General features: G+C 36.5%; 7 protein-coding genes and 3 pseudogenes across 11 annotated transcripts; 2 read left to right on the forward strand and 8 right to left on the reverse strand.

Moving 5' to 3' along the window:
- Positions 1–25,800: 25,800 nt before the first annotated feature.
- On the reverse strand, positions 25,801–29,754 carry LOC121235865 (protein SIEVE ELEMENT OCCLUSION B-like). The gene is made up of 7 exons (XM_041132293.1): positions 29,445–29,754; positions 29,212–29,319; positions 28,428–28,876; positions 28,078–28,190; positions 27,616–27,749; positions 26,993–27,484; positions 25,801–26,743 (listed from the first exon to the last, which is right to left on the reverse strand). The coding sequence occupies exons 1-7, from the start codon at positions 29,667–29,669 to the stop codon at positions 26,108–26,110; spliced, it is 2,157 nt and encodes a 718-aa protein (XP_040988227.1). The 5' UTR covers positions 29,670–29,754; the 3' UTR covers positions 25,801–26,107.
- A 13,289-nt stretch (positions 29,755–43,043) lies between these two features.
- On the forward strand, positions 43,044–46,892 carry LOC121234277 (protein-L-isoaspartate O-methyltransferase 1-like). 2 transcript variants are annotated; one of them, XM_041130158.1, is made up of 4 exons: positions 43,044–43,302; positions 44,566–44,836; positions 46,092–46,256; positions 46,467–46,892. In XM_041130158.1, the coding sequence occupies exons 1-4, from the start codon at positions 43,108–43,110 to the stop codon at positions 46,715–46,717; spliced, it is 882 nt and encodes a 293-aa protein (XP_040986092.1). In that variant the 5' UTR covers positions 43,044–43,107; the 3' UTR covers positions 46,718–46,892. The 2 variants fall into 2 exon arrangements, with proteins under 2 accessions (XP_040986092.1, XP_040986091.1); XM_041130157.1 differs by having other exon boundaries at positions 43,053–43,302; positions 46,140–46,256.
- A 543-nt stretch (positions 46,893–47,435) lies between these two features.
- Positions 47,436–53,060, reverse strand: LOC121234276 (annotated as a pseudogene).
- A 1,020-nt stretch (positions 53,061–54,080) lies between these two features.
- Positions 54,081–66,985, reverse strand: LOC121234274 (annotated as a pseudogene).
- Positions 66,986–75,483: 8,498 nt separating this feature from the next.
- On the reverse strand, positions 75,484–77,196 carry LOC121234547 (aldehyde oxidase GLOX-like). Its single transcript, XM_041130510.1, has one exon. It carries the CDS (start codon positions 77,194–77,196, stop codon positions 75,484–75,486), a length of 1,713 nt encoding a protein of 570 aa, XP_040986444.1.
- A 2,463-nt stretch (positions 77,197–79,659) lies between these two features.
- Positions 79,660–85,517, reverse strand: LOC121234275 (E3 ubiquitin-protein ligase RGLG1-like). 2 transcript variants are annotated; one of them, XM_041130155.1, is made up of 12 exons: positions 85,324–85,517; positions 83,774–83,960; positions 82,416–82,501; positions 82,163–82,302; positions 81,940–82,053; positions 81,768–81,865; positions 80,978–81,027; positions 80,796–80,901; positions 80,551–80,678; positions 80,304–80,439; positions 80,027–80,083; positions 79,661–79,938 (listed from the first exon to the last, which is right to left on the reverse strand). In XM_041130155.1, coding segments are annotated over exons 1-12 (1,185 nt in total). In that variant the 5' UTR covers positions 85,326–85,517; the 3' UTR covers positions 79,661–79,857. The 2 variants fall into 2 exon arrangements, with proteins under 2 accessions (XP_040986090.1, XP_040986089.1); XM_041130156.1 differs by lacking the exons at positions 80,027–80,083; positions 85,324–85,517 and having other exon boundaries at positions 79,660–79,938; positions 83,774–84,105.
- A 24,610-nt stretch (positions 85,518–110,127) lies between these two features.
- LOC121235954 (cytochrome P450 71A9-like) lies at positions 110,128–111,876 on the reverse strand. The gene is made up of 2 exons (XM_041132409.1): positions 110,915–111,876; positions 110,128–110,788 (listed from the first exon to the last, which is right to left on the reverse strand). Exons 1-2 carry the CDS (start codon positions 111,806–111,808, stop codon positions 110,174–110,176), a joined length of 1,509 nt encoding a protein of 502 aa, XP_040988343.1. The 5' UTR covers positions 111,809–111,876; the 3' UTR covers positions 110,128–110,173.
- Positions 111,877–117,607: 5,731 nt separating this feature from the next.
- On the forward strand, positions 117,608–125,750 carry LOC121234148 (rhodanese-like domain-containing protein 11, chloroplastic). 3 transcript variants are annotated; one of them, XM_041129963.1, is made up of 10 exons: positions 117,612–118,050; positions 118,399–118,494; positions 119,932–120,039; positions 121,044–121,140; positions 121,426–121,465; positions 121,543–121,617; positions 123,920–124,007; positions 124,135–124,202; positions 124,921–124,993; positions 125,291–125,750. In XM_041129963.1, exons 1-10 carry the CDS (start codon positions 117,847–117,849, stop codon positions 125,372–125,374), a joined length of 933 nt encoding a protein of 310 aa, XP_040985897.1. In that variant the 5' UTR covers positions 117,612–117,846; the 3' UTR covers positions 125,375–125,750. The 3 variants fall into 3 exon arrangements, 2 of the variants coding, with proteins under 2 accessions (XP_040985898.1, XP_040985897.1); XR_005934317.1 differs by lacking the exons at positions 124,135–124,202; positions 124,921–124,993; positions 125,291–125,750 and adding an exon at positions 122,091–122,314 and having other exon boundaries at positions 117,608–118,050; XM_041129964.1 differs by lacking the exons at positions 123,920–124,007; positions 124,135–124,202; positions 124,921–124,993; positions 125,291–125,750 and adding an exon at positions 122,091–122,489 and having other exon boundaries at positions 117,608–118,050.
- Positions 125,751–126,053: 303 nt separating this feature from the next.
- LOC121234147 (cytochrome P450 71AP13-like) lies at positions 126,054–128,051 on the reverse strand. Its single transcript, XM_041129962.1, has 2 exons — positions 127,019–128,051; positions 126,054–126,902 (listed from the first exon to the last, which is right to left on the reverse strand). Exons 1-2 carry the CDS (start codon positions 127,946–127,948, stop codon positions 126,276–126,278), a joined length of 1,557 nt encoding a protein of 518 aa, XP_040985896.1. The 5' UTR covers positions 127,949–128,051; the 3' UTR covers positions 126,054–126,275.
- An 8,282-nt stretch (positions 128,052–136,333) lies between these two features.
- On the reverse strand, positions 136,334–144,127 carry LOC121234548 (annotated as a pseudogene).
- Between the last annotated feature and the right edge of the window lie 52 nt (positions 144,128–144,179).

Here is a 144,179-nt window from a genome sequence, read left to right on the forward strand (position 1 = left end):
TGCGAAAAGAGATTTAAATTCCCCTTTCATGGATGAATGCAATACTCTGTGGAGAGCAATGGAGATGTGTGTTGAGGACGTGATACTTGAGGATGATGCAAAGGAAGTCATTGGGGCTGTAAAACCTAAACAGAAAGATGATTCATGGAAGGGGGCAGGTCATAGAAGATATCAAGCAAAAGAGTAGTGGTCAATTGAGTTTATCCGTAGAGAAGGAAATATGGTGGCTCATCTACTTGCAAAGATGGCACTGCAGAGCGATGAAGAGCTATGCTGGATGGAGGAGGGTCCAGATGAGATAAATCATTTAATTGTAAAGGATAAAACATGTAATGTGATTGAAGAATGATGCTAATACAAGTTTGATTAAAAAAAAAAAAAATACAAGACCTCACATTCAGATGAAGTAAAGACAGTTATTTACCAAAAATATGAAACTTCTACCTCGCATGGGATCACATCCCTCTTTTAGAGTCGTCAATCGAGTTCTTCGTATTAAGATATAAAATAAATAATTAAAATCTATCTCTTTCTATTAGTTTAAACTTTTAAGACATGTGGTGATTTTATATAATATAAGAGTCGAGATTTTGAGTTCGAATCCTAACTCTACACTCTACCCCATTTAATTAAGGAAAATTATTCGTGTTAGCCCATAGCCGCAGCACACCTCAGCACTGTGCTGCGGTAAAAAAAAATAAAAAATAAAATTGTGTGGTGTGCTGCGGCTACAGGCTGATGCATAGAATTGTCATTTAATTAAACATTCCACGTGTTGAGCGACCCATTGAGGGAGAGTCTGGTCCACACGTGAGGGAGAATGTTAAGATATAAAATAAATAATAAAAATCTATCTCTTTCTATCAGTTTAAACTTTTAGAATAAGTAGTGATTTCAGATAATAAGTCTTCTAATCTCTCCTACAAATAATACCAAGTGTAATGCTTGCTTAAGTGCTAAAAGTAATAAAGCAATTATCTTTTTCTACGTAGTTGATCATTATCTCAAGACTTTACTCCCTTAGAGTTGATTTATGTGGATGTATGTGGGTCCTGTCCTTTTAATTTCAATTTCTGCTTTTAAATATTTTGTCTCTTTTCTATATAGTTTTAGCCAATACTCTTGGTTATAGCCAATATGTTGAATAAAGGATGTTTTTTGAAAGATGCAAAAGCTATGTCTGTCTTGTTTTTCAAAAAGTTCAAAAATATGTCGAACGATTCTTCAACTCTAAAATAAAGGTTGTACAATCAGATTGTGATAGTGAATATCGTCATTTTACATAAGTTATTTCAATCTATTAGCATTGTGTATCGTGTTTCATACCCTCCTATGCATCAACAAAATGATGCTATTAAAAGTAAACACCGTCACATTGTCGAGATCGGACTCCCTCTTCTATCTCAATTTACGTTCCACAATATTTTTGTGACGTTGCTTTCTCCGGTACATGCTATTTAATTAATTACACGTCTACTCCTCTTAAAAATTGCTCTCCATATAAGATTCTATTTAAATCTTTTTTTGATTATTCTTTTCTTCGAATTTTTGGGCGTGCACGTTGGACTAAATTATATCCCTATAATTCCATTAAGTTTCAACCCAAGTCTGTCCGTTGTCTTTCTTGGTTACAATCAAATTCATAAAGGTTATAATGTAAAACTTCTTAAAAGAATAAAGAGATCTATAAGATCTTTTACATCTAGTCATTTGGGCTTGAGAACTGAAAAACTTATGAAAAAGAGTAGAGGTTTTCTGTAGAGAAGGGACTTCTACTCTTTTACTTTAGAACTTTATAAGGTGAGTCTAATGGAAAACACAAGCTCCTTTTTATAGGCAAAATAATGCCCTCAATTCTATCAACTGGTTGCATCTATATTTCACAAGATGTTGTTTTTGATGAAGTTTTCCCTTTTCATGAAACGTGCTCTCCAAAAGTGTCACTCTCTCCATCTTCTTTTTCTTTTTTTTTTTTTTTTTTTTTTTTTTTTATAAAGGTTTGATATTATAGATATCCCCCACTTTTGGCGGAGGAAAACCGTGGTAACAAAACATTATGCCTGCAATTACATTTTTTTATGACTCCCAAACCAGAACAAGAGGCAAAAGGCTATATAAAATAAACACAAAACAGAAAAACACACCCATGCCAAACCAAAGCCAACATTATCAGTCCAGAGATTTTAAACTAGCCGAATATTGGGGAGACCTGTCTTTTCTAGCCTCAATATACCTTTAAGTTCCTGGGGGACATCTGTTGGAGACCCCCATTGACCACCACATCCCTCCGCACCCATCCTTGCCAAGAAATCTGCAGAAGCATTTCCTTCCCTGTATATATGTGATACTGTTATCTCTAAAAACTTCGCAACCTCCAAGATTTCCTCCCAATATTCCTCAAGGTACCAGTTCTCACATCTCTGCGCCTTAAACCATTTGACCACCACCAAGGAGTCTAGTTCCACATCTAGCTGTTCAAGACCCATATTTTTTGCTATACGAAGACCATGTAGTAAACCCAACAATTCAGCATAATTCTTGGTGCCAGTACCTAAGTCAACCGAGAAAGCCATAAGCAAATTTCCCCTCCAATCTCTAAAAACTCCACCTGCACCCGCCCTTCCAGGATTCCCTCTTGAAGCCCCATCGACATTGAGTTTTATTAATCCTGGTTTCGGGTGTTGCCAATAAACAAGCTGTGCATACTTTTGTTTTGCTACCTTGGTTGGAATATTTAATGCCTTAAAAATTATTTCATCCTGAGTGGAAGCTAATTTCTTAGTTTTTAGTTTGTCTCCAACCCGTGCCATCCATAGCTTAATCTGAAACAAGGCTGATTCTACCGATTGAAGAGAACCTTCCATTCTTGCCCGACACCTCCTTTTCCACAAGATCCATGTGATAATAGAAGGTAGCAAGCCTAATATCTACCCCATCTGTGAGTTCCTCGACGCCTTAGTAAGCCAGGCATTAAATAATTGGTACCATGAGGATCCTTCAACATCACCTAAACCCACCTGAGAAGCCGCAAGGTGCCAAATTTGTTTAGCAAACTCGCCTGCTGCAAGCACATGATTCATATCCTCATAACCACCCTGTCGACAACAATCGCATTTGGAAGCTATCGGGATCCCAGCAGATTTCAACTTATCATCCACACTTAGTACATTGTTCATTGCCTTCCACATGATGACTGAAATATTTTTTGGTATACAAGGGTGCCAAATCCATTCAGCCCAACGGAGTTTTGGAGCTCGAACTCTAATGCACTGCCATGCACTCTTAGTAGTAAATTTTCCATTTGTATTTTCCTTCCACACCAGGATGTCCACCCCTTTTCTTGCCTTGCTTAAAGTTTTCAGGATCCTTTCAGCATTCTCGGCCCCCAGCAGATTATGTAATCTATTAACATCCCATCCATCCTCTATCTTACATTCATTCACTTGTAAGTTTTGACTCCCCACAATCGGGTAAGCATCTCTAAGAGGGCCCTCATCAGCCCAGCTATCCAACCAAAAAGCTACGTTACCATCCCTTATCTTCCATTTTGAGAACTTTAGAACGTCCGGGATACATGAGTGAACCTTTCTCCAAAACCGAGTACCCTTACCTTCTTCCAAAAGCGAGATGTGTTGATTTCTCACGTATTTGGCTCGAAAAAATCTGGACCATAAAGAATTCTCTGTAACTATCTTCCAAGCAAATTTCATAAATAAGGCCTTTTGGATATCAAGAAGACTCCTGAATCCCACACCCCCCTCCTTGGTTGGCAAACAAAGTTTCTCCCAGGATTTCCAATGCTTTTTGGGTCTCCCATCTTTAATACCCCAGAAAAAATTACTAAAACATCTATTGATACTTTTCATAATCGATAAAGGGACATGCACAATAGATAGCAAGTGTATGGGCATGGTCATGAGGACATGTTTTAGCAAAAGCACCCGAGCACCATTAGAAAGTAACTTGTTTTTCCACCCCTCTAGCTTATTTTTTATTTTTCCCAATATTTCTTCAAGATATACTGCCTTCAACCGACCCGAAACAATTGGAACACCCAAATATTTAAACGGCAAAGTTCCTTCCACAAATCCCAGGATTTCTTTCAATACTCTACGTCTAGCCAACCCAATATGCTTAGAGAAGGTAATTGTGGATTTAGCCTTACTCATTTGTTGACCCGACCACTTCTCATATAAACTAAGAATATTAGCAATAGATCGAACCGAGTCTTTGCTACCATTTGCAAATATTACTATATCATCAGCATATAATAGATGAGAAATAATAAGAGTAGAGCGAGGATGAGAGAACACACCAATTTTCCTTTGACGAAACTGCCTTTGGATCAGCCTTGAGAGGATTTCTTCACCAATGATGAAGAGGTAAGGTGAGATGGGATCACCTTGCCTCAACCCGCGCCCACTTTTAAAGAAACCTTTAGTTACCCCATTCATCACCACAGAAAACCAAGTTGAAGAGATGCATTTTTTTATCAAATCACAAAATTGTAATGAGAACCCAAAGGATTCGAGGACATGCAAAATGAAGCTCCAATCCACACTATCATAGGCTTTCGCCATATCAATCTTGAGGATAATATTCCCTCCACGAACAGGTTTATTCAGGCTATGTGCTAATTCTTGGGTTAAACTGATATTCTCAAAGATGCTTCGTCCCGGAATAAAAGCACCTTGTTCCGGAGACACCAACCGAGGTAGGAGGGGCGCTAAGCGACTCACCAAAATTTTTGAGCAAATCTTGTAAAATACAGAGCATAAGCTAATGGGTCTGAATTTATCAAAGCTGGTAGGGGATTCCACTTTTGAAATCAGAACCAATGAGGAAGCCGAAAAATACCTAGGCAGTTCAGCACCCAAGAAAAAATCTTGGACTGCCAAAGCTACATCCTCACCAACTATATTCCAGCATGACTGATAAAAACCCGACCCAAATCCGTCCGGACCTGGGCTACTTTCCACCGGAATGGAAAACACAGCCTCTCTAACCTTTTGGATTGAAGGGAGCTGTATCAACTTGGTATTTTCCTCTTCCATAATAATTTTTGTCACCAAACTAGATAAATCTGTTTCTTCCACCTGCCTTTTTTCTAAAAACTGATTAAAAAAATTCACTGCCCCATTGTGGATCTCTTGTGGTGTTTTTAGCCAGCTCCCGTCTTGAAGTTTCATCGCTCTCACCTTTGTATTTTTCTTAGCACTAAAGGCCCGAAAAAATTGAGCCGAGGCTTCCCCCTTCTTAAGCCAAGTCTGTTTAGCTTGCTGTTGCAGCCTTATTTCTTCCCTATCCTGCCACAGATCCAATTCTGATTTGCCACTAAATAATCTTTTAAATCCTCATCATTATTTCCTTCTTGTAGTTTTATCTCCAGCCGAGACAATCTATCTTCTAAATGCCGGATATTTTGACCGGTATTACCAAAGACCCCTCGGTTCCATATTCGAAGAACTTGTTTAAGTTTCTTTAACTTTCTGGCCAATCTAGCCATCCCATGATCCGCAATCCCATCCTCCCAGGCGTTAGCAACATAATCCAGAAACGAGTCATGCGTAACCCACATTTGGTGAAATTTAAAAGCCGGGTACCCATACGACACAGATTCAGGTTCCAATTTGATTAGAATTGGCGCATGATCTGATGTAGTACGTGGTAAATACTGCATGTAGGCTTCAGGGAACATCGTAATGCACTCTGCACTAGTCAAGGTCCGATCTAATCGAGCCCATCTCCTCGCACTTCCCTGTTGATTATTACACCATGAAAATTGATTCCCCTCAAACCTTAATTCCGACAACCCAGCTGTATCTATAAATTTGTTAAAATCTTCCATTGCTGAAAAAGGTCTTGGCCGTCCTCCTCTTCTCTCATGATCATTTCTTGTGACATTAAAGTCCCCCCACAACTATCCATGGCCGAGAGTCAACAACTCCAGACGACAAAGAATTCCAAAGCTCCCTCCGATCCATTTGTAGGCATTTTGCATAAACAAAAGAAATGCAAACACATATATTATTAACCGTCATATTGATAGTAATAAACTGATTAGTGGACTGAACCACCGACACAAGGACTCCTTGAGACCACATAATCCATAATTTTCCTCCAACCTCTTCATTAGAAACTCCACCTGCCATATTCAAACTTCTTTGCAACCCACATAAATGCCTCTCAGACAAGAAAGGTTCTGTTATAGCTATAATCTCCGGCATAAATTTTTTAACAATTTTTCCTAATCTACGTTTGGAGGTTCCAACACCCCTAAGGTTCCAGAACAAAATAGGATTCATCATAGGTTTAGTTTTTCGGGCCTGCTCCTAGCCCGGGTAGAACTCCTTACACGATTCTCTCCTTTGGTACTAGCACTGTTTTCCGAGTCTGAGAAATGAGACTTACATTTTCCCAAGCTTTCCAAGACCTCCTCCACCTCCGACTCGGAATGATGATTTAAATTCTGATGGCCATCCTTATTTTCATCCATTTCAGGTGGTATAACAGCAAGGGTCAGACTAATTTGTCCATGATCTTCACCTTCCTCAACCACTTCTGTTAGAATACAATTTTCAACTTCTACCATAGGACTACAATCCAAAACAACTAGATCCGAATTTCTATTGACTCCCAGCCTCTCATTATTTTCAACACACAACCCCTCATGAATTTCAGCCACAGACAAAACACCCATATGATGAGACAAATCAGACATATGCTGGTTTGATGAATGAGTGCTTCGCGAATCGAAGGAAGTTTGCGTTCCAGAAATTGCTCTGCTAGGGTTGGGATTTTGCACTCATGATGGCTGCCGCTGGGGCTCCCAAAGGCCCCCTGGCACCGTCAGGGAGACAACGAACTTACTCAGACTTGGTGGCGCGGACACCTCAGCCTTTGCCCGAAGTGGATATCCCGCTGCGACCATTGAAGTATCTTGAAGGGGTCCCGTATATCGCGTTCACGAAGGAGGAGGTGGACCGCTCTGCCGCCCCTTTCCGCTTTTCTCTGGTATTGAAGTTCTTGAAACAAAGGCCATCGCTGGATAACATTCGGGTCTTCGTTCGAAGTAGATGGGGACTGGAAACTCAACCGGTGATTTCGACAATGCTCAATCCGAGATCAATCTTTGTCAGGTTTGCCAATGAACTTGATTTTATTAAAGCTTTTTCTAGGGAATCTTGTGAGGTAGAAGGGGTTTATTACCGTGTGTTTCAATGGAGTCCTGAATTTGATGAAAACTGTGAATCACCTATGGTACTGGTATGGATAGTCTTGCCAGGCCTTCCTCCAAATTTCTACCATGAATCCTTTCTGAGAAACATCACCCTGCCTATTGGGCAGTTCATCCGACGGGATAACAGCACAAGATGTGCAACTCGCACCGACGGTGCTCGGGTTTGTATTAGCATGAATATTTCGAAACCGCCTCTGGAATCACTTTGGATTGGTATTCCTAACCATCCATTGAGTAGACTTCAGGAAGTGATTTACGAGACTCTGCCTGCCTTCTGTAATCGTTGCTGCACCCAGGGACATAATATATCTACCTGCAAATGGGAAGGAAGAAAAGAAGGGAAACCGCAAGGGGAGGGAGTAAAAGCTCGGAAAACTTGGATGCGTAAAGAGGAAAAAGAAAATCTTGTTATTAAGGAGGGATTGGACTCTCCATCTTCTCCTAACACTACTATGCTTCCTCTATTTCATGTCACTCCATTTCATCATTTGACAGCATTTTCCTCAAGTGCTCGGGACATTAATACTTCACAACAAGTTGGCACATCATCAACCTCTCAACCCGTGTCTCCCAGCTTTCAGGTAAGCCCATTTCCTCACACTCAATCAAATATCACTCCCGAAAGTCGAAACACCCAATTATCGTCAATAGAGTAGATGATCTAAGAGTCATTAGTTCTACATATGTATTAGTGTCATCTCCCAAATGAGCAAAAATCATTTCACCTGATTCAGATCTGAGTATCCCTCCACATCTTGTCCTACCATGACCTTCAAAGGCATAACCATCTATATTAAATTTTAGCATTCCAGGAAAGGACACTGCCAAGAGATTAAGGTCCTGTTTAGATTCAGAAAGTGTTTCATCTCATAATTACAACTTTTTCAAATTTTTATATAAAATATAATAAATAACTCAATTTTTTCAAATCTCAAAATAATAATAATATTAAAAAATAATATTTTAATAATATTTTTTTCAACTTTCATCTTTAATCTAAAACCATCTCATCTCATCTCTAAATTCATGCTAGAGTTTAAGCCCAATGCTTTTAAACAAATGACTATCAACATATTCAGTTCTGCTAGCCAATGATAAATTTTGTTAATTATTGTAGAGCACACCGGTTCTTTGCCATTATGGTACTAATGGTCATTTCTTGTTAAAATATAAAATGAGCATGGGAGTGATGGATTCAAGAATTGCTTTTTGATATTTTTTTCCTTGATGCCAGCCACTATCTTGATAGCTTGTGCTTCCATGGAACTTGCAACATAGAAGAAAATGCAAAACAGTAGCAAAATAACCCCATACATTTGAGGCAAGTTCTCCCTCTGCAAATAAGTGGTCATGAACAGATTCAATCTTATGAGAATGTTTACAACAATAGCACTTCGAGACTATAGGACTACCATACCCTTTAACAACTGAATCCACTGGCACAACTCCAAAATGTAGTTTCCAACCAAAATTTGAGATTTTTAAAGGAATTTTCTTATTATAGCCTGCCAAGCAGACTTTAATGAAAGAGATCCATCAAGAGAATGCTGCCAAACCCTTTGTTCCAAACCAGATTTTAATGGAATTGGATGAATTAATAATCGATTTCCAGATATAGGAGTGAAAACATTTGATCCTTAATTGTAAAAGATCACATTTTGATTTTATATACTTGTTCTGTACAAATAAAGCCCATAAAGATCAGTCTGAATGAAGAATCTGTCATGCCAATTTGCAGTAGTGCTTGAAGAAGATCATTTAAGTTTCTCAATCCCAATCCTCCCTCTTCTATTGGCCGACAGATCTAATCCCAAGAAATCCACTTCCTTTAACCACGCCCTTCATAGTCACCCACAAAAAAAGGATGAAAAAATATGTTGTATATGCTGTATAACTCTCTTGGGAGTATTAATTCATGAGAGGATGTGAATAGGTATGGTGAATAAAATATGTTTTAGCAACACAAGTCTATTTCCAACTGATATTATTTTTCCTTTCCACCTAGCTACCATATTTTTCACCTTTGTTAATAAAGTTTCAAACATATATAGCCATAGGAAGCTTCTTATAATGCAGAGGAGAGGAGCAGTACCCAACTATGTCATTGGAAGAAATCCTCCCTGAATCAAGTAATGGCAGAGATAATAGCTCTCCTTGATCTGGATAGCTTGGGATGAACCAAAAACTTATTTTTATGAGGGTTTATTAATTGGCCAGATGCTCTCTGGTACGTAAGCTGTTAAGAAATCAAAAGAGATTATTCAAACTTCTCTTAGTCCCATTTGTGAAAATTAGAATGTCGTCCGCAAATAGCAGACGAGCGACAGGTAAGCATCCCTTGAAATCTTTATAGGGCAAAGTTTTTCCATTATTCAACAAATTAGAAATTAATCTCCTTAATGTTTCCTTACTTAAAATAAAAAGCAGAGGTGATAGTTAATGAAACTGAAAATTTTGGCTCTAAGAAACGTTGTTGTACAAGAGTTATCTAGTTATCTAAGAGGCCAAAAGCTTGAAGCACCAGGGATGAGAAATTCATGGCCTAACTTATCTCATAAAACCAGTTCAACAAGAGATGATTGCTCATTTCTTATAAACATGTCCAAGACCTTATCAACAGACAATGTGATATTATTCCTCAAGAGATAGTATTTCTAATTCACCCTATTAAACACTATATCCATATCAATCTTGAGAATCAGATTTCCACCCACAGATTTCTTTGAAATACTTGATATGTCAAATCAATATTTTCAGTAATCTGTATCCCACTGACAGATGCGCCTTGGTTGATGGAGATGAGTTTAGGCAATAAAGCTGAAAGTCTCTTTGCAATAATCTTCGAAAAGATTTTATAAGAGACTTGGTAAGTGTATAGGCCTAAATGAGGAAAAGTCCTTAGGTTCATCAATCTTTGGAATAAGAGTGATAACAAATTATTTATAGTAATCTGATCAATTTCCCCCATTAAATAATTCAATAACAGCTTTTAGAAGATCTTGACAAATGATAGACCAGTAGGATGTGTAGAAAGCAGCTGAAAGAATTAGGTCCTCAAGCCAAATCTATGGGGATGGAAAATATTGTTTCCTTTAGTTCTTCTAGAGACGGATTGGCCATCAACATTTTGTTAACTTCCGAAGTAACTAGAGGGATTTGGCAAAGAAATCTTCAGAAAAATCAACCCTTGACCAATTTTTTGAAAAAAAATCAACAACTGCCAAGTGGATTGAAGTTTATTTGTTATGGTATTTCCATCAGGCAAGGTTAAGAAAGATACAGTATTCCTCTTATTTCTTTTAAAATGCAAACTTTGTATTTCTATCACCCTCTTGCAATGAAGAAACTCTCGATTTTGCTTCCAATTCACTTCTTCTACAGCAAAGCTTCCTTGTAATTGTGTTGAAACTCTTTCAAATTTGACTCAGCTGAGTGGGAATGGTTATTTTCAAGAATGTATTCCCATTCTTGAATTTGATCCCTTAGAACATCTAACTTCTTAAAAATATTCCCAAAAATTTGGGCATTCCAGCTTCTCAATGCAAACTTTAGCCTTTTAATCTTAAAGGTAAGCTTATGTAATCCTTTACATTTACAACCAACCTCCCATGAACTCTTTACAGATGAGATTTGAGTGAGATAACCACATCCATTGGAATTTAAATTAAGAATGACCAGCTCTTCCACCAAGATGTTCTGAATTAATATAGGGGAATGATTTGAACAAGTTCTTTCTAAATGTTTTAAAGAGAATGAGGGGAATTCTGATAACCAATTACTACTGACTAAGGCCTAATCTGATCTCTCCCAAATTCTCCTCTCCTCTTTATTGATATACCATGTGAATTTTGAACCCACAAATGGCATATCCATTAAAGCACAGTTGTCAATAAAATGAGTGAAGTACAATTTAGAAGCAAATGAAACATAAACACCACCCAAGCTTGGTTCATGTTTGCAAGCTTAAGATAACCATCGGGTTTTCAACACCCTCAATGTCCCAATAATATTTGCAAGCTTAAGATAACTTTGTATGGCCTCAAGCATGCACCCCGAGCTTGGTTCTCTCGTATAAGAAACAAGTTTATTGATCTTGGCTTCTCTGGCACCAGGTCTGATTCCTCTTTATTCATCTACAAATCGGATTCAGTCATCACTTGAATTCTTATTTACGTTGATGATATATTCATCCCAAGTTCAAGTTCTGCTGCTATTTCTCACTTGCTGAATGCTTTTAAGCATGACTTTGCTGTCAAAGACTTAGGTCCTCTGCATTTCTTCTTTGGTATAGAAGCAATTTCATCCAATAAAGGTATACTTCTCTCTCGGCACTGTTATACACGATATTCTAAAAATGGACAAGTATGCTTGTAGCCAAACCTGTGTGTACACCTATGGCTACTACCACCAGCCTATCTGCCTTTGAAGGATAAATTCTCGACGACCCAACTCTCTATAGAAGCCCGATTGGTACTCTCCAATTTCTAATGATATTTCTCACTTGTTGAATGCTTTGAAGCATGACTTTTCTGTCAAAGACTTAGGTCCTATGCATTTCGTCTTTGGTATAGAAGCAATTTCATCCAATAAAGGTATACTTCTCTCTTAACACTGTTATACACGATATTCTAAAATAGGACAAGTATGCTTGTAGCCAAATCTCTGTGCATTCTCATGGCTATTATCACTAGTGTAATGCCTTGGTCTCGGATGGGGTCGGAGATTTACCAACCGTCACCTAAGATCATATCTCACAGTATAGATATAATCTCCAATATTTTAATTACACATAGATCTCACTGTTTTAACTCAACTACTCCAACTAATTAACTAGGAACACCACAAATTCTTAATATAAATGTCAACCTCTCAACATACCACGTCATCATAACACAACAAATTTACTGAATAAAACTCTTCAATAACCATGGCATCCTTTTGTGCTTAATCCACTATGCTCATATAGTCTTACCCATGCTTTCTATTATTGATCCTTAGACGAAACATCCAAAATATCTGAAAATATTGTAGAGATAATGTGTGAGTTATCAACAAAAGGGAACATATACTAGTATGTAAACATGAGTCTTTTCACAGGGTTTAGAATGCAGAAATAAAACATTTTAGTTTCAATATACAGATCTCAAAAACGTGTTATCAGGATATCAGAGCGACATTTCAAACTGTTCATATTAACCTTTGGCATAACATGACTGAATATCATCATCTTATCCTATCGTATCGTATCATATCACCATATCATATCAGAGACCATGTTTAACCCTTGTGGTAGGGTTGTGCTATCCCTGGTGGCCAAACCAGATAGTATCAGAATGTGAATCTTCCCCTTATTCATTCTCAAAGTCCCGAGTGTGCACACAAGAAAGACCACATAGAAAAATTATTTTATTTCTAAAGTGGGTGCACTCATATAAGAGATATTGATACCAACTATAGAATCAAAATCATCGTATCAGAATTCGAAACAGAATCAAAATGTCATGACAAAAGTTTTTTAGATGCCATATCATATCAAACAAAGTGCTGAACATATTCATATCATTTTCATATATCAAAACAGATTTAGAGCATCTTCATATAACAAGTACAAATTTTTAATTTTCATATTTGCTCTTTTTGCACAGTTCAGAAACAAAATGCTAAACTTTTTGCTTATGTCTACACCAGTCATGTTAGAAAATATTTTATCTTTTATACATATTTCATAAGTAATGCAGAATACATAACTGAGGTTGTTTTCACATTTCTTTTCAACACATATTATGCATATTTTTCACAAATTAACCTCATATCATTTTCTTTTTATACAAACTCTAGTATAGAAACCCCGCTTACCTGGACCTTTTAACTTCTCTGAATTTCTCACAATAATGCTAAGGGAATATCAATCATTACGTTTCACATTTCTTTTCAAAACATATCATGCATTTTTTTCACAAATCAACCTTAGATCATTTTCTTTTTATGCAAAGTCTAACATAAAAACTCCGCTTACCTGGACCTTTTAATTTCTCTGAATTTTCTCACAATAGTGCTGTAAGACCTAGCCCACTGCCAAGCCCAGGCCCGTGGAAGCGTTTCTAGAACACATTGCATGGTTTCGCACCCATTGGCCATTTTCATACATGCCCTTTCATCCTCTTCCTCTAGGTTTTAATCTCTTTACTATTTATATATTATATGTATATGTGTTAAACATCCTCAACCCTAGTTTATGTGACGCTCGTCCTCCTCTTCACAAAAGGTCAACCGAGAGCTCCACTTCACTACGCTAGCAAGGAACCTTGCCGTCAACCACAACTTCCATCACCGAAACAAAGCCACACCTGCAGCCACCCCAACCCCTCAGTGCCACCTACTGGGGCTCACCTGCGTCCAACGGTGTGCACCATAACACCCTTAGCCATTGCTCATCCACACGAAATCAAGAGCCACCCTCACCTCACGGAAAGCTTTGTTCCCACACCAAGAAACAGAGGAGTGTTTCTCCTCCACCGTGAGCCATCAACCTGCCAACCCATGGCGCCTGCCGTCATCCATCACCTCCCAGTCCGCTGCGCGCCACCTCAGCCTCTCGATAAGCCACCAACCTCCCTCGCCGTATCTCCCTCATTTGGTTGCTCTTCCTCTGTCTTTTCTCTCACTTTAGCTCCCTCTCCCTCATTTCCAGCACCCACTCTCTCTTTCTCTCTCTCTTTCTCTCTCTCTCTCTATGCAACACCGTCGGAAAGTCATCACCACCTCAGTCCAATGTCCATCGCGCTCCCACAGTGCCTCTGCCTCGATTTTTTTTTTTTTTTTTTCCGTGGGTATGTCCCTACCGTCACTCACGTTTTGCCTCTACTGGTTTTTAGTTTTGTTGTTGATAATAGTTACTTAAAAGGGGAACTGTGTGTGTCTCGGGTAACTGGTAGATGAAGGGTGTTATTACCATTTTGCCCTTTTTGTTTAGAACATCAACTAAGTTTGTATTTTCATAATTGAAACGTTAGCTGCATGTGATTTTTATTTTTTAGACTTAGGCACATGTGGGTTTATTTTGTTAAGTTGGTATTTTTATGAGACTGATATTTTTTTATCGGAATGGTTATTAAGTAAATACTGATAAATTTTTGGAATGATCAGTAGGTGCAAAATCTTATTTTTAAATCCTTTTAAAAGAATATTTATTATTATTATTATTTAAACAAAAGTATAATTTTCTACTTATAATGATTTTGATATAGTTGTGTTATTTAGTATTATAAATTATAGTAAGATCTCAATCGTAAATAGGTTAGAATTTAATGTACGGGCATGTTAGAGGGGTGAGATGAGAATTTTGTGTTTTGTTTGAGAGTTTAAAATATTATGTTTTAATATTATTATTGTTTTGGGATTTGAAAAATGTGAATTGAGATTTAAAAAAGTTGAATTGTTTATTATATTTTATATGGAGATTTGAAAAATATGTAATAACGAGATGAGATGAGATGATAATTTTTTGTCTCATCCCACCCCAATGGTATTTTAAGAATAATGAAAATTTTGGGTTTTGAGGAATTAAAAATATGTTATTTTAGAAGTTTAGGCTTGGATATCGAAATACGAGATTGATTGGAAATTTATGAAAATTTACATGATTATCTTATAGGTGACGACTAATTTTGTTCGGCATTGTTGAGGAAGTTTTCGAAAAGTTAAGAACTCTAGGTAAATGGGGCTTCTATGCTAGATTTGCATAAAAAGAAAAGAACTGAGATTGGTTTGTAAAAATGTGTATTTTGTTTTAAAAAGAAAAGGTGGAAAACAAGCTCAATATATGTTTGCATTCACTCATGAGATGTGTATGAAAGAGAAAATAAATTCTTTTGACATTAATAGTGTAGACATGAGCAATATTTGACATATTTCTAAAATGTGCAAAAGAGCAAATATTATATCTGTGAATTTTTTTTCTACATGTGATATGAAAATGATTTGGATCTGTTTTTGACCAAATGGAAATGAAATGAATATGTTTAGCACGTGGTTTGATATGACATGGATATGAAAAACTTTTGGAATATTTACTTGTTTTGATTCTGATTCTGAATATATTCCGATATGATGATACTGGTTCACATGATATGGTTGGTACCAACCTGATATAATATGATATGAGTGCACTCATTTTGGAAACAAAATGGTCTTTTATTTATTTTTTTCTGTGTGCACACTCGAAGCTCCGAAATTGAAAAAGATGAAGTTTCACAATATGATATTGCCTGATTTGGCTACAGGGGATAGCACAACCCTACTACGGGGGTTAAATATAGTATATGATATGTTATAATAAGATGAAGATGTGCAGTTATGTTACGCCAAAGCAACTTTGAATATGAAAATGGTATTTGGATATGAAAATAGTTTATGAATATGAAAATATTGAAAAGTCACTCAGATTTCTTTCTAATAATACGTTTTGAGATGTGTACATGAAAATGGAATGTTTTGCTCCTGCATACTAAAATTTCTAAAAAGGGCTCATGTTTACATACTGGTATATGTTCTCTACTTACTGAGTTGTGGATGACTCACCCCTTATCTTCATTATTTTTCAGATGACATTGATTACTTAGCTGGGCGTTAAGATTATAAATTGGAGCTTGGCTAGATATGGATAAAAGGTCGAGTACCTAAGAGTACCATTGTTAGTAGGAGGATTTAACTTGAGTATTTGAAATACTTTGTGTTGTTTGGACCTATTGAGATCTAAATATGTATCGTTTTATTTCGTTGAGATTATTGGGAGATTGTGGACTCTCTTTTAGTTTATGTTATTTTATAATGATAAATTATGGAGTTTGTATTATGGTTATTTAGAAAATATGAGATTGTGTACTATTTATGAAATCCTTAGAGTTTTAGATGCTTGGAGAGACAAGTTTGTAAGTGACAGGTAGTAATTCTCGGACTCTTCCGGGTACTGGGCGTTACAAGTGCCAAGGGAATATCAATCATTACCTTTCAAATAGTCACGTAACTTGTGTAAATTTTCAATTGAACACATACTTCGTAATTAAAACATCAGATATAAAAATCTATATAATTTTCTTAATGTTCAAAAATTCTCGGAACCCTAACATATCGTCACTCTCCATAATACCATGATATCCATTTATTTTCTCCCACTAATCGATTAAAATCTAAAATATTCTCCACCCCAACATCTATTTCTCTTGATTTTTATCATAGGCAATAATCATAAATACTAAATTCTGTGGTTAACACTGACTTGGAAATGGGTATTTTTGTAAGAGATATACTTTAGCCACAAAATGATTACACAAAAGTAAACCCACAAACTGATGTGGCTTTATGAAGTATGTTAGATTCTAAAGTTACTTTTATTGTAAAGTAAATCTAACGAATCACATGAAACCATATCAGTTTGGTTTATTTTTGTGTACTCTCTTTGTATATAAAACACTTCTCTTTTTGTAAATCTTGCCTTAAACACATCATTGGTATTTCACATACAAGTTTTACATTTTGTAAGGGAGGTTAGCCTTACCGAGGATAATGGAGCTTTGGTGCGTTTCCGGCGATGGTGAGTAGTGGTTGCATGAATTCACTAAATTTGAATATTTAATCTCACTCAAGTAGTTGCATGATCTTAAACCCACTCGAGAAACAAACGATTTATTTTAAACCAATTGATCATTATCTAACTTATTATAACTACATACGTATAGAACTTTTGTGGATATAGTTGTTCTTTTTCTTGCCCTTATATCAAGTATATTTTACATTTTACACGTGTCAGTTGTATAGTACTAAATACATTAGTTTTATTTATTTATTTATCTGTCCAGAGTATAAATACTTTGTGAACTACATTATTATCTTTTGACACATCATAAATAATATTCCTGAGGTCTTTTACCCAAGCCATCAAGAACCTTCTGCCTGCTAGGATTTTACTCTTGTTATGGTATCAGTCGCTTTTCTTCCATGGCGCGGACTCATTCTTCTCTTTCAGATGATGCTACGAGCCATTTTTTCCTCCACCCAAGTGACAATCCTGGTGTTGTCTTGGTTACTCAACCCTTAATCGGAGACAACTACCACACATGGTCTCGATCTATGAACATGGCTCTCTCAGCCAAGAACAAGTTAGGTTTGTTGATGACTTCGTCGTTGAACCTTCAGATCAAAACGATCATTTGCTTTCTCCATGGCTATCCTGCAAAAATATGGTGATATCTTAGTTTCTTAATTCTATTTCGTCCAATATATCTGCTAGTATTTTATATATTTTTACTGCGAATGAGATCTAGTTAGATCTAAAGGAACGTTTCTCTCAACAAAACAATCTAAGAATTTTCCAATTACCAAAATCCATTTACTATTTCTCAAAGAAAACTTTTAGTGAGCACTTATTTTACTGGCCTGAAAGCCCTTTGGAATGAGTTTGTAAATTACAAACCTATTCCGACTTGTTCTTGTGGAGCTGTGCACATGTTGAATACTTATGTTCAACAAGATCATATTCTACAATTTTTAATGGGTTTGAATGAATCGTTTTCCTCTACAAAAGCTCAAGTCTTGCTAATGAAGCCTATGCCTTCTCTAAATAAAGTGTTTTCTTTTGTCTTACAAGAAGAGCAACAATGAGAAATTTCAATTGTCTCTTTTCCCTCTGATGGCTCACATGCTTTTGTTACCAAGAGTGATGATTCTAAATCTGCGAAGGCCTTCTTGAAGAAGGAATGACCAATGTGTAAGCATTGTGGAATTATTGGTCATATTATTGACAAATGCTATAAGTTACATGGGTTTCCACCAGGATACAAGCCAAAACAGAGGTAACAGTCTATTGCCAATCAAGTTGTCCATAGCGACAATAATTCCTCGGCTACATCTCCCTTTTCCTTAATTGAGGCTCAATATCAACAACTCTTGTCTATGTTTCACCCTCAAAACACCTTTGTTGACCCTACTCATGTTGTTAATGTTGTAGCTTCAACTTCTACATTTTCTGGTATTTTTTGCCTCACCACTTATACAATAATATCCACTCAGTATTTTTGTCTCTTAAATCCAATATGTTTAGCCCTAATTGTTGGATTCTTGACACGAGAGCTACATATCATGTAGTTCATTCCATCAATTATTTTTCTTCCATTACATCTACTTTAATACTTGTGTTAAGCTTCCTAATGGTCAATCTATGTCTGTTACATACATTGGTACTGTTTGTATTTCAAAACATGTTGTTCTTCATGTTGTTCTTTTTGTTCTTTCTTTTACTTTCAGATTAATTTCCATCAGCAAGCTTACTAAGTCACACACTTGTTGTTGTTGTTGTTTTTTTTTTTTTTTTTCCTGATATGTGTTTTATTTAGGACCTGATTCATTGGAGGCTAATTGGAGTGGGTAAACAGCAAGGAGGACTTTACATACTGCAATCACTAGGCTTTTCTTCTTCTACTAAGCTTTTTTCATATGTTTGTTCTGTATCTACTAAATACTCTTTGTTTGAGACTTGGCATAACATACTTGGTCATCCCTCTATTTCAATGATGAAGTTTCTTAATAAGTTTGTTCCTCAACTAGTTGTACCTAATACTCCATGTATGATTTGTCCTTTGGCCAAAAAGAAGAAATTACCTTTTCCTAATAATAACCATTTTTCTACTTCCCCTTTTGACCTTATTCACTGTGATGTGTGGGGACATTTCTCTATTTCTATTTTTGAAGGTTACAGATTTTTTTTTATTTATTTTTATGATTTTCGTACTACTTGGATCTTGGATTTATCTTTTTAAAAGTAAATTTGAAGTGCCATTACTTAAAAGTTTTTTCAAGATAGTTAAAACACAATTTCATACCAAAAGAAAATACAAAGGTGTCATTCATCAACACAGTTGTGTTGAGACTCCTCAACAGAATTTTGTGTAAAGAAAACATCAATATATTCTTAACATAGCACGAGCATTGTTGTTTCAGTCTCATTTTCCTATTAAAATTTGGGGTGATGCTGTTTTAACAGCCACTTAAATTCTTAATAGGTTACCTACTCATCTTTTAAATCATAAATCTCCTTTTGAGACTTTATTCCATATTACTCATTCCTATGATCATCTAATAACTTTTGGATGCTTGTGTTTTGTATCTACCTTACAAAGATCTTGCACCAAATTTGATCCCAAAGTTTGTGCTTGTATTTTCTTGGCTATCATTTTGGTATTAATAGTTATAAATTTCTTGACCTTAATACCAATCAGTGTTTTGTATCTAAACATGTCATCTTTCATTAACATGTTTTTCCTTTCAAATACTAGAAGTTTCTTCCTCTTAATCATATTCCTTCTTCAACTACATGCATTCCTTTACCTCATCAATCTTCAACATTAGATTCTTTTACTGTGCCTTTAACAGACCATGATACTTCTTCTGTTGACATACCTTAGTTTTCTACCAATTTTGATAATAATTTTGATAATTCTTCCTCCCCAATACTCCCTCGGAGATCAACCAGAATGAGAAGAGCTCTTAGTTATTTTGCTGAATTTCTATTGCAATTCTTCTTCTTCTGCACACTCTGCATCAATTTCTACAACAGGTTATTCCTTTCCTTTTTCATCTTATATCAAGTATGACATATCTCATTCCCTTTCCTATGATCGGTTATCTCTCAATCATAAATCATTTGCTTTATCCATTACTGCTGATATTAAACCTGAGTTTTACCATCAAACGCTCAAACACTCTCACTGTAGAGATGCTATGACTGCTGAGATTAAAGCCTTGAAAAAAAATAATATATAAACTGTTATTTCTTTACCTCCTGGAAAACAACCCATTAGTTATAAATGGGTTTACAAGATTAAGTATCGTGCTGATGGTTCTATAGAACGATACAAAGTAATGTTGGTTGCTAAGGGTTACATTCAAAAGGAAGGTTTGGATTATTCTGAAACTTTTTTACTAGTAGCTAAAATGACTACTATTAGAATTTTATTGGCTATTGTTGTTGTACAAAATTGACATCTTATTCAGATTGATGTCAACAATGCCTTTTTGCATGAGGATTTATTTGAAGAAGTATATATATGAAACTGCATCCTAGTTTCCACATTAAAGTTGGCTCCAAAGTTTGTAAGTTGAATAAATCCCCCTATGGTCTGAAACAGGCTTCATGCTAGTGGTTTTCCAAATTTTCCACTTCTCTCCTTGATTTGGATTTTAATTAATCCAAAACTGATTATTCTCTTTTTATCAAGACTTGTGGTTCTTCCTTCATTGCCTTTCTTGTTTATGTAGATGATATTTTGATTGCTAGCAATGATGTGTAGTCTATTGAGCATTTGAAATCCTTACTTGATGATAAATTCAAACTTAAGGATCTTGGTAAGCTTAAATATTTTCTTGGGTAGGAGGTGACTTGATCTTCTCATGGCATTTCATTATGTCAAAGGAAGTATGCACTTGAGATTCTCCAAGATGTTGGTTTCCTTGCATCTAAACCTATTTTCTTTTCCAATAGAGCAAAATGTGAAGTTGAGCGAAGATGATGGTTAATTGCTTCCAGATCCTACTGTTTTTCCCAGGCTTATTGGTAGGCTTCTCTACCTTACACTTACAAGGCCTGACCTGTCTTACTCAGTGCATAGACTTAGTCAGTATATGGCTCAACCCAGGTAGGCTCATTTAACAGCAGCCTATCGCATTTTACAATATGTGAAAGTACTTCTGGTCAGGGTCTTTTATTTCTAGCTTCTAGTTCCCTATAGTTAAAGCTTTTTCAGATTCAGATTGGGCTTTTTGTCCTGATAGTCGTCGGTCTACAAGTAGATATTGTATTTTTCTTGGAGATTCTTTGGTGTATTGGAAATCAAAGAAATAGGTTACTGGTCTTCAGCTGAAGCTAAATATCGTTTAATGGCTTCTACCATTTGTGAAATTGTTTGGCTTCTTACTCTCTTATATGACTTTGGTGTAACTCATTCTCACAGTGCTAAATTATTTTGTGATAGTCAGGATGCTTTACATATTGCTGCCAACCCAGTTTTTCATGAAAAAACAAAACACATTGAGCTGGACTTCCACTTCATCCGTGAAAAAATTCAAGCTGGAATCATCAAGACTTTTCATCTTGCTTCTCAACGCCAACTTGCTAATGTTCTTACTAAACCTTTGGGTTATCAACAGTTCATCACTTGATTCCCAAGATGGGAGTTCATTCAATTTACTCTCCATCTTGAAGGGGGTATCAAGTATATTTTACATTTTACACGCGTTCGTTGTATTTTTTTAAGAAAACGACGGTACCCCAATTTTAGTGATAGCCCTCACTTGTGGTGAAGGAATACCGTAATTACATATTGACAATTGGGGGTTACACATATTAAAAAATAAAAAATAAATAAAGCCAGGCATCCAGACTAACTAGAAGAAAACTAAACACCATGCAACACATCACAAAACAACAAAAATAAAAAAAACGACAATGATAAAGATAAACCAAAATAATAAAAAAAAGGCAAGAAACACAAACATGTAACCAAACCTGTTATTTCTTACGAAGAACGTGTAAACTAGCTTTATCCATATAAACAGCTCCCATAATATCTTTCGGTAAACTGTGAGTGGACTCAAAAAAGCCTCCTTACCACTAGAACCCAATTTGACAAGTATGTCGGTTATGCAATTCGTTTCTTGAAAAGAGTGGGAGATCCATATCACCATTGAGCTCGCCATCATTTTAGCTTGTTTTCAGTAAACCTGACTCCTCATGGAACAAGCCCACCTTTATCCTACTATTGAGCCACAAGTTTAGAATCAGTTTTCACTTTAACATGAGTTATATTCATCCGTGCACAAATGATTAGACCATCCAATAACGCTCAAATCTCAGCAATATTATTTGAACTAATGTCGTAATGTTTATTAAAAGCACAAATCCCACCCTTCTTATCTCTAAGAATTCCCCCAACTCTGCTTCTTCTTGGGTTCCTGATGCTACTACCATCCATTTTTAGCTTCATAAAGTTCTGTGTAAGCCGCATCTATTGCAGAAATTGAACTTCATTTTTCCTTAGATGCATAGTCTGTAAGCCGAGTTTCTATAAGATAGCACCATTTGAAGTCTCGATGAACTTTTTATTCAATTTAGTATATAAGACTTGAGCTAGGAAGTGCTTGATTTTATTGTAAACTTGCTCCCTGAATCCATAATCTCTTCCATGCGAGCTTTGCATTGGAAAGTCCAGAGGAACCAATTGATAATAGACGGTAGAATACTGACCACCACATTGATATGAGAACCGCTTGAGCCTTAGATAACCACTGATGTATTCTCCCCTCCCCCCCCCCCCCCTCAATTCCCAATTTAAAATCCATCCAGACAAACATGGTAATCTCACCCATCAGAAGTGCATGATCCAAGGACTCATAAGAAGCCACTTTATAACATTCACATTTCGATGCCATAGAAATATTTAATTTCATAATATTCTTGTCAAAAGGCAAGCCGTTATTCATACATTTTCACATAAAAGTAAAATTTTTTTGAGGCAGTAAAGAATTCCATATCCATTTAGTCTACTCCAATTTCTCTTCCTTAGGCCTGCAAACTTTATCTCAAGCAACCCATTTCTTTTTTTCTCTTGCCATCTTTACCATCCAATAAGAAATCTGTAAAAATTTGATTAAGCTTGTGAAGCACACTATGAGTCAATTTAGGCACTGCTAGAAGATGTATAGGAATGCTGCCCAGAACGTGCTTTAATAACACTAATCTACCCCCCTTAGAGAGTAAAGCTCCTTTTGAATAGGCTAATTTCTTATGCACTTTTTGAATTAGAGGCTCAAGGTAAGTAGCACGAACACTACCCGTATATATAGGTGCACCCAAATATAAGCAACGAAATGACCTTTCATGAAACTCGGTAGTAAGAATCCCCATCATCTTACGAGCAGTAGGGGTCTCATTAGCAAAATATATAGCAGATTTAGAATGGTTCACTTTCTAGCCATAAATGATATCATACAGCGTTAAAGTATCCATGCAAGCCTTCAACAAACTCTTAGATCCCTTCAGAAAGATCAAAAGATCATCTGCATATGGAAGATGAGAAATAGTAGGGCATCCTCTATGCGTTTGGAATCCAATGACCTTTCCATTTGCAACACTTCTATTAATTAACTGGCTCAGGACTTCTTCAGCAATAATGAATAAATAAGGTGATAACAAATCCCCTTGTCTCAACCCCTGTGAAGATCTGGAAATAGCCTTTACTAGTGACATTCATTAAAAGAGAGAAAAAAGGAGTTGTGATGCAATTTGATATCAGGTGTCTCCACTTAGCAGAAAAGCCCAAAACATGGAGCACCTCCATAATAAACTCTATTCGAGTTTATCATATGCTTTAGCCATATTTACTTTGATCATCACATTACATCCCCGTACCTTGGCATTCATATTTTGAATCACCTCCTGAGCAAGAGTTATATTTTCATGAGTATTATGGCTTTTGATAGAAGTCTCTTGTTCTTTCGAGACAATTTTTTGAAGTAAAGGATTGAGTCTATTAACTAGAATTTTGGAGAATATTTTATGCACCACTGTGCACAAACTAATGAGCTTGAATTTAGCAAAACTCAAGGGGTTGTTTTCTTTTGGAATAATAACAATAAAAGTGGAGTAAAATTTAGGAAGAGGAGAACCATGAAAGAATTCAGAGGCAGCTTCTAGAAGGTCTTGATAATATCCCAACAATGCATAAAGAAACAAGAATCAAATCCATCAGGTCTCAGACTGCTATCTTCTGGAATGTCAAACAAAGCAGTTTTGACTTCCTCCAATGAAAGGCTTTGGCAAAGAGCAGCATTTTCCTCATCTATGATAATCGATTGAAATAGATCATTCCAATTATCCATATGATGCACCCCTTCTGTGTTAAGAACAGATTAAAAGTAATTAACATCTTCCTCATGAATCTCCTGGGAATAATTGAATTTCGTTCCCTTTTCCAGCATCATATGTTGTAACATCCCTCTATTTCTTCTAGTATGTAGATTTGCATGAAAAAATTAGGAGTTCAAATCCCCTTCTTTTAGCCATTTCATGCGTGATTTCTGCTTGAGAAGAATTTCTTCTTGAAGCAAAAATTGTTCCAACTCCAGTTGCTTAGCCTACAATTATAATTCAAGATTATGCCTTTACTGAGCAATTAATTGAGCCTCAATATTCATGATTTCATCTTCAACATTTTGCACATATAATTCCACCTTGCCAAAAGTCTCTTTATTCCAAGTTCGGAGGATAGGTTTCAACCTTTTTACTTTAGCAGCAAATTTCATGAGGCCTCCCTCATAAATGGGTTGGTTCTAGTTATCTGAGATGACTTTGTAAAAGACTTATGTGTGTAGTACCACATCCTCATGAATCTAAAAATAGGAGGGCCATATCTCATAACTTCCTCTTTGACTTGAATAAGAAGATGACTATGATCAGAACATATCCTAGCTAAGACTTCAATATATAATTCCACCTTGCCAAAAGTCTCTTTATTCCAGGTTCGGAGGATAGGTTTCAACCTTTTTACTTTAGCAGCAAATTTCATGAGGCCTCCCCCATAAATGGGTTGGTTCTAGTTATCTGAGATGACTTTGTAAAAGACTTATGTGTGTAGTACCACATCCTCATGAATCTAAAAATAGGAGGGCCATATCTCATAACTTCCTCTTTGACTTGAATAAGAAGATGACTATGATCAGAACATATCCTAGCTAAGACTGCAATATATAACTGAGGAAAATCCACAAGCAAGCCGTATGAAACTAGAGTACGGTCCAGCTTGGCCCATATACGTGCTTGTTCCTCATGCCCATTACACCAAGTATACTTAGAACCATCAATACTAGGTTCCAACATATTGCATTGAGAAATAAAATTATTAAAATCATCCATAACCACTTGCGGTTTAGCTCTGCCTCCAATCTTCTCAGAATTGCTCCTTAGTGTATTAAAATCACTACATATCAACCATTGATTATTAAGGATGGCGATTTGTTGTAATTCATCCGAGAGAATCCTTCTATCTAAATACCCACAGCTCGCATAAATAAAAGAAACCATGTATGACACATTACCACAATTAATGAAACCTATAATGGCCTGTTGATAAATGGTAACAAGAGAAAATGAAATATCATCCATCTAGAATACCCAAATTTTACCGTGTTTCTCATCGTTGGATATAAAATTTAACCATGCTAGTAGTATTGTAAATACATAATTAGTTTTTTTATTTATCTGTCTATAGTATAAATACTTTGTAAACTTCATTATTATTTTTTGACACATTAATAGAAATAATTTTCCTGAGGTCTTTTACCCAAGCCATCGAGGACCTTTTGTTTGCTAGGGTTTTACTCTTGTTATCTTACAATATTGATTCCCTTAATTTGTAGGAACTGGATGTGTGAAAGCTTGTTAAATTTGCATTGATGGTTGGACCACAAGCAGGCCAGGAGAGAGAGAGAGAGAGAGAGAGAGAGATTTCTACTCAGTTTGGCAATCAAGCATCACATTTAACAGACTTCTTACAGCACACAGTTTATTTATTACTGATAAATGGCAGACCCAAACTGCATTAACACAGTACATACGCAGCCCAAGAGGAAGCTTCACACAACTTATAAAATACATGATCTCACAATGGCAATTCTTCAAACCATTAACTGAAATTCACACTATGGATCTCCACCACACACATGCACGCATATATCTATATATATAATAGAGAACATGATGATGATGGTACTCAAAGTAATTAGTACCATATATGTATGTAAATATTTTGTCATGATCACTTAATCGGTGCAGCAGCGGTACATGAAATACTTCTCCATAGGACGGCGACACTCTGCGCACACTATCCTCTCTGGGATTTCCCCAGTGATCCCAGGAAGGATAAGGCGGTTGCAGTGTTGCGGGGTGTGAAGCTTTCGTAGACGCTCTTTGAATGCTGGCACAAAGCCATTATGTTCAGCAATATCATCTTTCCAGTTTTCGAAGTCTTCCATGGCTTTTAAGGCAATCTCTCCGTTACCTCTGGCTATTATTTCTTCAGGAGTACCAGGTAATCCTCCGCACACTACTGCCCATCCTTTCTCGCTGCCATCAAAGCTAAGCATAGTCATGACCTCCGCCATTATAGGATCGTTTTCGACAGTCTTGCCATTCTGCATTTTGGAGTATAACATACTCTCCAGTCGTGTCCAAAAGAACCATATGAATGTGAGGTCAGGCCAGATCTGACTAAGCTCCTCTTTATTGATAATTAAATTAGTTTTCTGCACCCTCTCCTTCGCATTGCTCTTTCCAACATAAAGAAGATCTAAAGTGATGTTAGCTGCCTTGGCAACTTTTTTTGCTGAGCTTGTGAACTTCCGAATCCACTCGATGTCCTCACCTCCATACAAGCATATGATATTCCCTTTTGCCATCTGATTACCATAATTAGAGAAAGAATATTAATATATGCAATCATATGATACTGTAACTAGTCTTGAGTTACTCAAAACAAGCTACTCTTCCACGCACACATTTTAATCAATAAGGTCATCATAATTTGTGGTTTTTTATCGAGTAAAATTTGCATGATACACACACACACACACGTACAAATACATAATATAGGTGCATGCATGTGTGTGTTGGTGTCCATATGCATATATATGTGACGATGGAGATACCAATTCTATCACTTTTGGATCGATGCCATCGATAAGTAGTGTAAGTCCCCAAATTTCTGTCTTCCATAAAGCTTCCTCTTTCTCAATACTAAAAGGGACAGCCAAACTCCCCCAGATCCACATCATGTGGAGTGCATTGATGGAGACTACCCTTCCTTGTGGATCCAGGGACACTAGAATCGACCTCTTGTTAAAACGCCACACTTCCTTGATATACTTAATAACTGCTGGTTCAATTGTCCAAGGATCAGTCACAGTATACCATGGCATCTTTGTCTGCAACTCCTGGAACTTTTTGACCTTCTCTTGATTTGCATGGGGACTTAACCTATCCACGACTGGGAGCCAGACCACTTCGTATTGCATCTGATGATCTGTCTTCCTCAGTGGGTCTTGGTACAAATGACCAAGAATTGTAATTTCATCATGGGGGATATCAAGATCTGATATGAGCAGTAGCACTTGCTTTCTCTGTAGTACTTCAATATTTACCTGTTTGTGCCAGCAGCCAGCCAACAGGAGAACTCTTAAAACTTTTATTTATATAATTGCAAGTTAAAATAATAAAATTAATGGAGCTTACAATTAGTTAATTAATGAGAAATGGAGTTTCAAAAGCAAACCATTTTCATGGAGGAACCAATCACCAGCTCTTCCTTGGGGTGTAGCAATGCCCTGAGAATCTTCAAATTGTCCAGGTGTAATGTCTCGAAAAGACGGACGAGATTGTGGAAATATTCCAGATGTCTCTTCTCCTCTGCTTCCCACAGTGGACTTTATTTAATTAGGCCATTAATTAATAATCAGGCACTTAAAAAGAATATCACAACTTCAAGAATGAAGAATAATACGTTTCCTTGCAATTGACTCAACTCAACCTCTTTAACAGTTTGATTATCTCAATCCAAATCTTGTAATTAAGCAAAAGAAAGGTCTAGTCTTGGTTCCACATTACATGACGCTGGCCGGTCTCTCTAAAATATGGTACTAATTAAGATATTTTTCCAAAATCTTTGAACTGATTAGCTTGCCTATATTAATATATATTTCATAAGATACAGAGAAATAGATAATCAATGGCCCACCTATATGTTGATAACAGAGAGCGAGTTGGCTCTTAAGATGCTCGTGTATATTGCTGACCTTGTGCGCCAAGCTTGATAGTTCCCATGCCTCTGTGGTTAATGCTGTACTGTTCCTAAAATCAGCATAAAGATGATCAGCATGTTTATATGACATACATGCATAGAAAACTGAATGATCAGCTTGATGCATTAAAAACTTGTAACCACCAAGAAATTAATCAAAAGATGTAATCCACGTATTTGAACATCAAAAGTGAGGGTTCATGAATAAAATTATGTATGGGTACCGTCTTTGTTAAAAAAATAAAATAAATAATCGAGCTTTTTGTATCCTAGCCTGCACAACTTACTCCAGCCTCAAACCTATAAGGCTTGAAATCTGTGTAGCGCAAGCCACAATGCTTCGAATGGTCCAATAGGTAGCAGCTGGTAAATGAGCCGTGACAGCCATCACTGCTGGGGTGTCATCCGAAATGAACCGAGATGGAAGTTCCGTGAACTCAACAACGCACGTAGTTACATGCATTATGGCTTTGATTAGTTTATCAAGTGCCTCAAACTGGGGTTTTAGAGAGTTTGAATACTCTATGATGTTGGGCAGCTGCTTGAGGAAAGCCACAGCTTTGGCAAGTGGATTTCTGGTGCAAAGCTGAGCAACGAGCCAGAATTCACCATAATTCACCGCAAAGGCTGCTAGGGATAGAACCACTTTCGAATCCCATGAAAAGCTCGTGAGAGTGTTCAATAATGCCATTGTTGTTGCATGTGCATCTCCACCACCTGAGCACTTGCATGATATCTGGCGTCATGAGTGAATATATAGAAGATGTTAGTTCCTATATATATATATATATATATATATATATATATATATACACTTCGCCAAGAACAGAACCTTTTGTCTAAAAACAACAGTAGAACTAAAGAAAGTAATTAATTTTCTTTTTTTTTTTAATCTTACGTACGAAGTTGTTGGAAAAGCTCGCATTTGGTTGATCATGCATGGCATGCATATATGCATGTCGATCGAAAACTAAAGGAATCATGTGGAGATTTTGTATATATAATATATAAAGGTAAAATATATTTAATGATCAAGAGATCTTGACTGGGGCCTAGAATAAAAATGATCACCTCGCAAGAGATTTTGTATATAAGGTAAGCCAATGATTCAAGAATGTCATCATCAAAACCAGGCGCAGGGACAGTCTTGTTCTCCGTATCCACATGTTCTAGCGTGCCCTATATACACAAAGACAATAAGAAACATAATTAATTATCTTAAACATAATTTGGTTGCAAGTAAAGTATAGCATTAATCATGCAGAAATTATTAAATGCAGAGATTAATAATTAATTATATGTACGTTGAGAACGCCATCAAGGCTGGGAGTGGCACGGCGAAAGATGTCCCCAATGATGTGGAGAATGGGCTTGACATCAACTTCACGACCATCAGGAGCATGGGTTGCCTGGATTTGCTTCATCAATGCATTATCATCGGATAATGCGAACATCCTACGGTCATGATCCTTTAGCACAGTTGGCCTCGTTTTACGAGGAGCTGCTAGGCGCTGTGTGATGCTGGCCATATGTAAAATAAGGAAGGAAGGCAGGGGGAGAGCAGGGATATAGTACTTAATATTTGGTTTGTGTGTGTGGATTTTGACGTGCCCAATCTTGGCTATATATATATAGAAGAAGAAGAAGGGGCAGGCCGTAGGGAATAAAGCAACAACACTATTATTAGTGCTGATGAACATATGTACCTTGCTTGTGAGGGGAGTCTAAACAAAGCTAAAGCCACGCTAGGTCGATAAGGCTATCCACTTATGGTGGACCCTAATGAACTTTGTTTTAATTGCATGCAGCATAAAGTGAGCTTAATTTCTAGAATTTCCTTCATATATTATTGGGTGGGGCAAGCTAGCTAAGAGAGTTTTACTTTCTGACATCATCAAGGCCATGTCACCATCCTTACCTCACTCTTTAATTTGGGGCTAAATATTTATATTATATATATGTTCAGTACTGCTCAAGTCATTATATATATATATATATAAAAGAAATGATGTTTACAATCATGAAGTGTGTAAGTACGTGTAATCTCTTTTTAAAAAAATAGCAAATGCGAAATAAATATGAAAAAAATAATTAATTTTTAATAATAAACCATACTCTTTTTCAAAATGATTACGTGACGTTTATACACTTCACGATCATATGTAGAATTACTCTATATATATATATAACCTTAATAATAATAATTTGTTCCTGAAATTTTCATTCAAAAGCAATATGGACCTTATAATAGTATATAGCCTGCTAGAAAATAAACTAATCAATCTTAAGCGCTGCACTTTGGTGGCAATCATCACTACAACATAAGTGGTTTTTTGGGATGAAAATTTTCAACTAAAAAAATTGTGATTTCATTCCAAAATATTTCTTGAGACGGAAAAAAATCGTCTCCAAGTCGTTCCAATAACAGTGTCCCAAAAGATATTTTAGGGTGAAAATATCAATTTCGTTCCAAAAAATATCTTTTGGGACGAACTTGAACAAAACCGTTCGATCAAAAGTTCAAGATGAATTAGCTATTGTATTATGCATTTCTAAATTTTAAGATGACTTATTAAATCAAATTTTTTTAATAAGAATAGATTGCAAATCAGCTAATGAAGTTTTGATCAAAGATGTAAAAAACTTGGCTGGTAAACAAATATTTGATACATGACAAGCTATATTAAATATTTTTTATTTTGATATTGAACATATTAAGAGAGAATCTAATTATCTTCCTGACTTATTATCTCGAGAATTCTTATAAGGAAAATCATGTTATTTTTAAAGTCAAGAGTAAAGTCTAAATCTACTTACATTAGGCCACCATCTCCTTCCTATCCTTCACCTTATCCTTCTGTAACTCCAAAACCATATATGGTATTGGGAACATTACGACAACCGATTAGGTCATCCTACAGCTAATTCTCACCATTAGCCTCTCCAAAATTATTAACATATTCAAAAGTTGTTTCTCCTTCTTCTACTTCTTCTTAGGTTATTAATCCTCCACTCTTATCTCAACATTCTGCATCCTCTATTATTATTAAGACTCACTAGCATCCAGTATTTTCTATTGAGTGTGAAATCTAGCACTTGTCTGATCCCTAGAAATTACTTGATGTCTTTCTCTTGCCAGAGGCTCTAATTGACATTACGTTTCAAAAAATATTAAGAAAATCCAGCATTTTTATGAGTTTATATTAGTAGACACAGATTCAATTATTCTTTGTGAAATCTCTTATTCTCTTCAACCCTAACATTCTCCACATGCATCTCCAATTATTGTTTTTCATAAAGTTACCATTAAACAAGTCCTCACCTTGGAACAATGTGGAAAAAAATCCTTATTTGACGATAAAATTTTCTCATCCTTATGACCTGTTATATTATGATTATTATGATTACTAGCAAGCATGAACAAAAATATTTTTAACACAAAACAAAATTTTGCGTCATTTCCGGTTTCTCTACTTTGACAAATTAAAAGAAATCAGGACACTCATGCGATCATTTTTACAATGGTGAAATTATTATGGACTTGGACCTCTTCTTCTTCTTCTTATCTATCTCCAAGAAAATTTTAAAATTTTCTCATCACAAAATAATTGTCCACCCGCATTAAAACATTGTCTATCTCTTCTTCTTTTCTTCCTCAAGACAAAATTAAATTGGATTATGAAGTGAGAATATGTCTCCACTTGTATCTCCAATTATTTTCTTTCATAAAGTTATCATTAAACAAGTCCTTACATTAGAACAATGGAAAAAAAATCCTTATTTGACAAGGATATTTTCTTATCCTTATGACCCACCATTTTATGAGTATTACGATTACCAGCAAATATGGACAAAAATATTTTTAAAACAAAACAAAAATTTGTGTCATTCTTGGTTCATCCGCTTTGACAAATTACAAGAAATCATGACACTCCGGCGATGGGTTTTACTATGGTGGGATTATTATGGACCTAAACCTTTTCTTCTTCCTATCCCTTTCCAAGAAAGTTTTAAAATTTTTTCATCATAAAATGATTATCCACCCGCATTAAAACATTGTTCGTCTCTTCTTCTTTTCTTCCTCAAGACAAGATTAAACTGGATTATGAGGTGGTAATTTGTCTCCACTTGCATCTCCAATTATTGTCTTTCATAAAATTACCATTAAACAAGTCCTCACTTTGAAACATTGAGAAAAAAATTTCTTATTTGACAATGAAGTTTTCTCATCCTTATGACCCGTCATATTATAATTATTACGATTATAAGCAAGTATGGACAAAAATATTTTTAAAACAAAACCAAAATTTGAGCAACTTCTGGTTCGTCCACTTTGACAAATTACAAGAAATTAGGACACTTTCGCAATGGTATTTACTATGATGAGATTATTATACACCTGAATCTCCTCTTCTTCCTATCCCTCTCCAAGAAAGTTTTAATATTTTTTCATCACAAAATGATTATCCACTCGCATTAATACATTGTCTGTCTCTTCTTCTTTTCTTCCATTAGACAAAATTAAACTGGATTATGAAGTAGGAATATATTTTCAAACCTCATCTCTCTTTCAATACCATTATGTTCTTAGCCCGCCAAGTCTCCGTCAAATGGTAGAAAAAATATAATTATGATCATGTCGTAAAAATGTTTTCAAGATTACCAAAGCCCCTAAAGTTCTAATCAGCGAAGTAGATTTCAGGCTCAATTAGCATCCATTACTAGCAAGAAAGGCTTGAAAAAAATTAGCTGAGGTAATGTCACAAGTCTCAGACAGCGATGATGAAGAAGACTCACCACTACATCAAGTCATGATCAGGTTATCTCCATCACAACAAGTCACATCATCACCAATGCAACAAACCTCTCATTCTCAAACTCAACAGGCCTCTCCTTCTCATGCCAACTCATCTTTCCATCCAGCACATCTTATGAACTCTCAAGATCCATTTGATCTGGAACTTGCAGATTATGACCTTCAGATTATGATGTGATTCCAGAAAATTATTGATTTCTTAATTATTCAACATGAAAGTCACTTTAAGACAAAACTAGAAGCATTATTGATTAATGTCAGAAGCATTATCTCTCCAGCTCCACCAACGGATAAAGACAAGCAACTTTAGGTGCCCATTATCAAATTACTGTTCACTTCCACTCTGAAGCATTATTAATTGGTGCCACTCATCCATTATCAGCCGACACATGAAGACAAAGTTTTAGGCTTCCATTATTCAATTACTGTGTATAAAGTTACTGTTTTAGTGTCTATAAAAGAAAGTTTGTAAACAAAGGAAGGGAGGCAGAAAAATCTCATCTGAAGACATTCCATTATCTCAATCCTTACTTCCAAAATAATCTCTTTGTGTAAAACTTCCTTCATGTCTTTTGCTTTCAATCCTTCTGAGAATTAATCTCTTTGTAAGTATTATGTTTTTAATAAAGTCAAAGTTATCAGCTATGATTTCTATCTTTTATGTTTATATAATTAATAATTCATGCATATGGTTGGTTATACCGCCTACATATATTGTTTTATGCATATGTCTAGTTATATTGCCTATTATTATATTATAAATTAATTATAATTATAACCTGTGAAACGTTATTTGGTATCAGAGCCATTGACTATTGATATTGTTATATTTTATATTATTGTTATGGAATATTATTTTCCTCATAGCATTGGTTATCAAATCTTTATGATTTAAAATGTTTAGATTATAATACAAGGATTGAATAAAAAATAATGATGGATAAAATAAAAGATCTTAGCAAAAAACAACAATTAATGAAACAAGATAAGAAATCAATGATTAAAAAATATTTAGTCTTTCAAAGTAGACATGCAGCAATAGATGAATGGAATGATCATTGCAATTTCTTACAAGATGAGGTTAAAAGAGTACAGAATCATTTGAGTATCATTGCTTAAAAAAAAGAGTAAAAATTCATTGATATAGGTTTCTAACAACGATAGAATATAGAAAAGAAAATGGAGTATATTGAGAGTCTTGTGTTGATAAGCCATTAAAAATCTGTTGGTTAGCCTGTTTAGGCTAGAAAGCTTTAAGGGAAGTCTCGGTGGTGTTCCCTCAAGATCTTAATCTACTTATTCTCTTTGAATATAGGAAATCCTTGTTTAAAAATCTTGTCTCAATGAATTCTTTATTCATATCTGATTCATCCAGATCCTCTGCTAGTATACATATAGAACCTGATAACATCAATTAAAAAGATTACAATATATTAAACATAGAAAGAAATTTATAAGATTGGAAAATTCCTAATGTCATCAAATCTATAGTATATATAGTATAATAATAGTATATAGTATATATGGTATAGTATAGTTTAGTAATATATAATATAGTAATAGTATATAGTATATATATAGTAATAGTATAGCATCCAGTCAGATTATCTCCATTACAGTAACATGCATTATCACCGGTCCATCAGGCCTCTCCTTTTCAACAGGCCTCTCATTCTTAGGGTAATTCGGCCGCCTCTCCTTCTCAAGGTTACTCACTCTACCATACAGTACATTTGATGGATTCTCAAGATCCATTTTATCTGAAATTTATAGACAATGACCCTCAGATTATGTGATTCTAGAATATTACTACTTTCTCAATTAGTCAGCATGACAAATGGAAGTTGCCAGAGAGATCATCTCCTCAGAAGAATAAAAATAAAGAAATTCGTCTATACTATTCACCCCTCAGATTATTGTTTACACTGTTCATGTCAGATTATTGTCACTGCCCAAGATAATTGTCCAGAAAAAAGGACAAATGACTTTGTACATACTATTTACCTTCACGTGTTGATACTGTTCATGTATTATTAGAATTACTTTTATGTATTGTTCTAGTGTCTATATAAAGGAGTCTATAAAGAAAGAAGGGCATTCAGAAACTCTCATCTGAAGCCTCCTCTTCTTTTGCCCAAACTTTTCTCTAGGCTTCCTCACTTTCTAAAATCTATCTTTTGTAAACCAACCTTCCTTTATTCATGTCTTCTGCTTCCAACTCTTCTGAAAATTAATTTCCTTGTAAGTATTATGTCTTTAATGAAGTTAATTTTGTATATATTTTCTATCTTATTTATTTTCTCATGCATATTGTCGGTTATACCTCCTGTTTTACATGATATCATGCATATGACTAGTTATACCGCCTATTATCATTATTATTAAACTATTATTAGTAGCTATTTATTACTTGGGCTTTACGTCTTTGGTATCAGAGCCATTGATGATTATATTGTTATATTTTATTGCTATATTGTTATTTTATTTTTCTGTTTTATTTTGAATGATATATTTTATGATGGATTACTATTATGCTCATAATGTTGGTTCTCGTGATCTTTATAATTTAAAATGTCTAGAATATAATTTAAGACTTGAATTAGAAAATCTAATGAATAATATAAAAGATCTTAAGAGAAAATAATAATTAATGAGACAAGATTATACATTAATGATGTCTAAATATCATATATATCAAAGTAGACAAGCGGTTATAGAAGAATGGGAAGATCATTGTAACTTCTTAAGAAAAGAAATTAAAAATGTAAGAAACCATTTGAGTATCCTTGTTTTATTAAAAAAAAAAAGGAAGAATAAAAATCATTGATACAAATCTTTACAAAGATAACCCATAGAAAAAGAAGATGAAGTATATTAGGAGGCTTGTGTTGGTAAGCTATGAAAAATCCGTTGGTCAGCCCATTCATGTTGGAAGGCTTTAAGGGTGGTCCCAGTGGTGTTCCCTTAAGTCCTTAATCTATTTATTTCTCTTTGGATATAGGAAATCTTTGTTTTAAATCCCGTCTCAATGAATTCTTTATTTAAACCTAATGGATCCACTACTAGTATCTCCATAGAACCTGATAACATTAACCAAGAAGATTACAGTATAATAGATATAGAAATAAATTTACAAGATTGGACAATTCCTAATGTTCCAAAAAATCAAATATACAAGCATTCTACTTTTTCTTCTAAATTATCATTTCTTACTAATTATACTATTAAAACAATAGAAATAATTATTATTTTAAATAATAATTATGAATCGTTACAACTATTAACAAAGAAAGTTATTAAACACCACAAAGAACAAAAATATTCTTTCATACATATTGGACTAGTACAAGTAGTTATAAAACCACTCACTAGAAATGGATTAAACACCTCAGTATTACTTTGTTTAAGAGATGGAAGACACTATAATTTTCATAATTTATTACTTGGAATGGTAGAATCAAACTTGTTCCAAGGTTCAGATTTTAGAAAGTGAGGAAGACTAGAGAAAATTTTGGACGTGAGAAGAGGAGGTTTTAGATGAGAGTTTTTGAATGGTCTTCTTTCTTTACAGACTCCTTTATATAGACACTAAAACAGTACAGAGCAGTAATTCTAATAATATATGAACAGTATCAACACGTGAAGGTGAACAGTATGTACAAAGTCATTTATCGTTTTTCTGGACAATAATCTTAGGCAGCGACAATAATATGACATGAACAGTGTAGACAATAATATGAGGGTGAATAGTATAGACGAAGTTCTTCGTTTTTATTCTTCGAAGGAGATGATATCTCTGACAAATTCCATCTGTCATGCTGATTAATTGAGAAAGTTGTAATCTTCTAGAATCACATAATCTGAGGGTCATAGTTTGTGAATTCCAGATCAAATAGATCTTGAAAATCCGTCAAATGTACTGGATGGTAGGGTGAGTAACCTTGAGAAGGAGAGGCGGCCGAATTGCCCTAAGAATGAGAGGCCTGTTGAGAAGGAGTAACAATATATACTGGTGTATCAATAATATTTCTGGGAATAATTCTCTGAATCTGTGTGCCTAGACTCTGGGATTAGTTGTCAAAATTTTGAGACCTATTCTGAGAATTTGATGTAAGAATAGATCTGGATGTATAATAACTAGAAGGTGTTAAAGAAGAATAATATGATAAAGATCTTCTAAAGGTTGAAAAGCTATTTGGACAGTTCTGTCCCTTTTTTTATCTATATATTCAAGATTATATTTAGAATTATTTTCTATCTTAGGTAATGGAGTAATGTTTTCTAATTAACATTCATTAGGGAGAGTAATTTGATTCCAATTAATTTGTTTAGGAATTGGTACATTAGAGTTTTGTGTACTAGATTATAATAATAATGTATATCATTTTGGATTGGTAATAAGAGCTCGTGATTCTAATGCTGTTTTCATCAGTTTATAATAGATCATATATACTACTGTTAAAGGATGTGATCATTTCATCATATTATAACCGTTTGTTTTAATATGTAATATATTAGTATCGAATAATGAAAGAGAATAATTGGGATAACAATTAAAATAAATTGGACCTTGGAACAAGTTTGATTCTACCATTCCAAGTAATGAATCATGAAAATTATTCTTATATATATGCTATCAATATATTATAATATATACACTATCATATATCGTGATACATATATATACTATATATGATATATATCAATGATATAAAAATATATACTATATATACTATAGTGATGATATAGTATAGATACTATAGATATGTTATAAATATATTACAGTATATGTTTAATATTATATATTTAATATATTTTATATAGTATATTATATGCTATATATTGTATTCTATGCTATATATAAATAGTACATATCCTTCATTTGAACGTTAATTATTGGTGTGCGAACAATAAATCGTATAGAATAACGTTTGAACATTTAATTTTAATGTTCAAATAACATCTTTCGAACGTAAAACGAATGTTTGAACGATATAACGCTATAAACGACGTCTGGCTTCCTCGATCGATCGATCGCATTCTCTCTCTCTCTCTCAACCCTCCGCATATGCCGTCGAATGCTCATCTTGCCTTTGAATTGCCGTTGTCACCGCCACCGTTAAATACCACTTCTAGTCAAGAGATACACAACTTAGAAACGTTTAATGGGTTGATTTTGTGTTATTGTCAATGTTTTTTTTTTTTTTTTTTATAGAAAATAGAAAAATCAATAGTTTTCATCGATGGACATCGTAGGTGGCCGGAAAACACAAGGTCGGGATGTCTCTATGCACACCCCAGGCTTGTATGTGTATTATTTGTGGAAGAAATGAAAGGAATCGATGGATTCCTTTCGTTTCAATGGCCACCAAGTTGACTCGACTATTGCTGAGCTCGATCTATAAACCGTTCGAACGATAGTTAATTTGTTCAAACGTTATGGACTCAAGTCTCAGACTCTCAAACGGTTGAGAAATCGTTTGAACATCTATTAATATGGTGTTCGAACGATGGTTAATTTGTTCGAACGTTATGGACTCAAGTCTCATACTCTCAAACGGTTGAAAAACCGTTCGAACATCTGTTAATATGGTGTTTGAACACAAATCTTTAACGTTCGAATGATTTAGTTCTCTCAATAGTGTTTGAATGGCTATGTAACCATTCAAATTACTGTTGTAACATTCAAATGCCTAGTGATTCAATCGAATGGTATAACACAAAGCAATTTTAAATTATATTAATCAGCATATAATTTTGTGAAGGTTTATGTATCATATTTTATAACTAATTTTCTTAATTTTATTTTTTAAATTTCAAGTTGAAAATTTCTTCTAGGGGAAGGAAGTATGGCAGACTAGGGCAACCTTCCAGTGAATCATATCAAGAGAGGACTATTTTATTAGAGCGTCAGGTGAAGATTTCTGACTTTCAGAATCTTCTTTGGGAGAGTCGTTCCTCGACATCCGTCTTCATCGAGCTTGGTTGGACACCAATCATTCACCAGAAGGACGAAGCATGAGACCTCATTTCCTATATCGACATCGTCTTTGAGTTTATAGGGAGTTCTGTGTTTCCAGTCGAGATGATGATGAGGCATACATGATCTCTGTATGGGGAGCTTCATTTACTTTTTCAGCGGACATACTTGATGATTTCATTGGTATCTTACGTTTGCGCACTGCATATCCGAACGTGGTGTCTAGGGAGTCTACAGCTGATGGGAAGACGACTGAGGACAAGGGCTCTAATAGAGATAGACTCGATGGCCTCGCTGATAGTGAGGTGAGGCAGCCGATTGTTGGTCCAGATGCTCCTCCCTATGATGGGATGAAGAGCATCAAACAGACTAATTTATTTAACTTCTTCAAGATCATGAACTTAATCATTAACAACATTGATCCTCAGTAGTACAACACAGAAGTTGGCATAAATCAGGTGAATTTTATGTTATGCGTCGCTCGTGGGGTGCCTATCGACCTAATGAGTTATATATTCACTAGAATTTGATCAGAGGTTTCCTACATTACGACAGATATATTAACCTTTAGGATCCTGATCATACGATTTATGCTACATGCTAGGGTCTTGCCAGACATAGGTAAGCATGTTCGGGAGTCGATTGGACCGATCAACTCCTCCATCCTATCACGAAGCGCGAGATACTCGAGACTTTGACTTCATGCTCCTATTCCAAAACCGATCAATACTCAAGGAGATGCACACCCGACAGGTCATGAAGTATTGACCGGTGAGACATCCATGCAGGCCAAGACATCACGCACTATTACTCGTGACAAGATTGCACATATAGTACATGCAGAGATCCGCACACAGAAATCAAAGGTGATTGATGCAGTGCGTTTGGTGATCCATAGTGCCATCTCTGACTTACGTACAAAGATTAGTGCTAATATTTTTTACTTACGTAATGAGATTGATGTCATATCTGTGACTCAGGTCACGATCAGGACTCGACTAACACTACTAGAGACACGCTTAACTGCAGTCGAGGATATTGTTAGAGAGTTGGGTCAGTAGAGACACGCCCATCTCTATATTTTTTATTTGTAGTTTTTTATAGACAATATTTTGTATTTTGTAAAATTAATTTAATTATGAATGATCTTTTTTTTTCTCTAAATTAATTGTTGATTTCTATTATATATATTCTTTAATTAAGATTTTTTATAACATAATATATACCATTCGAGTGTTTCTCTATTCCGACCAGATATATTTCTGCAATAAATTACCGTTCGAACTCTGTATTTTACGTTTGAACATTGATTAATCTATTAGTTCAAACGGTACAGTATAGGTTCGAACGGTAACTCAATTTCCATCTAAATTTAGTGACTTAATTAACTCATCAATTTCTTGTTCAATCATATATTATATTTGTTCGAATATTGATTAACGTTGACATTCGAACGTTGTTGTATATTGTTCAAAAGCTAAGTCAATGTTTTGCTAAATTTTTTCACTTAACGAGCCAAATTGTCATTCGACCATATATAATATCCGTTCGAATGTTTATTTATTTATTTTTATGTTCGAACGGTTATTTTATTAGGGATGAAATTTTTCATCCCAACATATACCGTTCAAACATGTTCGAATGATAAACACTTTCTGCCATTTTTTTGAAATGAAATTTAAATTTTGCCCTTACATCTCATTTTTTGAGACGATTTTCATTTCGTCCCAAATAAAAATTGTCCTAAAACTGAATTTTTGTTATAGTGCACGTACTATCTATATATATAAGCTATGTCATTTGGGCTAAATTAATTAATATTGAATCCTTTTATTTTATAAATTGTTGGCACGACACTACAAAGTTTATAAACACATTAGTGGCCGTTTAAAATGGTGTCATTCTATTTAGAAATTGATCAGGAGATCTGCATTATATATTATTGACATGACATGATTTGATGATCACAAGGTTTGATTTGATTGCATGATTTAAATTACCTTGCAAATTAAATAGCTGTGTAATCAGAGCAATGTACATGCAGAAAAGGGTTTGATCATGGGTCCATTTTCTCAAAAATAAAAAAAAGAAAATTATATTTAGAAGGGAATCAATAAAGAATGCTGATGTGATGGATCATCTTCTTAACTACCTTCCGATCTATTGATCTTAATTTGTCCATTACATTTCTTCCCTTTTTTTTTTTTTTTTTTTCTTTTACCTTCTTTCTTTTCTGGATTCCTAGCTATATATCAAATTAAATTAATGTTGGCAACATTAACTTTGCCACGTGAATACATATAAACTTGGCGGATACGAAAAATATTGGTAGAATATCAGATCGATCTAGAGTGAGCATCTTCATTAATGTTTAATCCATCCTCATCCTCAAAGCAATATCAATCTTCAAACTTTCAACTTCTAAGGATTCTAACAAACGATTGTGACGCCTTGATTCTCAAGAAATAATCTTATCACTCCTTACTTTCTTTGCAAGTGAGTACTTCTTTATATTTATAATATATATATATATATATATATATATATATATATATATATATATATATATAGTCTAAAATATAAAGTGATCCTTGAGCTATCGCTAAGGTACTGTACTTGTGGATATCATTAATATGCACTTAGATCTCTTTATTCAAAGTGAGAGAGCCATGTCACAAATTAGTTGCCAATACCCCCATACACGTCATTTTCATCATCATGATCTTTATCCATTTGAATTTCCTCTTAACATGAAGTATTTTCATTAAACCTAAATTTAAATTATTAAATTTTTATGAGTAAAGTACAGTCCTAGCATTACTCAATTTTTATCTGTTGTTTAATTGAAGATGTGAGAAAAACCTTGCTCTCAGAGTCTCTACCAATAAAAAAATGTCCCAAACATGAAGAAAAATATTGTATTAGAGCAATCATGTATATCACAAGAAATAAGTAGAAAACTAAAAGTGATCGAGTGAATACTTTTGAAAATAAAGACAAGATAAATGCTAGATCTACGAGGAGAACTTTAATATATATATATATATATATATATATATAAACTAACATTCGGTGATATGATGTATCAAATTTTCTTCACGGTAAAAAATTTTCTAATGTGATATATTAAATATTCAAACACGTGAACATATCGTTGATGTGAATAATCGTACAACAGATTAGAATAGAAGAAATAGTTATTTCCTGGGTACGGCGATGGTTCAGGCGTCGACGAAGGGGTCTGAAGTCCATGATAACGATTTAGGTCGTTGATACGGTACCCGTACGTACTTCCATAATCGTAAATAGAAAACGAATACTAGGAATGTAAATAAAGCTGAAGACATATATATTTATGTGGTTCGGTAGGGAGCTTACATCCACTAATTGTTTAGTGGGTAAATCCGTTGTAATATGAATATTTTCTCATTTCTCTTATTACAATGAAGGTCGGTCATGACCCCTTTTTATATAGAAGATAATCTCTCTAGATCTCTCGTCGTGAGGTTGAAGATGATCCCTTGCTTAATTCGATCAAATCTCCTTTTATTGAGATCTCTTGAGTAGCTGATTAGAATTTAGCTTTATATCACTTCCTTCTTTGTGTGTTTGATTTATTTTTCTCTCATTCCTCTATTTTTTTTTTGTTAGTTATCTCTTTTTATTTGATACTCTTGCTTTTCTTTTTTGTCTTGTCTCTTTTTTCCGTTTTCTCACTTGCCTTCTGATTATAACTCTGTGATAGGTTGAGTCTGATATTTTTACCCCAACACTTGTATTTAAATTGCGATTCTCTTTTGAGATTAAGAATTACTTCGTATAAACAAAAATCGTATAAAAGTGAACTTCCAAGTTGATGTACAATCAGGTTTTTTAGTTAAATTTTTAGTAAAGTATTAAACAACGACTTGTTAAGTTAGAAACGATAGACTAATAGACAGTAATTTTCTTATGCATTTTTTATTCTTACAAATCAGCAGGAAACGAGAGTCGTGAGCAACGTTATAAGCCCATGAGGCCCAATCGCAGTTAGTCTGGCCCAAAGACTGAATTGGTCAGGCCCAGCTTCATTAGAAGAAAGAACAATAAAAGCTCAACAGAGCACTAGTTTACACGTGTGAAGTATATGAGAGTCGGTGGGGGCAAAAGCAAGGAGTAGAAAGTGCGAGAGATGCGTCTCTCTCCAGCCTTAGCCTATGGTTGCCACTATAGTGCGCCTCCTCTTAAACACCTCTTAACCTTCACCCTCCCCCGTCATCATCGTCCCACACACTCGACTCCATTATTACCCACTACTCTCTTGCTCTCTTCCCAGTTCCCAAACCCCAATTTCCTCACGGGAAACTGTCCCTTCTTCCGCATGGAGGTACCGCTTTTATTTTTCTGCAATTCAATACGTGTAGTATGTGTTGATGACTTTGGTGAAGTGATTAGGAAACAGATTGATTTTTCGATGAATCTTCGTTTTATCCCTTGGTTGTAAGTACTGCTTCGTTGTGCTGTTACTTCCTGCTTGGTATCTGATAAATCTTGGGAAAGAAAGTCCAATGATTTCTGTTTTAGTTCTCGTGTTTTTTTTTTTTAATATTATTATAATAAAAACCTTTTGAGTTCAGAATTCTAATTTCTTTATTCTTTGTGGTTTTATACAACTTATTTGTTAGGTGTAATAGTTAATTACATGTTTTTTCATTCTTGAATCAATTTTTTGTATCAGTAAGCAAGTTTTGTTGATAGAAATAGGCATAGCCCAAGTACATGACACATATACAAGTGTAACACACCTTTAATCAATTTTCATTGCTCAAAGCTACATTTAGGTTGTGGACTTTTGTATATTGTTCTTTTTGGACTGTTTGTTTCATGTATTTTCAGGGAGTTTTCTACCAAGTAATGTGGACATATAGTATCATACTGAGCATATTTATTGGGGCTCGTTGCACCCTCTATAATGATATTGCCCCCTGTAAATATATCCAACTGTGTACATGTTAGAAAGCCTTGACTCTCTGTGATACCCCATTCTGATAAGTGATATGGGTAGCTGATGTATGAGATCCCACATTGCTTGGGAAGGATAAGTTTTTGCTCTTTATAATGTTCCAATGGGTCGCTAATTGTATCATGAATTCCGAGATTTCTAATAATGGCTTTATTCATAACCCTAGAGGTATAGGGTGTTACAGTTGGTATCAGAACCCAAGTCGAATGATTTTGTGGACTTTTTAAAATAAAAGAGAAGAAAATTTTTAAGTCAAGGTTAGTAGCACACCAGTTTCCCGAGATTTCTAAAACTGACTTTATTCATAACCCTAGGGGAACGGGGTGTTACACACTCTAACTCAGCCCATAGCTGCCACTAGTGTAACCTATTGGTAAAGTTGATTATGATCATCTGTGGTTTAAAAACTGTGGTCTTTGTAACTGATAAAAAAAAAAACTGTGGTGTTTGTAGCCTCTCTCCTCATGTATATTACGTATCTCTAAGAATTTGTTGCTTCATGTTGTATACTCAATTTTGTTGCCTGGTTTTCTGTTCACCTTCTCGGGGATGGGCTTTTATTTTCTCATTCAACGGAAAAGTAATATTAAACTAAAGATTATTCCCTTATTTTGGTGTCATTTGCAGCGGTTCTGGGCAGGAAGTGGCATCAATAAGAACAAAGCAATGGTGGAACATTTGAAGACTTATGGAGTGATCACATCAGAGAAGGTAGCTGAAGTAATGGAGGGTATTGATAGGGCTTTTTTCGTACCCGATGGGAATGCACCTTACTATGACAGTCCCATGCCGATAGGTTACAATGCCACTATTTCTGCCCCTCATATGCATGCCACGTGCCTTCAATTGTTGGAGGAAAATTTGCAGCCTGGCATGCATGCTTTGGATGTTGGCTCAGGTATTGTTCTTAAACCATCTATCGGATTGTTGTATTGTTATATATTTATGCTCTAAAATGTTTCTTTCCTATCTATACATCTCAAGAGGAGTATTCTCATAGAAATATCACATAGAACCACATTAGTATTTTCGGATTCTTAGAAGTAAAACTGATCGGTACCCACCTGTGGGTAGCCCAAGTGGTAAGGTTGAACTTGTGTGCATGAGCCCCATGTCACAGGTTCAATTACCCTAGAGGATCAAATTGCGATTTAAGTGGGAGGCCATGGCGGTGGGTTGTTGTGCTAGTCTCCCATGGTTTAGGTTTCATGAGTGAATTCTAAGGGCTCTACTGTGGAGTGGTTCCCCCGTCATAAAAATAAAAAAATAAATAAATAAGAGTAAAATTGACCGGTGAAGAGAAGCTCAGATAACATGATGTGCTAGGTGGAAGTTTATTATTATGCCAGTTGTATTTTTTTTATTTTTATTATTATTGGTAATCAAGGTATTTTATTCATGAGAAATATACCCAACTAGAGTTTACAATTGATGGTAAAAAGTCACGGACATTTAGGTTGCATTTGGTTGCAAGAGTCAGCTGAGCTTAGTCAAATTTTAAGCTGAGTCTAAAATCCAAACACCTAACTTTCAAATTATTAAACTCATCTCAACTCAAAACCTTCTTACACGTGGGACCCACAACCTTTTTTAACTTAACACATCTTTATATCTGGGCTCACAACCTTTCAACTTCCTATAAAAGTACTAAACTTATCTTAACATCCAAATATACTTTAAACTCAGTTTAGATAGACCCCATATAACTCTTTCCACTACTCAACTCACTACTATTTATAAAGAATTGAGCTCAACTCAACATCCAAACACAGGCTTAGTCCTTTACAACTGTATTCTTATTTACTAGTTTTTTAAACTTTAAACTCCTTATAGGGCAAGAAGCATTTAATTGCATTGTCCCTTCTTTCTCTCTCTCCCTCCATTTTTCTCCTTGTTTTCTTCTCTTTGATCGTGAAGATAAGACCACTGGATTTCTTAATAAGTTCATTTGTTTTTAATGCAATAAATTTCATGGAGTATTTTCTTGTCCCATTATTTGAGGGATCTGTTTAATCAAAAGTAGTTGCATCTTAAACCACTTGGAGAAAAAATGGCTTCATTTCAAACCAATTGCTCATTATCCACCTTAACTGCAGTTTGATGATTTTGCATAATTTTTCTTTTTCTTGCCCTTACCATGGTTCCCTTTGTAGGAACTGGGTATTTGACAGCTTGTTTTGCTTTGATGGTTGGACCACAAGGTCGTGTTGTGGGCGTGGAACATATTCCTGAGTTGGTTTCTTCCTCAATCTCTAATATTCAAAAAAGTGCAGCAGCTCCACTGTTGAAGGAAGGTTCCCTCTCAGTGCATGCCGGTGGTATGTTTCTCAAAGTCCACATAATTAAAATTTTAAATAATGTACCTTACATGAAGAGTAGTTTGCCAATTTTGTGGGCAGAAGAATGTCAAAAATAACAGACCAATGAGAGTGTCGTTTGAGATGTTTTACTTGTGAAGTGTTTTATCAGGTTGTGATATATTTATAATGTGTTGTTGCATTGTGTGCCCGTTTGATATGAAATGACAGATGGAAGGCTTGGTTGGCCAGAGCATGCACCTTACGATGCTATTCATGTTGGGGCAGCAGCTCCGGAAATCCCACAGGCACTTATTGACCAGTTGAAGCCTGGAGGAAGAATGGTGATTCCCGTTGGAAGTGTATTCCAAGATTTAAAGGTGATCGACAAGAACCTTGATGGTTCTTTGAGCGTCCGAAATGAGACCTCTGTTCGTTATGTACCTCTCACTAGTCGAGATGTTCAGTTGCGAGGTGGATAAGTCTCTTATCTGGAGTTGTTCGGAGGTTTATAGTTGTGGTTGAAGTTGGGGTGCCTGTTCTTTTTTTTCCCCTTTGTATATATGATGATGCCATGGATCTTTTGTGCATGCTAAAATGCGACTTGATACAGTCTCTTTCCTTGTTCAAATCCATGTTTCTGCAATTCTAAAGTGATCGAATTAGAAAACTATTTTGTATTCTCCTTCTTAATTATCTAATTTATTATATTTGGTAATCAAAATGTCTTAGAAAACTCTACAATCAAGTCAAAACAGAATAAAAAATTACAACTATTCTGTATTAGCGGCTGCGTTTATTGTGTTTTGCATTAGTTCTGGTAGTTCATTTTCCATGTTTTTCCTCGCAAGTCTTTTCACGATCAAATGCTCATTAACTATGTCTTCTTTTTAGCTCTTGCATTCATTGTCTACTCATAATATCAAAATCCCGTTGACATTAAAACTGTTAACTTGAAGCCAATCCTGGATTGGCTTTAGACTTCTGTGGTGATCTCGCAGGAGGTATAGAATGAGATAAAATACATCAAGCGAATCTTCCAATATTTATTGTCGTAAACTCAGGCAAATTAAATACTTAAAAAATCTCATATACTCATTTTACGTGCTTCTCCCTCCTAGGTACTATAGGGAGTCCATCTTGCATATTAATTCTTGTTCATACTAGACTATGATTCTAATAAAATACAAAACTGAGGACTGGACCGATAGCTCTTTTTCTACAATAAATAATAACAACAATAATGAGCCAAAAATCTCTCAAGTCAATTGTAATGTGCATCATTTTAACAGGAACAGGGAAGAATAAAATAGGAACATCAAATTCTCAACTAAAACTAGCTCACAAGGAACTTTTCACTACAGAAAAAAGACAAAAGCACCAGCTATCTCCGGATTCATATTAGCTCAAGTCAGAAGGTACGCCTTGGTCTTTCTTCAGCAACATTCACTCTTATTGCCCTCCCATCCAAACTCTGCACCACCAAGACACCCGAACTAGATTAGGTTTATATAACTAGTCCTTGCAACAAGAACTACATCCTTCTGTCCTTCTATCAGCCAATGGGGCTTTATAGGACATGATAACATGATGAAATAAAATTTTGAATCCAGCAACCGTATGGTTTGGAACAACAGTCTTTAAGATGAGAGAGGAAGAAGGCAATATACCTGTCCATCAAGAGCAGCAATAGCATCATCCCTTCCAGTCTCACTTGACATTGTGACAAAGCCAAAACCACGTGAACGTCCAGTCTCTCTGTCATAAACTACCCGAGCATCAACCACCTCACCATGTTCGCTGAAAAGCTCCTCCAGGCGAGCATTATCCACATCCCATGGCAGGTTACCCACATAAATTCTGAAGGAGGATCCAAATGAGCTAGGGGAGCGTTCTGACCGAGCTCCTCTTGGAGCAGCCTTGTTAACGGTTAACAGCCTTCCATCTAAATCCTATTCGAAGAAAAGAGAAAAATGCAAACACAGACCATTAAGATATGTTGACAAGAAAAAGCAACCGTTTTTGTGTGTATATGTGATGGGAGCATGATGAAAATTGAGGAAATGCAAGGTCCTTAGATAGATGCACATCATTCAAAGAAGCTCATGTGCAAAAAGAGACTTAAAAAAACTTGGTGGGTCAAAAGATTCATTATAAAGTGGCTTCTACCACCTCCTCTTTACGACCTCCCAGCAAATACAGTGGCTGTTGGCTTCGAGGATTTTTGTGTTTCAATGGTCTTCATTATTTTCCAGTTAGATGAAAATATCCTCTTCCCTTCTAAAGAGGTGGCAAAAGATTTCGCTCATCAGAGAAAGTAGACTGCAAATACAGGGTATCAATCATTATATAGATTCATAAAACCCTTTTGCATAAACTCATCTCCCCGGTTGGTTTAGCTTGGGTTATGCCAAGAAAGAGTAGTGGACCTTTTGACTCTTAGGAGAGGATTAGGTAGTAGTAGTCACAAATTGCAACAAGAGAAATGTTCTTATTCATCATAGATTTTGTCATCTCCAGTCACACCTGCTGATGTGACACAACTTAAGTGACTGTTCATTTAAGTGGTTGATGGTTGACATGAAGTTAATTAAAATGTGCCATATTAGCAAGTGTAACTAACTAGGATGAATAGTAGTATTGCTCTTGTAGCAATATGGAAAGTGGTTCCTACTACCTACTTTCCTACTATGGTGTGCTTGGAGGGAAATGAATGATAGAAATTTTGAGGGGACAATAGAATAACTTAGGACTTTCTTCAATACTCTTCTCCTTTCGACAGCTTCTATAGACTTCAATGGACTCAATTTACATGATTTTCTTATATCGTTTTCACTTTCTAGATAGTTGTCTTCCTTGCGTAAATCCTATGCTTTTCGATTTAAGCTTTTGTGATTTTTAATGAAATTCTTATAACTTATGAAACAAAATCCAGTACAGGACCACAAGAGAATAATTGAAAGCCCCTCAAACATGCTATTCATTTTTTGATCAGTCGGTCATCTTCATTGAATGCAACTCAAGTACATAAATTGTACACGAAAAGTACTGATTAGGTTGGCAATGGACAACAAAACCATAAATTTAGATAACTAAAATTGAGGACTATGTTGAGCCAGGATCCATACAGACATGAGGAGTCTTCAGAAACCATAGATATAAGATCTTGATTACTTATAAAAAACACTATAGATCTAAGCTCAAACACACCCCCCCCCCCCCCCCCCCCCCCCCGCCCAAAACAAAATCTTCTCACAATCTCCAAAGTTCTACGCATTCTGTTCCTTTCTCACACATCACAATACATATGACGGAATCCTTTGCGGAACGTCAACAATGCATTGGCATACCTTTGAACTTCTCCAACAAGCCAATAACTTTACTACACTTTCGGACATCACCCACCACACGCCAAACAGTCAGAAGACTGAGACCAAAACTGTAGTAGCCACGATGCAGTGTAGCAAAAGATTATCTATTATTTCATCATTCTTCTTGCAAATGCAGCATTAGTCCACAACTTAGAATCTTTACTAATGTCGTTGCCCACACAAAGAGTGTCAGTTGCATGCAGCTTTGTTCCACCAAATGCATAGAGAAGTAACTGTGGCCCGTGGATCGCTAAAGACAACATAAGTCACGATAATGATCCAGGTCACAAAAAATCAAAGCAACAAATGCAAAAAGGAGGTGTGTTGGAACTACAGACCAAAAAACCTCAATGGTAGCCCTCTATCCATAGAGCAGCCACAATTCTAATCAAGACTTCTATGACATCTATGAATATTAAGGGAGACAAGGGGTCCCTTTGTCTCAAGCCTCGAGAACTGCTAAAAGAGCCAGAAGCGGATCCATTAAGCAGAATAGATGCAATGAGCTATCCACCTGACTCATTTCTTTCCAAAGCCACCTCTCCGTAAGAAATAATTGGCACCCTTAAATGACTATTTTCCTCTAGGGTTGACAACCTTGTAAATTTATTATAAAATCTATTGCTTTCTTAGTTTCTTCAAAATTTTCTCATTGTGCACTTTTTCATTGCATTCTTAATTTCATCAGTTCCGATTCAGTTTTATTATTTCGTTTATACAAATGCTTTAAATATTTAGATAATAGTAAACTACCATCTTCGGAGGTCGCTTTTTGTAGGGTTTTGGGGTGGGCTGTAAATCTCAAAATAGTGTAAAAGTCTCTCATCTCCTTTTTGCCGACGACACATTAATGTTTAGTGAAGCTAATCAAGAACATCTTCGGTCTTTAAGAGCTCTTTTATTATGTTTTGAAGCTGTTTCGGGCCTTGAATGAATTTAACCAAGTCTGAAATTGTTCCGTTGGGCTCAATTTCGAATATTTCAGATTTGGCTAATATCTTGGGGTGTAAGATATTGTCGCTGCCACTGAGGTATTTTGATCTTCACCTGCGCGCTCTGCACAAATCTGTTTTGATTTGGGATGTGGGTAATTGAGAAAGATTGAGAGGAGGTTAGCTGGCTGGAAAAGGTTATATTTGTCTAAAGGGGGTAGAATCACTTTGATAAAGAGTACATTGTCTAATCTTCCAACTTATTTTCTTTCTCCCTTTCCTTTGCTGGCTGGGGTTTCTATTAAAAAAGATTTATAGGAATTTCTTTTTGTGGGTTTGTTGTGGGGGGGGGGGGGGGGGGGGGGGGGGGGGGGGGGGGGGGGGGGGGCGAGGAAATGAGTTGGGATAAGGTATGTCAATCAATTTCAAGTGGAGGTGGAGTGCAAAATTTGAGGCTTTTTAATAAAGCTCTTTTTGGGAAATGGGTATGGAGAATATCATTTAGAGAGGGATGCATTATGGAAAAATGTGATAGATTTTAAATACGGGGGTATGTGGGGGTGTTGGTGTTCAAATGAAGTAAGAGGAGCTTATGGGGTGGGATTGTGGAAGTCAATTCGAATGGATTCGGGGGAGTTTGTTAAACATGTCAAATTCATGGTGGGGGATGGATCTAGAATATATTTTTGGCATGACAATTTGTGTGACAAGTCAGCTCTCAAGAATGTCTTCCTTCACCTTTTCAGATTGCAAGGCATCAAGATGCAGCTGCGACTGATTCTATCTCTTCTTCGAATAATAGTATTCAATGGAAGGTTGATTTTGTGAGAAATGGGAAGTTAATGTTATCTCTGATTGTTTTAGTAGATTATATAAGTTGAAGATTGTTCAAGGAAGGGAGGATAGATTGATGTGGATTCAGGAAGGAAATTCCAGATTTTCTATTCATTCCTATTACAATGCATTAATCTGTCAAGGTGTGTACGACTACCCTGGAAAAGCATTTGGAAAGCTTAGGTGCTGAGTAAGATGGCTTTTTATGTTGGCTGGTGTCTCATGATAAAATTCAGACTACGGAAAGTCTAACGGAAGCGTGGACTTTGTGTCGTAGATTGGTGTTCCATGTGCAAGAAAGATGGTAAATCAGTAAATCACTTGTTTCTCCATTGTGAGGTGCCTAAAAGTTTGTGGCATGAGATTTTTGGAAGGATGGGTATTGCTTGGGTGATGCCTAAGCAAGTGGTGGATTTACTAGCTTGTTGGAGAGGTGTATAGAGGAGTCAACGTATTGCTGCCATATGGATAATAATTCTTTTGTGCTTGTTGTGGTGTTTATGGCTAGAGAGGAATGGGAGATGTTTTGAAGATAAGAACGGTAGCTGGAAGAAATAAGGGAATTTTTTTTCAAAACTTGATGTTTTTGGGCTAAGGCTATTGTAATGAACGGTGAAGATATTATGGATTTATTTTATTCTGTTCTGTCTTTTTAGCTACTGTATGTAGGTATTTCCTCTTGTCTCTTGTTTAACTCCTGTGTACTTGGCTATGCCTATTCTTGGTTATATAACTCTTGTTAATTAAAAAAAAAAAAAAAAAAAAAAAAAAAAAAAAAAAGGTAAACTACCATGAGATCACTGAGAAACCACTAAAGGAACCTACTCTCGAAAAAGAGAGTGCGTAGTAGAGGCAACTTACATAGCGGTTGAACATCTCTACAGCCTTTTCAGCTTCTTCAACAGTGCTCAACGTCACAAACCCGAATCCACGACTCTGATCAGTCTCCCTATTGTAAATAACCTACACCAATAAGAAATACCAAAATTCCCAAATATTATAACTCCAAAAATTTACCATTAAACCCAAAACACAAACTTTGCAAAAACCAAAGCCATATAAAGCTCACTTCGGCAATCTCCACCGTCCGGCCTGCTCGAAAAGCATAGCAATTTCTGACTATCACGTCATAAGGCAAATTTCCAACAAAAAGTTTTGCTTCTTCTGGAGGTTCTACAAACTGTCTTCCTGCTCTTCTGTCTCCTTAAAAACCCATCTTCACTACTCTCTGCCTCCGCTTCAACGCCTCAATGACGAATCTCTCCCTCAGCTTCCAATCCGAAACACGGTCCTCGGTGTCAATGGTGATGGTGTTATTTTCTTCTTCTTGTTGAGCCAGTCTGAGGTCTGGGCTACAAAAGTAGCTATGGAGGAAGATTGGGTCTTGTTTTTGAGGAGAGACGTGGGGAAAAGAGTGAAGAGTGAGAGCACGAGAGGTTGAGCTTGTTAGGTTTGAGGGTACAGAGGAATCCGATATGGGTTTTTTGTGGTGGTGGTGGTGGTGGTAAAGAGTGAGGGAAAGGTGGTTACGCAAGATGAGTCGGCCATTGACAAGGCCTTGAAGACTGACGTAACTGCAGCAGCCATATCGATTGAGACGGAGAGGAGGGGGGGGGTAGAGGTTAGAGGAGTGAGGATAGGAGTGGAGAAGACGACGGGGGTTTATAGGGAAAAAGAGAGGACCAGGGGGCAGGGAAACAGGTCTAGTTAACCAAACAACGACAACATTAAAAGATGTCGTTTTAAGAGAGTCGACCTTTATTTTGAAATAAAGGTTATAAGTAATATTAATTTATTTTATTACTATAAATGCCTTTATGAATATTCTTCTGTGTCTATTTACGAAGCGTAAAAAATGTATGAATAATCATCGGAAGAAATTGAAGGATTTAGTAAGAATCCTACGAGATCCATTACTACTTTTTTCTATAACATATGGGCAAAATTCGTCTGAGTTTAAATCTGGTATAGATCCAAATTGGTTTGGGTATCAGTTATTTTCTCTCAAATCATTCAAAATAATATCAGTTATTTTTTCTCAAATCATTTATTTATGTTCATTCTTACTTTATTAGTAAATATTTGATTTCAAGTTTGAAAGTGATTTTGATTTTAGCAAATTATTTTATAGAATTCTTGTTTATTTATATGATTTAGAAGAAAATAATTGATATTGTTCTAAATGATTTGGGAAATAATAACTTATACTCTAAATCAATTTGGATTTGCACCAGAATCTTATTGAGAGATCTATTAGAGATCAGAAATGTCGAAGAAAGAACAAGTTGTTTATTTGTTCCTTCACACATCGATCGGAAAATAAAGAAATAGTTAATGCAAGGAAACGATGTGCATATTTGAGATAATAAGATCATGTTTGTTTTGCTAATTTTATGAACTTTTGTAAATTTTTTTAAATGTATTATTTATTAGATTTTGTAAAAACAAAGAGAAAATTTTGAATAACGTTTTTAAAATATATTTGTATTGGAGATTATGAAAGTGGATGATGATAGACTTGAAAAGTAGTTTAAATGTATTTTTTTTTATATATATATTTTTGTAAAAAATATTTTAATTTTTGAGTTTGAGTAATAATGAGTAATGATTGAATGAAAAGTTAAAATTGTATATTTTTAAGATTTGAAGATGTTTGGTTTGATTTTAAACAAATTTCGAAGAAGAAAAACAATGAACAGAGTCAACACACCAAGAAAGACCTTAATATACATAATACACTCATGCATGGTTGATGCTGCAACCATGTATGTAGTATGTTTGCAATTCAGTCTCAAAGACATGAGCGCAGCCATTTCATGCAGCTTGCTTCATTACCTAATTAGTAAGCAACAAAGCTTAAACCTACGTCTAATAGACGATTTCGATCTCTCTCAAACTGCATTCGCCATGCAGTGTAATTATCAGTGACCCGTTGTTAGCCATAGCGTTGTAGTTGAAATATTGCTCTTTTGCGTCCACAGAACAAAACCTTGGTTTTTTGTTGGAATAGGCTCCAAAACGTCCACATCCTCGTACTTGGACCTTCACCATGCATGCAGAATCACCAGCATTATTGAATTCTAAAGCTTCAAGGGCTCCTCCAGAGTTGTACAAATCAAGCAATCCAATTGGAGCAAATTAAATCTCTTGACCAAAGACCTGTTGCATGCGTAGCACTCTTTTAGTACACTTTTGTAAACGCACGGCTGAAAAATAATTTCAATTTTAAACGAGAGAAAAGGAAAATGTAGCTGAGATGGTGTTGACTGACCGAGAGATGGTGAAGACTTCACTCTTCAGAATTCCCAGGGAAACTTCAAAACTTTCATTTTTTGGCATTATAGAGAGTGATCCTGCAGCACATGATGATAATTTTCAAGTTTTGAGTTGAGCAGAATTTGGTGTGTGCAGACATTGACATTCAGAAAAGGATGGCTTTGAAAGGCTATACAGTACTTAACCCGAATTGAATGCATATAATGCACAATCTCCACTCCAACTTTCACCTCCAACCACTTCCAGAAACTCAACATCCAAGGGGCTGACACTGCCTGCAAGAATAAGTGCAGATCCTTGGGGTGGTAGATCTTGAGAACCAGCTACAGGTGGCCACTTTCCTGATCTTTGGCAATTGAAAACACCAATAACCCCTGATAACTTATTCAAGTTTCAAATCTTGAGAAGACTGCAAACGAGTCATTGTGTGAACAGTAATAACATTGAGAATATTAATTCTCTCTTTAAAGTGTTCAAATAAAAATTGTCTTGTATTAGAGTGACTATCTCACCTCTTCCCATCAATGACTGGGTCGTTGAATAAACAGTCACGAGTAGGTCGCCCCGCATATCTAGCTCTAAGGATAGAGCCACCAGGCAGAACAAGCTTTTTGATGACATTGAAATTATGACTGCCTGGCTTGTCACTGCAAGTCTTAGATAGAAAGAAACTCAGAAACCAATAGATATTTCTTCAATGTATGGTGATTACTTCTAATGAGACACTGTAATTAGTATCTTCGTTTGGCTGACCTTACATATACAGCACATCCACCCAATGCTCTTGCTGAGCCGTGGAACTCAGCTGTGTAATGGTCGCTCTGAAATGTAAAAAGGACACTTAAAACATGTCCCAATCTGGTACGACAACCTCCCCAAAAGAAGACTGTTGAATGCTACAGCAGCAATATGTAGGGTCTGAAATGCAGGCTCATTTGGTATGAAATCCTCAGACACTCTAGCAGAAGCACTTCTCTTTGAGCTGAAATTGAAAAGCTTTCTCATTCAAAAATCATTGCTAATTCTGATTTATTTTTCAAGCCAAGACTAGGCAAACCTGAATAGATAGTCGTTACTCATACTCATGGAGCAGATCAGGTTATTGCTTTTGAAGTTCCTTGCAACAGATTCCTCAAGAGCTTCTTGATAAAGTCTCATCAATGCAACCCGGCCCCCATAACCAACAACAATGGTTTCCACTACATTCTGAACATCCACCTTGACTCCATCAATACCACAGCTCGAAAGGTAGCTATGTAGATCGTTGTAAAAATGGTGAATCTTTGAGGGAATAATAAATTGAATCCCACTTCTCTCCATCCGGTCTATGGTAACACAAATAAGATGGCTTAGATTACCAGGGGACTGAACAGGATATGCTATCTTGGGGTTGTAGTTTTGCATTACTTTGGATGTTGGAAATATTCCACCCCAACAACCAATTAAAGCTTGCCATATGTATACCAACCTGCATATTTACTAATTCTCTTCAGAAAAATCGTGCACTTATTGAGAAGAAATACTGATCACATTCCAAATTTTCTTCGAAATCTACTAATCTGAACATGAACCTAGATATTTGGATAAATTGGGATGACAACTGATTAGCAAAGTGCTGCAAAATCTCACAAGATTATCAAAGAGGAATTGTTTTATGTAAAAAAAGTCTCACTTTGTGTCTTCACCATATTGTAAACCGTTTTCATATGATGTGTTCTGCCATCCATCATCGATGAACACACACTTTGGCGAGCAGCCTCCTTCTGAAAAACTGCATACAAATGGGAAAAGATGTGGAGTTTTAAATTTGCCAAGATGGTTCAAGTTCGACCAAGGCACCTCATTTATTGTCATTCTACCTTTTTAAGATCCTGTTCAATTCCTTGTGCACTGACATTACCGTAAACTGCATCCCAGGTGTTCCATCCAAACCAATCCAAATGTGCCGGGAGCTAACAATTGAAACGACAGTGTGTTTAGTGTTTAGAATACAGTCACCATGAAAATGGCGATATCTGGTTTCCTTACCTTCTTGTTCTCTATGTGACTGAATGTACCTTTGTGCTTCTCCAATATCCTGTTCATCCACAAGCAGTATATGAAAGTAATAACGAGTCACCACATGCCAGAAACTATTAGAAATGAAAAGTAATCGAACCATACTTTATAGAGTCTTTAATTAGTGCAAATGGGTTGTCCCCTGAATTTAGAAAAATTGCTTCTGTTACTTGGGAGGTTTGAACATCAGGATCACCTGTGGCAGTGAACAGTCAAGAACAAGGAAAATGAAACAGAATCACAAGTAGAAAATGAAAGTTACCAAAAGTGCAAACCCACCACTTTCAACGCAAAACTCGAGCTCTTTTATATGCCTTGTAAACTAGTCCGGAATAGTCCATCCAACACTGGTAAAATCAAAATGTAGAAGGTGTTCACAGTAGTTGGCTAAGAATCTTCATCACGGGTGCTGGATTCATCTCTTTCTTCCAATAGAAGAAATTGAGTTTCTATTGGAACATCGCAACCTAACGTTCCAAAACAAGGGATCATCCTCCAGATTTTGTATCTGAAGAGACATGTTAACCTGAATCCCCTGCAGTTGTCGCAGCATCAGGTCAAAAGTTTGAGACACAGAAACATAATCTAATTAAAACCCAAAAGGAAAAAAAAAGATTTTTTTTTTTTTTTTTTGGGTTAGGAAAAATACTATTCTTTGATCCTAAATTTTGTCATTTAAGGTTAGTTTCAATTCGAATATGAGATGAAATAATTTTAAATGAAAGATGAAAGTTAAAAAAAATATTGTTAGAATATTATTTTTTAATACTATTATTATTTTGAGATTTGAAAAAATTGAATTGTTTATTATATTTTATGTAAAATTTTGAAAAAGTTGTAATAATGTGATGAGATGAAATGAAATGAAATACTTTTTAAATCCAAACAGGTCTTAAGTGGTTGTTATTTAGGTGGCCGTTTCCACATAAAATAATTTAAGATGTGCTGCATTAACTAATGTAATTAAAAATGATAAAATTTAAGACAAAAAATAACATTGCTAAATTATTTATGTTTTTCTTTTTAATGTAGTTAGAGAGAAGCATGCCGAACGACATTAAACAATTAATAGCGATATGTCAGCACTAAAAGATATCATTAATTACCGCAGACGATATAGTATTTTCAATGTTTTTTTCTACAATTTCCTACTTCCTCGACAAAATTTGCTAAGCCATCTTTTCTTAAGTAAAATCCCACGTAGTAGGACTAGTAATTGAAGAGTTAAATAACTTCCCATTCTTTAAGGATTATTGATGTAACGCCATTGAACTCAAAAATTTCAAGCTGTTTAAGCAGTAAAATGGTGTCCCATTAATCTCTCCCTTGAATCGGAGATCACTAATTCTAGTATTATTTATCTTTTCTAATCACAACACCTAGCTAGAACATGCATGCTCGTCACTACGTACTGTCTGTTGATCTGTCCATTATTTCACGCAGAACAAAAGTAGTAATGTAACAGCGAAGACTAAAATGGAAGATGATGATACCCACTCGAGAACTCCAAGAGAGAAAACATGAATAGAGCTGGACTTGGCTGAAACTGCTCCAATGAAAGCTGCAGTTTCAGTTTGTGCGGATTTAATGGTGACAATGGGCGGAACATCAGTGAGTACAGCCTTTTCACGCACCATGAGGCAGCCATCTCTGATGCTAGGCGCCATGTTTATGGTCATCTTTAAGTTGTCTTGGTACTGATCAACAACACAATTCTTGGACGATCAAGTGCAGCCAATGTAAGAGGTTCCAGGTACAAGTGTATATAGAGATTTCAGCTGAATTTAGATGAACACCGCACCGAATGAGCATGCTTCCTGTCTGATTATGAGGAATTGTCGTTTAGTCAACCGAGATTATTTCAGATTTGTCACTGCAAGAGATCATGTATAAAGATGTTTGATAAACACGATAGATGGTTGAAATCCTCCTTGCCATATGAGGAGATAACTCTTCATTATATATACACGATAATTACAGTTGTAAACTCCTATATAATAGGAAAGAATCAAATACAAATAATGAGTATATTCCTACAGCTATACGAGTGGATATTATGCTAACAGAAAAGGAAGGTAGCACGTAGCGGATATTATGCTAACAGAAAAGTAAGGCAGCACGTATCATGGAGAATTTGATTATCCTTTATTACCCCCTGCAAGGTGAGCGTGGCAGAAGGGATAACGTTGAGCTTGCTTCGAAAGAGAAAAAACTGCAGCTTGGTAACTCCTTTGGTCAACGAATCAGCGAGCAACATATGTGAAGGAACAAAATCAATTTTCAAAGTGCCATTATCAACAAGTTCATAAACAAAATGGTAGTCGTTCGCAATATGTTTGGACAGAGGACGAGTAACCGGATTGACTGCCATAAAAATTGCACTTTGATTGTCGCAAAGAATTTTAGGTGGCATTGAGAGTGTAACACGAAGGTCCCGAAGCAATTGAATAATCCATGCAATATCAGCAATAGCAATATCTAAGGAGCAATATTCTGCTTCTACACTTGAACGAGAGACAGTGCTTTGTTTCTTAGAAGACCAAGAGATTAAATTAGCACCAAAAAAGATAGCATAGCTGGTAGTAGAACGATGTGTATCAAGACATCCAGCACAATCCGCATCAGAATAGCCAAGAAGATCACGAGTGGACTGTTTATGAAGTTGAAGACCATGATAAGCAGTGCCTTTAGCATAGCGCAAAATATGCTTGAGAGCACGAAAATGATCCTCGGTGGGAGCATGCATGAACTGGCAAATGGAATTGACACTGAAGGACAGATTAGGCCTGGTGATAGTTAGGTATTGAAGAGCACCGGCAAGAGAACGAAACAGAGTAGGTCGGAGAATAGCGCCCTTTCGACTGATAGATGCTGACCAATAACAAAAGGTGTAGAAATAGGCTTGGCATCAATCATTGAAGCACGTTGCAAGAGATCAAGAGCATACTTCGTTTGACTGAGAAATAGACCCTTCTCATTAGCTTGGACTTCAACTCTGAGAAAATAATAAAGAGCACCCAAATCCTTCATGGAGAATTCGTTGGAAAGTCGAGTAATAAAGGTGTGAACTAGAGAAGGAGTACTTCCAGTGATGACCATGTCATCAACATAAAAAAGGAAGTAAATAGTGCCAAGTGAGGAGTGATAGACAAACAACGAAGAATCAGCTTGACTAGAATGAAAGCCAAGTTTGAGCAAAAAAATGAGCTAAATCGATGAAACCAAGCTCGATGAGTTTGTTTTAAGCCATAAAGAGCACGTTTTAGGTGACAAACATGCCGAGGCAACTGTGGATCAGTGTAGCCAGGCGGTTGTTCCATGTACACCTCTTCGTTGAGAAAGCCATGAAGAAATGCATTTTTAACATCTAGCTGATGTAAATGCCATCCAAAAGTAACAGCCAAGGATAAAATGATTCTGACTGTAGCAGGACACACCACAGGGCTAAAGGTGTCACCAAAGTCAAGACTATGAACTTGAGAAAATCCTTGAGCCACAAGATGTGCCTTATGACGCTCAATAGACCCATTAGAGTGAAGCTTTGTTTTGAAAATCCAACGACAGCCAACCATATTATGATGCTGAGGACAAGTACAAGAACCAACGTATCATTTTTCTTCAGTGCGTGAATTTCATCATCCATAGCAGAGAGCCATTTAGGGTGCTTTGCAGTAGACTTGAAGCCCCGTCGCTCTTTAAGATCAAGAAGAGCTTGAAACAACTGAGAAGAAAATGAGATATTCATAACATGATACAACCGTGGTATTAATATACCAGCTTTCCCTCTAGTAATCATCGGATGGCTGGAAATGGTCACACGAGGAGAGGACGAAATGGGGGAAGGAGTGGTAGAATCTGGAGTGACAAAATCCAAGAGAGATTCCTCACACTACAAGAAAAAGCCGTTAATGCGGCCAAATAAAATTGCAGAGAGCTAAAATTGGACGGCAAAGTAGAATTTTCACTATAGCCGTGTTTTTCTTGTGGAGAGCGAGAGAATCACCGCTACAAAGACTATTTGTGGTGAAAATTGGTCGCCGCAAATACAATAGGCTGACATGGCACGTTATCGATCTTTGACAGAGACGTTTTGGCTATATTTGCGGCGATTACAAATCGCCGCAAAATGTCATGATAAAATCCTTTCGCGGATCCCCTTTCTTTCTTTTTTCCCCCTCTTTTCTTTTCTGTCTCCCCCTCTTTTCTTTTCTTTTCCCCCGGCTCGATACTCACTCTCTATTCTATAAGTTTACTGCTGCCCTTCCCAAGCCGTGCCTGCTGCCGTGCCATCGCCACCTCACCCAGGAGGTGAGTCTCTCAATCCTTCGTTTGTTTCTTTCTCTATCTTTTTCTCTGTGTGTGCACATTTCTCTCTCTCTCTCTCTCTCTCTCGATTCCATCGTCTTATGTGGGGGATCTCGACCGGAGCGTGGATGAGGGGCTGCTACTCAATGAATGGGTCTGTGTTTTTCAGATTTTTCCCTTCCCGTTTTAGGTATATGTATTGCAAGCATTTCATCTGAGCATAGTGCTATTGTCTTCATTTCTGTTTGTTTTGATTTCGTAGATTTGGAGTTCCTGTGTACTGTTTGGGTAAATGGGCGCTCTTTGGGAACTCGATTGTGACAATTCAGGTCTGAATGAAAACTTCTTTGTTCCCTCTCTGTAAGCGTCTCCGGGTTCTTATTGATCACAAGCATCGATTTTGTTGGTAAGGTTTTGCTTCTTCATCTAGCGGGCTTCTTCTTTTCTTTTTCCTCTTTTTCTCATGCAACTGTACTTGATTTTTCTCTCTGGGTTTGGTCTTGGATGTGAATGAAAGAGTGGGTTGATCTTATTTTTCTACAAAATTCGAGTCTTCATCTGGTTTGTGAATTTTGAATGGTCATGTTGTGGGAGGTTTTAGTATATTCAGGTCCATGCCCTTTCTTTTTCCAAATTTTTTATACTTATTTTTTTTCCTATATGTTTTTGAATTCCTCATGGTTATTTGTAGTTGTATCATGATTGATCCTTTTTTGGAGGTTTTTTTTTTATTCAAATAAAATATGGGTCTGAAATATTTTTCTACATCTCTCAAGTTTCTATTTTTTTTTCTTTAAACATTTTGATCTTTGCATGGTCTTTAACAGATTGCTTGGATTTGAACAGAATCTGGCTCCAATAGAGAGTTTTAGAGTCATATTTTGTTTTAGAGTTTTAGAGTCTTTAACAGATTGTTTGTTTTCTCTTGTAATTCGTGTATAATTTTGATGATCTCGAGTCTCTCAATCTCTTGTTTTCACTTTTGTTTGGTATAATTTTGTTTTCTCTCAGACTTGTTCATCCAAGAATCATAAATAAGAGGGACAACTAAGAAAGCATGCAGAACAGATACTTGAGGCATCAACTAATGCAAAGCCAAATTCTACATGATGTTTGCATCTTCAACTTGGATTTTGATTTTTTTTTTCCTTGAAATATAAAATTAGTGCATGGCTTGGATTTTGATGAATACGGTTTTATGCATTTATATTTTTTGGGGGATAATTGTTCTTTGTGGCGAATCCTAATTCGCTACAGATTTTTTTTAATGTTCATCGTTATTTGCGGCGAAGAATACTCGCTGAAAATATTTGTTCTCGGAGAGCTACGCTAGCAGCAAAAATTAAAGCCCTCGCTTGAAAAGTATTATTTCCGATGAATGGTTTTCGCGGAAAAAGATATTCTATATGACGAAATCCAAAGCTCACCGTAATTGATCAACTCAGACGATTTATTCTTGGCCAATTTGCCGCGAATGAATTTCGGACGGGTGAAGTGTTTTGCAGCGAAAAATATGCTTTTTGCGGCGAATACTACTCGTCGCAAAAGGCCAGATTTTTTGTTGTGTCATCAAGAGGAACCTACGGACCAGGAGAAGAAGTCAATGACATGTGTGGAATATCACTACAAGGCAGACACGGTGAATTCTAAAAAGATGGTGAAGGCAAAGAATCTGAAGAACTAATGTTAGAAGAACTAGAAACACATTCCTGACACTCAGAAAAATGAATATAGTCAATGTTAGATGGTAGATTTTGCACAGAATCACCATTATAGGGAAAGATATGTTCATGAAGTTGCAAATGTCGAGAAACATAGACACGATGTGTCTTATGGTCTAAGCACTGAAATCCTTTATGAAGGATAATGTAACCTAAAAAGACATAAGGAGCAGATTTTGGAGACAATTTATTAGGTGAGTAATCTCTCAAATAAGGGAAGCAAAGACACCCAAAAGTACGAAGCATAGAGTAATCGGGTTGCTTACCAAACAGAAGCTCATAAGGTGTTTTGCCAGCAAGAGATGGTGACGGGAGTCGGTTAATGAGAAAGACGGCAGTAAAGAAGGCCTTAACCCATAAGGAAAGTGGCACGCGAGCATGAAACATAAGAGTAAGACCTGTTTATGTGACATGACGATGCTTACGCTCGGCAAGTCCATTCTGACTAGGAGTGTAAGGACATGCCAGGTGAAGATCAATGCCACAAAAATGCATATGAGAGCAAAACTTATTATTAGTAAACTTAGTTCCACCATCACACTGAAATGATTTGATTTTTGTGAAAAATTGCGTCTCAATAAAATGTTGTAAATGGATGAAAGTATCAAAGAAATCGGATTTCTATTTTAAATGGAATATCCAACTAAATCTAGTACAATCATCCATGAAAACCGCATAGTATCTATATCCAGTAAAAGAAGAAACTGGTCACGGACCCCATAGGTCATAGCGTAAACGATTAAAAGGCATGGCACAACGTTCATCATTTAGAGAAAAAGGTAAATGGTCGCTTTTGCCGAGTCTACAACCAACACAAATTTCAGAATCATTGTTCACCAATTTATTACTACAAAAAATAGATCCTAATTTAAAAAGAGAAGCAACAGTACGATAATGTGGATGACCAAGGCGAGCATGCCATAAACGAACAGATACTCACGGTGAAGAAGTAGTGGACACGAAGGCATGATGATGACGATCCAACACGTAGAGACCATTTTCACATCTTCCGACTCCCAATACCACTTTTGTGACCCGATCCTGTATGGTAAAACCAGAGGAAGAGAAGGTAACACAACAATTGTTGTCTTTAGTATGTTGACTAATAGAAATAAGATTTTTTTTAATTCTAGGAACAACTAAGACATTAGATAAAAGAAGACTAGACGGAACAAGAGATGAAATGGAACCAGTGTGAGAGATTGGTAAAGACTGACCATTGCCAACCATGACACGTTCATTACCAGAATAGACAGCCGGTTGATCCACACCCTCGATGTCACTATTCACGTGGGACGTTGCACTAGAGTTAGGGAACCATTCAGAGTCATTCAAATCCTGAATCGAGCACGCAGAAAATGCCTTAGCAAGGTTAGTCGATTGCTTCTTCTTGAGTTTCAGGAAATTCCAGCAACGTTTGGCCAAGTGGCCCTCTTTGTCGCACAACTAACAGTGAATGGAAGAGTTGGATGATGACTTCGAATTCGCAAACGGTGTAGGAGAGGCTGAAGACTGATTCTTCACTTTCTTATGACCAGCCACTTTGGAAGTCTACTGCACAAAATAAGCAAGTTGGAAGATGAATGGAAAACTGACCATTCAAAGATTTCATGGCTTAAAGCTTTCGAAACAATCTCTACAAAGGATGGTGGAGGAAGTTATGACATCATGGTGGTAGAAAAGATCTTGTAGTCGGGTCCCAATGCGCGTAGGTACTAGTGGACTTTATCTGTGTCGTCAGTGGGACGACCAATAGCAGCCAGTTGATCACAAAGACCTTTGAAGGTGCGAGAAAACTCAGTAATGGACTGAGAGCCATAGTGCATCAGCTGGAGTTCATCCTTGAGTTGCAGTTCTCGAGTCTTTGATCGGTGCGAAAATGAGACTTCAAGCACATGCCAGGCCTCATAGGAGTGATGGAAACCCAGTACCTCACTCATAGATTCCTCTGTAAGAAAAGAATAAAGTAAACTGAGCAGTGTCTGATTGGTATGCAGCCAAGAGGTATATGCAGGATTGGACTTTGGGGTGCCATCAGACACAATAATCATGAGAGGAGCCGTGATGCTACCGTCCAAATAACCAAAAAGCAATTGACTAGCTAATAGAGGAACGAACTGAGTTCTTCAAAATAGATAATTGGAGGAGGTTAGTTTAATGGTGAGCATATGCACCATTGTGTTGAGTGGAAGAGTAGGAGGTGAAGAAGACGAATCAGCCATGGTCAGAATTGGAAAAAAGAAAAACCTCCTCATTATATATGAGGAGATAACTCTTCATTATATATACATGATAATTACAGTTATAAACTCCTATATAATAGGAAAGAATCAAATACAAATAATAAGCATATCCCTACAACCATACAAGCGGATATTATGCTAACAAAAAAGGAAGGTTGCACGTAGTGGATATTATGGTAACAGAAAAGTAAGGCAGGACGTATCATGGAGAATTTGATTCTCCTTTATCAATGTACGTTTGTGTGAGTACATGTCCCCCTCTTGAAACTTCAACTCAGGTCCATGAAGCTACATCTCGTGGCAATGCCTCTATATATATAGTGTAGGCTGTGTTTGAATGTTAAACTGAGTTGAGCTATCTATGAATAGTAGTGAGTTGAGATGGTGAAGTGAATTATGTGGGGCCCACCTAAGATGAGTTTAAATGTGTTTGGATGTTAAGATGAATTTAGATGTATTTATAGAAAGTTGAAAAAGATTGTGGGTCCCACGTGTAAAGAGGTATTGAGTTGAAAAATATTGTAAGTCCCACATGTAAAGAGGTTTTGAGTTGAGATGAATTTAGTGATTTCAGAGTTGAGTTTTTGAATGTTAAAAGAGATCTAAATCTGAACCAAACTTAGCTAAGTTGAGTGCAGTCTAACAACCAAACAAGCTAAGATAGGGGCAAGCACCCCTTCCCTGGCCTTCTCTTGACATTAATTAAGTTGTATTTAGATATTGCTTCCGGTGTACACTTTGATTTAGTACTTCTAACATATAGTGTTCTATGCACTTAAGAGTTAGGACCCATGTGGCAACTTTTCCTAAGAATTTTGAGAGGTCTAGGGCTCTAAGGAATGTTCGAAGGCAAGATTTTATTTTATTTTTTGAAAATTTTCTAAAACTATTCTAATATGTTTGGAAAAAAAATTCCCAATACAAACATATATTTTTAATGGATTCTATATTTTGTTAAAACCCTATTGGATAAATTAAAGTTTTTGACACAGTGATGATGGTTTATTAGCTGCCAGTACTGTCACTAATATATATTGGTGATCATATTGTTCCTCCGTTGATCAAAAGTACTGAATACGCATGACAAATATTATTATTTTTCCATAAGATCAAACAAGTAATCATCATATATATTTTATATACGAAGACACATCATGAAGATGGACATCTTAGCTGCATATATATAACACAAAATGTAAATTAGTTTTGCTAATACATTGGTCCTGGATTTTTTGCTATATCTCTTGCAATCACAGGATATTTGAATCCGTAATGATGGTATTCCTCCAGTCTCCCACCACATCTGAAAGGAGTAGTGGGATTGACCTGCATGAACAGATAGTTTCCAGCAAATAAATCACCCATGTGAGCCTGCCCATTCTTTAACCTCTTCAAAATCTTGCTCCATGAAACCTTAAACCTAGTGAAGAACCTCTTTCTTTTTCTCAAGAACTTCCTCAAGCCGGGAATTCGAACCTTTGTTCTCCTTCTCCTCCCAACAAACCTTCTGATCTTGGACCAGCTGCTTATCTTCCTGATCAAATCTCTCTGATCTTCTGGTTCTTCATCACACACACCACCATCTTCATTTCTCAGTCTGTAGTAGGAATATTGCTTGTTTGAAGCCATCTCAAAGCTGGTTAAAATAAATAAATAAATAATACAAGGAATCGAAAGTCTTCAGACCCCCTTGATCAGGCTTGAAGATATTCTTTAAGATCAAAAGAAAAGCTACCACGCTTATCGTTCACAAACTCCTCTTGCGAGCTGGCTTTCGCTAATTTAGTGGGGAAAAGTGGAGAAACTAGTTGAGTGCAATTAATGAAACGGTGGAAGCTTGAAATTTTTTGTAATGCCTGTTGCTGATAATCGAGGCCACCCTTTTTTTGGCCATCACCATCAAGGCATGCATCACCTAATTACGAGCAAAGAGCTAGCTAGTCTGCAATTAAATCGGAGATATATCTTGATCTGTATATGAGGATGCGTGGCAAAGGTTTCCTTCATAGAATTTACTAGTCTTTTCTCTTTTGGGTACCTCATTTAATATTAGAGACTTTATAGCCCTTTTATCACATGGTTGTGTCTAGCTAGTACATGACATTGATATGGATTGTGGTCATTGAAACTTGTATGGGACCAATTTTAGAGTTCGAAAATCTGTGGTTTACAACTACAATATATATTAAATATATAAAGGAATTTGCATGTTGTGAAAACCTCTTGATGATTTCGAGGGCACTCTGGATCGCATTAATTCCTATCAAGTACTAGATAAAATTGGTGGAAAAAAAAAAAAATATATATATATATATATATATAGCTGCGCTGATATCCGAGAAATGAAATTCGCAGTCCTAGGAAATTCACCGCGTACTCCCCGTATACTTAATTTTACAAAAGTTAATAAATATAAAATTTACATGAAAAAAATTATTTTTTAATAATGAATCTTTTTTTTTTTTTTTTTAAAGAGGACGCGCAAAATTTACACACCCTCAAATTATATCTAAGGTGACTGTTATAATCTTATGTGATTTATGGTATTGTGGTGAAAGTATTTTAGAGGATTTTAATTAGATTCCGCCTTTAGCACATTAATTGTTTGCATGTGTTTTTCCTGCATCAGTCGAATTAAATTGATCAAATGAAATAAATTTGTCAGGTACTAATTAAAGAACCGGGCATGCATATATATATATAGGGGGTGGTTCCCTGTCGTTTATGCTAATTATTGTACGCAGATTAATGTACCATAAAGTTAGAGTAGTTTTGAGTTTGGATTTATATTTAATGTATGATTGAAGTAATTAATTTGGCGTACGATTTTGCAAAGGTTCTCTTCAATGAGTCTCTCTCCAGCTCCTCCCTCAGTGAGCTTCTCCTCTCTTAGTAGTCTTCTCTTCCTATCATCAAATACCCACCTTCTCAATACCTTCAAAATCTCACTCCTCTTAGTTTCACCCTACTCCCCCTAATCATGTCTTCCATCCCAATCGAGATTGACAAACTCATCCAGCAAGCCAAAGCCCTTTCATGGAGTGATCTTAACCTGGAACTAGAAGCTAGTGCAGTAATGCATTTCTCAAACCTAACTCTAGTAGGAAAGCTCATCTCCTCGAAGCCCTTGAATAAACATACCTTCCACTCAACCATAAAAAGTTGTTTGGAGCTTTGTATTAGGGCTTATCATAGAAGACATTGATGTCGACACTTTTCTTTTCACGTTCCCAACACAGCAAGAAAGAGAGAGTTTTAGACAGCCGGCCATGGAACTTCAAGGGCTTCCACTTGGTGTTAAGACAATGGCCACTAGGACTAAGTATCCATGAAGTTGCTCTTAACCACTTTGTATTTTGGTTACAAGTCCACGGCCTACCACTAGAGATGCTATCAAACCAAAATGCAGAAAAGATTGGAAGCGTACTAGGTAATGTCATATCGATAAAGCTTCAATCTTTGGAATGGCGCTCAGGCAATACCTTAGAATCAGAGTTGAGCTCAATATTAATCTCCTTTTCCCTGATGATTTTGACCTAGCCAGGCCAAACAGAGAGCTGAATTTTTTTTTTCTTGAAATATGAGAGGCTTTCTGAATTCCGTTACTCATGTGGGAGATTAGGTCATATATTTCAAGCTTGTCCAAACTACAACTTGCTGCCAGAAAACCTGACCTATGGTCCATGGCTGAGAGCTTATAATCCAACGAGCAGACGTGAAAATCCCTTTGGTCTACAACAACCCCCACACTACCATTAAAGTCAAATGAGGAGTAATGCCTTCACCCTTGGCTCTCTGCCCCTGGTGCGTATTAGAGACCCAACTTATGGGAAGTCCTTTGGAAACTAGACTCAAGCCAGCCACCCAAACAACAAAGGGAAAGAAAAGATGCATGTGGAGGAAAGCACCTTGCTACACAAACCAAAAAATGGGGGTAAATCACTATGCATCTTCTCAAATACTCCATGTGAGGCTCAATGGAACTCAAGTTTTGTCAACCAAGCTCTAATGGCAGTGGAAATTTCAAGGGATTAGATCACACGATGAGGGTGTGATGAGGCAATGATCAATGGAATAGAGGAGGAAAGTCAACACCATTTATTAACAGCACACCTAGTCCCTTCCCATATGTTGAGCCCCCAGCCTTGACCCATCCAACTGTTCGACCCCATGCTCTTTCCTATCCCTTAGAACTGAACCCATCACACCAAGGCCTCCATCTTCTAAACCCCACATTAAAGCAATCACATCATGCTTCCTTCAAAGTAAACCATGGTTCAACTAACCTACTCCATCAGAAACTGGCCCACCCTTTTACAAGCAAATAATAGCCCAGTTTGAGAACATCTCAGGCTCAATATACTATCAACACCTCAGTCCTTATGGCCAATTCTAGAAAGCCTATCTGAAAATACCTTCTAACCTAATAAGCCTAAGAGCCCCGACAAGCCCAATCTGTAGAGGAAGCCTAGTTTAAGTGATATACCTCCCACTCCTCAGGAGCAATAGACCTATAGAACGCTCTCTAGCAACTCCTCCCTCCCCCGACAAAGAGCTGAATTCTCCATGCCCTAAACATAAACGCCTCAATCCCTATGAAACCCCTCCCACTACAAAGAAGAGAGACTTAGCTCACTTAGAGGAAGAGATTCCACAGAAAAGGAGATTATCCTCTCACTTGATAACTAAAGCAATAACCCAAGAAATTATTTTTGAAAACTCTCTCAGTGAGGCAAAATCAATGGAAACAACGAAAATAGATGAAGAACATACATTGGCAAAACTCCTATAGACTGGTGGGAAAAGGAAAAGAGGAGTTGATGGACAACAAAGGAAGGCTAGAAGGTATACGCCATACAACTCCAAGGCAGCAATTGAGAAATGAGGCTACTGAACTGGAATTGTAGAGGAATTGCCCATCCCTCTGCAATGCATAGCTTAAAGGCTCAAATTAGGACTCACCAATCTGATATGGTCTTTGTAGCAGAGACCCTTTTTCCTAATGTAAAAACCTTAGGTGTTGTGAATAGTTTAAGATTTTCATTGTTTTTGTATGTTCCCTCCCAAAATAAATGGGGAGGTCTGTTATGTATGTGGCATCCTGGTATGGATGCAGAACCTATTTATATCTCCACTAATATTATGACTTTTTTTATGTACTCGAACCCAGCACATACTTCATGCCTCCTTAATCTTGTGTATTGTCCTGCTCAGCCTTGCCTTTAAACAAATTTCTGGAAACAGCTTAGCACCATTACAGAGGCTTTCCTTGGCCCCATGTTAAGCATATGAGATTTTAACTCTATTCTCCAACAGTCTAAAAATTTTGGAGGGAGACCCTATGCATCTCCATCAAACCCAAATGGCCTTAAGTTATAAATGGAACAAAATGGATTGGCTGACCTAGGCTACTAAGGTCCTAAATTCACTTGGTCTAACAAACGTCATGGCCTTGGTAATATGAGAGAAAGAATTGACAGAGGAATAACAAACTCACAATGGACCCTTTTATTCCTTGATGCCGAGATCAATCGATTTCCAATCCACTCTTCAAATCATTCCCCTCTCATTCTAAATACGTTTGGTACTGGTAGATTCCAAAGTCCTTTTAAATTTGAAGAATTTTGGGTAATGGACCATTCTAGTCTAGCTGTTATCAAAGAAACCTGGAACATTAGCATATCTGGTAATCCTCCTTATGTGCTAACCCAAAAGCTTAAGCTAGTCAAAAAAAGCATTGAAACTTAGGAATGTGAATAACTTTGGTCATATTCAATCACTCATAAAAAATCTAAGTTCTCAACTCACCCATCTTCAATCACAAAATCCTACTGATAATTTCTCTCATTTAAAGGAACAAGTAAGTCTTTGCCTAAATGAACAACTTAAGAAGGAGGAAATGCTTTGGCGCCAAAAATCTAGACTACAATGGCTAACCACAACTGACCTGAACATGAAATTTTTTCACATGTCCTCTACCATGAGAAGGAGGAGGAATGACATTGAATGTCTCTAGAACCATTCCAATCATTGGGTCAATAATCCTCAAGAAATCCAAAGCATGCTCTTAGAGCATTTCCAGAGCATCTATCAATCTTCAAATCCCTCATTCCCTTTTGATCTGGAACATCTCTTCCCTTTTAAGATTTCTGAACTGGATAATGAGTTATTGTGTAGCATACCATTAGAAGAGGAAATCCTCTCAACCATCAAATAAATTTCCTCTTCAAAATCCCCAAGACCATATGGTTTCATTAGATTCTTTTATAAACACTATTGGGAAGTCATAAAATCTTATACGATTGCTGCCATAATAAACTTCTTCACTCATGGGCAGTTGTTAAAGGAACTGAACCATACCCATATAGTTCTAGTCCCTAAAACTCCCAACAAATTCCATCAATACAGATCAATCAGTCTCTCTAATGTTTACTACAGAATCATAGCAAAAATTTTGGCTAACAAGCTAAAAGTGGTCCTTCACAAGTTCATACTCCCCACCAGTTTGCCTTTGTACTTGTGAAAGACATTTAGGAAAATACTATAATAGCTCATGAATATTTCATCTCCTAAAAAAGAAAAGAGGAAGGAAAGGCCTTTTGGCTATAAAAATTGACATGGAAAAGACCTTTGACTTTATGGAATGTAAATTTCTTCTTGTCTTAGTTTCCATTCTACCTGGATAAACTGGATTAGTGAGTGCATCTCCTCAGCTTCATTTTCCATAGTCATCAACGAGAAACCCTATGGTCTTTTCCACCCATTTAGTAGAATAAGACAAGGTGATCTTCTCTCTCTATTCCTTTTCATTATAGGCAATGAAGTCCTGTCTCGTTTAATCTCAAGAGAAGAACTTCAAGGGCACATAAAAGGGATAAAAATTAGCAAAGAGGATCCTCCACTCACCCATCTATTTTTTGTTGATTCTAATCCTCTTTGGGTCTGCTTATACTCGAAATGCTCAATCCTTTAAGGACTGCTTGGAAACATACTCCTCTTGGTTTGGACAAGTTATTAATTCAAGAAAATCATCAATTCAATTTAGCAAAAATTCTACCAATTCCTCAATCCAAGAAGTGAGAAACATTCTTAGCTTCAAAATCTCATCTTCCAAAATCAAATATCTTAGCCTCCCCTTCAGTTTTGATGCTTCCAGAAATTTCACCTTTAAAGAAATATTGGAGAGAATACACAGTCTAAACTCATGTCTTAAGCAGGAAGCACCACTCTTATAAGATCTATAGCTGGTTTTATCCCATTCTATACAATGTCTAGTCTTTGCATACCAAAAAATATCTCGAAGGATATTATTGATAGAGCGTTCATGAGATTCTGGTGGAGCTTTGATCCAAAAAATTTCCATAACTTAACCCCAAAATCTTGGAACTCTATCTGCAAATCCAAATCAATGGGAGGTCTTGGGTTAAGATTGACTTCCCAGTTTAATAAAGCCTTGCTTAGTAAACTGGGTTGGCACCTTATTAGTGATGCTTCCAGTAAATGGAAGACAATCCTCTATTCAAAATGTCTCAAGAATTCCTCATGGCTAGCAGTCTCTCCCAAGCAAATTGATTTCAAATTTTGGAAAGGTCTCCTGAAACAAAGAGAGATTATTGCATACAGTCTCTGCATTCAAATCAATAATAGTTATAATACTAAAGTCTGGATAGATCCCTAGATTCCCTCACTGTATCTTCCTATCCCCAGCCTACTCTCACCACTCATTCCTCAAAATTCTCGGCTAAGAGTCTCTGAGCTTACTCTTGAGAAACCTAGAAGGTAGAACTCACTTTTCTTGCAGGCCTTATTCTCTCATGAAACTACTAATGAAATTGAGAAAATTTATTTCGCCCAATATCAATTTCATAATACAAGGGACACTTTCAAATGGACACACCACTCTAAAAAAAAATATCATTCAAAATTGCCTATGCAGCAATCTCAATTCAATCCAATATGGCTAACTCTCATCATCCAACCTCTATGTGGAAAAAGCTTTGGTCCCTTAAAATTCAGGATCGCCTCAAACTCTTCCTTTGGAAGGTGCTTAACTACATTTTTCCTACAAGAGGCCTCCTTAAATCCTATATCTCACTCAATGATGACCAAGTTTGTTGTCCTATGTGTAAATTGGAAAAAGAAACAATCTCCCACATTTTCCTAAATTGTCCTTGCTCTAGGATTATTTGGAGGCAATCTCTCTGGCCCTTAATGTCACCACAATTGTAGGGCACAATATTATTGACTGGATAAAAACCATCCTAAACCCTGCAACCTCTTTAAACCTTAAGGCCCTTGAAGCTCACAAATCTCAAGTTTTTGCAGTGTTAGCTATGGACAACCTTTAATTTTGTAGGAACCAAATAACTCATGAGATATCAACCATTACCATTGATAAGTTCATCCACAAAGTACTCATTTCTTACAAAGATCACTGTAATGCTTGGGATTGGAAAATCTCAACCAATAATCTCAGCTGGACACCCCCTCCCCCAGACCACTTTTCAATTGCCTTTGATGTTGCAGTTAAAGCACAAGGCAGCACCTCTGTTGCCATTTGCAGAACCCAACATGGATCTCCTAAATTTTTTATTTCTAGATTTACAAGTAGTAGCAACCTGAACCTAGAAGAAGCATGGGCAGCACTCATTGGCATCCAAGAAGTACATGCATAACATTTTAAAGAGATAATTCTTGAGGTAGACTCTCAAATAGTCATCTCTGCTTTGAATGGTCCCCAACAAATTTCAGACTGGTCAATAGAAGGTATAACTCGAGATGCATAATTCTTGCTCCAAAATTTTGAAAGCTGGTGAGCCAACAACTTACATCAATCTCAGAACTGATGTGCGCATTCTATTGTGCAATGGGTAGCTTCAAAGAATTTGTATGGAAACAACCCTTTGATAGAAATACCATAGTGTTTGCTAGAGTTTCATAGTGGGAAGGATCCCCCAATATAATTTTTGTATATATCAGACTCAGTTTGTAAGTATTGTCTTATGTTTTAATGAAGATCACTATTTGCCAAGAAAAAAAAAATCAATTTGGGCATACCGAGGGTTCTAACTTGCATGCCCCACTTAATTCAGCTGATGTACTTTGGCAGCTTCAAATCTTCTTAAAGTCAATGATTATAATTTTTTAGTCAAAACATTTTCACACCCCAGCCAGCACAACTCATTAATTAGTTGTCTAGTCGGAAGCCCAACCCTATGTCACATATTTGAATTTGATTTGTATGATTTAAAATTTAAAATTTTTCTTATTAATCAAATCATTATTTATTCTCTATATTGACTTGCATATAAAATATTTCGTAATATAAGAATTGCTTCAAAAAGCCCCGTGAATAAGAATTTAGTAACTATTTTGAAGATATGTTTTCCATGGCAAAGGTATTAATGGTTATTTGTGACTGAAAGGACCATCCGTGGCCTCAGCCAGGCCTAGAGTTTTGATTTTCAAATTCGACATGCAAATGGTCAAAGAGAAATATATATAAAAGTCCCAAATGCACAAATTTCTTTTATAAAAAAATAGATTTTACTATAGAAAAGTGTGAAAAACTTATTTTTTCTTGAAGAGACTATACTTTTACATAATACTTGTACATTACGTGAGCCTTTTCAAAATAAAATGTTTGGAGATTAATGAGATGGAATGAAAATTTTGTAAATAATAATAAAATTATTTGTGAATAGTAGTGAAAAGGAAATTGTTTGTGAATAATAGTAAAATTATTTGAGTTAAGATATTTTGGTTTTGGAAAATGAAAGAAAAAAAAAGTTGAATAAAAATATTAATATAAAGTTAAAATATTGTTATAATATTATTTTTGTTTTGAAATTTGAAAAATGTTTAATTTTTCTATGTTTTGTTTGGATGTTTGGAAAAATTGTAATGAGTAGGTAATGATTAGATAAAAAAGTTAAAAATTTAAATTTGAAAAATGTTTGGATTTGAATGATCATGTTTAGGAAGAATATTATGAGAAATCTTGAAATGAGATGGTTTGTATTCTCAAACAAGTTCTAAATCTTGTTCATTATTACAAACTAGTATTATTAATACAAGTCGATGCGAAACTATATCACTTATCGTAAGACTTGATAAAATTTTAAAAGGTAGAGATAGGATTTTTAGGTTAGCTAGTATGGAAGGCTTAACATGATTAGCGGTTTGTTGAGTCAAATAAAAAGCGTTACAAATAGATATTTAGTTTGATTACAAGTGGAAATAAATACTTTTGGAAGGAAAACTTGAGTCAAATAAAAGCACAAAACGATCCGCATATGCATGGTAGCATGCATTAATGCTAATTAATTTGGGTAAAAAATCATACTAGCTAGCTAGTAGCATTTTTTGGTTGGGGTAATTTATGCTATGCCCAATTAATGTGATCTTTTGTCATAACATCAATTAATGTAAGTTTGATTATCACGAATCATCCTCCATTCCTAATCTTCTAGCTGGGGAGGGATAGGGATCTCAAATTGATCTTAATTTTAAGTGTCTGTGAACCTCACCCATTGAGATATGCTAGGAATTCCTCCATTCACTACAGTGAGCATGAAATAACCAGGGGGTGCAACATTCGGAGATGGAGGTGCCTCCACAATCGCATCCATCCTTCCATCTTTAGCCCTCACCATGCTCCTACACTTCAGCTTTAGCATCCTCTGGTTCATTGAGATGGAATGTGTTGTGACGGGTGGTGCATAAACATTGAACTCCACTCCATTGCTTGGCTTCGTTCCCAACGAAAACCCAACTCTAAACTCTCTTCCATATTTAACACCATCCTCACCGTGATCTCCATAGTGTATTGTCACGTTGATCGGCCTGTAATTATGATATTCCCGACCCATGTACTGGGGAACAAATGCTTGTAACCTAAGCTCAGTTGGGTAGGCCACGTTTCTGGAAGCGTACCTGTTGTTAGGGTTACTTCCACCAACTAAGATTCTTCCATCAGGTAAAACAATGGCGGTTGAGTGATACATTCTGGCTATTTTGGTGGACTTTAGGACTGAGAATCTTCTGCCTAGTCTTGAGTTTGGTTTGTAGAGGTAAGGTTGGAGAGAAGCATTCCTTGCATTGTTGGATCCACCGCAACCACTCTGTGCTCCATTGATGATCAAGATATCTCCAGTGGGGAGGATCAGCATGTCGTTTAGGAGACGGGGTCCAGGCATATTTTCCATGTTCCACTTGTGTTTGTTCCCTGTGATCACCATTCTTCCACAAGAGCTCAGCCCTTCCAAGTATCTTCCTTCACCAGCTGCTTTGTAAGCTCCTGAAGCTGCACCTCCACACACCATTACTTCCACCTTCTGGAAATCGTCTCTGTGGTCTAATGGAAGAATCACCGAGGATCCAGAGCTCGGGTAGTTCCTCGACCCGGCCCCGGGAATCTGAGGGAAGGTCTTGACCACCCTATTTCTTCTAAGATTGAAAAGGATAGAATCCCGGTTTGCAAAAATGAACAGATTGCCATCAGAAGAAAGATGAAGGAAGGGGTAGAGGTTGTTCCCACCTGTACTATCAGGATCATAAGTCTGGTGCAAGAAAGGAAGATCAAAAGCTCCTTCTCCATCTGACCTTTTTGGTACAAATTCATATGTAAAAACTCTTGTTCCACCCAAGACAATGACCCTGTCATGCCCAGGGAGTCTCTGATTCGAAGCATACCAGCGCTCATTGGATAATCTTCTCCTCGATTCTTTCCAATCACATTTCCTATCCTGGCATGGCCTAAAGTATCGGATACTTCGAGAACCATGACCAAATCCACCTGTTTGTAGGAGTGTTCCATTGCTCAAGAAAGAACCAGAAGAGCCCCAGGGATCAGTGTAAAGCGTTAGAGGACTAATTTTGTTCTGGAAAATATCGTACTCGACAGTGTGAGCATAGCATGAGGAATCTTGAAAATCATTCTTGGATCGAGTGCACCTTCTCCCGTTGTAACGATGCCGGAGACGGTACCCAGTCGGGCCTGATCCTGTTTGATCAAACATCAAGACAGTGTTCTGGTGTGTCAATGCCATGTGCATTGCCACCACTCCGGTGTTGTTTAGGAGGAGCTGCCATTGGCCCTGGCCCCTAACTGGCGACCCTACAGCCGCAGCACTAAATCCAACATCAGGGATCCATAACAAAAACGCTGCAAGAAGCAAAGATTTGAAAGAAAGAGAGTACTGGTGTTTTTGGTCAGCCATGTGATGGTGATCGAGGGGAATGTGAGAGAGATCACTTTGTTGAACGACGAATGTTGGGGAACAATGCTCTTTTATATACATATATATGAGCTGCGTGTTTTGGGTGAGGCCATTTAAATAAGAAATAGGTGAGAGCCCAAATCCACCAAGGCAGTCATGCACTTAGAGACATGAGTCTTCTATACTCCAGACAGCCTCTTCGTGCTAAAACATTGCGCATTTTTTAAGAAGATCAATCTTGCTGTGATACCGCGGAGAATCTTGCTGTGATAGAAATAGTGGAGGTTTGTTTTAGTAGTGATGGGTTTTTGTGGAATTCAGCCTATTCGGCAATCATGCCATGAATACGAAAAACCAATATTGTAATATTAATAATTCTTGAGTTTTAGCAACTGAATATTTGGATTATGGAATGGATTCACCAAACTTCTCCCTCCCCATGGGTGCAGATCATGGTTTTTGCCTAAGAAGGGGAAAAATACTCCAGTTTCATTAAGAAAAAGCTTTGTTTATGGATACATGAAGAAAAAAGCTCAAAACCAAGGTGCCATAAAAGACCAATGCTTAAAACTGGACAAGACAAAACACATTAGACTCTCAACCGCAAAATTGAAATGACTGACTCAATATTATAAGATGCGATTGGCAAAATTGAAAACCTATAATGCAGGCAGTGAAGTGATTAACACCACCTAATTGGGCTACTCAGGTCTCAACAAACTTCAAGATGCAAGCCAGAAACTGAACTCCTGCCGAGTCAAAATTACAAATACTTTTTGTTTGTATATAACTGTTAAGATATAAAATAATAAAATCTATCTCTTCTATCAGTTTAAGTTTTTGAGACAAATAGTGATTTCACATGATATTAGAGCGGAAGTCCTGAGTTCAAATCCTGACTCTACACTCTATCATATTTAATTAAATATTCCATTTGTTAGGCTTACTCATTGAAGGAAAGTCTGACCCACTAGTAAGTGGGAGTGTTAAAATATAAAATAATAAAATCTATCTTTTTTTATCAGGTTAAACTTTTGAGACAAATGATAATTTTACAAAGAATTAAAAAAAGCTATATGCAGTCGCCTGTTATAAGCGTCGTGCAAACGAAGTCTGATGTGGCAAAAATTCAAAACGCACCGTTTAATTTGACTCCATAAATTCCAGTACTCTATTTTTGTTGGAATCATCTCTTTTGTATTTGAACAAATATTGAGAGCTGGAAATGCAGTCAGGGATGACGACTGCATTGGAGACATTTTTGCGACTCCAATTCTGAAACCCTTAGGACAGTCCAACGAAGTTGCAGACTTGTCAGAGTTGGTGGCTCTCTGGCTCTTACCGTTGCTTTTCGACTTTGGGTTTCTATTCCCAGTGCAACGGTTTTTGCAATCCCAGCTCAAGACCTTCGTGATTGCTTGGGCATCTTTGGCAGGTTTAATAGTTAATCTATTAAGTACATGGCTCGTCGTTTATGTGTGGGATTTTGGGCTTGTCGGTATTATTGTTGCTTTGGACATCTCTTGGTGGGTTTCTCCTCGCATTGTATGGATACTCTATGTTTGGTGGATGTCCTCAAACTTAGACTGGATTCTCTTTTCAAGATTGATTTCTAATTTTTCTGGTAATAATATTAAATTACTTTCATGGTGTGCTTTGTTCTTATTTTCTCCCTTATTTCACACCGATCTGCAAAATTTGGAAGCTGTTTCGGTCAATCCGTAATCTATTTTATAGTTGTTTTTTCTTGTATTTTCTGGGTATGCTTCTTGAGATAACTTGAGATTTATTAAGGAAAAAAAAAGATTTTGAGTAATTTGGGTTTTTCTTAGATCTCCACTGCTAGAGGCTGGTCATTTCTTTTAAAAAATATTCTTTTCTCTGGTTCGTTTGATTCATTTCTCTCTAGAAAATTTAAACTTTTTTCAACAATTGCTTGAAAAGTTACTGGGATTCTTTTTCTTGATAACCCAGTTTGTCGGGGTAGCACTTTACTACAGTCATATGCTAAAACCCGAAAACTCTGTTTCTTATTTCGCACATTTTATCTTTTTGTTTCTTTTTTTTTCCGGTTGACGTGGTGTCAGCGACTCCCGTCCACTTGCACCAAGCGACTGTACGTAGAAGAATTGTTTTACAAGACCATCAACCACAACTCACACCGTTTAGTAAAGTTGGGGCAAAGTAGAATATTAACACCAACTTCAATGAAGTTAGAGGAACCCAGGCATCGAATGGAGATACCATACATAGAAAACAGGGCAGTGATTATCACCCATCTCCTATCGAAGTGCACTTCTAGTTTTTTTATTTTTTTTATATTTTTTTTAAGTATTTTTTTAACATCCTTAATTGTTAAGAAAAGATTAAAAAAATATATAACTTTACTAATATTCGCTTCTTTAATCATTAAGTAAAATAAAAAATATAAAAAAAAATCAAATACAAAAAGAGTAATAGATAAGTAGTAGTTACCAGCATTATCCCTGTCATTATTATAGAAAACACACCAGAAATTAACAAAACAGAAGTGTACTAAGAAAAAGATCTGATGCAGTGTTCAGAGCTAAATCCAGCATCCAACTCGTAACCAAAAGTACAGGCAAATTTAATAGAGTTGAATTTTTAAGGTGACCAGAAAGTTCTCCTGAACAAAAGATGTTAAGAGAGCACGAATCTGGTCTCGATAGCACGCCGGCAAAAGGGGCATAACTTAAGACCGACTCCACAGTAACGGCATGTCTGCAAATTAAAAGGATATAGGTCAGTTATGGAATATTAACTAATTAAGCTCCAAAAAAGATCCAAGCAAAATGCCCAACTGCATTACCTGATGTCCACAACCAAAGACCATGTCCACTGGATTGTCATGGCAAATGTAACAAACGGCCTGTCAGGTAACGAAAAATGAGAAGTTTAAAATCCTAATACTGACTTGAGATCAAGGATTTAAAATAGTACTCTTAGTGACATTGCCATCACTATTTCAAGACCCCAGGAGCACTTGCATCGTGACATGATTATCAGAGGCGGATGGCCAATTCCAGAAGTAGGGTGTGCATTACACAATTAACAAAAGTATAACATGGGAGGGCCAAGCCACCAACCGTATGATCTACATTGGAAGTGGGTGCACTCAGAATCAAGTTGCACCAAAGCGAATATTCTTGGGTGCCGAAAGAAGCTGTAGTATACGTAGGTGGGGGAAGAGGAACCCTGTGAATAGCCATCCCTCTACTAACACTGGTTGAACAGTTGAAAATAAGCATATCATCAAATTGAAAATGATTTCTGTTAATAGTTGCAATAGAAAAATTATGAAGACCCTAAAATAGAGAAGTCATGTATTTTTACCCCAATAAATTAAGCTCTTTGATTTGTTTATACTGAGATGGTAGTTTAATCAAGCCTGCACGAGAAAATTCTGCTTCTTTTTGGGGTTGGTCCATATTCTTTGACATTATCTCTGTAAAATTCACAAACTACAAAAACCAAAACAATGCACTACTTGTCAATCAAACATTGACCAAAAATATGAAGAAAATGATTTGAGCTTTAAATAGAGCAAAATAATATCCGAAAGTGTGAGGAGTACTTGCCTGGAAATTATCAAAGACGCGATCAGGGATGCTATCAATAAATTCTCTCATGCTATCCCATGGCCCATCTCCGACCCCAACTAGAATAATTGACAAAGGATACTCACTGCAAGTTGTAAAGCATATTAAATAAGTGGCTTGAAGCAGAGTGTATGATCATAAACAGGCGATCAAGGCATTACCTTGCTTTTACTATTGCATCAAAAGTTTTCCCCTCGTGTAGTGTGTCTGCCTGCAAAACTTTCCGATCAAAAACTGGAGATTTTGTAGCTGTAAGTAATACAATACTAATATGGACCTTTCTGTGTTAAACTTGAACTTGTAATCTTTTTATCCTTAGTATCTGTTAGATCTAACTTCCTCTAAGACAAAAGTTATTGATCCATTGATATGTTATTCGACTCAAGGTTCTGCTTCAACTGCTAATCCTTTCATCAATGAGGGAATTCAATGGTAACTACTACTAGAGCCATAGGGCGTCTGCAGCATATTATATGTATGAGTGGAGAATCTTTTTATTTTTATTTCTTTGATAAGTAAATGGGTGGAGAATCTGTATGATTAGCCCTCAACAAAGAATATGTACAGCAGTTTCTAGTCTTACCATACTTTCTCAACTCTATACAGCTTAAGTTATTCACAATACAATGCAAACTTAACAATCTCTTTAATTATGGAATTCATGCCATAATTATGCTGTTTAATACAGAGGTTTTTTCTAATGGATACACTCACATTGAAAATTTGTAGATGTTTATTTCTGAAGTTCTTTGGGCCAGATGTCGGTAAGTACTGAAACATATCAGAATTAAAAGAAAACTTCTTAATTTCTTGAAATATAGCCCTTTCACTATTAAAACCAAAACCTAGGAGGTACAGATAATTACAGAATCATTTTGGTTTGTAAATTGTGCGCAGCTAGATCAGGATTCTTGTAAATAGGTGATGAAGTAAAGACCAGAGACAAAGTACCTTTCCATCTGCTATTATCAGTAACACATGATACTGGCCACCACTTTTCTCAATGACTGTGATGGCCATTTCAATGACAGGGGCAAATGATGTTGGCCCTGTCCAGGGAAGGGATACAAAGTACCATAAGCAAAGGAAGAAGAACAGAGAAAATAATAACAGAGATTCAAACCTGCAAGCTGTACATAAGGTACCAATTCTCTATATCGTCCCAATACTTCTTCATATCCATTACATAAATTCTCATCTGGATTGAAACTGAAAACTTCTTGGTAACATGTTGTTGCTGTCAATGGAATTGCATATAACGTTAGCTATCTATAAGACAAATTTCAGACAAAAAAAGAAAAAGAAAGAAAGGAAGAAAGAATGTAACAGCAATACAGAAGAAATACCATCCCCAAATCCAAAACAAGGAATCGAGTTGTTCTCATTAAAGAAAGCCAATGCTTTTCCAATAATAGACATCGTCTGTTCATAGGGATTTTGTTCATCTCCAATATGATGCAAACTTCTCCGGTTGAATGACTCAGTGATCTCCAATATGATGCAAACTTCTCCGGTTGAATGACTCAGTGCCTAATACAAAAGGAAGCATATTGCACTCAACTTTGAAAGAAAGTATATGTGCACCAATATGAGACCATACCTGTCCACTCATTGCTCTTTGTGAAGTCAATACCAACAATAAGATTGGAAGACTCCAGGCCAGCATGTGCCAATGCTTCAAGAACCTGAGGTCAGTAGGGTATCTTAGAATGTCATAGGATTACAGTAATTAAGATCAACATAACATCACACTCAGTCATAGGCATCGCTTAGAACAGTTATCTGAAAATCCATGTTTTCTTCAAAGATAGAGAAACCAAGATCAGCTACATATAGACAATTGTAAAGCGCCCCTTGCATTTCCAATTAGAGCATACACCAGGACTAGAAAATGAATTGAGACGCAATAAGAATAAAGCAAATGCCTTTTTCTTCCTCTCAGTGAACTGAGGTGCTTAACAAGGTTTTTCAAACATACAGAGAAACAGATGCATGTCTGTGTGCGTTTATAACATGACAAACAGGAAAAGTGAATTTATACAATATATTATCCCATGTTCCTGCCCGTGGTTGATCATGACCAGAACATGTCAAACACCACCACAGCTCCTCCAGAAGATCACTCATAACACAGATCAGATTTTAGCACTCATCTAACAACAGAATGCAGAGTCAAATGCCTCACAAAGGCACTATCTCATGTCTTGTCATCAACACCAACTAATCACTTAGCACAGAGGCATACGAGTCTTATGAGAATGCCAGGTACATTTTGGTATAGATCTTATAATGTCATGTTGTGATAGATAGGAAATAACATCAGTTCGGTAAGATTAAGCATTTCCCACTTAACACACTCCCAACTCATTAACATGCCATGGCAGTAAAGAACTGAGCATTTCACACTGAACGCACTCCAAACTCATCAAAGTATGCCATGGTAATGTTGTCTGGACTATAATAATTTTAAGCGTCTCAAATATTATTAAGGTGTAGACAACATTGAACATCTTTTAACTAAAAAGTGGAAAGGCCAACATGGTCAAATCTCCAACCACTGCAAAATGAAAGCCACAGTGTTTTTCAGGCTGAGGCCAGCATTGAAGGTTGAAGCCATTTCCAAAAGCAAGCTAGGACATTAAAAACCTAAATGATGCTTAGGTGTTTGGAAATCCAGCTCTATTTTATTTAGCTGTACAAGTCTATATACAATAGTTACAAGGATGAGTTTTCTATACATCAGTATTCTATATTTGAAACCCGAAAGAATAAAGATAACTACGTAGTAGCATTACCGTCATCTCCTGGTTTGATCTTGATTCAAATTTTAAGCCATTTCATTTCTTTGGTTTCAATAGATTACGTATCATCAGTAGACTTCAACAGAGACTGGCTACATCTTGTCATTCTCCAATTACACCAGTTCATTCACTAAGAAACCGAAAATACTCCATTACCTCTTCCAGGTTGTTATGACGGACAGCTATGTTTGAATGCTCCACATATAACCTCCTTGGCTCGGAGGCCCCACTAGCAACATATATTGGAGGTGCAGGGGCAAAAAGCTGCCTTGGCTCAAAGTCCTGGCTTGGTGAAACAGCTGTACTTTGCCGTGAACAACAGGCCCCACCCATCAGCTCTATCCTGCAGATAACATAGAGCATTTGAAGCAAATTTAGAATTCTTTCTGGCCAAACTCGACGCCCATTAATAACACTTGATTAAAAGAAAAAAAAAAAAAAAAACACTAAATGTAGGTTTACTCATTTGGGGGACAAATGGGGTTAAATGAAAAGAAAAATTCTATTCATAAGTCTCATTCACCACACACCACCCTTTTGATGATTTATTTAATTTTTTTCTCTTACTAAATGTGTTGTATATGGATGATGAATAGAAGAATTCAATTGTTTTAAGAAGAATAAAACTAAAAAAATTTAAAAACTTAAAAATTTAAATAAATAATAAAATAATAAAAAAAATATGGTGTGTGGTGTATGGGGATTATGAATAGCAATGTTCTGATGAAAAATGTTCCTAGTATCAAACCATGTCAAAATTATATCATGAACTTTTTTGAAGAGGAAGACCAATTCAATTAGCATTCTGTAAGACCCGAAAAGAAATTATATCGTAGAGTACCCCTTCTAACATAGAGAGCTGAAACTGAAGGCAATTTTTATTCCCTAAAATAAGAAATGTACTCCTCGATGCGAACCCAATAATACGTAGTTTTCTATGTCTTCTGTTCTTTGGTCTCAATCCCAAAGTTCAAACTATAATCTACAATCCAAAAGTACACAAAATTCTAAAGTTTCCCACTTTCGTTCAGAAAATCATATGTAGCTCAGAAACTTCTGTAGCTAAAGAGAGAATAACAGAACCCCAATATTCTCCTAAGTCCAACACTATCCGTGAAGAAAAAGAGCGTGGAGAGAGAATCACATACGCTGACACTGGTGTTTGAGTGATTCGGCCCGAAATAAAAAAGGTCCAAACAAGAATGTTCAACCGGATGGAGGTACCGGACCGAAACGAAGATGATCCGGGAAGATAACTGACGTATCGGCTGCCTAAATTATTAGAGATGCGCAGAGAGAGAGAGAGCGAGCGAGCGAGAGAGAGAGAGAGAGAGAATAGCCATGGATATTCTGGGTACCTAGTAAACTTGGATAAGGGAGTACTATCTCCATCCATGACCCAACAGGATGATACCAGGAATGCTCTGTTGCAAAACAGAGGCATACCAGAAACAAGAAAAGGGATTAACAAAAATAATGGAAGCCTGTGGTGGAAGAAATGAAAAACAAAAGGTCCGTCGAGAACCATCTTTGATGGATCGGGCATATTTAGTCGCTTAGAGGAGGAAGAGAAGCTGCAGGTTAATGCACTATTGATGACAGCTCTGATGGCCGCCGCTTAACAGGTGCCTTCTGTGTTTAACTCGGAAACAACCATGTTTCATGCACACAGTAGCAAATACGGCAGCTGAACTACAGTGTCTTACATCTCTCGTCAGCGAGCTCTGCTTCCCAGTTACCTCTGCCCCTATACTTTGGTGCGGCAAGATCGTAAGCAAGCGCTGCCTCACCAAACATATCGAAATCGACTTCCATTTGGTTTGGGACTGGGTTGCTCAAGCCGCTCAACAAAAGCATCCGTCAAATTTTTATCCAGCAAATACCAAATTTCGGACATTCTCACAAAGCCACTGTCTCGTGCTCGTTTCAGTCTCCTCAGCAACAGCCTTTAACGTCTGCTAACTCCCGCTAATTTAAAGGGCGACGGGGCGTATTGATGATCAGTCATCTCCTGAGTCTTCGGCAAAAAACCCAAGTTACAGATCAGATAAAGAGATATCACTCATTACTCTGAAGTTTTCAAGTGATGAAGGAAACACGCTAGAGTTCCAATTTGTGGCGGTCACGGAACACGCACGTCTATATATACCTAATACGGACTAGTGTTACATAACACAGAATGCAGGATTGTCTACTGAGTACTGTGAATACAGAGAAAAATAGGGGGAAAGAAAATAGCCATCTGTCTTAAAAGGTTATAATTTAAGAGTAGAAATGGTGGTCATGCATGCAATCAATCCACCAAATAAGAAACTACACAAATTCAGACAACCAAAAACAAAATCTTATGGAAATCTGACCACCTGATTGTAGGGAAGCGTCACTGGCTTTTGGAACTTGCTGCGCGCTGAAAACGGCGAAAGTAGAGAGTTAGATCGCGTTGAAGGCTGAAGCTGTCCCAAATGTCTGACCAACGCGATGGTACTCGGTGGCCACATTAACAATTTTAGTTCATGCAATGTGTTGTTTGAAGTATATAAACTGTTTGAAGTCTAGAAACGATTAATTATAAAAGAAGGAACCATAGTTCATGCAATGTGGACCTTCTCAAATGTGCCTTTTTTTCATTTGTTTATTTGTTCATTTAATCCTCCGAGGCGCTTCGTGGACTTTTTTTCACTTTATCCACCGAAGCTGAACGTCACTTGTCTTACGTGGACATTTTTGTCGAAGTTGAACGCCTAATCTCCTGTATCTCTTCCACCAACGTAATGCCTGCATCTGCTTTCTGTCAGAAGACAGAAATTTTAAGGAATAGATTTTTACACCGGGACTGAGATCTAAGCAATTCCATTATTATATAGAAATGGGAAAATGATCGTTTTTATCGTTCTGTGATATCGTTGAAATTTTTATTTTTCTTTTTACTTAATAATTAAGAAAATATATTTTTATAATATGATAATTTTTTTATTTTAAAAAATATATTTAAAAGTATTACAAAATACATATAAAAAAAAAACAAAAAATAAAAAACACCAATTAAACCTAACGGTAGCTCCAGCGTAGCACCGTGCATAGAAATATTGGACGACACCTGCAGCCTTCTATTTTTCAAGGGATATATCAGCTTCTTTATTTTCACCTGTCCAATGGTATAGTCCACACTTTCGTATATAGCCAGAGGCAGACAAGAAATAACAAGCTTCCTGAAGATCAAGTACTTGATCCATTCTAGAAAACAAGAAATAGGTTTCAGCTTCTATATGTTTTCAACAGTCATTTGAAATTTAAATTAAAAAAAAAAAAAAAAAGAACAAAAGACGAAAGAAGATGCCTTCTGAGACCTAGGAAGACAACAACATGCTACCAGTACGTAGTTGAACAAATGTGCAAACCAGCTTAGTAGAATTGGAAGAAAGTGGTTTTTGAATTTATTACGTTTTTGGCCATTAAACTCTATAAATATCCAAGCTTCTCTGTAATATTTTTGAGTTTCTAGGTACTTTTTATTTTCCAACGTTTTTCTTTTTTGTTTGGTTTTATAGCTGGGTTGTATCCTCTTTACGTTTTTACTCCTCTAGTTTCGGTGTAGTCTCTTGAATCCAGTTACTTTATACACACTGTTCATATTCGAACGAAGGAATTTGGATCTTTAGCATGATTGTAAGGTAAATGAATTGCTGTTTGGATTTATATTATCTTTCACCGTCTTTTTTTCTTGTACACTGCAAGTGATATGAATTCATAAAAATCATAGCAAAAATTGTTGATATAACTAACTATAACGATTTGGTAGCCCCTTTGCATACTACCCTAGGTCCCAATCTGTTTATGGTTCTGATATGTTGGTTTGGTCACACATTCTTTATTTATTCATTGTGTTTGGGTAACAAAGATAAGGCGCATGGATTTTTTTTTTTTTTTTTGGCAATACATGCATGGAACCAGCTGCATCAATACAATTAAAGTGAAGGGGCCAGGGTCAAAGAAAGAGACTAGCTAGGGATCAAGATTCCTTAAAATATCTACTCAAAACATTTTACGTACGTTATTAAAATTAAAGAGAGATAAGAATTCAACGCAAAATGGTTGAAGTTCATACACTCATGTATTAAAAGAATGCCGAGTTGCTTCCATACACGACCGATCCCGATAGAGCAAAGTCATCTATTGGGTCTAACCCCGCCCCAATACCCACAAAGTGCATGCCATACATACACATGCTCTACGCTCTTAAACTCTTCCTTAAGGTCCCTAACAAAGGCACCCATCCCTTTATCAGATGCCCCTCTCGATCTAGGGCTTTGATAGCCCCTGAACTTATAATTTTCCTCAAACTTTATGAGCCTACATGGCATTTGTTCACCAGCAGCCGTCCGATTCATGCCCTCCTGGTCATCACTGATGGGGTCATTATCATGAGAAATGGACTGCCACCCATCATCAATCAGGACCATTCATGGTGGGCACCCACCGTCCACAAGGCCCTTGATCCCTTCCCAAACCCCCATGGGATGCACTTTAAGGTAAAATGCATCCCAAGTGCACCAACCGAACTTGTCAACTATACCTGGTGGGGTTTTCTCTTCGAGAAGCCCAAAGGTTCCCAAGTGGGCCCTGATCACTTTCATGGCCTCCTTGACTAGATTATAAGGATCATCTCCCACGTGCATGTACAAGCAGCTCCTAGCCTCCTAAAGCTGGACGCACAGACACGTGTGGAGCCGCTCTCCATGTACAAAAAAATCCTACCAAATGATGCCCGACAAATGAGTGACGTGTTTGAATCAGTATTTTAAATTTTGTACCGTACTGGCCGGTATGGTTGAAATTTTAGATACTGGCCATCCGGCCGGTACATGTACTATATCTGTTTCGTACCGGCCTCAATTTCGGCCTGTACCGGCCTATATTTCGACTTGTGTTTTTTTTTCATTTTTTCAAACTACAAACTTATTTTTTAACCCTCAATTCAGACTAGACTATTTATAATTTATATATATGTATTTATATATAATTTATTTATATATAGACTATTATTTTGGAATATACTTTATATATATATTTATATATATAATTTATTTATATATCGACTATCCCGAAACATTATCCCGAAACGCTATCCCGAAACGGTACCGGTATCGAAATATTTCGTTCAAGTGCCTTGACCGGTACGGCGTCCGGTACGGTATTCAAAACATTGGTTTGAACCCCCATTTTTCATTGGGCAACGCTACTATGCCGCCTAGCGGTAAACGTACCGCTGGGCGTACCGTTCAGACTTTTTATTTTCATATTTTTTTAATATTTTTAAATATTTTAAAAAAATATATATCAACATACTTAAAATCACCTCCTTAATCACTAAGTAAAAAAAAACAAAATTTTTGACCTGCGGTCAATTAGGACGGTACAATTGTGAGGGCATAGTAGTGTTTTCTTTTTTCAATTCAGCCTAAGAGCACCAGTTATAGGCTCAACAAAGTTAAATTATAGTCAAAGAATAGCTAAAGTGCAATATAATGTTCTACAATTGGCTCAACAAATCAATAGTAATTTTAACTTCAAGTTAAATCACTAGCCAAATTTGTTGAGCTAAAGGTGCTAGCCAAATATTTTTTTTAGACTAAAATATTCACTTGAGTTGAAGTGAATAAAATTATTGAGAAAACATTATGTTTTATAGTGGAATAATATAGCCGTTGGAGAAATATAACTATTGGAGAAATATAAGTTAAAAAAATATATCCGTTGAAAAAATATAGCCATTGGAATAATATGAACGTTAGAAAATTAATAGGTAGTTTTTTAATAACGAATAAATATTCAAATTATAATTATAACTAAAATAAATAAAAAGTTCAAAATCAATATTTTATTAGAATAATGAAAGATTTATTGAGCCTGTTATTTGATGATGTTGAAAAGTAGTTAGCTAAATTTGTAAAAATAAATTTCTTAATAAAATTTTGGCTAAAGTTTGTTGAGCCCATAACTAGTGCTTTAAACCTGAAATTTACCATCCAGGCCAACATCCCCTTCTATCAATTGTTGCTTGATAGTTGATATTTGATAAATCAAGTAGAGTTGGGTTACTCTGCTGCCCAGAATAGTCCACTCAAGTTACCGCTCTTCAATTTTTAGTTTTTTTTTTTCATTTTTTTTCACATTTTTTTAAATATATTTAAATTTTTTTTAAAAATAAAAAAATACTTCAGTACACTTAAAGTAACTTCTTTAATTACTAAATAAGAAAAAGAATTGACAAGCAGTCAAATTAAGCAGTTATAATTGGAAGGATAAAGTAATTTTTTCCATACTATAAATTATAAGGAGGTGATGGAACCTTATTATTTTTATAAGCTCCGGAAATCACGTCGCATGGGAGTCATCTTGCTGGCAGTCTTGGCTGTCAATTGGATCAGCTGGAGTTTCTTTAATAAGCCGTGTCCTCTCTAAATTTTAATGTAAAAAATTTGCCTCTTTTTTATCCTAGTTTCTGTAGTGACAAAGATCTCACCTATCTGACCCTTAGGAAACCAGATTCTAGAGGTTGGGGTACTCACTCCTCTCAGAAATTCCTTTCGGATTTAGCGTATAGGGAAATAAGATCGGGACATCTTCATTCCAACTCCATTCCTATAGCTTATAACTAATTTCGGGTTTGAGTTAATGCGAGTTGAAGACATTAATCTTGTCATTGAAGTTTCATGCATGGAATTGTAGTAGAGTCCTTCGCTTTCCACAGTGCAACGTGGCGCAACATGGAACATTAAACTCTTTAAAAAAAGCTGTGCAAAATTTATATTTACCTTTTAGAGGATACAAGTCTAGAGAGTATGAATCTGATATAGACTCTTTAAAAACAAGTGAGACCTACAGTAAAAAGCTGAACTTTATTAAGTGAATCCCACTTTTTTTTTTTAAAAAAAAAAGTTTGCATCTTCAGCTATCAAAACTCAGTTTCCTTCAATATACGAAAATGTGGTGACGGGATTTTAGTAACAAATGATGTGGGTTTTTGGGTTCAGAACTTGCCAAAAAAAAAAATGTGACGATCAAACCTCTATACATAAATTTTCATACAAATCCATCTAAACGGCATTGTCGAGGATTTCTAGGAACCGACATTCTGACAATAGAGAAGGGGGATGGAAGTGTTGAAATATTTTCAAAATAATTAATTACATATTATATTTATTAATAATATTTTTGGGTTGATTTTGGAAGTTGTAAATTATTTTGAAAAAGAGAGTACATATAGAAAGTTTATAAGGTTTATTATATTTTAGGTCTACATTTTCATCATAAGCCATTCACTGGCATAGTGGTATTGATTTCTTGGGTTTACGCAAAGGGTTTGGATTCGAGTCAACCCAATGACCAGTGGAGTTTTGATTGATTTATGGAGAGAATGGCTTTACGCAGACAATGGCCAAGCACCCCAAAGTGCGAGGCGTGCAGACAGGAGCTGGAGCCGCGCACGAGGTGTTGCAACGCGTCAAGGGGCACAAGCAGCGAGGTACTACAATGCATGGAAAAAATAAAACTCACAAAATGCACCCATTGTGGTTTAAACATGCACCCATTGTGGTTTAAACTGGTGTCAACCGGTTGGAGGTAAGCAACGTGACCATTGGACGAAGTCCAAATGTTGTGTTTTATGTTAATAGATACAGTATATATACCTCTTTTGAACAGTTTTCAATGATTTTGTTTGGGTAGTGAGAAGTGTTAATAAGTGTTGAGAATAGTTGTGAATAGTAGTGAAAAAGTAATAAAAAAGTAATAATAGAATATTGAATGACAGTAAAAAGTAGGTGAAAAGTAATAATAAAATAATGAATAATAGTGAAGTATTATGAGAATACCTGAGGTATTCTTAGTACCCAAACGTAGCAGGCAGACTAAGAGCAAAGGGTTTAACCCAGAAGGAAGGGTTAGATTATTTTAATACCTAGCACCAGTTGCTAGGATTACTACTATCAGAACTTTGATTGCCTTAACAACCATCTACAAGTTTGAAATCCATCAAATGGATGTTAAGACTGCCTTCTTGAATGGTGAATTAGAAGAAGAAATTTACATGGAACAACCCAAGAGGTTTGTCATGCCTGGCCAAGAACATAAAGTTAGTAAATTGGTTAAGTCACTTTATGGACTTAAACAAGCACCAAAACAATGGCATGAAAAATTTGATAAAGTTGTAGTGAACAATGGTTTTAGGATACATGAATCTGATAAATGTGTCTACAACAAGTTTAATGGAAATAAAGGTGTTATAATATGCTTATACATAGATGACATATTGACTTTCGGCACTGACAATATTAGCATTGAAAGTACTAAGAAATTTTTGTCATCTAATTTCTATATGAAGGATTTGGATATTGCAAACATGATTTTGGGTATTAGAATTATAAGAAATAATAATAGTATAATTCTAACCCAATCACATTATATTGAGAAAATATTGAAAAAGTTTAATCACTTTGATTGCAAATCCATGACTACACCTTTTGATTCAAATTTATATTTGTATCCTAATACTGGGAGAGCAGTGGATCAACTTGAATATGTTAGAGTTATTGGTTGTCTAATGTATGCTATGACATGAACTAGACCTAATATTGCATTTGCAATGGGCAAACTTAGTAGGTACACTAGTAACCCTAGTAATATTCATTTGATAGCTGTACAAAGAATTTTTAAATATTTACGAAATACCATAAATTATGATATTGAGTACAGCGGATTTCTTTCAGTTGTAGAAGGATACACGGATGCCAGTTTGATAACTGAGCATTATGATCACAAATCAACTAGTGGGTGGATATTCACCCCTTTCGTGGGGAGCAATCTCCTAGGGAGAAAAGAAGTAGACATGCATAACTGACTCTACCATGGCAGTTGAGTTTATAGCAGTGGCTTCTTGTAGTAGAGAGGTAGAGTGGCTAAGAAATTTATTGATAGAGATTTCAATTTGGCCAAAACCAATGCCACAAATATCTTTACATTGTGACAGTTAGGCTACACTGTCGCTAGCCCATAGCCATATATATAACGGCAAGTCTAGGCATATTGGATTAAGACATAGGTATGTGACGCAATTACTCACAGATAGAGCAATTACAATGGATTTTGTGAGATCTTGCCAAAATTTAGAAGATCCGTTAACTAAAGGACTTGCAAGGGATTTGATGTGGAAGACATCAAAAGGGATGGGTTTAAAGCCTATATAATAAAATCACCAATAATGAAAACTCAACTCAACTTTTGAACATATCAAGACTTGAGTTCCATGAGCAAAGTACATTATATTTTTGTGATTTGCAAGCACTGTGATATTAAAATTAGTTTTGAACTAATTTATCATCCCAAAGTTTGAAGTGATTGGCAATGTAATGAAAATGAGAGGCTGAACAATAAGCTATTAATCGACTTATAATAGAGTTCTGTTAAAGTATTTAGTTACAAGACACTTTCGATAAATCTACCTATATGAGTGTCAAGGGTGGTCCTACCTCCTATGCAAATTATGCTTTGTCGTTAGAGCACTCATGAAACTAGGATACAGACACAAGGCCAATCCATGTGTCGGCTTTTATGAACTACCTAAAGAGAAGAAAATTTGTATGTGAGATATATCTGGCTAATCGTAAAGAATCGCTACTTCAAAGCATGTCTACTATGTCATTCTGGTTAGCTTTGATGTATTTTCACTATGTGAATGTTTAAATCTAAAAGACACATTCATTTATGTATAAGTTTTCATATTCTAATTTGTTTTATCAGGGCTGACGTGGTTAGGCGATATTTTGAGTTCTGCTAGGATTTGCTTTTGTGCGACATGGATGCCGCCGAGCCCCCCTAGGGTAACCCGGCATCGCCTGTGAGATCATGGTCATTCACGAACATGGTTTTGCAAACCCCTCTTCCCCTTCCTGAGGTGGATATCCCTTTGAGGTCTCCTACAACCATTGATAGAGAATTATGTGTGATGTTTTCGCCGAAAGAAATTCAAAAATCTGCTCAGTTGTTTGTGGTTTCACTTGTGATTCAGCTTTTACGTCAGCATCCCAGTCTAGATGTGATCAGAGCTTTTGTTCGTAGTCACTGGGGCTTGGAGTCTCAACCGGTGGTATCTAGCATGCAGAAACCATGTTATGTCGTTCTACATTTCTCAAAGAAGGAGGATTTCCTTAAGGCCTTTTCTCAGGAGGTCTGTGATGTTGAAGGAGTACCTTATCGAATTTTTCATTGGACGACAGACTTCTTTGAAGATGTGGAATCCTCATGTGTTCCAGTTTGGGTTGTCCTTCCGGGGCTGCCTCCAAACTTTTATTATGAATCTTTCCTTCGGAACCTACTTTTGCCAATTGGTAGATTTATTTGACGTGATGATAGCACCTGTTGTGCTAGTAGAACCGATGGAGCTCGAGTCTACGTTGAGATGGATGCAACAATGGAGCCTTTACATGGGTTTTGGATCTGTGCTCCCAAACAACCTAGCAGTAGGTTTCAGGAAATTGAGTATGAGACTTTGCCTGCTTTCTGTATTTCTTGTCACATGTAGGGACATAATAAGAAAACTTGTAAAAGATTTTTGTTAAAGGCAAAAACTGATGCTGGTAAAGGAGAAGGTGGGCATGAGGGTTTGAAGTGGGTGCAAAAATCTTCAGTAAAGAACGCTGTTTCAAACAAGGATAAGTCTAATGGAGTGCATGTTATTCATGTAATCAATGTAGAGGGTGCCCGAGAATGATTTAGAGAAGGTGCAGCAAGATGACATGGATTCGATCAATGTTGGGGTCACTTTGAAGAATGGGAGGAATATTCATTCGAGTGATGATGTTGCTATTGAAGGGGAAGGACATATGGCTCAAGAGGGTTTGGTTGTTATTGAGGAAGTGGTGGATGAGGAGGAGGTAGAAGACGCTCTTGTAAAACCTAGTGAGAATGTGCTTTGATTGATAGACATTAATATGGAGGACTCACTGGTTCTTGAAGATAATGTTGTGGTGAGTGAAGAGGGCCCTTCACCTATCGATATTCCTCCTAGGTATGTAGAAGAAAATGAGGGATGAAAATGAAGCTTTGGTAGATTCTATCAATGCTCATGTAGAAGAGTTGCCATTGTATGGTGCAATTCTACAGTCTGAAACTGTAAGCACAGATCGGGAGGTTGGGAGCTTGCCAAAATCTTTCTCTGATGGGGAAGGGACATACGATGAGGCTCATATTCAAAGAGAGAAGGACATAGTATAAGATAATGAGGAGAAAAGTCAGAATCATGAGGAAGAGATGCGACCTAGATTAAGGAGTTCCTTTAGGGCAAAAGCAGGCCTAAACGTTTGGACTTATGATGCAGCCCATTTTATATTGGAATATTAGAGGTCTTGGTACCTCAACGAAGAGGTTGATGAAGATGGTGAAAGTGAAGAAACCTAGTATTCTAGCTTTATTAGAACCGTTTGGTGATGATCTACAATTGAGAATGCTACAAAATGATCTTTCTTTTGAAGGAAGTGTGTCGAATAAGGATGAAGGTGGTAAGCTCTGGGTATTGTGGACTAGAGCTGTAAAGATTACTGTGTTGTTTTCATGCAACCAAAGCATTACATTGTCCATGGATGTAAATGGTAATCAGTGATGGATTTCTTTTGTATATGCCAAATGCTTGTATGGAGAACATAGAACTCTTTGGGAGGCTCTTCAAAGTTTGAATCCGAGTAATATTCCATGGATGGTTCTTGGAGACTTTAATATAATCTGGTTTGACGTAGAGAGGATTGGAGGGAGGCCTGGACCACACATTGCTATGGAGGAATTTAATTCCTTTATAGAAAGTGTAGCCTTATCAGAGTTGAATTTCACTGGTAATCACATGTCCTGGTGTAATGGGCATAATGACAGTTCACGGAGCTAGGCTAGGCTGGATAGGGTGCTGATAAACTCAGCTTGGGTGTTGGACTTCTTGTTGGGATCTAGTTACTATCTTCCAAGGTTGAACTCGGATCATACTCCAATGCAGGTGCTCATGGAACCTGAGGATTGCAAATACGATTTTAGTCCCTTTAGGTTCCGGCAAATGTGGATTAGTCACCACCATTTCAAACAATGTGTTACGGATGCTTGGAAGGTGGATCAAGCTATTGTGGGTATGGTTGGATTTGCGAGGAAACATAAATACTTGAGGGGAGATCTTCGAAGATGGAACCGAGAAGTTTTTGGGAGGACTACTAATCAGATTTGGGTCTTAGAGGAAAGGATTTGTTTGCTTAAAAAGCAGTTGCAGAGGGGTTTTTGGAGGACCTGGAGATGGATTTGTTGGCTTCTAAGGTGGAGCTGTCTACATGGGTTGGTAGAGAGGAAACCCGGTTGGCTCAACAAGCTAAGCAAGTTTGGATTGAGAAGGGGGAAGTTGATTCTACCTTTTATCGTGTTATGGCTACTAAAAACTCAAAACAAGTGAGAGAGATGAGGATTAATGAGGAGATCTTCTTGAAAACACCTAAGGAGATTCATTTGGGAGCGATTGAATATTTTAAAAAATTCTTATCCTCTAACCATCAGTCTCCTCTTCCGAGTTTGGCAAATTGGGTTGAGAAAGTGGTGAAAGATGAGGATAACAATGATCTTGCAGAGTTTCCTTCAATCCAAGAGGTAAATGATGTTTTGTTTTCCATTTCTACTAATAGTAGTCCGGGCCTAGTTGGTTTTGGATCCAAGTTTTATAAAGCGTACTGAGATATTGTTGGGGAGGATGTGTTTGCTGTTGTGCATGATTTCTTTCGAGGGGGTATTATTCCAAGAGAGTTTACAGCTTCGTATCTTGTACTCATTCCGAAGGATGAAAATCCTAAGGGCATTGATAAATTTCGCCTCATCAGTTTGTGCTCGGTCTTCTACTAGGTATGCACCAAAATTCTTGTGGGTCGCTTATCCCCTTGCTTCCTCGGTTTATTTCTGAGGAATAAGGTGCTTTCATTTCAGGAAGAAGTATTTTTGAGAATGTGAGTTTGACACGGGAATTGATACAGAGTCTCCATAAGCCTGTTTGAGGGGTAATGTTGTCTTGAAAATTGATATGGCCAAAGCATATGATAGTATTGATTGGAATTCTCTGATTCATGTGATGTCGGCGTTTGGTTTTTCTGAAATTTTTTACAAATTGGTAAGACAATGTATCTCTTTTCCATGCTACTCGGTTGTTATGAATGGTGTTTCTAAGGGTTTCTTTCAAGGAGATCCTATCTCTCCTTACTTGTTTATCATGGTGGAAGAAATTTTGTCTAGAATTTTGAAGAAGAGGTTTCAAGAAGGGCATATTGGTAGTTTTTCTCATCCAAGAGGTGCACCGATCATATCACATCTACTATATACGGATGACATTGTTATCTTCTCAAATGGTAGCAAAATATCTCTTAAGGTGATCTCGGACTCCCTTGCTCTTTATGAATCTTGGTCTGGTCAACAAGTTAGCAAGGAAAAATCCTCCTTTATTTTTTTCTAATCTCATATTGCAAGCTAAAAGAAAGCTACTGCATACGGCTGGTTTTTCTAAAGGTGTGCTTCCATTTAAATATTTGGGAGTTCCTATGGTGTCTGGAAGACTAAAGGCTATGCATTTTGATGAGCTCTTGGGGAAAGTTAGGGATAGAGTTGGCGGTTGGAAATCTCAGCTATTATTTAGTGGAGCAAGATTGTTACTTTTGAAACATGTGCTCAACAATATCCCAATTCATGTTCTTTCTATCCTTCAGGTACCAAAATCAATTCTTATATCTCTTCACAAATCTTTGAGTAATTTCTTTTGGGGATATAAGGATGGAGAACCAAAGCTTCATTATAAAGGTTGGGATTCGATGTGTTTACCAACTAGTGAGGAGGGTGTTGGAATTTGAAATTTTCAAGATGTTAAAAAATCTTTACATATGAAGCTGGCTTGGAAATTATTGACAGTGGACTCTTTGTGGTCTCGATTCTTTAAGTCTAAATATGTAAAGGATGAGCATATTTCACTTGTTAATCCTAATAAACGGTCTCGATTTTGGAAGATCTTGATAAGATGCATCCCAGCTATCTTTGAATATTCAAACTGGAAGCCAAAGGAGAGTGAGATTTCCTTTTGGTTTGATAAATGGTTGGGGGAGGAAACTGTTGCAGCTTGTTTACCAGTTTCTATGCCTTGTTTGAAATTGAAAGAATGCTGGTTGGAGATGGATGAGATTTGGATCTCCTATTTTAGTTTGTTGGTCCTCAAAAAACTCATGCTATTGTTAACTCTATGTGTGGGCATAAAGAAAGGGTAGATCGGTTGGTTTGGTTGGCAAAGGAGGATGGAAATTTCTCTATTAAGGGTGCTTGGGAATGCATAAGGGTAAGAGCTTCAAAAGTCAGATGGGCTAATTGGGTTTGACATTCGTGCCTTCCAAAGAAGATAACTATCACTATGTGGAAGAGTTTCAACAATGCCCTTAGCTTGGATGACAAATTAAGAAGAATTGGGGTTCTCATTGTTTCTAAGTGTAACTGCCATGGAGAAGGGGCCTATGAAGATTTGAATCATGTTTTAGCTACGGGAGAGGTGGCTAAGGCCATCTGGGGGGAAATGTGCTCATCAGGTGGGCATGTTGAGAACTGAATTTGGTACATGGAAAGAGACAGTGCATGCATGGTTTCATAGAGCTTCAAAGAAATCCACGAGAGGGATTCTAATTGGCATAATTCTTGCTATAGCAACTTGGCATCTCTAGCTTCGGAGGTGTAGAGCTCGGATGGAAGGAAAAAATTAATCAGTGGAGGAGACTTGGCATAGCATTAAGTTCTGGATTGCTAAATTAAGTGAGAAGTTTCGAGTAACCCAGCCTTTTTCCTTGCAGGATGAGAGAATACTAGCTGACTTGAATATCCAACAGAGAATCAAAAACATCAAACGTATGCTGGTTGTCCACTGGCATCGACCGAAACAAAGTTGGATTAAATTGAATATCGATGGAAGTAGTAGAGGAAATCCGGGGAAAGCAGGTGCAAAGGGAATTTTAGTGATGCTGCTGGTAATATGATTCAAGCTTCTTCTTCTCTAATTGAACATGGGACAAACAATTATGCAAGGTTTATGGCGCTGCTGCTAGGGTGCGGATTATTTGCCAAATAGGTTTGGATAATGTGGAAATAGAGATGGATTTTATGATTGTAGTTAACTGGTTGAGACTAGCTAAGTGTCATATTTGGTACCTAGATGATTACTGGGAGGAACTTATGGGGTTGCTTAGAGATAAGTCTTTCACGATTTCTCATATCTACAGGCAAAGAAATGCGCCGGCAGACTATTTGGCTTGTCTTGCTTCAGACATTGGTGCTGCAACATTATCATGGAATTCGTTGGCGTTGGTTCCTCCTCTGTTAAGGGGATTAATTAGGACTGATAAACTTGGTCTTTCCTACTTCAGAAATGTTTCATACAGCTCCTAATCTATATGTGGAGGGACTCTGTTTTGATTTTTTATTTATTTATTTTTATTTTTATTTATTTTTTATTTTTTTATTTTTTATTTTTTTGTGTTTTGGTTGCTTTGTAATTGTTGGCATTCTTTGTTTCCACAACTTCTCCTCCATAAGTGATGTTCAACAAATTTCAGGAGGTGCTGCCCTCCTTTTAATACAAAAAAAAAAAAAAAAATGTTTTCATATTCTAACCAAGATGTATTTTGAAAATGGTGGAAGATTGTTAGAAATATTTTCAAAATAATTAATTATATATTATATTTATTAATAATATTTTTGGGTTGATTTTGAAAGTTATGAATTATTTTGGAAAAAGAAAATATATGGAAAGTTTATAAGGTTTATTATATTTTGGGTCTATATTTGCATCATAAGTCATTCACTAGCTTAGTGGGATTGATGCCCTGGGTTTACCCAAAGGGCTTGGGTTAAACCCAAAGGGCTTGGGTTCAAGTCACCCCAATGACAAGGGAAGTTTTGATTGATTTATAGAGAGAATATCTCCATGCGGACCATGGCCAAGCACCCCAAAGCGTGAGGCATATGGACAAGGAGTAGGAGTCGTGCGCAAGGGCATTGCAACCTGTCAAGGGGCACAAGCAATGAGGTGCTGCAATGCATGGGAAAAATAAAACTCCTCTCAAAACGCGCCCAATGGTTCGAAGCGTGCCCACTATGGTTCGAACTGGTGTCAACCAGTTGGAGGTAAGCAATGTGACCATTGGATAGTTTTCAGAAAAATAAAAAGTATTTCGAATAGTAACATGGTAACAAACACAATATATATACCTATTTCGAACAATTTTTAGAAAAATGAAAAGTAATAACTTTCGTTCGCATCTTTTGGTCATCTATAAATAGACTCATTGACCTGCCATTTGAGTATCCCAGCATTCAATTTCAAAATTCTCTCCTTCTCCCAAAATTTTCACTTCTTCAAAACTTATTAGAATCTGTTTGTTCCAAGAGAACAAATTTCTAATTTCTTGATTGAATAGAAAAATTTGAGGGTATTCGGGATCAAATTTAGTGTGTGGATAACGCAATTAGACAAACAGACTTGTTATGGACTTCATTGTATCTTGAAGGAAAATTCGCTTGTAACCCGTGTACATATCGTCATTGATGGAGGCGAATATTGCCTTAAGGAAAGTGACATTGTAACACGCCTTCTCTCACTATTTTTTATTTTACAGCCCTTTTGCACCAACAGGAAACAATCTAGATTCTAAATGCTACAAAACAAAGAACAAAAAAAAAAGGATATTATATTGGAGTTACAAGTTTAGAACCAAATGTCTATATTAGTGTAGAAGCTTGCAGCTGCAAAGGCATCAATTTCTGATTTAGAAGTTTGACTGCACTACTCAGCATGAGCCATGCTACACAAAAGGAAAACTATTGATGAAATCAATCAATGATGAAAGTGAGGCACATGCCTAGATTGCCTCTTTATAATTATAGAAATGATTTAACCATAAAAAGATCACATAAAAATATACCCACAAACTTACATGACTTGATATGATACATTAGATTATAAAGTTATTTTTATTGTAAAGTAAACTTAACGTATGATATATAAAGGCATGTTAATTTGTGTGTTTACTTTTATAAGATCTCTTTGTAGTTGTAGTACTTCTCTAAAAATTATATTGTACTCTAACCTAAATATACTTTTTAATTTTGCAATTTGTGAGGAAGTTTCCAAATGTAGTAAAATGCTTTCTTACTTTGGATACAACGGATAGGGCGGGCTGTGCATAGTTGAGATATAAATGCGTTTGTTGAATAGTTTTTATTGTGTTCTTTCTAGAGTAGTTCTTCCATTTTGGAAAGAAATGAAGTAGTACCCTCTGTTAGATTCCTCGTTAAAAATAAAAATTAAAAAAAACAAATATACAGTATAACAACATATAATTGACAATACAACATATAGCAATTGACATTTAAATATGGAGATAAATATAGGGGGTGTAAATTTATCGGTCTGGATTGGACCAGACTGATCAGTATATTGGTCGTTTTCAGTCCATATAACCTTAGAATTTCGATTTTTAGTACAGTCTTGGGGTGTAGTTTTTTTTTTTACCTAAAACCAGACTAGACCGATCAAAGTATATACATAGTTTTTTAAAATATTATATATATATATATATTATTTTATATGATACTTGTATAAGTTAATTATGTAATTTTCATCTAACCTTTCACTATTGACCATATGTATTTGGAGTTTGGATGATATTGTATTTTTCAATTTCATTTTCTCTATTTTTTGTTTTTAACTTTATTATGATGATTTCTAGTTCTCATTGATGGATATGGATAATTTTTTTAATGATTTTTCCAAAAATTTTAAGTATTTTCAAGTACAAAATGTGCAAATAAAATTAAATAGTTTATATTTAAAAAATATAAAAATTGTGGGGTTTTTGTGTAGTTGGACCGAAAATACATATTAAAAGTGATTTTTGACTTTTTATATGTTTGACCCATTTTATATTGGCCCAGACTGAATTGAACCGAATAAACCGACTGAATCGATAGTTAACGGTCTGATCTGATCTATAGAGGTAATCAGTCTTGTCTCAATTTGGAAAAAAGGCGGACTGAAATTTTCGGTTTAGTCCAAAAATTCCCCCATGGACCGACTGAACTAGAAGATTTACACCCCTATTTGCATCTTCAAATTATTAAAAATTTTGGTACTACTAACCCAAACTTCCAAAATTAACACTTTACACCCTAAAACTACTAGAAATTGACACTTTCCACCATCTATTGAAATCTGATTATCAATATTATGTCACATCACCTATTTTTCCTCTTAATAGTAAAAATTGAATAGAAAAGTGCTACAGCCACAAATAAATTTCACAAAAATAAATCCACAAACTTACATGTTTTCATATGATACTTTATATTTACTTTGCAATAAAAGTAATTTTATAATCTAATGTATCATATCAAGCCGCGTTTGTTTGTAAGTTTATATTTATAGAATTTTTTTGTAGCTAAAGCATTCCTCAATTGAATAAAGTTTTGATAGTTTATAATGTAAAATGCAAAACTAAAGTTTGAGGGTGCAAATTGTACTCTTCCCCCAAATATATATATATATATATATATATATATATATATATAAAACTAAGTAAATGAAATATGATATATAGAGGTGGCAAATCGTGTTTTCAGGTCGTATTTGTGTTGTGTCAATTCATGAATATTCGACTACATAGGTCAATCCGAACCCAACTCATTAAGCTAAAGATGTCAAACTTTCAAACTCTAACACAACCCATTTAAATAACGGGTCGTGTCGTGTCACCCGTTTTGACCTGTTTAATATTTAATTAGAAATATATTAACATAACACGACTTATTTAAACTCGTTTGTTTCATGTAAATGTGTTGAATTAAAATACATAACTTATTTGACCTGATTGACATAATTTTATAGAAAAGTTAATATCTATATTTATGAATAAAAAAAAATATCTTAAAAAATATATATCAATATTTTTCAAATTTTAACATAGAATAAAACCAATATTACAAACCATACAATAATAAAATATAAGCATAGGTCTAAAATTACAATTCTAACAATAAAAATAATAAAAACATAAGCATACGAGAAATACCAATATTACAACTTAATAATAATAAATTTTGAATTTTGAAATAAATTCAAAATATGTCAAAACGGGTTAATTTCGTATTAAGCAGGTTGACCCGTTTATAAATCTTGTCTTAATGAGTCAACCCGTTTTAATCCGAACCCGTTAACATAAAATCCGAACCCGTTAACTTCGTTTCTTATTCGTGTTGAGTTCACCGGTCGTGTCACATATTGTCACCCTTAATGATATACACATCTTGATAACCTAGCTTAACCTATGATATAAGATAAGCTATAAATAAACCTGTAACACATAATTAAATTTATAAAATATGGGAGGAATATAATACATGACTTAAAACAACATATAACTTGTATATCATGAGTTTGAATTAGGTGACTCAAGTTTGTTAAGAGTTTTATTCACTAGTCTAAAATGAATTGAGCAAAGTTTATATGATTTTGGCTCTTTTAATTTTCGAACCAATATTAATATTTAAGATCAATTCGTCTGTGTAATGATGAATTGAGTCCAAGCTGATTGTATAAAAGTTGAGCTCAAATTAGTTCAATTCATTTGCTTTCTGGGATTAGGAGTTGATGAATATCAGTCACTTCTTTTAAAAAAAAAAAAATACAAATAAACTTTTACGAGTTGGGTATAGACAGCGTGTCGCGGGCAGGGTTTGTCAAACGTGAGCGTCTTGTAAGTTTGTAGCCATCCGCCCTTGCGCACGTTTAACCTCTCCCCTGCTCGTTTCTGATCTTTCTTCTCTGTAAAACAGCCTCGAAAGGAAGATTTAGGCATATATATTTGATTGTTACTGAGATTGGACTCCAATTCAACAGCCTCCTCCCATCCTTCAGTGATATTATATGTATGTGCTTTAGCACATCAACATGTTTAATCTCTATTCTAGCAAACAACAATTAATGGTCACCAAAACTGAGAGACACAATCTATACCTTATCATTCGGTTTTGCGCTACCGCAAGATAATATTTGAAAGAGAAAAAAACATATTGGACGTTGTCAAGTTATTTGTTCAAGATCAAATTAGAGTGATCGGGTCCTAACAAGCCAGAAACCGAGCACTTAAAAGAGTGAGTATGGATATATTTATTGTATCCATAACGCAAGAAGAAGGTTGAACTCGAGCTGTGTAGAATTATTGAGAACGGCAATTTTACGTGGTAGTGAGAATAATTCCTCGTGGAATCCCCGATGGTGTAATTATCTCCTTGAACTTCACTCAATTTATAATGTACTTTTGAAACTATTAATTGCATTAAAGTAGACTCTCGAACTTTCAAAACTTCTCAATCCTCCCCTTACGTCTACCAGCAACGTTAAATATAACAGAAATTCACTGCACGTGCTACTCATGTGCATAACATTCACTGTAAAGATGTAATTTTCATCTAATTTATTATCATTGACTATATAAAATATAAAATAATATATGCTATCAATTAATAATAAATCATAAATCATTAAATAATTTTTTTTATTAATTTATATATGGTTAATGAACATCAAATAATTTCATTGTGTACATAGATTATTCATACTTGCTTGCAACTTAGTTATAAAATAATTTTATATATGGTTAATGACTGCTAATTACTTTTTTTTTTTATATTTTTCTTTTCATATTTTTTAATATATTTAAATATTTTTAAAAAATAAAAAAAATATACCAAGACATTTAAAATCACTTCCTTAATTACTAAGTAAAAAAAAATAACAAATTTTTTTTTTTATTTTATCAAGTGGTACAGTTGAGCGATACAACTTGGGAGACAAAATTGCTTTTTCCACAGTAATAATATATAATTATTTATATAGGATTTTAAATTTTAATATTATATTAATTTGTAATTTTTTATATAATACAAAATTATTTTATGTATAATTATATATATTATATATAAAAATTATATTGAATATAAAAAATCATATAAATGATTTTTTATATAATATAAAAAATTAAAATATATATATGAACTGATCCGATCCAGAGTTAGAAAAGGGAAAATCAGAACCGGACCGATTTTGAGCAAACTGAAATCGGTACCGGATCGAACCAAACCCGCCGGTTCAGTCCAGTCTGGTTTACCAGTTCACCTATTTTCTTTTTCACCCCTAATAGACACATAGAGGAGGAACAAAAGTTGCAGGTCAATGCTCTGATGGCCCGTTTGGATAGTGAAAGTGGTTCATCTCACCTTATTTAATCACTACAACTTTTTTAAATTTCTATACAAAACATAATAAACAATTCAACTTTTTCAAATTTCAAAACAATAATAATATTAAAAAATAATATTCTAACAATATTTTATTTAACTTTCATCTTTCATCTCAACTTATCTTTTCTCAACTCACTATCCAAACGACACCATGTATTAATGCCTAAAATCGGCACAACATGCCGGAAGCGGAGAAAGAGTCATTTCCAGCCTACTATGACGATCTAGGCCTCGATCGGTGTGGTATGAAGCCTTTAGCTGTGGTCCAGTGTGGCTGTACGGCGTTGGTGCATACATTATTGGTAATGAATAGTAAACAAATGCATAGAAAATAAATAAAAGGAGACACAGATTTACGTGGTTCGGTACTACGCCTAAATCCACGGGGTTTTGAGAGGGGAAGATCCACTATAATAAGTTTGTTTTATAGTCTCACATTCACACTGTACAATAGATCTCGAAGGTCTATCTTATGGGAGAGATATCGTCGTTGGAGCTCCTGTCATGAGGTTGAAGAAGCCATCCGAGGAGAAGATTGGCCAAAAGTCCATGAAGTTGTCTGTGTCCATCCCTTTTATCTCCTACCCCTTTCCTTACTTTACGTCCCTTCAGCCCTCCCTTTATGTCACATTACTATTCCTTTATGTCCACTCTCCCATTTTCCTCCTGACACCCTTCTTAGCCTTTTGTCCTTCCCATTTTTCTTCTTATTCTTCCCTAGTGATGAGTCCCTTCACCTTGGGTTGGGCCTAGAAAATACTATGAGCTGGGTATATTTTGTCCCTTATAGTTGCTCGCGATTCTTAAGAACATTTTGCTCCAAAAAAGAAGACCTTGAGAATCTTTAAAGATAAAATGTGTAATCAAACTAATCCGTCCAAGTCCGTAGAGAAATAAATTTAGGGAGTTGGTCCCTTGTTATCCGTTCCTCTCGCGTTAAGCAATAAAAATTCCTTGGTTATCTGTTCCTCTAGCGGGGCTCAGCTTAGCGAGATATGTTCTCTATTGCGTAAGGTGCAAGCACGCAGCTCGGCTATGGCAGGAGATGTACTCGACCGCATAAGGTGCGAGCGCGTAGCTCGACTATAGCAGGAGATGTACTCCACCACGTAAGGTGCATGCACGTAGTTTGGCTATGGCGAGAGATGTACTCCACCACGTAAGTTGCGAGCGTTTAGCTCATCTCGGAGTGCGAAGGTCAGGCAGTCGAGTGACCTACACGCCTGTTGGGCGCCAGGGGGCCAAGCCATCCCTGGCCTTTCTCATTTGTTGACTCGTTGTCGAAACTAACCCAGGAGAGGAGGTCATGGCTAATTTATTGGAGGAGATGCTGTCTCAGGAATAATGTCAGGCAGCTGAAAGACTGGACCTGCACTTTGCTGTGAGGCAGGCTAGGCCACTTTAAGGTTGGACCGACCTGTTGACTCTCAACGAGAAGGTAAGTAGGAGATATTTGACCGTGCTGCATAAGTCAAACTGATCAGTGCAAATATTCTCTAATCACAAGTGCTAAATTTGCAAACTTGAATCATCGTCCTAGAGTGCAACAAAGGTCAGGGGCTCGACGTTTGCTAGAGGAGATGTGATCCCTGGAGTAACATCGGTAGTGACTGAACCCGCACTTCGCCATAAGGCAGGCTGAGTCGCCTTAAGGCTAGACCTACCTATTGACTCTCAACGAGAAGGTGAGTAGGAGATGTTTGATAATGCTGCAAAAGTCAAACATGTTAGTGTAAATAATCTCAAATCATGGGTGTGAAATTTGCAAACCTGAGCTGTCTTGCTGGGTACAACGAAGGTCTGAGGCGTTACTCATTTAGCGTATCGTTTAATGAAGATGGAGTGTCGTGAGGGTCTGAGGCGTTATCCGTTTGGCGTTCTGTTGCAGGAGATGGTGTCCCAGGAGTAACGTCAAGCGAACTCGCACTCAACCGAAGGAGAAGTCGGGATGCCTCTAGCTAAGCCAGCCTTTTTGGTCCCCCTAGGGAGGTAAGTTGCTGGACAACTATGAAGCTGGTCCTCTTTTCGTCCTGATGAGGGTCAGGGTAAGTTTTCGGGCAGCCAAGAGACTGGACCAGCTCTCCTTTGTGAGGGAGGTTGGGCTGTTGCGAGGCTAGACCCTTTTATTGACTCTCATAGGGAGATAAGTTATCGGACAGTTTGAGACTGGATCTGCTCCCACCTGTTGACATCACAAGGAAAGTAAGTTTACGAAAGTCGAGGTAAGTTGTCGGGCAGCCGAGAGGCTGGACCTGCTCTCTATCGTAGGAGGGATAGAGCATCCTTAAGGCATGACTCATCCCTTTGTGTCCTGAGAGGAGGTAAGTTGTCGGGCAGTTTGAGACTGGATCTGCTCCCGCCTGTTGACGCCCATAGGGAAGGTAAGTGTCAGGCAACAGAAGGTTAGACCCGCTCTCCGCCATGGGAGGGATAAAGCAGCCTTAAGGCGTAACCCATCCCTTCGGGTCCCACGGGGAGATAAGTTGTTGGATAGCTACTGAGCTTGCCCACTCTTCACCGTGATGGGGTTGGGGTAAGCTATCAGGCGACCAAGAGGTTGGGCCCGCTCTCCTCCGTAAGGGAGGTGGTCGCTTGGAGGGCTGGACCCGCCTACTGATACTCACAGGGAGATAAGTTGTCAAGCAATTTGTAACTGGACCTACTCTTGCCAGTTGATATCACAAGGAAGTAAGTGTCGGGTCAGGCAGGTGCTGATCCCACTCCCGCCCTTTTCTACTGTGCAGCCTATTGACCTAGGTACGCTTTCTATAGCTAGAAAATAATAGAGTTTCAATTTCTGTATTTAAACTATTTCCTTATTAATATATGAAAGTCTATTATGGTCAGACAACATAGTAGAAAAATGTTGAGAGCATGGATGATGATGATTGGTCAGCAGAAAGCTCCTCGATGGATGTGAACCTCGAGGAGTACCCCATCTTCTCTGATGGGGGTTCAAGTGATAGTAGTGGATATGAGCTTGCAACTGATGCTATTGAGACACTTGCATTTCTTGAGAGGACTGGTAGACAATATCAACAGAATCTTAGACGGCCACAACTTAATATCGGCCTGCAGGGACATCAATATATTTTGGAAGTTTTGAATGAGAATCCGATGAATTGTCGCGAGTTATTTCAAATGGAGGTTGATGCCTTCCGCGCATTATCCAGCTTGTTACGGAACAATAGATTTTTGAGAGATACTAGAAAATGGCTGACCGTCGAGGAACAATTAGCATGTTCACATTGGTAGTGGTGTGTGGAGCCGAACAACGAATTGTGGGGCAGCAGTTTCAACATTTAATGCAAACTATTAATGCCCACGCAACGAATGTTATGAAGGCCCTATGTAGGCTTGGGACATATCGTATTTACCCAACTCACGCATCTAGATTGCACTCAACAATTGCATGCAAGAGAAGTCATCCTTGGTTTGAGGTAAATTGTTTATCGTACATAATAAATTAGAATGCATGATTATGTTGGGTTTTTTGTTTAAAAAAATTATTTGAATGTACGCAACCTAAGATGGATTCTTCGGGATGCATTGGAGCGATTGATGGGATCATGATCGACGTCGTTGTACCTGCAAAGGTGCACAAGGCATATCGCAACCGGTATTGGCGAGTTGCCCAAAACGTCTTGTGCGTATGTGACTTGGACATAAAGTTTACATTCCTGTACAAAGGTTGGGAGGGAAGTTTGCATGATACACGTGTATTCATCGATGCATTGAGTCAGGGCCGCAACCAATTTCCAATGCCTCTCGATGGTAAATATTTAATATTAATTAATTATTTTTTTCTTCAAATTATTTATCTTTATATGTATTTTATTACATCTCTGGGAATGGTTGGTATGTAACTGCTTTTTTTTTTTGTTGTTAATGGGTAACAGGTCATTATTATCTAGTCGATTCGGCATTTGCATGTAGTCGGAGATTTATGCCCCTATCTCAGAGAGAGATAGTATAGAAGTGACCGTCAGGGTCAGCGGAGATTTAAGGGGTATAAGGATTATTTTAATCATCTTCATTCATGCATTCGTAACGTAGTAGGATGTATATTTGGGGTCTTGAAATCATAATTTAGAATTTTAAGACTCATGCATGGGTATTCAGTTTGGAGGCAAGGAGATCTAATCATTGCATGTTGTACGTTATGCAATTTTATTAGAATGACGACGCCGAACGACTGGTTGTTCGAGGACTGGAGAAATAGGGAGCTCGGTCTAAGCATCTTCAGCAGGTCATCTTGACATGACTGTCGAATCAGCCCGAGTTATGACCGCAATTAGGGATGACATTGACATTGCTATGTGGGAAGCTTGGAGTGGTCATTGACATGTGTATAATAAATATTGGGATTATAAGGGTGTAGTTAGAGATTCAAACGTATTACAAATTTGATTTTGGTGTGGCGATAGATTACATATTTACATACCTGGGAAGTTTGTAGCAAATTTCTTTAGAAAATATGGTTGCTAATTTTATAAGGTCTATACGTAAATTTATTTTAATAAATGATTGGTTGATACGTAATTTTTATACAACTAAAATTATACAATAAAGTGATTTTATAATTTAATGATGTAATTTTTTTAATTTATTATCATTAACCATAATTGAAACTAACGAGAGTTGGGCGACCATCAGTACTTGAACATGGAAAGTCATTTTAAGCACAATTATTTATAAAAAATTATTTTATATATATTAGTCAAAATGATTATTTAACGATTTTCGAAACAATATAAAAATCATTTTTAAAATAATTTTTAGTAATAAAATATTATTTGATATTTTACAAAAAAAAATCCGATAGAATTATAATATTATAATTTGGGAAATATTATTATGAAATATATTATAAAAAATAAAAATTGGATAGGTAATTTATAAATTATTATTACTTAAGGAATAAATATATTTATAAATAAAACAAATTTATTAAAAGCATTATGCAATAATTTGTATGACCCACGTCTATCTATCTCAAAAAAATTAAAACCATCTCAACTCACTTCCAATCTAAACACACAATATTTTCAAAAATTATCACATCTTAACTCATTTCAACAATCTCATTATTATTCATAACTCATCTCTGAATCCAAACCACACTTAAACAACATCAAATATATATTGCTGCTTAGGTAATAAATATTAAAAAGTCGGTGGCTTAGCCATCAGGAGAAGAGGAACCTTTTTGTGCATTGTAAGCCCAACTGCTTCTTCCATATCCAGTTCTTCCCTTCTTACCGCATCAGCCATTTCCCAATCAAAACGATGGAGCAGATTTGCCAGTGCAAGTTCAATCAGCTGGGTAGCAAATTGTATTCCAGGACAACCCCTGCGGCCAGCTCCAAATGGTAACAGCTCGAAGTGTTGTCCTTTAAAATCCACTGAGCTATCCAACAAGAATCTCTCTGGTCTAAACTCTTTTGGATTCTTCCAATATTTTGGGTCTTCTCCTATGGATTTGGCATTGAAAAACACCCTTGTATTTGCTGGAATATGGAACCCTCCAATCGTGCAACTCTCAGTTGTTTCCCTGGGAAGAAGTAATGGGACTGGAGGATGAAGTCTAAATCCCTCCTTTACAATTGATTTTAGGTAAATGAGTTTCTGAAGGTCGCTTTCTTCCACCTGTTGTTTTCCCTTTACAGTTTCTCTCACCTCAACTTGCACTCTTTGCATTACAGATGGGTTCCTTATCAGCTCAGACATTATCCATACTATTGTGGCTGAAGATGTATCTGTGCCTGCAATAAACATGTCCTGTATTGGCCATGAATGGCAAATTTCTTACCTATTTGATACTTCCAATTCTACCAAAAGTTTATCAAGCAATTGGATAAATGAAAACAATAGGATAAAGTAAAGAAAGAAAGAGAAGCTGCATACAGTGAGGACAGCCTTAATTTGGTCAATATGGAGCGGGATTTCCTGATTTGAGTCCTTCTGAAGTCGAAGCAGTACATCAACAAGATCTTCATCATTTCCAGGTTTAGGGCTTCGGTGCTCCTCAATCACTTTTTCATAAAACTCATCCAGTTGTCTAAAATTCTTTTCCACCCTTGCTTCCTGACCATTAAACTTGTTGAGCCAACCCATCCATGGAAAGAATTCTGCTATGTAGAATCCTCCCACTAACTCCTGTGTTTCACGAAGAGTCTGATACACTCCACTCTTGCTGTCACTTCCTCCACCATCATATTTCTTCCCAAAAGCCGCGCGGCAAACGATGTTATTTGCAAGCGAAAGTGTCAATTCACTAAGATTGACAGGGCCAGAAGAAAGAGATACAGAATCAAGCATATGTGCAACCTCTTCGTCCCTCAAAGACTGAAAAGATTGGACCCTCTTAGCACTAAGTAGCTCCAAAATCACAATCTTCCTGACCTCTCTCCAGTAATCACCATAGGGAGCAAATGAAACAGAGGAGAGATTATAACTAAGTCTCTTTGCAGCGTAAAAAACTGGCCTTCCTGAAAAGACACGATCATGGGTTTTGAAGATCTCTCTTGCCATGTCTGCTGAGGAGACTATTAAAGTTGGTATCAAGCCTAGTTGCAAGAACATGAGCGGTCCGTACTCAGCAGAAAGGCGCTGAAGCGATCGATATAGCATGCCACCAAGCTGGTGCAGGTTCCCAATCAGAGGCAGCTTTCTAGGACCTGGAGGGAGCCTACTCTTTGCAGCTTCATGATTAGGCTTCTTCCTTTGCCCCAGCAATAATAAATACAGAAAGGGTGGAAGGAAAACAAAGACTAGCATCAAGAAAATTTGGGTGCTCATGGTGTTGTTGCTTTGAAACAATGGAAGAGGAGGCACGGCCCAGTTCTCCGTATAAATGGATTTGTATAAAGAATATGATACTTATCGTTCGGTTGCTAAATCTATCTAACTCATCAACTTTATGGTCACAATTTTTTCAAATTTTAATATAAAATATAATAAATAATTTAATTTTTTTAAATTTTAAAATAATAATAATATTAAAAAATAATATTCTAACAATATTTTATTATCTCAACTTAACTCACTTAAATACGCAAACGCAACCGCTTAAAATACAAGATTTATTTTCCTAACTTTTTTAAATTCGAATTTTAAATTTTATAATTTTTAGCATATTAATAACCGACAGAAATTAGTTTTTTATAAGTTTCTCATGATTTTTCTTAATTTCATTGTATTTTTCTTTATAAATGTGATCCCCTTGGGACCTTATAGTTATAGAACTGCATACATCCTAAAATTTTCCCCGTTGAGCAAAACGTTTGAGTTTTTATAGCCACATCCTCTTATTTATTATAACTCTATATAAATTAAGGAGAAATACTTCTATCGAGAAAATATTTCATAGAATAAATTTATGTAAAATACTGAATACAGTCGCATAGGGCAAACGGCTTGCAAACGGCTGCTTTCATGAAAAAAATAAAACGTACCGTTTTGTATAAAAACCAAAGCCACGCCACACTTCGCTTGAATCATGAGTTTGCTGCCAAGCTGCAGAGGATTGTAATCAAACTTTATACTTCAAAAGAAAAAGAAAAGCAAGATGTAAAAAGAAGTGCAGGGACCTAGGGAGAGAGGCTTTGACAAATTGATTTTAATGGTGAACGTCGAAAATTAAAGGTTGGCCTCCAACTACCATATTGAATGAGTGAGAGAGGTGAGACGTATGAGTCGTCATGTGGGGAAGAAAAGGGGTAGACAAAGCTGTACAGGTCGTCGATTTCGTGGAGAAGACGAAGGGAGGAAGACTAGAGATTGTATTTCTAATAGAGAGACTGAAAAATAAGTATGAAAAAGTGACTTGGTTTCGTTGGGAAAGACGAAGGGAGAACAAATGTGAAACGCATTGTTTTGCCATTTCATTTTCCATGGGAAAATTGAAGGTAGCAATAGAATTAGTGAAGACGGAGACTCTTGCTATCACCCTCTTCCAGACTGACTCTATTGTATCCGATGTGTCCGCTTGCAGCAGCTCGTTTACAAGCGTGAACTCACCCAGGGCCTCTTGTACGCTTCTCTTTCTTCTTCCCTCCGTTTTTTCTTCTCATTTTTTGTATTTTTGGTTTTCAAATTTAATCCTCTATTTTTGATTTCTAAGAAAATGTGAGGAAAGAAGGTGGAAAAAACAAAACTGATTTGAAAACCTGAGAATTATTCTACAAATAAAAATTCCACAACAATACTATTGAGCTTAGTACAACTATTTCAGTGGAGATTTTATATTTTTTTTCTTTCGACGCCAAAAGATCATAAAAGTGTAAAATCCATTTCCTACTTAGCTTTGCTTTATTTATTTCGCTCTGTTTTCTCAGCAACTAAGCAAAACTCAAAAAAATCTGAGAAGAAAAAACGACGTCACAAGTAATAAGATTCACAGAACTAGAGGAGCGACTGGTAGATAGAAGCAAATACGGGATAATGGGCCAAGGCAGAGGACCTGAGCGAGAGTACGGTTCCTCTCGACTTTCTCCATGAATTTGCCTCCGACATCGCGCTGCAAGACATCGTTGAGCAGACTTTCAAGCAACTTGCAGTTGTTGTTGAAGTTCTGGAACGATAAGCTTTGCAATTCAGAACCCATGCAGTGTTGCTTTATTTTTATTTTTTTATACGCCTAACGCCCGAAAGAACGATCATCTCGAACATGGTAGTTCAAATTATATGAAAGAAATGTTAACAATGAAACATGTTATTGTCGCTGCAATCCCATCTAGGGAGAGTTACAGACAAGTAATAGAAACAAAACATTACTCATACGAAATCCATTCCGTTTTCTCGCCCAACCCAGAAGCAGAAGAATGATCACACAGTGTCTCTAGAAATGTCTTCTTCATCCAATTGAATGGCTGGATGAGGGAAAGGGTAGAGGTGGCAGCTACGAAAATAATGGTGCCGTCAACGTGCAGGCGTTAAAGACCATGCCAGCTCGGTCCTCCAATCCGAGCCCCTGGCAGAGCCCTTACCTTCACAACGTTTCCCCGAGTCCTCTACCCGTCGGCGTGTCGCCATCTCCAAGGAGAGGGTCAGCGACTCCAAAGAAGTTCTTCTAGAGGCCTGTCCCGCTGCCTTCGCCCACTAAGCACATAATATCATTTTGGTTCGCGCAGTGAAATGGGTTTCATGGATTTCTAGAAAAGGCTTTTCGGTTTTCGTATTGAATGAGGCCGAGAAGAATAATGCTCTTGAATAATGTTTTTTTTTTTTTGGTGATGAGGCCTGACCGACTACACGGCGCCTACATAGGGCGACTGTGTATAGAAGAGCTGTTAAATTTATACTCGCATAGCATAACTTGAAATAAAAGCAACCCTTTCTACAAATTTTTCCGACCTTATTTCAAATAAAATATATTTTTAGAAAATAATAATAGTTTTATAAGTGATTTTATGAAAGTTACATTCATTTAAAACATAATATATAGCGCAAACTTTTGTGTATTTATCCTTATTCCTCCTAAATTGGATTCTGAATCCAACCGGGCAATCTTGCCGATGGTTTATCTACACCACGATACATTATCATTTTCAGTTAATTTTTCTTAATTCATCCAAAAGAAAATCTTCAATCCCAATATAAAAAAGAGTAATGTTAGATACAACATTAGAGTCATGTGTAAGTCTCACATATTACTTTTGAAAAATAATGGAAGCCACCATTAAAAATAGAACTTTTTCATTTGGTCTGTGAGACTTGCATACTTTAAAATTACAAATATTATTTTTCATATAAAAATAGTATACCCACAAAGTGACGTACTTTTATGTGATCTATTAGATCTATTTTATAATAAAAGTAACTTTATAATCTAACGTACTATATCAAGTCACGTCAATTTATAGATTTAATTTTATGTAATTCTTTTATACCTAAAACATTTCTTTATAAATAGTCTTAATTTAAAATGAAAGGAAAGATAATACGTTTTACCATATAGTATTGCACTAGCCCAATGGTTATGAGAACTGTAACAACAAAGAGATTACATAAAAGTAAACTCATAAATTGATGTAATTTTATGAAATTTGTTAGATATATTTTACAGTAAAAATAACTTTACAATCTATGTATCACATCAAGTCAATCAGTTTATAAATTTATTTTGATGTAATTTATTTGTATTTAAAATATTTTCTAATGACTATAAGCTCTATTCTATAAGTGAAAAAATAATTATTAGGTAACCTCTAAACGGGGATGACGATGACAATTTGGACCTATCACAACAGCCATGTGATTAAAGTTACTTCTTCCATTAGAAAATGATACCATACTGTTGAGTTTGTTCTTCAATTTCATCGTTTATATATTTTATTTTTTAATATTTTTTTATTTAATAGTTAAAAAATAATTATTAATGTATTAATATTCTTCTATATTTTAAAAATATTTAAACATATTGAAAAAATATTTAAAATAATAAATAAAAAAAAATTACAATTTACACTAATAATAGAACACACCAAGTGGGCAAACTTGGTAGCATGCTACCCTTTTCCGTTACCGAGGGTTTGACAGTACTGCAAAGATTTCCAAATTTCCTTTTTGTCACAAACAGTACCACTACTCCACAGTCCACACACGTTTATACAATTCAATTTGGGTTTGCCCATCTCTGACAAAGTTAAAGATACAATTCAATTTGGGTTTGCCCATCTCTGACAAAGTTAAATATACAATTCAATTTGGATTTGCCCATCTCGACAAAATTAAATATATGAAAACAATTACATGCATAAAGATATTATATCAAAATAAATTTATAAATTAATATAATTTTATGATATCTATTAGATTTATTTTATAATAAAAATAATTTTACAATTTAATGTATCAAATCAAGTCATATTAGTTTGTAAATTTACTTTATTTATAGTTATTTCAACAGTGGACTTTTTATTTTATTTTTATTAAAAAAAAAAAACAACAACAACTACTACTACAGATGGAGTGGACTTGTAGATAGGGAGAGAGTACAGATCCTATGCAATTTTCTTTAAGGTATTCCATCGATTTAATGAAATTCTTCTAAAATTTATAAAGTTAGTCGACTTGTGCTATGCGCAGAGATAGCTAATTTATTAAATAAAAATTCTATATAACTAATAGAACAATTAAGGGTATAGAGGGATCAAAGTAATTTTGACATTCAAGAATAATAACTAATTAATTAATTATATGATCTTTTGGTTCTATTTTCTGATTGTTTTCTTTATACACTGTAAAAAGAAAGTTATTTTGCAAAAATATCTTTTTATTTAAAATATAGTTATATAAATAGTTGTAAAAATAATTGTGCCTGTATCATTTGGATCACCCACAACTGCCACAGCTGAAAAAAAAAAAAAAATTAAAGAAAAGAGAAAATTCAAAACAAAATATAAAATCACAACAAAATCCACGACAATAAACAAAATACAAATTAAATCAACAATACAATACACATAAAATTGGAAACAAGAAGAAAAAACCTAAACTAGTAATAAAAACCACACGACTATGGGCCCGTGGCAACTACGAGAGGGACAGCTGGATTTGGATAGATAGAATACTTGAAAAGTATTGAGATTGTTTGTAAATAATAGTGAAAAAATAATAATAAAATATTAAATAATAATAAAAAGTATGTGAAAAATAATGAATAGTAATAAAAATAGGTAAAAAATAATGATAAAGTACAAAATAGTAGTGAGAGTGTTTGAGAGTACTTAACGTACTCTTATGATTCGTTTGTTTTTAGAAATGAGATGAGATGAGTTGAGATTAAAGTTAAAAAGTTGAATAAAATATTATAAGAATATATTTTTTAATATTATTTTTGTTTTAGAATTTGAAAAAGTTGAATTATTTATTTTATTTTGTGTGAAAATTTAAAAAAGTTATAATAATGAGATGAGGTGAGATGAATGAGATGTTTCTTGAAAATAAATAAGACCAATAGAGGTCAGAAAAGGAGGAGGATGAAAAAAAGAGGATATGGGATATGTCACTACAGCAACTGTGAGAGGAAGAGAAGGTTTGAGACGTAGAGAGGAAAGAAAGAGGGAGAAGTGAGATTGAGAGAAAGTGATTACGTTGGTTTGGATTTAGGGATGAAATAAAATGATTTTAAATAAAAGATAAAAGTTGAAAAAAATATTATTTTTTAATATTATTATTATTTTAAGATTTGAAAAAGTTTAATTATTTAATATATTTATTATGAAAATTTAAAAAAATTATAATGAATCCAAACACCCCAAATCAACGTAATTTCATATTATATATAAAAATAATAATTCCATTATCAAAATGAAGTTATTTTGATAACAAATTTATTTATTTTATTTATTTAAACAGTATTATTCTGCCGCTCAAAATAACTCTCTTTAAATGATCGTTAGACCAAAAATATATTTTTATTTTTTTATTTATATTTTCTTTATCATTTTAAAACATTTTTAAAAAATATAAAAAAATATTAATATACTAATAATCATTTTCTTAATTATTAAATAAAAAAAAATTTAAAATATGAAGTGTCAAAATAAAAGGACAAATTAAGTGAACAAAGTAATATTTTTCTATTTATTTTTCCAGCGGACAGGAGCACCACCCTAACATGATGCGGGAGGGGTTGCCGGCACGTCCCTACTCTGCCGGGACGGTGGACCCGGGGTGGGGGAGGGTATCCCAGGCCCACTCCTATTTTAGGGGATTAATTCTGTCCCGTGCAGAATACAATCCCGGAAAAAGCATATCCTTACTCTTTTCAAGTCGGATTTCTAACGGATAAGCAATTCCAAATCCACACTTTTTCAGTCTCCCCCAAGACAATGGAAGCTCTGGGACTTCCCTCTCTCAATTCTCATAACATTTCGTGCTCCAATTTTCAAGTCCAAAATGTTTCCAAAAATCCGGAAAGAACGCATTATTTCAGTTCCTTAGAGCTATCTTCTCTGAAACCCAGACCCTTTTGTTACAGTTCGTCAGAGCTGTCTTCTCTGAAACTCAGACCCTCATGCGGAACACCCCTTTTGGTACGCAAAGTTTCTAAATTATCCAAGCCCTAATGAACGGGCTTCATTTGATTATTTGTTGGTGTTTTGCTTCTCTCTAGTTTGGTTCAGAGAGAAAGAGAAAGAATAAAAGACGATTTTTATTTTTCTATTTATATGTCTTTTAACATTTTATTTTTATTTTGTTTAACGAATTTTCAACTTGAAAAGAGAGTTCGTGGTAGCATACAATTTTTTGAAATATGTAAAATTTTTAGGATCCATTTTCAGGGTTTCTTCTCGTTAAATTTTCGTAGAAACCAATGTAGCTTCTGTGATTGACTCTTCGCTCCATAGTTCTAATGTGGGTAGTCTTTATGGCTCATTTAGCACAGGACTGCTGTTCGAATGCAAGTTGATGGAGAAGATTATGAATTGAAGCAAATGAAAGATATGGCTGCTGCCAGGAAGAGATGGGAAGCTCTGGTATATTATATCCCAAAGTAACAGACTTCTATGTTTCTTTGGGCCAGGATAGATGAGTTAATAAGAAATTCAAGCATTGATGTTTTTCTGATGGATGTATTTTAAGTTGCACTTTGGTTTTGAAGGATTGCAATGTCTTGTTTCAGTTGAATTGTGGTCGTTATCAGTAGCACTAAGCCACCTAAAATTGAGTTTATAGCTCCTGCTTCTAATCAGAATCCCCAGTAATCGAGTGATGGTTCTAACTCTATATTACATTGGTGTGAGAGGATTCCAAATTCTAATAGAAAAGAAGATTAGTGGGTGAAAGAAAATGGGACAATTTGGATAATCTATATTAAATCAGATGCCATATAACATCCCCAATATGTCTATTCTCGTCTATACTCTTTCAAAAGGCAAGCTAGTGTTACCTTTATCATATACTAACTGTTGAGATGAACAGAAAGGATGATATATATATATATATATATACACACACACCTATATATATATTTTATGTAAATATGTGTTTATATTTGGTTAAGTGAACAAAAAATATGTTAAGCTATGATTTGCAATTCTATTGGAATATAATGGTAGGTGATAAGGTGATTGCCTTGATATTAATTTTTTGAATTATTTTTCAGAAACTTAGACCATGTATTTATTGTAAATACATTGTTTGTTAAGAGTTTGTGAAGATTTTTTTATAAGTATTAGAAGTTTTTATTACTAGAAAATGCAAAAAGGCATAACCCAAGTACAAAAGACGTATACAAGAGGATAACCTAGTTAGAAGTAGGAAAACATGCAAGAAAATTATGAAAGTTAAGCCCACTGAAATCCGTAGAGGTTATTCAAAGGAAAAAGGCATGAAAAGAAACTTTTAATCTCTTCTGTTGTCTGTTCGCAATTCTCAAAAGTTCTATCATTCATTTCCCTCAAAATATACCACACTAGACAGATATGGGTCATCTTCCACACCACTACAATTTGTGGGCTGCCGTGTGTTCCTATCCAATTGGCAAAGAGGTCTACTATTCTTCTGGGCATAACCCAACCCAACCCAACTTTACCAAGTTAGGAATCTATGAAGAATATGAGTGCTTTGACAGCTATGATCTATAATATTATTGGCTATCAGTTTTTTGGAGCTTGACTTGAAATTTTGACTAAATATCCATTCTGATCAAGGGGAGTAAGATTCTTAATTTGAAATATATGAAGACCATTGTGCCTTTCTTGGTGCATGCCTAATGCAGGGAGGCCTGACTTTATGGCTGTCGCCTAGATAACTTGATTGTGCCAATCTTTGAATAAACTGCTTAGATAACTTGATTGTGCCAATCTTTGTATCAACTGCAGTTTATTCAGTATGATTGTGATAATAATTCCTAAATGAATTTGTATTGTGTAGCTCAGGGACATCGGTTTATGTTTTACTGTTTTCAATAGGTCAGGGAAGAAAAAGTCAAAGTTCTAACTCCAAGGGAAGCCGGTTATGCAATTCAGCTATCTAACAAGACCCTCCTTGATGTCCGTCCCTCTATTGAACACAAAAAGGTGGGCAGTTTATCGTTCATTTGTTTTTTTGTATATAATTTACGCTTGAAAATCCAGATCCTCCAAGAATATATATATATATATATATATATATATATTTTATAGTTAATAAGAAAGTTTTATTACCATGAATAGGCAAAGCCCAAGTACACAGGACATATACAAAGGAAATACGTACATCACACTAGGAACAAAAAAGAGCCTAAAGCAAATCCTGAAAATTATCATCATTCAGTACAAGAGCCTCAGCCCACGAACCCAAAGTACAAAAGAAAAAATCCATAAGGTCTCTTAAAGAGCGTTCTTTGTCTTCGAAGCATCTCCCATTCATTTCCAACCAAAGGCACCACATCAAGCACAAAGGAATCATCTTCCATATGGCAGCCACACTAATTCTCCCCACAAAACCATTCCAACATGCGAGAAGATCAATCACTTCCTTCGGCATCACCCAAACAATACCTGTCCAGCCAAAAATCTCATTCCACTAAGACTTAGCCACCTCACGATGAATAAAGAGATGATTTATAGATTCACCATCTTTCTTGCACATGAAGCGCCAATCAACCATACACATGGCACGCTTTCTTAGATTATCCATGGTCAGAATTTTCCCAAGAATAAATTTTAGAACTCTCACTTGGCTTTAGCTCACTGCTTATTAGTTCCACGTGAACGTGCTTAATCACCTAACTCTTATTATGTTGTTTTATAGTTAATTGTGATAATTAGTATGATAGCTTGCATTGGTGATAATCATATACAGGTATAATATCCAATTCTTGGAGTACAATTAACTAGTTCCTTAGTGCGTATTGATTCATATAACAAGTTCTTGTTGCTAAACTGTATCTCAATTATTGTTTTTTAAAATCTTTTTCTCTTTCATTTCCTTTTACTTCCATATCCTGTTTTGCTTGGGAATTTTTATGTAGCATCATGTCTCCTTGGTTATTTTCTTTGACATAGTTCTTGAATATCATATAGTTTCCTGTGTTTTGAAGGCGTGGGTTAAAGGCTCAAGGTGGATTCCAATCTTTGATGTTGATACCAAGCTTGATGTTGGAACTCTGTCCAGAAAGATCACAAGTTTCATGATGGGTATCGCGAAGCCTTTGCTACCTTACATTCCGTAATCGATACACATGTGCCTGCGTGCATGTGCACACACATACACGTTCTGCCAATGTTAATGGATCGCCTAATAAAGCATCATTGAACAATGTGTTTATCATGGTTTACTGTGAAAAGGAGAGTAGTTATTTTGGTGCAGAGAGACTAGTATGAGTTTCACTGTTGTTCATGGAAACCTGGTTCCTTTATTAGGATAGGTTTCCCATGATTTTGTGCTGGTTAGTTTGTTAAATTGACTATTTTTTTGTGTAGGAGGTTGGTGGAGTGGCATGCCAACATTGTCTTACAACGAGTATGTGAGAAATTACTTCTTATCATTTACTTGTCTATACAATGACTGCCATTTGTTGTTTTTTCTTTCTTTGACAGCCAATTCTTACCAAAAGTTCAGGAGAATTATCCAAAAGATACAGACCTTATTGTTGCATGCCAGAAGGGGTTGAGGTGAGGAGAATTTTCAAAAGTTCTTATCATTGTCTATACCTGTTGGAGGGAATTACAACTTTGATGGGCAGCATTGCATTTTTCTGTTTAAGTGAGATTATTTATGTTAAGCTGCGAAGCAGTACATTCAAGATGTAACACTTGCATTTATGTTGCCAGTTTTGCTATGACTGCAAGCTCTTTACATGGGCCTTTTCTCTCTCTTTACTCTCTTCTGTGGTAGATTTCTTTGCCTTAGTTTTTATGAAATATAAATATGTGGAATTGATGGGACCATTTGAGAGTCAAGAGATATCCAGAGCAACAATAGGCAAAGAAGGGCTTTAAGTAACAGTAATGAAAGTTAATTTCCTTGAAAAATCTATGATATGGAGAGATCTTCATGATTCTTTAAACCATGAGATGCTTGAGTCATCGCTGAGCATGAAACACTAATATGAGGGATAAACAAGAATGATGAAATACTGCTTCAGTTTTGCAGATTTTATCCAATTTGGTCTTGAACAATATGATATCTCTCTCCAGACAGTGGCTGTCCCTTCGCCAGGATTTATATGGCATACCCCTGTTGTTTGTTCAGGTTGGAGTTTATGTTCTTTGATTCACTCCAATCATTTATCACTACAGTGAAGCATATATTCCATCTTGGGTGAGAAACAGAAGGGTGCCACTTAGAGGCCTGCCTGAGACAGTCATAGTATGTGTTGGCATCCTGCATATACTGATTAGATAAGACTCTTTTTTTTTTTTTTTAAAGAGGACGGTGCCCCAATTTTATTAATTACCCTCACTTATGGTGGAAGAATACCTTGAACATATAGCAAAACTTGGGGGCTACATGGAGAAAAATAAAGGCCCAAACCCAAGTTCCTCAAAAGAAATAAAGACCTTATATAGATAATTAGATATTATAAGAAAGAAAAATAAGGAAAAACCTATAAAATTTAATGCCTAATAGTAAAATCTTATCTAAAATATAAAATTTAGATAAGACACCGAGGGATGCAAATCACTACTAAAGAATAAATCCAAATATTGTTGGTATAACTAGGGCTGAGCACCGACCGTTTCGGAGTTTGAGGGCCCAACCTCCGACTCAGACTTTGTCGGAGGTCGATTCGACCTCCGACTCCGACTCCGACTCCGAGACGTACAGAATCCGCTCCGACTCCGACTTTGACTTGTCGGAGCGGAGTCGGATTTTTTGATTTTTATTTTTTTCGTCTTTTTTAACTTCATATTTGACCCACATTTAAAAAAAAAAATAAAATTGTGAGCTTTCAAATTTCAATTTTCTCAACATTACAATCTAAACTAATTAAACTTTTGATTATAACAAAAAATACAACTAAATAAAACAAGTAACATACTAACTTTTGATTAAACTTTTGCTATAGTGATTTTAATTTAGTATAATTATATAATAGTATTAGTATAAATATTATACTAACTATATCACTGATTGTATTAGCACACTAATGTCTAATACTAGTATATCACTATAGTTAATCGTATTATATAGTAATATAGTATTAGTAATTAATACTATAGTGATTTATATAGTAATTTATATATAGGCTTAAAGTGGTTTACTAATTTATATATAGTAATTAATACTATTAGTAATTTATATGAATAATACTTTAGTTATTATACATTAGTATTATATGTTATTATAAATTTATAGATTTGTGTTTATCCATTAGTATTACAATATTACATGTTGATGTTATTATGCATCTTAGTATTTATAGTATATTATATATACATTAGGATTACATGCTATTATATTTATACATTAGTAATTTAGTGTTATATGGTAGTAATATTGTAAATTTGTAATAGTATGATATTTACATATAGTCATATACTAAACTATTATTAGTCAATTTAGTCTATATATTATAGTATAAATATATTATTTAACTAGTATATTATTGAGTTTAACTAACTATATAAGATATAATTGTATAAAATTTAAATAATTAATGTATAGAAAAACACATCTTTTTATAAAATATGTATAAAATTGGAGGCGGAGGCGGAGTCAGAGGGTCGGAGCCGGATCAGAGCGGAGCCGGAGTCGGTTCATTAATGACTCTGACTCCGACTCCGACTCCGACTCCGACTTCCAAGAGGAAAAAACCTCCAACTCTGACAAGTCGGAGTCGGAGCAGAGCCGGTGTGGAGTTGGATTCGGAGTCGGATTGTCGGATTTTTGCTCAGCCCTAGGTATAACATGGAGAATGGTATTTGTTATCTCCTCCCACTTATCTCATTTTGTAGTTCATTATTCTGGCAGGTCTCTAGCTGCTTGTGAGCTACTTTATAATGCCGGCTACAGAAACCTTTTCTGGGTGCAAGGGGGCCTGGAAGCTGCAGAAGAGGAGGTATTTGATATGAGAAGTAGAGGCCTTCCCTTTTTATTATCGATTTATTTCCTGCTCGTTTTTGTTCCTTTTCTGTCAATCAAATATGAATAAGGGAAGATATTAGCACTCATTTTATGTGAAGCAGGATCTTGTTATCGAAGGTCCTCAACCTCTTAAATTTGCTGGAATTGGTGGGGTTTCTGAGTTTCTTGGGTAACTATTTATTACTTTTCCTATTTTCCTTTGGAATTGTATCATAATGAATTGTTATGAGACAATATGGTACATGCTATAGTCTGTAAGTTACCCAGCTGTGAGACATTATAGTACGCCTCATTCATATGGAAATATATAAAATTCCATACTACAGATTGGTACACATTATACTACACGCAAGTTTTCCAGCACCCAGTCTCACCTGGCACTTGTCCTTTGGGTTAGAAAATGATGCTGGTACGATCTACTGCTGATCTACTTCATTAAGGAAAATGCATCCACAGCTGATCTCTAGACTGCCATTAGATGAACTATCCAGTAGTGCCAGTAGATCAGATTTGGCATTATTATCAGACAATGGTTCTACTTCCTCTGAACAATGAAAAGCAAGGGCTGGTCTTGTTGCTGGTTGATTTCACATATCTGAGTACAATGGTGCTTCCATAAGAATGGAGTGTGTGGGTTTCGTTGTGGGTTGAAGACCTACTGAGGGCACGTGTTAACCTGTCAATATAAAGGGGAAAATAATATTTCCTGATTTCTTCATCAAAAAGATTTCCTGAGTTTCTCTGTCATCTCTAGCTTGAAAGACAAACTTGATTGTGTAACATGTTTTTTAACGTATTTTCTGCGGCACACTTTATTGTTGAACTGATATGTTCTACCAACATTTATTAACGAGTGAATCCAGCAAATTTGACATTTTTATTTCCAGTTTTACTGATCAACAAAGAGATGCAGCTTCGAGACAAGGTTGGAGTTACCGACTAGTGTTCTCTGCCCGGCTGGTAATCATTCTGTTTCTGACATTGTTAAACTTTAAACTACTTAGGCTTGGTTTGGATATAAGAGTGATCGCAAATCGTTTCATCTAATCATTACAACTTTTTCAAATTCCCACATAAAATATAATAAACAATTCAACTTTTTCAAATTTCAAAACAATAATAATATTAAAAAATAATATTCTAACAATATTTTATTCAACTTTTAACTTTTATCTTAACTCGCTATCCAAGCGGCACCTTAGTCTTTACTCTGTTACCTTGTAAAGAGTATATGACGTTTGATTGTGGATGGCACAGGTGGGGATCTTTCTCGTTGCTGATGCGTTGTTTTTTGGTGCTCAGCAAGTGGGCCATTATCTTCAGGATCTAAGGTCTCACTGATGTTCAGAAACTGAGTTTGAATATTTGATTCAACTAATAGAGAGAGCGGTTTGCCGTTCTGGATCACCTTATGAAGACGAGTTTGCCAATGATCGTGAATTTTCCTTTCCAGAGTATTTCAAGAAGCCAAAATGCATATTTTCTTTTTCAACAATGAATACCCCATATTACATCTTTTCCGATGCTTTTGAATCGTCAAATTTCAGCAGTTTTTTTTTTTTTTTCTACTATGTGCTGTTTTGGAGCTAATCAAGAGTGATTGTCTATGCAAATTTTGTTGAAATCTTTGTGGAGTTGCTAAAAGGTTACATTGGATTGCAATGTAATGTATAGCTTCTGTCAGCCCTTTTGCTGGATAATTTATCCTTGTTTCCTTCATCTGAGTTCTAGACAACTTATGGACGTGTCCATTAACTCTAGCTTACATATATTTATTCCTGTGGCATCCATAGAAGATGAGATGGGGGAGAATAGGTTGGTTATCAATGCTGAGTTTAGCTCTGGTGACAAATGTGTTTATTTGCATTTTCCAATGTTCAACGCATAAGCCTTGTAAATTAGCTCTCGTAGTGTAATATTTCTCCCTTTCATGCTTGAGCTCAACGCAGATGAGGTTCACTACAGAAGTAAATTCGAGCGTTGTACACACAACTATTTGGGAGTTGGATATTCCCAAATGTAGGCAAAGGATAGGTAGATTATTATTTGAGATTAAAACATTACACATACAAACACACCTATATACCTATTTGGGAGATTGGTTATCCCTAAAATATGCAGACAGAGTTGAAGATTCTCAATTGACATTAAACATTAGATGTCTTTATCCGAAAATTCAAATAAAAACATCAGAGTTCCTTATTCGAAAATGCTCCATGGGACAGCCGTTGATCAAGTATCGTCATTTGTTTTGTCCAACTGGAAAGCGCGGTTTGGCAATGACGAGTAGATGTGCTATCCTATGCATTGTAATGCCGAAAACTTCTGACATATCCAGATCTTTAGGTGAAGTGCCAGGAGGAAGCTCCCAATCAAAGCTGTGGAGAAGTTGAGCTAGAGCGAGCTCAATAGTTGCTTCTCCAAATGCTATAGCTGGGCAACTTCTTCGTCCAGCGCCGAAAGGTATTAACTCGAAATGCTGCCCCTTGAAGTCGATAGTGCTATCCATAAATCTTTCTGGTTCAAATGCATTTGGATTTTCCCAAGATTCTGGGTCTCTGCCTATTGCCCAGGCATTGACGAAAAAACGTGTTTTGGATGGAATATTGTAGCCATCAATACTAACATCTTCCATGGATTCTCTAGGAACTAATACTGGAGCAGGAGGATGCAGCCGAAAGATTTCTTTGATGACAGCTTTAATGTAGTGCAACTGGGGTAGATCACTTTGCAAAACAACTTCTCTATCTCTGACTACGCTTCGTAATTCGGCTTGTGCTCTTTCCATGACTTTAGGGTTCATGATAAGCTCCGTCATTCCCCAGTCAAGGGTGATGAACGTTGTATCAGTTCCAGCAGCAAACATATCCTGCATAAACAGTAATGATACTAATATCATTATAATCTGTATGACAAAAATCATTCATACTCGTTAAGTTGGGACTTTTATAGCTGTGATTGAAGTAAAAGAGAGTCTTCACTCACCAAGATTATAGCCTTTATGTTGTCTGTGGTAAGTGGAATTTCATCATATTCATTCTTTTGTAGATCGAGTAACACATCCACAAGGTCCTTGTGCTCCTCTGTCTCCCTTTTGGGATCACGATGTTCAGTCAAAAACAAGTCGAAAAGTTTATCAAAGCGTCGAAAAGTATCTTGAAGTCTGGATTTCATGCCCGTTAAGCTGTGTACAAATTCCATGGAAGGGAAGAAATCTCCAAGGCTAAACCCTCCAAGCAATTCCTGATACTCCTCCAGCATATTTTGGAACCCATGCTGATCGTATTCTCCTCCTCCCGAGAAATCCCTTCCGAATGCAACCCGACAAAGAACATCATTTGCGTATAGTCCAAGGATCTTGGTTAGATCGGTGGTGCCAGGATAGAACTCTGCAACTCGACGAACCAAACGAGCTACTTCTTCTTCTCTAACAAAGCTATATGATTGAACTCTTCTGACACTAAGTAGTTCAAGTATGCATATTTTTCGAATATGCCTCCAATAAGCACCATAGGGGGAGAAGACAACATCGGTGCAATTGTAGAAAAGATGTTTTGCAGAAAAGATTTGTGGACGACTCGACAGCGCAAGATCATGGGTTTTCATTACTTCCTTGGCCAGTCCAGCCGATGAAACTACCACTGTTGGGATCTCACCAAGTTGTAAGAAAATTATTGAACCATACTTCTTTGCTAGGTTATGGAGAGAGAGATGAGGCATGTTGCCAAGCTGGTGAAGGTTTCCAATGATGGGCAGCTTTGGAGGGCTTGGTGGGAGGTTGGATCTTTTCCTTGACTTCTCCTTGAAGAAAAACCTGAGCAACACCGCTAGGAAAATGGATGCAAAGGGTAACATGAAGGGTTGGAAGCTTTCCTTTAGCCATTGCAGAGAAGCCATGAGAGTTTTCATAAGCATGAGTGAGTGTATGGTTGTAGACGGGGGTCATCCATATAAATTTGCAGCTGTGGCTATGAGCTTTTCTCTAGTGAATTTATTTATTTTGTTTTTAGTGTTTAGTGTTTACTTTTCCAAGTTTTCCTCTACCAATTGCCATAGGCGAAGTGCAGAGGTGACATAAGTGATCAGGACTGACGGTAACACTGAAATATTGAAATTTGAGCAATTGATCCCATTGCATTGGTTCTAAAATATTCCACTGTCCTTATTCAGATTTTTCTACATTCCAGCACAACAAAGATATTTTGATTTCCAAAGTTACGTCAATATTGGAATATTTCCGGTTGCGAATAAGAAGTGGGACCATATATTGCTTGTAATTAGGGTTGAAAGTTGGTCGGTCTGGACAGGAGAAACTGATTGGACCAGACCGACTCGGGGCCGAGACCCTGAAATAGAGGATCGAGACTTTCGGTCAGGTCCCGTTCCAGGGATTTCCCACCCCAGACCGGACCGACCAAACTAAAAACAAAATGTATATTTTTTTATATAATAATTGTATAATTAATTATATAATTTTCACCTAACCTATCACCATGAAAAATATAAAATTTTAAATATGTTACTAACAAATTAATATTCTATCAATTAACTAATTATATAGTAATTATATAAGTTAAGAATGTAATTTTCATCTAATTTATTATTATTGACCATATAAAATAATTTTTTATTGAGTTAGTTACATAATCTACATTAATAATTCATCACCCCTTCCCCAGCGGCCGCAAGGACCGGACTACACTCCTTGTAATTTCCAAGAAGAGTTGTTTCTCTTTGTAATATTCTAGGAATTTTCATTATTATAAATATTGATAAATTGACTTGAATGTTTTAATTAAAAAAAATTACCAATAAACTCATAAATTGACCTGACTTTAGAGTTGTAAATGAACTAGTCTGTTCGATAGTTCGTTCGGTACTGGTCCGATTAAACTCGAATCGAACTCGATTCGTGAAAAAAAGAGGTTGTCAGTGAAAGTAAATACTCGTTCGATTAGTAAATGACACATACCCGAAAAAAATCAACTCCACTCCTCTAAGGCTCGTTAAGGCCTGCTCCTTTATGCCCGATTCAATTAGATTAAAATTCATTCATATATTGTTACATCTATGTATATATATATACATATATATATATATATATATGTATTAGCTAATAATATAAGCATTACACTTTTATAATTGAATATATAATATATAACCTCATTACTTATGTCTATATATTGAATATACTTCATAACTATATTTTATAATTTGTACAATAATTAGTCGATAAGATTTAATTATTTAATATACTAATATATGGGAACCAGATATGAAATAAATATATACTATTATATTATGTGTATGTATTAATAATTTATGTAGACATATAATATATTGTTATTATAGACAAATATCAATTAGTTAGATATTAATTAAAATTCAATAGAGGTTTTCCTTGTTAGTTGTACAAATTAAATATTAAATTTTTTTATTTATCTAATTTATTTATTATTGAATCTTATTAAAAAAAATAAACAATTCGAGCCGAGCTTGAGCTCATTTTTGGGACAACTTCGAGTTTGAGTTGAGACTTTAGTTTATAGAGTCGAGCTCGAACAAAGAATAAATAAAAATATCAAGCTCGAGCTCAAGTATTTTGACTTGAGTCAAGCTAGGCAAGCCAACTACTAGCTAGCTCGGTTCGGTTCAATTACATTTCCACCTAAATCAATATGGTACGTCAAATTGTAAAATTATTTTTATTATTTATCTTCCAATAATGATAAATGTATCACATCTTACCTAGTGAGATGCGAATATAATGTATAGAATTTCTCATATAGAAAAAGAAAATTCTATACACCACACTATCGTTTCAGTACTATGTAAGATATGACACATTTATTACTATTAGATGATCATTTATTGAACAATTTTTTAATACTTAATAGTGATAAATGTTCTACATCTTATACTTTAAAATGAAAGGGAGATAATGTTGTGAAAAACGATGACAATAAAGTGAATATTGACACAGAAAAATAAGCAATCACACACGACACAGTATTTACGTGGTTCGGCAAATTGCCTACGTCCACGGGAGCTGCAGAGGATTTTTTTCTTGAAGAATCACAATACAATAGTGTAGGACGGCTACTATTCACTCTAATACTGTACAAGTCAAAGAACAAATCAATATATATGTTGTACGGCAGAAATCCTAAATTCAGTAGAATTAATGATGTTCGCTCGAGCGGCGTGTCGAGCCCGCGTCCAGAGAACCTGTTTCCCGCAATCGCTCGAGCAGTGAGTCTAGCGGCTCCTTAAGCGAAGCTCTCTGACTTCCCTCCACTCGAGCCGTGAGTTGAGCGGTCATCGAGCGAACCTCTCTGACTTGCTTTTGCTCGAGCGGTCTGTCGAGTTCTCTTCGAGCGAAGCTCTCTGACTTGTATTCGCTCAAGCGGCTAGACGCTTCGCTCGAGCGGCGTGAACCAGACTCCAAATACTCAACAATTCTCCCACTTGGAGACTGGTACACCCACATTGTCGCCCCCTGCCTCAAACATGATATCCTCCACCTCTGCAACTCACAGCTCCTGTCTTCATGCTAGAAGACCAACTGAAGTTGCGCACAACTTCAATTTCTCAATTGTAACACCCTTTATCAACATATCAGCAGGGTTCTTACTTCCACAAATTTTCTCAAGTAGCAACTGTCCATCATCCAACAATGATCGTATAAAGTGATACCTGATCTGAATGTGTTTAGTCCTGGAATGAAATGCTGGGTTCTTGGCAAGGAATATGTCACTCTAACTGTCACTGTAGAGAGCGCTATTCTTATTCTTTTTACCCAATTCCTCCAAGAAGCCCTGTATCCAAACCATCTCTTTTGCAGCTTCTGAAACTGCAATATATTCAGCTTCTGTAGTAGACAAAGAAACTGTCTTCTGTAGATTAGAACCCCATGAAACTGCAGTACCACCCAGAGTGTAAACAAACCCTGTGGTACTTTTTCTGCTATCAATGTCTCCAGTTAAATCAGCATCAACATAGCCTTGCACCTCTAAGCTCTCTCCTGAGAAACACAAGCACGTTTTTGAGGAGCCTTTTAAGTACCTCAAAATCCTCTCCACTGCTTCCCAATGTTGTTTTTCAGGATTACTCATATATCTACTCACAACTCCCACTGCATGGGCAATATCTGGTCTAGTGCAAACCATAGCATACATAAGTGACCCAATAGCTGAGGCATAAGGAACCTTACTCATATAGTCTTGTTCCTCTTCTGACTTTGGTGCCTGATCCTTGCTGAGTCTGAAGTGACTTCCTAAGGGTGTGCCAACTGACTCGGCCTTGTCCATACTGAACCGGTTAAGTACCTTTTTTACATACTCAGCTTGTGAGAGTCTCAACGTGCCTCTGACTCTGTCTCTAACAATTATCATGCCAAGGATTTGCTTTGCAGCTCCCAAATCCTTCATTGCAAAATGCTCTGACATCTGCTTCTTCAGACTGTTGATCTCATCAATACTAGCCTCTGCAATGAGCATGTCATCCACATATAGCAGCAAAATAATGTAAGAATTGTCAAACTGTCTGACATAGCAACAATGATCTGCCTGACATCTGCTGTACCCTGCACTACACATGAAACTATCAAATTTCTTGTACCACTGTCTGGGAGCTTGTTTCAGGCCATACAAGCTCTTCTTTAGTCTGCAAACTGAATTTTCCTTTTCCTGTACCACAAACCCCTCAGGTTGGTGCATGTAGATGTCTTCTTCAAGATCTCTATGAAGAAAAGCTGTCTTCACATCTAACTGCTCAAGAAATATATCTTCAGTAGCAACCATAGCCAAAACTAGCCTGATGGTTGTGATCTTTACCACAGGAGAAAAGATCTCAAAATAGTCAATGCCCTGTTACTGTTGAAAGCCTTTTACAACAAGTCTGGCCTTGTACCTCTTACTGCCATCATGCTCAGTTTTCACCCGGTACACCCACTTGTTGTGTAATGCCTTCTTCCCTGATGGAAGTTTTGTCAACTCTCATGTCTGATTCCCTAACAAGGAATCCATCTCATCCTTCATGGCCAACTCCCACTTGCTAGAATTTTCATCTTGCAAGGTTTTTTGGTAACTCTGTGGTTCTCCACCATCTGTCAACAAAATGTAATTCAAAGAAGGTAAAAAACGCTCTGGAGGACGAATAGTCCTAACTGACTTGCGAACTGCAGCTATTGGAGTGGACGACTCTAGATCTGACTGCTGAATAATGGGAATGGATGTGCTGGACCCACTCTCCCCGTCACTCACATCTCTGCACTGCACTGTGACCTCTGGTAGATCATCCAAACTCACAAACTCAAACTCCTGAGGAGCTGCTTCAGCAACTGTACTAGACTTGTCTTTGTACACAATCTTCTCATTGAAGATCACATTTCTGCTTCTTATAATCTTCCGACCCTGATCATCCCAGAAACGATAGCCAAATGCCTCGTCTCCATAGCCAATGAAATAACATTTCCTTGACTTAGCCTCAAGCTTACTACGAGCATCAGAATCAATAAGAACATAAGAAAGACAGCCAAATATTTTAAGATGAGAAAATTTGACCTCTTTCCCGCTCCAAGTCTCCTCAGGCAATCCACAATCCAAAGGAACTGATGGCCCTCTGTTTATCAAGTATACTGCAGTGCTAACTGCATCTGCCCAGAAAGTAGTTGGTAGCCCAGCGTGCAGCCTCATGCTTCTAGCACGCTCATTTATGGTTCTGTTCATACGTTCAGCAACTCCATTTTGCTGTGGTGTCCCAGGAATGGTCTTCTCCATTCTGATACCCTGAGTTGCACAGTACTCCTTGAATCCACCATCAATATACTCACCACCATTATCAGACCTCAAGCATTTCAACTTCAAATCTGTTTCTGTCTCAACCATGGCTTTCCAATTTTTGTACACATTAAATACATCAGATTTATGTTTCAAAAAATAGACCAATACCTTCCTGCTGTGATCATCAATAAATGTAACATAGTAGCGAGAACCTCCAAGGGATGCCACTGGGGAAGGTCCCCACACATCAGTGTGCACAAGATCTAGTTTCTCTGACTTTAGTGTTTTACCACTCTTCAAGAAACTGACATTCTTCTGTTTCCCCATAATACAACTCTCACACATACTGAGATCAACTGACTTCAGTTCTGGTAGTTTGCCTCTAGACAGAAGTTCTTTCATGCCCTTCTGACTCATATGGCCAAGCCTGCAATGCCACAAGTCTACTGTGCTCTCTGCAACGGTAGTGGCAATAATGTTATTTAAACCAGTAGTCATATAGAGTGTACCAGTTTTCTTACCCCGAGCCAGTACCAATGCCCCTTTGGTGACCTTCCAGGTGCTATCTGAGAATACCACTGAGTGACCACAATCATCAAGCTGCCCAACAGAGATGAGGTTCTTCTTTAACTCAGGAATGTGTCTGACCTTTTGCAAGGTCCATTTGTTCTTGTTAGGGAGTACAATGTCGATGTCTCCCATTCCAATTACATTCAAAGCTTCTCCATCAGCCAAATACACATTTCCAAAGTCACCTGCAATATAGTTTTGCATTATCTCCCGATGAGAAGATGTATGGAAGGATGCCCCTGAATCAAGTATCCAGTCATCAACTGGACTATGAACTGTAAGCAATAGTGCATCCTGTAATTCTTCAGTTACCACATCAGTACTATCATTCTCTGTCTTCTTGGGATTTCTGCAATTCTTCTTTATGTGGCCAGCTTTGCCACAATTCCAACAAATTGCTTGCTGACCAGGTCTTGACTTGCTCTTGCCCCTATTCTTTGATTTTGATCTGCCTCTGTTTGAGTTCCTGTCTTGTGCTCTCTCCTGAGAGTCGACATTCAGAGCTGAACTCGAACCTGAGGTCTCGCCTGAATCTCTCCTGCGCACCTCCTCAGCCAAAATCAAATCACGGATGTAATCATATTTCAACTTTGACTTACCAGCAGAATTGCTAACAGCCATCCTCATGGCTTCCCAACTATTTGGCAGTGATGCCAATAGTATCAGTGCACGTATCTCATCATTAAATTCAATTTTAACAGACAATAATTGATTTGTGATAGTATTGAAATCATTCAGATGTTGTGCAACAGATGTACCATCCGACATCTTTAAGTTAAATAACTTCTTCATCAGATGTACCTTATTATTTGCTGACTGCTTTTCATACATACTTGATAAAGCCGCTATGAGATCCGCAGTTGTCTTCTTCTTAATGACGTTGTGTGCAACTGATCTCGACAGGGTTAGACGAATAACCCCCAGGACCTGTCGATCCAACAGAGTCCAATCAGCAACTGACATGCTGTCTGGCTTCTTCCCCAACAATGGAAGATGGAGTTTCTTCCCATAGAGGTAGTCCTCTATCTGCATCCTCCAATACCCATAATCAGTGCCATCAAACTTCTCGATCCCAGATACTTTCACTTCTTCTCCAGCCATCGTATTTCTCAGACCCTAACCTTGGCTCTTGATACTAATTGTTGTGAAAAATGATGACAATAAAGTGAATATTGACACAGAAAAACAAGCAATCACACACGACACAGTATTTACGTGGTTCGACAAATTGCCTACGTCCACGGGAGCTGTAGAGGATTTTATTTCTTGAGGAATCACAATACAATAGTGTAGGACGGCTACTGTTCACTCTAATACCGTACAAGTCAAAGAACAAATCAATATATATGTTGTACGGCAGAAACTCTAAATTCAGTAGAATTAATGATGTTAGCTTGAGTGGCGTGTCGAGCCCGCGTCAAGCGAACCTATTTCCCGCAATCGCTCGAGCCGTGAGTCGAGCGGCTCCTTAAGCAAAGCTCTCTGACTTCCCTCCGCTCGAGCCGTGAGTCGAGCGGTCATCGAGCGAACCTCTCTGACTTGCTTTTGCTCGAGCGGTCTGTCGAGCTCTCTTCGAGCGAAACTCTCTGACTTGTATTTTCTCGAGCGGCTAGACACTTCGCTTGAGCAGCGTAGATACAAATCTAGTGTATAAGATTATTCTATAGAAAATATGTCAGCTCATTAATGGTTTGTCATCCCGTCATTTTAAAGCATAGACTATCTCAAAAAAAAGAAAAATAAAGCATAGACTTGGATATGACTTCACCTAGAATAGATACAAATCTCGATTACAAAACGTCATGAATCAAATCCATGTTGCATCATCCGGCTACTGCTTGTATATATGCATGCATTCTCTCCTGCATGGTCTTCTTACCAAATGTATACAAATTATCATTGTATTGTTGAGATACAGATATTATCGAGCAATAATAAAGCTATCCCCGAGAATCTTGAAGATTTGCAGCCGGATGTGCACTAGGCATTATTTTTACTTTATTTTATTTTATTTTTGGTTATGGACACTAGGCAATCAATCTTTATTTTACTTTTTTATTTTATTTTTGGATATCAACAATAGGCAATCACTTTTTTAAAGTTATTATTTATTTATTTTTGTTATGGCTGCCCGATTGTGTCGGTGATTGAAGATACTAATATTAATAGCAAGCGGTATATATATAGTTGACACGTTGAGAATTAAGATGGATTGTAAGATGGTCTTATCATGTTATCTCAACATCCAAATTAACATTATAAACATAAATATTTTTTAATTTTTAATTTTTAATTTTTTCATCTAATTATTACAATTTTCTCAAACTTTCGAACAAAATACAAAACATAAAATTAACTAATTCAACTTTTTTAAATTAAAAAAAAAAGATAATATTAAAAAATTATATTCTAACAATATTTTAACTTTATAATATTTATATTCAATTTTTTTTTCTCATTTTTCAAAATCTCATAAAACATCTTAAATCAAACTATTTTTGTATGTTCTTTTTATTAATAAAATTGCTCCGATCCATTCGCGTGAATTTATCTTGGCGTAATTCTCGATCTGTTGCTTCATAAAACATTAATGAATCATGTCTAATCTTATCATGTATTTAAAACATATATATATATATATATATATGTATATTACATGGCTAAGTTATAACGTGTTTTTAATCTCAACCGTCATGATCATTTTTTTTTTCTTTAACAAAAGGGTACTTTATATTTCTTAATAGAATTAAGAAATAAAAATTAATTTCTTTTTTTCCAACTTGGAATGATTAAATAGCCTTAGAATATCAACACTTTATACTTTCATGATCGATCATTGTCGGGTCAAATCTGATAGTTAGATACACACCCAAGCTTACACATAGAGGCCAACATATCTATTTTGAAACTTAGTTCGGCTGAAAATATAAATATAGGGTTGTTTCTTATTTCGATACAAAAAGTTGATTGTTATTATATGATATTACAGCGTTGGTGCCGTCCTTTGATTCCTCTGTTTTCATACAACTTGTGATGAAGCATAGCGTGAAGCATTATGGTTAGTACTGTCCAACAGGAAAGCGTGGTTCGGCGACGACAATTAGATCAGCTATCAGGTCTGTGCATTGTGATGCCGAAAACCTCAGCCATATCTAAATCTTTTAAGAAAAAAGCTATTTGCACCCGGCGTTTGCGAACCCGGCATACATGGCCATCCATGTGTACAAAATAAAACGGAGCGTCTTGTTCAAATTTGATACCTCTCATCTTCTTCTTCTTCTTCTTCTCATCTTCTCCTTGGTCTTCGTCTTCGTCTTCGTGAAAACGACTGAAGCTTGTTGTGAAACAGACACAACATTCCGTCTGTGGTCGCCATCGTGGGTAGAGCTTGTTGCGGTTGCCGTCGTCTGGCAACGTCTTCGTCTGATCCCAACATTCCGTCTGGTCGCCGTCATGGGATTTCCGAGCACGCCTACCCCGCTCTCCTCATCGAAACCCAGATTACCGAAATTGGACTGCCTCGGGCTCACACTGCTCGCATTCTTACCGTTCACCATGGAGTACAAAATCAGTGTGGTTGAAACTGGAATCTCTAGGGGTTGGATTTCTTGATGATTGGCTTGAGTAAATCTTGGGTGAGAGAAGAAGAGAGTAAGTCAAGAGAGGGAGTACTCACCGTAAGGGGTTGCGACGGGCTGGGGTGGCTTGGGTCTGTCCGGCGGCCCTTTTCGTGCGGTTGGCAACATCTTGGAGCTGCTGGCGAGGTGCGGTGGTTCGGTCGGTAAAACTCTCTGTTTTGAGTGAGAAAAACAGAGGTGCTGGTGCTGCCGACGCTTTGGCTGGGCAGTGGCTTTCGGTGGTTGTCTGAGGGAGAAGCAGCAACGGTGGCTGGCTTGGCTTCGGGGTGGTGAGGCAGTGGCTCACGTGGAGGGAGCGGTGCTCTGTTTTCGGGAGCCAAAGTAGAGGAATAATGGCTGAGCAGTGCGACGGGGCTTCTCTACGATGGTTCTCGGTTCGGTGGTAGCGGCTGTTCTCGGGGCTTCTCTATGGTAGATGCTAGGGTGGTAGCGGCTGTTGGTGCGTGCATGCAAGAGTGGCGCCGTGGATCGGTTGGCGTCGATGGCGGATTTGCTGTGATCGATGCTGCATGAAGCTTGCTGTGCATGCATGCGGACGTGGGTTGTGAGAAAGAATTCGAATGAGAGAGAAGAAGTGGGACGTCGAAGACGATGAAGGCAAGGTGAGACGATGAATCGTCCTCACTTTTCTTTTTGAGAGCGCAAAATTTGGTTTATGAAATCGAGTTTGGCGCTAGATAAGGTTTCTGAAATCGATATTCCTTCCACTTTTTTTTTTATTTTATTTTTTTATTTTTTTAAATTGACATGGGTATGGCCACGTCAGACGATTCTGCAACGGGTACCCAAAGATGGGTACTTGTAGCAGAATTGATCTTTTAATGCAGTACCGGAGCCGGGAGGCCGTAGCTCCGAATCAAAGCTGTGGAGAAGTTGAGCTAGAGCCAGCTCTATGCTTGCTGTTCCAAATGTGATTGCTGGGCTTATTAATCTTCTACCAGCGGCAAAAGGTATCAGCTCAAAATGCTGCCCCTTGAAATCGATGGTGCTGCCTATAAACCTTTCTCGCTCAAACATATGATCTGGATTTTCCCATCATTCTGAATCTCTCCCTATTTCCCAGGCATTGACAAAAAAGCGTGTTTTTGCAGGAATATGGTGCCCATCAATGCTTCCATCTTCCATGGATTCTCCTCGGGCTAATAATGGACCTAGAGGATGCAGTCGAAAGATCTCTTTGATGACAACTTTCAAGTACTGCAACTGTGCCAAATATAAGACAAAATGAACACGTTTGTGTTTTACTAGAAAATGTCACAAATTGTATTACAAGAAGAAACCTATTTATACAAATCTAATGTTTACACAAAAGGCGATAATTGATTTGCTCTGCTGTACAAGATTACACTAGGCTAAAGTTTAGGAGATGAACATATTTCACTCCATGAAGCTTGCATATCTGAGATCACTGTTGAGTGATTGGTGGGATTGATATGGTCATCTATTACGCCCTGCAAGATGGTGCTCCCATCGGCGACACCAATCTTGGAGCGTAGAAGCTGAAATCGCTGGCGTGATAAAACTTTTGTCATTAACTCAGCTAGTTAATCATGAGTTGAAACATGAGCTACCTGAAGCAGTCCTTTGCTCACATAATCCTGCACAAATGTAAATCTATGACAATATGTTTCATCCGAGAGTGAAGCACCGAATTTAAGCTTAGATGCGTGGCTCCAATATTATCACATAGAAGTTTAGTTGGAAACAGGATTTTAATACTAAGTTCATGAAAGAGTGATTGAAGCCATGCAAGTTCAGGCGTGGCACTGGCGAGAGCCCTCTATTCCACTTCAGTTGAGGAGCGAGCCGCAACTCGTTGTTTACGAGTGCACCAAGAGATAGGATTAGGACCAAGGAAGATGATGTATGTAGAGGTAGACGTGCGATCATCATTGTTCCCTGCCCAATTTGCATCAGAGTAGGCGAGGAGCTATTGATCATTTAAGGTGAATCCCATTATAAATAGTGTTCTTGAGATAACGGAGTAATTGTTTGACAGCAACCCAGTGAGTTTCAGATGGGCAGTGCATAAACTGAGTAAGTTTATTCACCAGGAAAGCAATATCAGGGCGAGTTAGTGCCAGGTACTGAAGAGAACCAATAACATGCCTATAGGTGGTGCTATCTACGGGACTTGAACCATCATGAAGATGAAGATGTCTTGAAGTAGCAAGGGGGGGGGGGGGGTTAACGACATCCTTAGCACCATCCATTCAAGTTTTGAACAAAAGATCTCATACATATTTGTGCTGGGAGAGAAAGAGCCCGTGTGAAGTAGGGATAACCTCAATGCCCAAGAAAAAATGCAGAGGGTCAAGATCTTTCAGAGAGAACTGAGAGCCAAGCTGCTTGATGACTGTAGAGATAAACACAGAATCATTGCCAGTGAGGATTAAATCATCAACATAGATAGGAAAGTATGCAACAGTTTCGTGATTAGTGTAGATAAATAAGGAGTGATCCGAGGCAGACTTCACAAAACCAATGCTGCAGAGACAGTCATGAAGGGCACAATAGCAGGCCCTTAGGGCTTGTTTTAGTCTGTAGATGGACTTTTGAAGATGACAAACATGTTGAGGATGGGAAGTATCAATAAATCATGTTGGTTGAGCCATGAACACATCCTGAGTGAAAGTGCTGTGAAGAAAGGCGTTGTTAACGTCAAGTTGTCGGAGAGACCAACCTTTCATCACGACAAGAGAAAGGATGATTCGAATGGTAGCAGGCTTTACGATAGGGGAGAATGTTTCTGTAAAGTCGTGCTCGGGTCGTTGATGAAAGCCTTTGGCAACAAGACGGGCTTTGTAGCAATCAATGGACCTGTTAGGCTTATGTTTGATGCAGAACACCCATTTGGAGCCAACCAAGTTCTGATGGGATGCAGCAGGAACCAGATTCCATGTGCCATGGCGAACAAGTCCTGTGAATTCCTCACTCATAGCTTGATGCCAGTGTGGGTTTGTAAGAGGTTGATGAACACTGGTGGGCTCTAAGGATGGTGGTAATGCATGCTTTGTTGTTAGAAATAGGCGCTTGTGAATATTGTTCATTGACCTGGTGACCATGCACAATGACTTAGGAGGCCTGGCTTCGGCAACCTGTTCAGGGGCATAAATAATAGGAGCTTGGGATGTGGGAGCATGCTCAGATGGACGCGAATTCGGGGAAACATTAACACAAGGATATGACAGCACTTATTGAGTAGCTTCATCCAACGGAGGACCCGAGGAAGCCTGGCCACCTGATGATTGCTTTGGCATATCGGGCATAAGTCGATCAAGTGTTAGAGTTGAGGTGAAAGGGGCACAGGCTAGGTAGAGAGGGAAGGAGAAGACTTTAAAGTGTGAGGAAAAATATTTTCATCAAAGCGAACATGCCGAGATAAAAAAAATACGATTAGTGACTGGATCAAGACACTTATACGCACTTTGGGATGTTGAGTATCCAACAAAGATGCATGAACGGGATTTTGGATCCAACTTATGTTTCGAATACGGTTTGAGCCATGGAAAACATTGACAGCCAAAGACCCGAAGCTTGAGATAATTTGGACTGGATTGAAATAGGACTTCAAAAGGTGAGTGAAGAGAATGCAATGGGGTTGGCATACGGTTGATTAAATAAACTGCAGTCTGAAAGGCCAAATTCCAGTATGAAGGAGGGAGTTGGGCACGGTGGATTAATGTCATTCTTGTCTCCACTATATGCCGGTGACGGCGTTCAACTACGCCATTTTGTTCCGGAGTGTGTGGAGCAATTGTGAGATGACAAATACCATGTTGGCTAAGATAGACTTTAAGTGCGACAAACTCACCCCCGTTATCTGAGTACAGATGTTTGAGGGGTAAAGAAAACTGTTTCTCAAGATTTGCCTTGAGTTGAGGAAAAATTGTGGAGACTTCAAATTTTTGTTTCATAGGAAAGTACCAGCAATATTTCGTAAAATGATCAACAAATAAAATATAGTTGCAGTAGCCTTCAAGAGATGTATGTGGAGATGGACCCCAGACATCTGTAAACATATATTCAAGAGGCAAGGAACTGGAAATGCTAGATAAATGGAAAGGAAGTTTGTGACTTTTATTGATTGAACATGAGGAACATAGAGAATGAGCAGTACGTTTATTTGCTGGTAATTGAAACATTTTTATCAAATGATGAACAAGTTTCTGAGAGAGATGACCCAATCGATTATGCCAAATATCTGAAGACACACATTCAGTGGTGAAGGCTTCCTTCGTAGCTCCAACATTGCAAGATGAACCTGGAATTGTGTAGATGCCATTATCACATTTGCCTTGCATTAGTGACGCCCCCGATATCGGATCCTTCACAAAAAAATGGTAGGGGTGAAACTCAATAACAAGATTATTAGTCTTGGTAAATTTATAAACTGATATTAAATTCTTGTGAATGGCAGGTACACAAAGAGTGATGGTGAAAGCAATGGTGCGATTAGGAAGCCGAAAGTTCACAGTACCAACATGAGAAATTGCCAAACCTGATCTGTCCCCAATGATGACCTCGTCAATACCATCATACTCGGAGTGGATGGAGAGTCTGGACATATTTGAGGTGATATGATGAGAAGCACCAGAGTCAACCACCCATGGTTTGTTTGTGGAAGTAGCAGCACAGTTAGCATTGGGAAAGGTTGGATTCCAGAATTTCTTACATTGGCAAGCCGTGTGACCAGGTATAGCACAGAACTGACAGATCATAGAGGGTTTGGTGGAAGACTGAGAATAGTTTTGAGACTGGGAATAACGTTGATTTGTCTGAGAGGTGTTGCTTCTGTGAGTTTTGCCTCGATGAGAGGAGGTTTGAGGGACCTTTTTCTGGTGGTAGTTGGCTATTGCAATAGTGCTCTGTTGTAACATCTCAAGGCGTTTGAGATAAGTTTCATGATTAACTAGCAGATCATGAAGTTCTTCGAACGTGAGGGGAGTCTCTCGGGTTCGAATTGGAGCAGCAATGTCACGAAATTCAGATCCCAAGCCATTGAGGATGTAGAGCGTGAGATCATCATTTGAGAGGAGTATCTACCAGTGCCAGTTCATCTGCAATGCATTTGACTTGCTGGAGATATTCAATGACGGTCTTGGAACCACAATTCAAGGAAGTAAGTTGATCCTTGAGTTGCATGACTCTCGTGCGGGGGCGATTTGCATAAAGAGTGGTCAGTTTAAGCCAGGCCTCTATTGAAGTGCCAGAGGCAGCAATCAAGGGCATAATACTTTCTGACACAGAGGCAAAAATGCCATTGAGCAAGAGTTTGTCTTGACAGATCCAGTGACTGTGAACAGAAATAACATCAGCAGTTAGGTTAGTCCCAAGTGTAGGATATGGATGAGATCCATTAATAAAATCCTGAAGGTCATACCCAATGACAAGGGAGTCAAACTAGGCACACCATGCAAGAAAGTTTGAGGATGTCAGCTTGTAGGGCAGCTGATTATGGGTGTTGATGGCAATGATAGTATTTTCTGGTGGATGAGTGGAAGTGTTGGAGTTGGTGACAGAGGTAGGTGACTGAGACATAACGGAAGCCAAAGAATCAAACTCATTTGAGATAGTGGTCTCGTGATACCATATAAGACAAAATGAACAAGTTTGTGTTTTACTAGAAAATGTCACAAATTGTATTACAAGAGGAAACCTATTTATACAAATATAATGTTTACACGAAACGCAGTAATTGATTTGCTCTGCTGTACAAGATTACACTAGGCTAAAGTTTAGGTGCTCTGTTGTACAAGATGACACTAGGCTAAAGTTTAGGAGATGATCAGATTTCACTCCATGAAGCTTGCATATCTGAGATCACTGTCGAGTGATTGGTGGGATTGATATGGTCATCTATTACCAAATCACTCTCTAAGTTAAACAACTCTTCTATCTCCTACTATGTTTTGTACTTCTGCTTGTGCTCTTTCCATGACTTTGGGGTTCCTTATTAGCTCTGTCATTCCCTAGTCAAGGGTGATGTATGTTGAATCAGTTCCTACAACAAGCATGTCCTGCAATAACATAATTCATAAAACATAATCCGCACGATAAAAGTTAAGCTACAGACTGACCATATATAACAAGTTGGGACTTGTAAAAGAAATATTCTACTTGCAAGTTGGTGTGGAAGACACATTCCACACTGTTAACTTGGTATGATTTAATTTGTAAGAAAAATTTAACATTTGAATCTTACAAATTAAATCTTATCAAATTAATGGTATGGACAAGGTTAGTGAAAAAGTGAAAGTCTTTCACTCACCAAGATGATAGCCTTTATCTTATACCTAGCAAGAGGCATTTCGTCAGATCCATTCTCCTGTATGTGAGTAACACATCCACAAGATCCTTGTGTACATTTGTTGCTCTCATTGGATCGAGATATTCACTTACTAGCTGGTCAAAAATTTGATCAAAGCATCTAAAAGTCTTTTGGAGTCTTGATTTCGTGCCTGTTAAGCTGTGTATGAATTCAAAGGAAGGAAATAAATCTACAAGGCTAAATCCTCCAAGCAATACCTGATACTCTTCCAGCATCTATCCCTTCCGAATGCAACCTGTGCGAGCTACTTCTTCTTGTCTAACGAAGCTATATGATTGAACTCTTTTGGCATTTAATAGTTCAAGTATGCATATAATTTTCCGAACATGCCTCCAATAAGCAGACCATAGGGGGAGGAGGCAATATCAGTGCAACCATAGATGAGTTGTTTTGCTAAAAAGGAATGGGGACGGCTTGATACTGCAAGATCATGGGTTTTCAATGCTTCCTTGGCTACTCTAGCTGATGAAATCACCACTATTGGGACCTCACCAAGTTAGTACATTAATGGACCAAACTTCTCTACCATGTTTAGAGAGAGATGAGGCATTTTTCCAAGCTGGTGAAGGTTGCCAATGATGGGAAGCTTTGGAGGACTTTTTGGGAGATTGCATTTCCTTCTTCTTAATTTATCAATGAGCAATAGTACCAGTACTAGGGAAATGGATGCAAAGAGCAACAAGGGTTGGAAGCTTTCCTTTAGCCATTGAATAAAAGCCATATGATCATGAGTTTCCACGAATACGAGTGGCTCTAGATGGCCATCATCCATTGTAGATTTAGTTTAACTTTTTCTTGATCTGCCACAGATTTGTCTATATATA

The sequence above is a fragment of the Juglans microcarpa x Juglans regia genome, chromosome 6D, assembly GCF_004785595.1.
Source record: "Juglans microcarpa x Juglans regia isolate MS1-56 chromosome 6D, Jm3101_v1.0, whole genome shotgun sequence".
Taxonomy (NCBI): Eukaryota; Viridiplantae; Streptophyta; class Magnoliopsida; order Fagales; family Juglandaceae; genus Juglans; species Juglans microcarpa x Juglans regia.

Bases quoted from the DNA above. Each gene is read 5' to 3' on its own strand.
- LOC121234147 (XM_041129962.1), bottom strand. From the start codon at position 127,948: ATGCTTATGAAAACTCTCATGGCTTCTCTGCAATGGCTAAAGGAAAGC. The intron at 126,903-127,018 runs GTGAGTGAAGAC...CTGTTTATGCAG, and splicing joins ACATAAAGGCTATAATCTTG to GATATGTTTGCTGCTGGAAC.
- LOC121234277 (XM_041130158.1), top strand. From the start codon at position 43,108: ATGCGTCTCTCTCCAGCCTTAGCCTATGGTTGCCACTATAGTGCGCCT. The intron at 43,303-44,565 runs GTACCGCTTTTA...TGTCATTTGCAG, and splicing joins GTCCCTTCTTCCGCATGGAG to CGGTTCTGGGCAGGAAGTGG. The intron at 46,257-46,466 runs GTATGTTTCTCA...ATGAAATGACAG, and splicing joins CCTCTCAGTGCATGCCGGTG to ATGGAAGGCTTGGTTGGCCA.
- LOC121234547 (XM_041130510.1), bottom strand. From the start codon at position 77,196: ATGGCTGACCAAAAACACCAGTACTCTCTTTCTTTCAAATCTTTGCTT.
- LOC121235954 (XM_041132409.1), bottom strand. From the start codon at position 111,808: ATGAGCACCCAAATTTTCTTGATGCTAGTCTTTGTTTTCCTTCCACCC. The intron at 110,789-110,914 runs GTATGCAGCTTC...TGGCCAATACAG, and splicing joins AAATTAAGGCTGTCCTCACT to GACATGTTTATTGCAGGCAC.
- LOC121234275 (XM_041130155.1), bottom strand. The intron at 80,084-80,303 runs GTTGGTGGCTTG...ACCTGACAGGCC, and splicing joins CTTCCAATGTAGATCATACG to GTTTGTTACATTTGCCATGA. The intron at 79,939-80,026 runs GTAATGCAGTTG...TTTAATTTGCAG, and splicing joins TCTTTGGTTGTGGACATCAG to ACATGCCGTTACTGTGGAGT.
- LOC121235865 (XM_041132293.1), bottom strand. From the start codon at position 29,669: ATGGCCAGCATCACACAGCGCCTAGCAGCTCCTCGTAAAACGAGGCCA. The intron at 28,877-29,211 runs GTGATCATTTTT...TCATGACGCCAG, and splicing joins TATACAAAATCTCTTGCGAG to ATATCATGCAAGTGCTCAGG. The intron at 27,750-28,077 runs GTGGGCCATTGA...TGTGGGAAGCAG, and splicing joins TCTCTGTTATCAACATATAG to AGGAGAAGAGACATCTGGAA.
- LOC121234148 (XM_041129963.1), top strand. From the start codon at position 117,847: ATGGAAGCTCTGGGACTTCCCTCTCTCAATTCTCATAACATTTCGTGC. The intron at 118,495-119,931 runs GTATATTATATC...TGTTTTCAATAG, and splicing joins GGAAGAGATGGGAAGCTCTG to GTCAGGGAAGAAAAAGTCAA. The intron at 121,618-123,919 runs GTGAGGAGAATT...TTATTCTGGCAG, and splicing joins GCATGCCAGAAGGGGTTGAG to GTCTCTAGCTGCTTGTGAGC.